Raw genomic sequence first — 131044 nt, forward strand, 5'->3', positions numbered from 1 at the left:
TTAAACTAATATAAGGGAATTTATCATTATAGCTAATTAAAATTTGGGCTGAACTGATTTTTTTATTTTTATCTTTCATTTAGTTAAATTTTCTTTCTACCTTTCTCATCTTCCTTCTCCTTGTCTACCTTTTTATTCTTATCAGTCCTTTTCATGGACTCTGAAAGTTCATATTTCCCAATGATTGGTAGTTCTCTGTATTATAAGAATTTGTATTTCTTTTTTCCCTTTCCTTTCCTGTTTGCTCTGATTCTGTGACTCTTTCCTTCTGCTTCCCACTCTCCATTGCCAAATATCTCCTCACTAAACTAAAGCCTTATTAAAATGTCCAGAGGTAGACAAAGACAAAGTGAGTGCTTACTCCTGAAAGCAGATGGGGGATGGGAGTGTTTATCAAAGAAGAAGGATATAGTGTCTTTAGAATGATGTTTAGGGCAGTGATGCTTCTCAAACTGAACTTCATGGAAGCAGATAAAATAGTAAAAACAGCAAGGATAGTTTACTTGAGATTCCCCAAATGTTCACTGTATTAGTTTCCTGTAGCTGCTGTAACAAATTATCACACACTGGGTGTTTTAAAACAACAGTTCTCTGATAGTTTTGAAGGCCACAAGACTGTGATAATCACTATTGCTTGGTGCATGTCATTATAGACCATTTTTTTCTACATGCAGGTACATATTTTTTTCCCTTTTGACAGAAATACTGTGGTATTATTCATACTGTTTTATAACCTTTTATTGTCATAACATTTTGTGAACATTTTACTGCTAATAATTACACATTATTTTGAATGGCTGCTTTGTTTTCCATAGTGTACATACTATAACTTATTTAGCCGATCCCTATTGATGTTTATTTAAATTGATTCTAGTTTTTCATCAGATTCATGTGGTGGTCCAAAAAATCAGACATACCGGCCATCCCTTCCCATAAAGAGGTTGATGGCCATCCTGGCTGGTGTGCTCAGTGGTTAGAGCATCAGCACTAGGGTGGTGGATTTGATTCCCACTCAGGAGCACATGCCTGGGTTGTGGGTTCACTCCCCACCCCCAGTCAGGGCACATGTGGGAGGAAACTAGTCAAGGTGTCTCTCTCACATCAGTGTTTCTCTCTCTCTCTCCTCCTCCCTCCCATTTTCTCTGAAGAGCAATGGAAAGAATATCCTCAGGTGAGGATTAATTAAAACAAAAACAAAAACGAGGTTCATGGCCAACTAGGGATTTTTCCCACTGTGCCTCTTTTCCAAGGCCCATTTCTTCAGTCTCCTGGCTGGCGCACACATTGTCAGTTTGCAAACTGGCCCCTGTGCCCAGAAGGCAAGGAGAGACCTAAGAAAGAGGCAGATGACTCCAGGTTAATAGGCAGTTGGTTTAATAAGCTGAAGGAACATAATTACAAGACTTGTCTTGGGGAGCTGTAAAGCAAGTAGATCTTCATAACTGTCTTGTCACATCTTAAAAGTTATGCATATAGAGGCCTTAACTGGATTCAGTCTAGTATTTAGTCAGATAGCCTCACAACTTACTCTTTCAAGGTTATGTCCTTGAAAATGGCTCCCACTGTGGGAATGATAGGCAGAGCACACATTCTAAGGACAGGGGAGGGGTTGAGGAGCCTCTGGTTGCCAGGGTCTAGCTTGTAGGTCAACTGGAGGTCATGTCCTTTTGACGACCTCCTCCAACAACTTGTATTACATAAATAGTTTAATTTGGGATAAATTATATCTTGAATGTTCCCATTCAGGTACATGGGATGGTTCTCATTTATTCAAATGTTCTTTTGTGTCTTTCAATAAAATTTTCTAGTTTCCTCATGTTGGAAAAGCAGATAGGATAACTGAAAAAGCATTATGGTTTATTGTAAAGGTCTTAAGTCCTATACAATTCCATAGATTTTGAAGGCATCATTGTATTACAGTGTGGCACAATAGTTAACATTTACTATCGTTTAAAACGAATGAGGAAGTTTTTCCATTGACTCCCCCTGAGTTGGTAGATATGGATAATTGGAAGGGGAAGAGGAGCAGAAAATGAGGTTAGAACTTGAAGAATTGTGTAAAGTAGGGCATGATAATTGGCTCTTCTAAAACTTCCCCCCCACTCCCATGAATGCACCCAGACTGCAGCCTAAGAAATAATCTTTAGTGAAATTGAGTGATTAGCCTGGGAAGGTAAAGGTCACTCAAAGTGGAGTGTTTGTGCTTACTCTGGGCTTAGAAGTTATGCCAGAGCATTCAATTAGTAATGAGCCTGAAGGATTTGATGATATGGTGAAGAATATATGTGATTTTTTCTGTATATAGGGAGAAAAAGTATAATTAGAAACTCTAGAAGAACAAAATTTGTGCAAGAAATCATGGCTCAAATATGAAACAAACTAAAGCATGGCATGATTATGATCAAGTGATGAAAATTTAGTTGACTTTGATGCTTGGAAATTTGATACAAATAAATTTTCAAATAGTATGTATAATGACACAAAATTTCATCATCTCTACTTTTGTGCATTTAAAAGACCTTTATAAGTGCAGGTGACATAAACCCAACTTACACTATCTTGAACAAAAATGGAATCTATTGGCTTAAAGAACTGAAAGTGCAAAGATAATTGACACCTCCTCCATATTTTGATTCTGCTTTTATTTGTGTTGCCTTCATTGTAAGGCTAGTTTTTCCATATGGTGAGAAAGATAATTATCAACTGCTCAAGCTTTACAAGGTTTTTGGAGTTCAGAGAGACATTTTTTTTTTTTTTTTACCATTCAACACACACTGTTTAACTAAAGACTGGTTCCAGAGATGGAGTGCTTTGATTGGCCAGGTCATTGGTCAATGGTAGGAGGTTATTAAATGAAGGATAGAGCATTAGATGCAGATTGATGGCAAAGTCCATCCCTGAGATCAGAGTCCTGTGGGAGCTAAATGCATAGTACTATTGGTTCTTGTTAAGAAAGAGAAATTCTATTGTCTGAAGGGAACTCTTGAACATCCTGAGCCTTTATTTCTCTCTCACTTTTTTTTTTTTTTTTTTTTTTTTGTGAGTTTCTACCTCGCTGGATACCAGAAGCAGTGGAGTATGAGGGAGACAACTAAACTTCTGAGAGATATCTTAGTTACTGCCAGTTTAAAAGTTTCTTTTAGATAATTTAGTCTTTCTCAGATAAATGCTAAATCTGCTTTCCTCTGCCTCTCTAAACTGTCTTTTTTTATGGCGATGGGGCAAATGTGACTTCATAGGGTAGATGGGGTTTTGGATACATTTGGTGTCCTTTGGATCCTTTCTGATCTCTGCTATGGAATGAATGGTTTTATAGTATGGATTGGCCCCCATGAGGCCTTGTGGAGTGTTGTACAGAAACTCATTACTAGAATCTAGGCTTCTAGACATTTACTTCTGGAGTGAAACACTATATACCTTGTCCTCTGCCCATACCTCTGTAAGTAGTCTCTTCACTGAAGTTTTATCATTTGAATCATCTGAGGTGATTTTGTTTCCTGCCCCATGGGACCCTGACTGATACAGAGTTGCTGACTGACTTAGAACTAAAGGTCATTGAGGTCATTGATTTAATATCCCCAAACTATCATCCCAATGACATATGTATATCTTTATTGTAGTATTCATAATCATCAGTATCTGTGTCAACAGTCAAATGGAGAAGTTTTTGAGAGCAAGGACTTTCTTCATCTTTATAACCCCAGTATTTATATACTTAAATACTACATAAGTGCCATAGACTCCAGAGAAAGTGTCACAGATCTCAGAGAAAAGGGATATCTATAACAGTCAGGATAGACTGTTTGGGGAAGTTGGGACTTGAATGCTGAAGAATGAATAGATCTTGATTGGGTCAAGAAGAATGTTTCCCAGTTGAGGGGAACATTGAAGACAAAGTCATTAAGGTTTACACATGCGTAGTGTTTTCATGGATCAGTGGGGGAACTGGCCTGCTTAAAAAGAGAGATTTTGTTGGGAAATAAAGTTAAGGTCAAATTATAGGAGGTCTTAAAATAGAGCAGAGGTATTTTAATTTAAAGCAGATGAAAATATAATCATTAATTTATATGGAATTAGGTGATTACCATGATGAAATAGATGTAAGAAAAATCAGTATTGCTATAGAATGGAATAGAAAGAATATAAGATTGGTTAAAGGGGAGTGGTTGTTCCCAGTCTGTTACAGTAATTTAGATGTGTAATGATGTAACCCAGTGGTCAGCAAACTCATTAGTCAACAGAGCGGCAAACCGCGGCTTACGAGCCGCAGTTTGCTGACCACTGATGTAACCATTTTTTGAACACTTCTCATTCATTTAGTTATTCATTAACTTATCTATCTATTTAGTTTCTATCAGTGTCAGGCAATGTGTTAGATGCTGGGGATATAGGTAAGCAAAAAAGACCAAAAAAAAAAAAAAAGAATTATGTGACATAAAGGATAGAAAAATGGGGAGTAAATTAAAATTTAAAATCCCACTTAATAGGACTTTAGAGTAGTAGACATATATGAGGGAAGCAGGTGTCACCAAAAAACAGAATCAAAGATATATGAATAGTAACACAATGGATGGATCAGATTAACATTAAATGGTGTCTACAAGACAAAAAACAAACAAAACACAAAAAACAGCTGGGTATTTTGCATTTGCCTACTATGGTTTGCACACACTTAGAGGGAAACATACTAGCGTTAGGATTATTGTCAAGAAAGGATAACAGAATTATCAAACAACTACCCATATTTTACAGCCTTGGTAATTCAAAGGTATTACCCAATGAAGGTATAAACCTAATTTGGCCAGGAAAGTCAGCAGCACTAATCCCAACACAGGGGATCAAATGAGGAAACAAAGAAGGTTTTTTTGTTTTGTTTTAATATTGAAATATATATTTAATAATGCATATTTGAAAATCCTGGCACACTTTAAGCCTGTTGTTTTTCCCACTGACATAATTGCCATTGATATAAATAAATTTGTATTAGCAGAGTCACATTGCTTTAATTCCTCTTCTATGACTGTTTCTCCTATAAGGGCAGTTCTTAGAATGAAGTGGCATTTTTTACCTTGGAATTGTTTGTGAATTTATTTGGGATTATAGCCATTTTGACAAACTACTGATGGTAACCTATTCATTGTGGCTGCCAAGGTGTTTATGAGTGTTGTGGGGAAGGGGGACAGAGGAGGTTGGGCCTGTTCTCATGGAACGTAGTGGATGAGATAGATATTTCTATAATAATTATACAAATAATGTAGAATTATAACCATGTTAAAGGCTATAAAGGATAAGTACATGAACTTTGAGAGTTAAAGAATGAGTAGGAGGTTATTATATGAAGGATAGAGCATTAGATACAGATTGATGGCAAAGTACGTTTACTTGTGGGGCAGGTAAACATAAATATTTGGATAATTTTCAGATAATAGGAGAGAACTGGAAGTATAGATTTGAGACTTTTAAGCACAGAAGTGAGAACTGAAGTTGTTATGGATGAATAATCCAAAGAAAAGAAGATGAAGGGTAGAATTAAAGAAAAAGCTTTTATAAGAGTCCATATTTGGGTAGTGACAGTGAGAGGGTAAGAAGTAAGAAGCCAAAATCAGAGGGGCAGGTAGGAGAGATGGGAGAACTAGAAGAGAGTAGTATCTTGGAAGTTAGGGTTGCAGAGAATTTTTTAAATATATATTTTTAATTGATTTCAGAGAGGAAAGGAAAGGGAGAGAGATAGAAGCAGCAATGATGAGAGAGACTCATTGATTGGCTGTCTCCTGCACAACCCACACTGGGAATCAAGCCAGCAACCCAGGAATGTACCCAGACCAGGAATCGAACCAAGACCTCCTGGTTCATAGGTCAACGCTTAACCACTGAGTCACGCTGGCTGGGCAGGTTGCAGGGAACTTTAATAAAACCGAATATAGAAGAGAATTTGAGAAAAAAATAAAAAAGAGAGAGGGGAATAAAACTGAGAAAAGGCCATTAGATTTGGAGCAAAAACATTTTGATTATCTGAGAAAGTGGTTAAATATAATGGCGATAGCAGTTGCGTTGAAAAAGTCAATGAGTAAAGGAGTGAAAAGGAATTGTAGGTAGGCGACATGCTTTCTGTTGGATAAATTTAGCAGTAAAAGAAAAGGAAAATAGTGTAATTAGAATGGGTTTAAATAAAGGATTTCTTCAGATTCTGATTTGCATGTATGGAGCAAGAGGGGAAGGTGCTAATAATAGGTAGGGAGAGATTTTTATGGGAGTACTTTCCCAGAAAATGATTTGCTAGGATAAATGTTTACCTGAGTTGATGTTCTATAATACAGTATTTCAAATGGAGCACTATATTTTATTGGGGGAATTTAGAGGGATGAATAAAATTTATTGTTTAAAACTCCAGTACATGGAACATCATCTTTATTGCTTTTCCAGAAGGGATTTTGGAATGGGATAGGTGGTAGTGGTGTTGGTAGAATGCAGGTGTATTTTTGTGAGAGTAATTAGGATATAAACAGATGTGAATTTAAATACAAATAAATTGATTTTCAGGTCTTGTAAGGTGGCGTTTCTAGGTTTCCACAATTTTCATAAGAAAACCTACTGTTATGCTGAAATGGATCAACTCTTTTGACCCATCAAATTATTTTTGACAATGATAGCAGTGTAATGGCAGCAAAATTAAATTATAAATTTAGCCTTTATGTTATTCTCTCATGTTTTCTTTCTTTTTTTTAAATAAATCTTTATTCAGATTATTATAATCATTTCTCTTTTTTCCCCCCATAGCTCCCCTCCACCCAGTTCCCACCCCACCTTCTACCCTTACCTCCCCAGCACTGTCCTCATCCATGGGTGTATGATTTTTGTCCAGTCTCTTCCTGAACCCCCCCCTCCCCATACCCCTTTCCCCCTGAGAATTATCAGTCCACTCCCTTTCTATGCCCCTGATTCTATTATATTCACCAGATTATTCTGTTCCTCAGGTTTTTAATTCACTTGATTTTTAGGTTCACTTGTTGATAGGTATGTATTTGTTGTTCCTAATTTTTATCTTTACTTTTTTCTTCTTCCTCTTCTTTAAGAATACCTTTCAGCATTTCATATAATACTGGTTTGGTGGTGATGAACTCCTTTAGCTTTTTCTTATCTGTGAAGCTCTTTATCTGCCCTTCAATTCTGAATGATAGCTTTGCTGGGTAGAGTAATCTTGGTTGTAGGTTCTTGCTATTCATCACTTTGAAAATTTCTTGCCACTCCCGTCTGGCCTGCATAGTTTCTGTTGAGAAATCAGCTGACAGTCATATGGGTGCTCCCTTGTAGGTAACTAACTGTTTTTCTCTTGCTGCTTTTAATATTCTCTCTTTGTCTTTTGCTCTTGGCATTTTAATTATGATGTGTCTTGGTGTGGTCCTCTTTGGATTCCTTTTGTTTGGGGTTCTGTGCGCTTCCTGGACTTGTAAGTCTATTTCTTTCACCAGGTGGGGGAAGTTTTCAGTCATTATTTCTTCAAATAGGTTTTCAGTATCTTGCTCTCTCTCTTCTTCTGGCACCCCCATAATTCTGATGTTGGTACGCTTGAAGTTGTCCCAGAGTCTTCTTACACTATCTTCAACTTTTTCGATGTTTTTTTCTTTTTGCTTTTTCGGTTGAGTGTTTTTTGCTTCTTTGTATTTCAAATCTTTGACTTGATTCTTGTGTTCCTTTAGTCTGTTGCTGGGTCTCTGTATAATATTTTTTATTTCAGTCAGTGTATGTTTAATTTCTAGTTGGTCCTTTTTCATATCTTTGAGAGTCTCGTTATATTTATCGGCCTTTTCGAGGATATTCTTGAAAAGCCTTATAACCGTAGTTTTGAATTCTATATCCAGTCGTTTGTTTTCCTCCATTTCTTTCGTTTGTAATCTGTTTCTTTGATGCCGCATTTTCACTGCTTCCCTGAGTTGGTAGGGTAGATTTGTGTGCTAGGTTTCCTATATGGCCCAGTGGCTCAGCCTCCCCAGTTAACCTGAGGTGGACACTCTTGGTGCACCCCTTTATGGACTGTGTGTACAGCCTTGTTAAGTCTTGATTGTTGTTGGTATCACTGGGAGGAATTGACCTTCAGGCCAGTTGGCTGTAAGGATCAGCTGTGTCTACGCTGGGAGAACTTCTGTGTTGGAGACAGCCTTATAGGATTAGACTTGCCAAATTGCAATAGCCTCTCTGCTCAGCTTGGATGGGGTGGAGTCTCAGGGCGGAGCAGACAGTCTTGGCTTCCAGTCAGCCTTGCCCTTGCGTGCATGTGCGCCTGCAGACCTTTGCCTTTCCCGGCTCCCGAGTCTCCGCCCGAGAGTCCAGATTCCGCCCACAAGAGCATGGATCCCCAGGGGCTCGCCTGGAACTGGGGTTCAGTGCAGTCAGAACTGGGGCTCAGTGCAGTCATGAGCTTCTGACTCCCTTCTGCTAGGGAAAGCCTGTGGCAACCTCCGCAGCCTTTGTGCGCACTGGCATGCTCACGCCTGCAGACCTCTGCCTTCCCCGGCTCCCAAGTCTCCGCCCAAGAGTCCAGATTCCCCCCCGTAAGAGCGTGGGTCTCCAGGGGCTCGCCTGGAACTGGGGTTCAGTGCAGTCAGAATTGGGGTTCAGTGCAGTCAGGAGCTTCGGACTCCCTTCTGCTAGGGAAAGCCTGTGGCAACCTCCACAGCCTTTGTGCACACTGGCGCGCGCACCTCCGGAACCCTGCCTGCCAGGGCTCCCCCGGGTCTCCCCCGGGTCTCCGAGTCTCCGGGTGCCTTTCTCTCTACCTGACAGTCCAGACTCCCCCTGTATGAGCCTGGGTCCACGGGGTTTCACGCGGGACTGGGGTTCAGTATAATCAGAACTGGGGTTCAGTGCGGTCGGGGGCTTCCTTCCCCCTTCCGCCAGAGAAAGTCAGCCAGGCTCTCAGCCGCCCTTCCTCTCTGTGCGCACAAAGACCCTTTGCCGTACCTCCAATTCTCTGTGAGCTTTTCTCTTTCCTTCTAGTTGTAGAATTTTCACTCAGCCAGCTTTCCTGTGGTTCTGGATGGTGTCCGTTCTGTCTTTTAGTTGTAGTTTTGAAATTGTTGTGCGAGGCAGCAGTTTAGGTGCTTACCTATGCCGCCATCTTGGTTTCTCTGCTCTCTCATGTTTTCTTAAAAGGAGTAGTTAATAAAGATATTATAAACAAGTATACAAATAAAGCTGCTAAATTTATTACATCATCAAACTTATATTTGTTTTGATGGATCACTATTATTAATGCTAACTAATGATTAATACATCACATTACAATAAAATTGGTTATGCATATATGATTGAAGGTACTTAAGCAAGAAAAGTTTCTGAAAGTTTCTCTTGTCACTTTAGTAATCTGAAATAACTTAGGTTGTGCTGAATTGAGGCAATTATTTAGATCATTTAGTGTTAAAAAACATTTTGACCAGAAATATACCAATAATTAAGGCAATTTGGGGGACTGGTTTGTTGAAATTACTTTTTCCCCATCCTTTATTTCACTTTGGAGATGCAAATCTAAGAGCATAAATTATCAAAAGACAGCATTTTGGCCCTAGCCGTTTGGCTCAGTGGATAGAGCATTGGCCTGTGGAATGAAAGGAACCCGGGTTCAATTCTGATCAAGGGCATATGCCCAGGTTACACACTTGATCCTCAGTGAGGGGCGTGCATGAGGCAGCCAATCAATGATTTGCTCTCATCATTGATGTTTCTATCTCCCTCTCTCTTCTTCTCTGAAATCCATAAAAATATATTTAAAAATAAAGACAGCATTTTATACAGAAAATGTTAATGTGCATTTATTAGAAACAAATGACTCACTCCCAAAATGTTTGCTGAGGGAAAAACGTGTTTGAAATCTTATGCTTGCTTTTCAAGAACTTTTGAAAAACGCTGATTGCAAATTGAATTTTTATGATTGATGCCAGTGTTTTTACTGTTAAAGCTAATATCAATGTTATTGTTGTTCTCAAAAAGCTTTTAAAACGGTTATCAGAGGAAATGAGTAGTGTTAAAAAAAAACAAAACAAAAAAACACTTTCTTAAAGAAACCAGGAGAGTCTCTGAGCGGTTTGCAGCTCTCCATTTAGGGATCCTCTCTGACTTAGAAAGCACCCGCTTCCGGGTTGTAAAGCGCTTGGTTCCTGGTTGGTCCGGAGGAAGCTGTGACTGGGTAGTCTCGCGGGACTTGGATCTGGCTCTTCCGCTCTTCTGCCAGGGCCAAGCGGGGAGTTAGTGTTGGCGTCTGTCTTCGCGTGCCAGGCGTTCAATTCTGAGTGGATTCTGGGACCCGGGAAAGGAAGGGAGTGGACGTTCGGGGCCCCAGGGGCCATTGAGGTCATTGAGGTGGATGGGACAGGGAGCTGTGTGTGGCAGTTATTCCCCCCCCCCGCCGGTGGCTGTGAGGTTGGGAAGCTGGCGGGCCCTGTCTCCAGAGAACTGCGGGAGGTCGCGTTCTAGGGGCTTCTAGAAGCTTCCAGGCGCGTGGCCGGCCTCTGCCACAGTGCGGCTGCAGCCGTGGGCGCCGCCGCGTGGGTGGGGTGTGGGTCGGACTCAGGTGAAGGGAACCAGGTGGGACGCGGTTCCTGCCTCAGAGCGCCGAAGGGCCGCTCCGGAACCTGGGTTAGGAGTGGGGCGAAGCGCGCCTCAGGCGTGTTTTGTAAACCGACTTGGCAGTCCCGGGAAAACCTCCGCTTTCTGGATTCTTGGTGGCAGATTCGTAAGTGCACAGTTGCTGTAGGTTGGTAAGGGATTTCTTTAGCTGTCTTGCTACTCCTAGTAGGACACATTCGGAAAGGACATATTGAGAGATATTTATTTTATAGGGCATGTCCTTTTGAGAGTTGTGTCTGTGGACTCCAGAATATTCAGACAAGGTATGAGGGCTCCCCCAGAAGTTTGTCAGGCAACAGCATTCAACAAGTATTGAGTAAAGTGCTCACTAGGTCTCTGCCCTCCCCAGTTCTTGCTCCATCCACATTTTTCTGTAATAATGCTATGTTAACAAATATCTTACTGAATATGTGCTATTTTGCATACGACTTCAGAAAATCCTTCCTTATAATTTTTTTATTTTTAAACACAGTATCCAAGATGAATGACAGCCTATTTGTCAGTTTGGACAGACTTTTGCTAGAATTTGGTAGGTATGAAATAAAAATAAATATGTAATTATTTGTATTATCATTTGCTATTTTAACAATGAAGTGAAGTCACAAAAGAATTATTTATTTTAGTTTTTCAGTATGAGCAAGATATAAGTACTAAAGAAGATATGATTCATCGAATTGATAGTAAGTAGTTTTGCATGATAAAAATTTCTTATGGCATATAAGGTAATATGCAGTGCCTTGCTTAGGGTAACTTATAGTTGGCATTATAACTTTTGTGCCAGTTCTGTTGAGTGCCTAATAATGTCCTATTCTGTATTCTGTATTTAATTTGTGTAGAAGAATTTTGCTTTAAGCTGAATGACCCTCTGAGTGCAATTGAAAATAATGATATTTTTCTCAAATAACACAGGTTATTTCAAACATTTGAGTGAGTCAGTGGCCAAGATTGATGGATGCCATATTTTTCCAGGATGATAATATTGAAAGTAATATTAAGAGTGAAATGGCAAAGCAAATTACCTAAGTATATTTTTAGATTCTACAGAAAAACTATGAAAAGAAAATAGAACCATTAATTTCTTAATAATTCTGAAAAGATAGAATTTAGTTGTCTTTTCTGCAACAGAAAAGAATACAGGCTATGAAAATTTTATTTTAATCTTTTTAAAAACTGTATTTTATTTTTATCTGTTTTAGTCACTACTAAAATGAAGTGAGTTGAAGGTGCATTTAATAATTAATTGACATGGAATTGAATAGAAATTTCACATTTGTCAAAAACAAAACATGTTATTATCAGATATGAGTAAATATTTACATGAACTCATGGCTTCATTAGATGCCATTGATCTTAGATATCACTCTAACCCTCTTACAATAAAAGGATGTTTATCTTTCTCTTCAGTGCCAAACACAAATCCTTGCAGGGGTCCTCAAACTACGGCCCGCGGGCCACATGTGGCCCGCCGAGGACATTTATCCGGCCCACCAGGTGCCGCTGCCTGTCCTGCTTAGCAGCTGACTCGTCCCGGGCCTGCAGTGCGCATAGGAATTTGTTCATAGTTGTTGTTTTTTTTAACTATAGTCCGGCCCTCCAACGGTCTGAGGAACAGTGAACTGGCCCCCTGTTTAAAAAGTTTGAGGACCCCTCCTAGCATATGAGTCAGGAGCAAGCTGGGCTTTGGTTCTGTGCTTTTCAGTATAGGGCCCTCCCCATCTCATTTTCTCTCCATTCTCTGGCTATCTTTCTTTTAGGTAAATTGCCAAACTATATTTTTCTATTGTATTTGTTTATTTTAATTTTATGCTTTTTACCTTAAGAAAATACTTATTTTCTTTTTTTGCAGAAAGCTTTGAAGATATTAAAAAAAATAAAGCAATAATTTGTAAGATACAGGAAACTATAAATACAACAGATGAGGAAATTGGTTATTACTGCAAACATAGTAAGGAAATCAAAGACAACTGTAGTAAGTGAGTATTTGAAAGAAAAGAACTTTGAGTAATTGTCACTAGATTCTTTTATTCAAAGTTTCTGAGTTTAGAAACTTCTGTTTGATAATAGTATTTTATATTAGCACAATGATGAATTAAGTCTTAAATTGCCTTGTAAGAAGGGATCACAGGAAGTTCAAAAGAAAAAAAGTGCTATAAGATCTCTCTAATTCAGATCCAACTAGTCTACTAGTAAATACTGAATTTTGAATAATCTAGGTTTAGTATATAAAATTACTATTACATAAATAAATTTGAAATAATTTACACCTTTGAATTTTCAAGATCGTATTTTTGTCTAGTAGAATCTAGCCTAAAATTAGTAGCTTTCCAAAATATAAGTATTCAATATGTTAAGAATTCTTTCGATATGGCATCAGGTTCTAGATTCTAGTAGTTAAATCCATTATAAGAAATAACCATTTTGAAATAAAGAATTGTTAATGGGGCTTTATTGTATACACAAATACTTAAAAATAAAATGTGACAGGAGAACCAACATGGCAAGGGTAAATGCCAGTACTCATCGCCTCCCACAGCCACATCAAAATTACAACTAAAATACAGAATAACAGTCATTCAGAACCACCTGAAGGCTGGCTGAATTCAAGTCCTATAACTAGAGCAATAAAGAAAAAAGCACATTAAGACTGGTAGGAAGGGCGGAGGCATGGAACATGCTGGTCCGACAGATAGGTGTGGCGTTTTTTTAATCAGGAGGGTTATCTCCAAGGCTTCTTGTGAAAAGTAGGGGGGCTCAGCCCCACACCAGACCCCTAGCCCAGGGTTCCAGAGCTGGGAAGAGAAGTCCCTGTAACTTTGGGCTGTAAAAACCAGTGGGGATTGTGGCTGAATGACAGAGGCTGTTGGAGTCCCAGGTGTTCTCCTAAAGGGCCCATGCACAGACTTACATGGTCCCGCTTCCCCTGAGCTTCAGCACCAGGTGGAGGCTTTGGGGGAATCTGGGACATATGGGGAAGAACTGGACTGTCTGGCATTGGGGCAGGAACTAGGGGGTGGCTTTCTCTCAGACAGGGGTGCTCATAGAGGTCATTGTTCCTGTGCTGGGCCCTCCCCTGTTGCAGAGCTAACTGGCAGCCATAACAGTTTCCATCAGCGTGGCCCACACTGTTTGCTCTGCTCTGGTGATTCCCTGAGACCCCACCCCATCCAATTTGCAGCCCTATCCAAACTGTTTGCAGCTGCTTTTACATATGAATGGCCTGTCCTGGGTCAGTGTTCAGACTGCTAAAATCTCTTAAACAAGCAGCAGCTGGCATCAGCATGCCCCAAACTTATCAATAAAAGGTCTAAGACCTGGCACTAGCACTAGCCTGCCTTGCTTCACAGCTAGGCGTCACCTAGGCTCTTGGCCAACACAAATAAGAGTCATTTGTAGGTCACGGTAGCTCCTGCCAGGTGGCCCCAGGTGGTGGCTGACTTTGCACCTCCTGGGAGGATCCAGAGCCAGTGCACTGGTGGACAGCTTCAGACCATACCAGATTACCACTCTACACATTCACAAGTGATACACTCAGGGACAGACTGAGCACCAAAGCCCCACAGAAACAAATCCTGCTCCATAGGGGTGTCTCTTGTACAGAAGCTCTTATATTGTAGACGCTGCTGGTCCTCATAGCCAATTGGCCTGTAGGTCAATTCCTCCCAGGGATGCCAACAGCAATCAGAGCTCAACTACAACAAGACTGTACACAGCCCACACAGGGCTGCACCTAAAGTGCCCAGCTCAGGTGACTAGGGAGGCTTAGCCACGGGCCCCATAGGACACAATATACATGGACACTCTACCAATTCCAGGAGACGTAACAGCTCTACCAAATACATAGAAACAAACACAGGGAAGTAAGCAAAATGCAGAGACTGCTGGATACAGAGTTCAAAATAATGATTATCTGGTTACTCAAGGACCTTAATGAGATTTTCAAGGGACTTAGTGAGACCTCAGGGATCTTAGAATTTCAAAGATATGAAAAAGGACCAGTCAGAAATTAAGCGTACACTAACTGAAATAAGGAATAATTTACAGAGATTCAACAGTAGAGTAGAGGATTTTAAGCATCAACTCAATGATTTGGAATATGAGGAAGCAAAAAACACCCAATCAGAAGAGAAAAAAAAAAAAAAGAACCCAAAAATATGAAGATAGTATAAAGAGCCTTTAGGACAACTTCAAGAGTAACAACATTCACATTATGGGGGTGCCAGAGGAAAAGAGAGGGAGCAAGATATTGGAAACCTATTTGAAGAAATAGTGACAGAAAACTTCCCCTACCCAGTGAAAAGAAATAGACTTACAAGTCTAGGAAGCACAGAGTCCCAAACAAGAGGAACCCGAAGAGGCCCACACCAAGCCACATCAGAATTAAAATGCCAAGGGTTAAAGACAAAGAATCTTAAAAGCAGCAAAAGAAAAGCAGTTAGTTACCTACAAGGAGCACCCATACGACTGTCAGCTGATTTCTCAACAAAAACTTTGCAGGCCAAAAGGGAGTGGCAAGAAATATTCAAAGTGATGACTAGCAAGGATCTACAACCAAGATTACTCTACCCAGCAAAGCTCTCGTTTAGAATTGAGGATCAGATAAAGAGCTTCACAGACAAGAAAAAGCTAAGGAGCCCTGGCTGGTTTGGCTCAGTGGATAGAGTGTCGGGCTGTGGACTGAAGGGTCCCAGGTTCAATTCCGGTCAAGGGCACATGGCCAGGTTGCGGGCTCATCCCCAGTAAGGGGTGTGCAGGAGGCAGCCGATCAGTGATTTTCATCATTGATGTTTCTCTCTCTCTCCCTCCCTCTCCCTTCCTCTCTGAAATCAATAAAAATATATTTTGAAATAAAAAAAAAAAAGCTAAAGGAGTTCATCACCAAACCAGTATTACATGAAATGTTGAAGGGTATTCTTTAAGAGAAAGAAGGAGAAGGAGAAGAAAATATGAACAATAAAATGGCAATAAATACAAATATATCAACAACTGAATCTAAAAATTAAATGAACAAGAAATCTAATGAACAGATTAAACTGCTGAACAAAACAGAATCAGAGGCATGGAAACATGGATCAGACAGACGAAACTCAGAGGGAAGGATGATTGGGGGATGGGAAGAGATTAACCAAATATCTTATATGCATACTAGAGGCCTGATGCACTAAATTTGTGCAAGGGGTTCGGCCCTCACAGCCGCAGCGGCTTGCCTCGGCCTTCGCAGCCCTGGCTTCATCTGGACGGTTGTCCGGCTGTTTGGTCTAGTTAGCATATTATGCTTTTATTATTATAGAATATGCATTACCTATGGACACAGGCAATAGGGAGGAGAAGGCCTGGGGCAGGGTGGGAACTTGGTGGAGGGGGAAAAGCAGGGGACATCTGTAATACTCTCAACAATAAAGACTTTTAAAGAAATATATGAAAAAAATGTGTTGAGTTTTTGTAGTTCATTTTATGTGGATCATTGTTTTTGTATTAAGTACTATATTTTAGGTTCATATTTGTTTTAAAATATTTTTATTCAAAATTTTAATAAGCCTTTTTGGTTTTTACCCCATTTCTTTTTTAAAAAAATCATAGTCATTCTTGACATTGAGCCTGAAACCTGGTCATGGCCCTGACCGGGAATAGAACAGTGATCTCTTGGTTCATGGGTCAATGATCAAACTACTGAGCCACACTGGCCCTTTCAGACCTTTTTAATAAATTTTAAACATTACATACTAGAGGCCTGGTGCATGAAATTTGTGCACTTGGGGCGGGGTGTCCCTCAGCCCGGCCTGTGCCCTCTTGCAATCCAGGAGCCCTTGGGGACTGTCTGACTGACAGCTTAGGACTGCTCCCTGCCTAAGCCGTCAGTTGGACATTCTTAGCACTGCCGCGGAGGTGGGAGAGTCTCCTGCCACCGCCGCTGCGCTCGCCAGCTGTGATCCGGGATTCTGGCTGAGGGGAACTCCCCCTGTGGGAGCTCACTGACCACCAGGGAGCAGCTCCTGTGTTGAGCGTCTGCCCCCTGGTGGTCAGTGAGCATCATGACTGGTCGTTCTGCTGTTCAGTCCATTTGCATATTAGTCTTTTATTATATAGGATACTTGCATGCACATCTATCTACATACCTTTTCTTTTTACAAAGATGGGAGTATACCATATTCTTCAACTTGTTTTTTTAATTTAATAATATGTAATGTAAATGGTATTGTATATGTAATGATTATGTATAGGCTTCATTTTTTATCAGCTCCACAGTATTTTTTAATATTGATGTGTCCTAAGTTATTTAACCAGTCTTCTATTAATAGACATTTAGGTTGTTTTCAGTTTTTTCATATTATAAGCAACATGTCCAGGTATCCTTTCACATTTATAGACCTATTGCTATAGGACAGTGGGCAGTAAACTCATTAGTCAACAGAGCCAAATATCAACAGTACAACGATTGAAATTTCTTTTGAGAGCCAAATTTTTTAAACTTAAACTTCTTCTAACGCCACTTCTTCAAAATAGACTCACCCAGGCCATGGTATTTTGTGGAAGAGCCACACTCAAGGGGCCAAAGAGCCACATGTGGCTCGCGAGCCACGGTTTGCCGACCACTGCTATAGGATAAACTTCTACAAGTGAAATTGCTAAATCAAAGAGTATGCATGCATATTTAAATGTTTGATAGATAATGTCAAACTGCTCTCCAAAAAGATTTATACTAATTTTATACTTTCACTAACAATGTATGAGAGTTTCTATTCCCTCAAACCCTTGCTAACACAGGAATTAGTAATGTTTAAATTTTTTGGCTATCTGATCTATAAAAACTATGTCTTGTTGAACTTTTTTTAAAAAATAAATCTTTATTGTTCAGATTATATAATTGTTCCTCTTTTTTTCCCCCATAGCTCCCCTCCACCCAGTTCCCACCCCACCCTCTGCCCTTACCCCACCACTGTCCTCATCCATAGGTGTACAATTTTTTTTTCTTATTTCTCCTTTTATTTATTTTTAATTTTTTTTATTAAGGTATTATATGTGTACATATCTTAACATTGTCCCCCCCACCCCACAAAGGTGTACAATTTTTGTCCAGTCTCTTCCCGCATCCCCACACCCCTTTCCCCCTGAGAATTGTCAGTCCACTCCCTTTCTATGCCTGATTCTATTATATTCACCAGTTTATTCTGTTCCTCAGATTTTTAATTCACTTGATTTTTAGGTTCACTTGTTGATAGATATGTATTTGTTGTTCATAATTTTTCTCTTTACTTTTTTCTTCTTCCTCTTCTTAAAGAATACCTTTCAGCATTTCATATAATACTGGTTTGGTGGTGGTGAACTCCTTTAGCTTTTTCTTATCTGTGAAGCTCTTTATCTGACCTTCCATTCTGAATAATAGCTTTGCTGGGTAGAGTAATCTTGGTTGTAGGTTCTTGCTATTCATCACTCTGAATATTTCTTGCCACTCCCGTCTGGCCTGCATAGTTTCTGTTGAGAAATCAGCTGACAATCGTATGGGTGCTCCCTTGTAGGTAACTAACTGTTTTTCTCTTGCTGCTTTTAATATTCTCTCTTTGTCTTTTGCTCTTGGCATTTTAATTATGATGTGTCTTGGTGTGGTCCTCTTTGGATTCCTTTTGTTTGGGGTTCTGTGCGCTTCCTGGACTTGTAAGTCTATTTCTTTCACCAGGAGGGGGAAGTTTTCTGTCATTGTTTCTTCAAGTAGGTTTTCAGTATCCACTCTCTCTTCTTCTGGCACCCCCATAATTCGGATGTTGGTACGTTTGAAGTTGTCCCAGAGGCTCCTTACACTATCTTCATATTTTTGGGTTCTTTTTTCTTTGTGCTTTTCCGGTTGGGTGTTTTTTGCTTCTTTGTATTTCAAATCTTTGACTTGATTCTTGCGATCCTCTAGTCTGCTGTAGGATCTCTGTATATTATTTTTTATTTCAGTCAGTGTATGTTTAATTTCTAGTTGGTCCTTTTTCATATCCTTGAGGGTCTCACTAAATTTATCTACCTTTTCTAGAAAATTCCTGAAAAACCTTATATCCATGGTTTTGAACTCTATATTCAGTCATTTGCTTTCCTCCATTTCTTTCATTTGTGACCTGTTTCTTTGTCTCCGCATTTTGGCTGCTTCCCTGAGTTGATAGAGTGGCTTTGTGTGCTAGGTGTCCTATAGGGCCCAATGGCTCAGCCTCCCCAGTTACCTGAGGTGGACACTCTTGTGCACCCCTTTGTGGGCTGTGTGCACAGTCTTGTTGTAGTTAAGTCTTGATTGTTGTTGGTATCACTGGGAGGAATTGACCTCCAGGCCAGTTGGCTGTGAGGATCAGCTGTGTCTGCAATGGGAGAACTTCTGTGCTGGAGACACCCTTATGAGGCAAAACTTGTTTCAGTGGGGCTTTGGTGCTCACTGAATCTGTGCCCTGAGTGTGTCCCTTATGGATCTGAGGAGTTGTAATCTGGATGGTCCTACTCTGACCCCTGGGTACACTGGCTCTTGGATCTCCAAGCAGGTGCTAATTTAGCCTCTGCCTGAGGCCACCCACCAAGAGCTATGGAGAGATCTGCAGATTCCTCTTCTTTGTTTGGGTTTTGGAGGTGCCCAGATGAGGCCCAGCTGTGAAGCAATGCAAGCTGCTGTGGGGCTTTGGGCCTTCTTTTGGATGTTCTGGGTCTCACTGACTCAGCTGCAATTTGTTAGGTCAAAGGACCAGGCCATTCATATGCAAAAGCCTCTGCGCACAGCTGGGGTGGGGCAGATTCTCAGGGCGGAGCAAACAGCAATGGCTTCCCATCAGCCCTGCCCTAACAGGCCCCCAGTTCTCAGTGTCCCTTGGTAATTGCTGCAAGCACCTCTGAGAGAAAGCCGCCCTCGAATTCCGACCGCTGCCAGACCAGTTTCTCCCTGTATGAGTCTGGGTCCCCAGAGTCTCTCCCAGAACTGGAGTTCAGAGCAGTCATGAGCTTGTGTCTCCCTCCCACTTGAAAAATCAGCCACGTACTCAGTTGCCAGCCCTCTCCGCGTGCGCCTCTGTACCTCTGCCTTTATTTCTGCAGTTCCTGTGAGTCTCAGTGTGCTTTTCTCTTTCCTTCTAGTTGTAGAATTTCCACTCAGCCAGCCTTCCTGTGGTTCTGAATGGTGTCTGTTTTGTCTTTTAGTTGTAGTTTTGAAGTTGTTGTGCGAGGTAGCAGTTCAGGTATTTACCTATGCCGCCATCTTGGTTCTGTCTTGTTGAACTTTTAAAAATCTTTTTGATTTAGGTTTTATTGTAATGGGTTTTACCGGTGGTTTCCATCAACTAACTACAATGGGTGCTAGGAAAGAACTGATCGTTTTGCCAGAGAACCTGTATTCAAGATGTATTGTACTTTATAGTACAATTTCATCTCTGCTGGGTTCTGATGATAGTTAGTAGGATCTGTTGAGTTTAATACCATGACCACCTCTAGTTTATGATGTCAGCATGCTGGTTTAGAAATTTAAATGTTAAAGATGAATTCATAATAGTGCTAGAAGAAAATATAGATGACAACATAATCTTTGAGAGAAAACTTTTCCAAATATGTCACCAAAAGTAGAAATCACATAGGAAATGGATAAATATGACTACATGCAGATTAAAAAGAAAAACACCCTAAAATGATACAAAAGGCAAAAGGAAACAATTCATTAAAACAATAATAGTAGTTATTTTTCAGTGTTGAGACTATATGGATTGATTTTCTGTGCTTCCAAAGTGGGCATTTATACTTTTTGAATCTGAAAAAATAAAAAAGATTAGAAAGAAGAGTTAGAGAAAATATTTGAACAATACTTAGAATGGAGGCTGCCATGATATATGCTAATTGTAGATTTTTCACATTGGCAACACTTTTTGAGTCATGTAATAAAAATGTATAAGATGAATATTTTGCTATTACCAGCTGATTTTATAATTCATTTTGGCCTAGTTTGTTTTTTAGTTCAGGAGGGTGTAACAACCCGACTTTTTAAGTTTCAAAGGAGAAAAAACCTTTCTTTAGCCCTTATCCTAGCTCTTTGAATGCTTACTCCAAAAGAATTTCTTAGCCAAGACCTTAGAAGTATGATGAGAAAGTAAGCCAGATGTTGCAGTGTTGCAGAGGATATTCCAGAAATGCCATAGGAGTATATACACAGTCCAGTCATGATACAATTGCTGCTTCCCTAGTCATGATTCCAAAATGGGTTTTATATAAAAACTAGAGGCCTGGTGCATGAAATTTGTGAACTCAGCCTGGCCTGTGCTCCCTTGCATTTGGGGAGCCCTGCGATTGATCGCTCCACAGAGGGAGGCCCTGCCCACCCATCACAGCACCGCCGGCCAGGTAGCCTAGGCCTCCCTCTGTGGGACGATCATGGGGTGATGGCGGGGCACCCCCACTAATCGCATTGCACCTGCGTTGGCTGGCCTGGAGCCAGTGTGTGTCATAGCATGGTCGTCTGGAAGGTCATCCGGACATTCTGTTGTTCAGTCATTTGGTCAGTTTGCATATTACACTTTTATTATTTAGCTTAACAGATAATGATATTTGAGCATATGTATGATTGCATCAAGGATGGTAGTGATGATGGGAGATGGGACTATTTTTCTTGATGTAAGCTTGTTTTCTCCAGGAAGGGGAAAATTTGTTTATTTTGAAATGGTTTCATTCATTTTCATTATCTCTAACAATTCATTTATCATTCTGAGATGCTAATTATAATATTTTTTTCCTTAGCTGGAAGCCAACATGTGATGTTTTTCATAAATACGAAGACTATATGAAGGACCGATTTGCTATTTATCAAGAAACAATTGAAAAAGACAAGTACAGTATATAAATGCTTTTATTTTGTTAAACCTCATCCGAGGGTATTTTTTTCATTGATTTTTAGAGAAAGTGGAAGGGAGGGAGGGGGAAAAAGGGAAGCGAGAGAGAGAGAGAGAGAGAGAGAGAGAGAGAGAGAGAGAGAGAGAGAGAGAGAGAAAAGAAAAACATTGATGTGAGAGACACACTTTGATTGGTTGCCTTCCACACATGTCCTGACTGGGGCAGGGATCAAAACTGCGACGCAAGTATGTGCCCATGACTGGGAATAGAAACTGAGATTCTTTGGTAAGCAGGCTGATGTTCTAACCACTGACCTATACCAGCCAGACCGAGTACCTATATTTAAGCTTATCAATCCTGTAAGTATTAATAGGATATGCTTTGTAAGAATGTAGAAATTTGTACAGTGGGGGGTAGTTTTTTGTTTTGTTTTTATTTAACTTTATTTTTATTGTTTATACTATTATAGATGTCTCCATTTTTCCCACATTTGCCCACCTTCACCTAGTCCTCACTCCTCCTTCCCTCTGGCCAAGTAAAGCCTTGTTTTGGACTCTTGGGGTGCTATTAAAGGCCTACCTATTTGTTATATAACTCTATCAAATCCTGGATTTGTTTACATATGTTCTTAAATAGAAACTATCAATAGCAATTACTATAGCAGAGTACTTCAATTAATAGTGCTTCAGTTATGACTGAATTGTGACAAGCAAACATCTGTGAGAATAGTTAGCTGTAGATTTAGCTTATGAAAAATTTGGAATACAGGTTTTACCCGCAACCCAAAAATAGAGCATTCTTATGAAATCCGTCATAAGCTGAAATGTTGTCAAGTGAAGAAGCAGTTACCATCAATTTATATGGAAACATTTTTGAGTGTTTCTGGACCTAAAAGTAATTTATTAAATCATACCAAATAACACATAAAACAAAATAACATTAACATTATAGTTAAAGCAGGAGTGCACAAAGTAAATTGAGATAAAGCACAGCTGCTCACAGACACAGTTCAAGGTTATGGTGGCTTGATGATGAGATGCTGAGTATAGTTCCCAGGGAAGGAACTTGATAGTGCCAGTCTCACTGCTGATATTGCAATACTCTTCATATTCAAAGAAGGTATAGATTTGATCTTCATTGGCTTTTGAAATCATGAAAATAGATGAGATAGCCCAGGAAAATGTACAAGTATAGAGCAAAAATAAGAGAAAGGTAGAATACATGATCATTCAAGGAAAAGGCAGAGGGTGGACTTAGAAAAGGAGACTGTTACTTTGTCATTTATAGACCATGCTTCCATCCAAAAAGGATTTGAGATAATTTGTGTAAATAGTACCATAGTGTTAAAAGAAATCTAAATATAAAAGTCAAGGCTACAGAGAAGTAAGGATAATATAGAAAGATGAAGCCTTTGATCAGGATAGAAATTCATACTACATGGTTTCGCATATTTGTTAGATATAGGTATAAATTAGGCTTTGAAATTCCTAGTATTAGCCAAGACATTATGGAAATGTGATCTGTTTGGAATTCAGAGTAATCATTCTAAAAACAAAAAACAGTTCAATTGCTTAGGATAAGCAGAGGTTTTTCCTGGTAATAAGAATTGAGAGAAATTTCTCCCTTCGGTTCTCATAAAGGGGAAATTATGCAATGTGATAATCAGTATCTTAAATGTTCTCCCCCCCAAAAAATATATATATATTATTGCTTCTGATAACATCTCTGAATGCAAGCCTTGGTTATAAAAGTTATTAAAATGATTCTATGAGGGGCTAATGAAAACTAGTACAAATAATGGACTTTTTTGATCGTGTTTGTTGTGGATTACTTCTCTTAGCTCGCCATAGCTGTTTGTTAAAGCTATATTTTTCTTTCTTAAACCAGCCACATTGGTTGATTGAGTTGATGAGTCAATACCAGACATCTATAAAAAGAAAAGAGTCTATTTGTTGTATCATGGGTAATGAAAGAAGTAAAGGCACCAGCTCCTTGTTTCTCCTAATGTCCCATCCCTGTCCCAGGCATCCACGAAGACTAGTATACTAGTAGTTGGCAACAGATAAGATAGTAATGACTCTTCTTGAATCATGACTTGGCTATGCTGGGCTCTGTCAGAGTTCCTATACAGAGTATGTTAGAAGAGTGGGCAGGAATATGTAATATGAACAGTATAGATGTGGTATGCTAATCTCATCAGAAACTGGTGTCTCAAACTCAGTTTTCTTACAGGTTATTTCCCTCCTCCCTGGACCATTTCCCTAAGTTAGCACTTAATTAGCAAATATGCATTTAGAGGAATAGGAGCTTGTTTGGGCTCAACTGCTTTATCTGGTTAAAGGGAACAGATTTTAGTAATATTAAGAAATTAAAACATGCTCAAGATTCAGACCTGCTGGTACAAGGCTGTTAGCCCTACTTTTCTTCTTACTATACAGTTTATGAATACTTGTTCTTATAGTTATCTTCTTATAGATAACCATTATAGTATTTTAAAATAATTTCCCCTTATAGTATGGCTTAATTTATAAAATTTACAAAATTTTGAGGAACATGAAGATTATATATTTTTAGAATATTTTCTATGAGTATTAATTCTTGAAGCTTAAGTATTTTATAAGAATTGGGTAGAAAGAGGATAATAAATATCTTGGGCTTTGTGGGCTACACAGTCTCTGTTGTAACTACTGACCTCTGCTATTGTGGTACAAGAGCCACTTGAGACAATATAGAAATGAATGACTATTCCAATAAAACTTGGTTGATGGACATTACAGTTTGAATTTCATATAACTTTTTTTAACATTTTTTTTTCTTTTGGTTAATGGATATTTTTCCATTGATTTTTAGAGAGAGTGGAAGGGAGGGGGAGAGACACAGAGAGAGAAACATTGATGTGAGAGAGACACATCGATTGGTTGCCTCCTACATGAGTCCCAACCGGGATGCAACTGAGGTACCTGCCCTTGACTGGAATCGAACCCGGGACCCTTCAGTCCGTGGGTCTACGCTCTATCCACTGAGCCAAACAGGCTAGGGTTGAAGTTCATATAACTTTAATGTGTCATGAAATATTATTATACTTTTTATTTTTTTTCCAATCATTTAAAAATGTTAAAAAAACAACAACAACATTTTTAACTAATAGGCCATACGAAAACAGGTGGCAGGTTAGATTTGCCCCATAGGTCATAGTCACTGACCCCCCATTGTAGAGCAAGCAAAGGTCAAATAAGAAGGAAGAGTTAATATCATTTTGCAAGAATTAACTGTCTCACTCAAGACTTGTACCTAAATAGATGACCACCTATCTCTACCTGTGTTGGAATGGAGTTCCAAACAGTGCTGAAATTTTTTTTCTAAAATAGTTTTTTAAAAATATATTTTTATTGATTTTTCACAGAGAGGAAGGGAGAGGAATAGAGAGTTTAGAAACATCAATGAGAGAGAAACATCAATCAGCTGCCTCCTGCACACCCTCTACTGGGGATGTGCCCGCAACCAAGGTACATGCCCTTGACCGGTATCAAACCTGGGACCCTTCAGTCCACAGGCCAACACTCTATCCACTGAGCCAAACCGGTTAGGGCTCTAAAATAGTTTTGAAGAATACTAGAATGATTGTGAAACCAGAGTTCTAACACATAGAACATGACTTTATGTAATAATTTTGGCTTAGATAATTGAAGAAGATTTAAAAGCTGAAGTTATAGAAGTAGCTGAACTGGGGAGAATAGAGACTCAGAACTCAGGGGGAATAGAAATTCAAGAAGTGGTCAAAAGAACCAGGTTGTACACTGGCCAGTGTGGCTCAGTTGGTTGGGTGTCATCCCATGTACCAAAAATTTGCCAGTTCGATTCCCGGTCAGGGCACATGCCCCGTTTTAGGCTCAATCCCTGGTGACGGGGATGCAGGAAGCAGCCCATTGATGTTTCGCTCTCACATCAGCGTTTCTCTCTCTCCCCCTCTCCTTTCCTCTCTCTAAGAAAGTTAATAAAAATATATTTTAAAAAAGAACCAGGTTCTGTAATGTCAATTGGAAAGAGAGCGAAAAAGAGATACTGAGTTTGACAAATTAATTCATTGGTGACCTTGGGAAGGGTAGTTTCATCAGAATGGTGAGAATGGAAGTTAAGTAGAAGTGGATTAAGGAGTGAATAACTCAGGTAGTGAAGAAAAAGTATAAGAGTTGGAAAGTGTGATGGAGTTAAGGAAATCTGAAGGACAAACAGTATTTAGGGATGCAGGGATAAGTAGGTATTTGACTTGCCTTTTAAGCTTAATTTAGTAGACTTTAACAAGTGATAGACAGTTTTAAAATATACTCTGTGATGATGACATCATTTTTAAAAATTTTAACAGAAAAATGTACCATGGTTATGTATGTCAATATAAAGATGTTTTGAAGCAATACCAACTAAAATACTCAGAAACACCCCTTTCACGTGAATATTATGAGAAGAAAAGAGAACATGAAGAAATTCAAAACAGAGTGTTGGCATGTACTGAACAACTAAAAATGAATGAAACTATTTTTATGGAATTTCTAGGTATTAATATTTTTATTATATATTGTTTTAATAGTGGCATCTTTATAATGAAAATAATAACTCAATCTAAAATACAACTTTGTTTTTCAGTGCCTGCTCCCTTCCCATCACTTACTAAATGGACGTTACATATGTATCCACAGTAGTATTTCTACTTAGAATTTTTATTAGATAAGTATTATTTCTGTATTTTAATTGTTATTGTGTTTCTTTGGTGAGAATCACATGGATTTATTTTTTGTTTAATTCAAAAATTTTAGAGTTTACTTTAAAGTTCATCTGGGATTGGTTTTCATATATGTGCATGTGATTAGAAGAGGCAATTTTAATGAGAATAAAGTGCTATATGTATCTGGCTTTAAATGGTATGTCTTAGCAACCAAATCAATGAAAAAATCATCTTGCTTTGTCTTACCAAAGAAAGAATTCCAATTACATCAGTTGATTCTAACTTGTTAGGATGGAAAGTGGTAAGGAGGTGGAGTCACAATCATTCATTCACCTATAGAAATTCATTAGGTATCTGCCTTGTGCCAGGCAGTATCAAGAAGATACAGAGCTTTCTTGCAAGGAGCTTTTAGTAGGGAGAGAGATGTGTAGGCAAATATTCTGATACAGTGGCATTGTATTAGATGCTTAAGTAATTCTTAATTCGTCTAAGTCTCATTTGTTTGTCAAGATCTTGCCTGGTGATGAACTTGGAACTTTAATCCTCTTCCAACCTCCACAATCCTTTATATGTTTCCCTATCAGATTATAACTCCACTGTTTGTACTAAGACTTCTTTATCCCTGTACTCTACCTTTCGTCATTCTGCTTCATCCTCACTTACCCTTTTATTCCTTTGCTGCTTGCTTTCTACATGTTTGGGTTTTAGCTTTTTCTGTTCTTGGTTGTTCATCTGCTGCCCATTTATGTTTTAACTTCTCAATAGGAAAGGGCAGAGGTTGGTAGATGTAGAAGGTACAGCGGGGTTTAGGGAGTTGGATGTAGGAGGGATGCAATGTATGAATGCATGGCAAACAAGAAAAGATGTTACAGGTAGGGAGATGATTTAAATGTCTATATCTTAAAATTTAAATTGATACTGTTGATAATGGCATAGCATTATAAATAATGTTCATCTGAAATTTTATGTTCATACAAGTCATATTTTAAGGCAGAATAGAAAAGGCCTGACAGATTTTCTCTGGAGTTTTTGTTTACTGTCCTATTTATTTTTAAATTCTTCTAAATGAATTGTAGAGTAACTTAGGAAATTGTAGTAGCTAATAACTATGCAGGATGTCTATTAACAGCTTAAAAAGTCTCTACTTGAAATTGCGTATAAATTTAGTTCAAGCAGAAAATCCAGATAAAAGTTCTAGCTCTCTTCTGAGTTCTGCAGGGTACACCGATGAACCTTACAGAGCAAGAAAAGGGTGTATTTTTAATGTTGACTTTGGAAAAAAAATATCATGTGGAAACACGGGAAGTTAGATTTGAACCTGAATTGGTTGTATATTATTAGTCATGCCAAATGACATGATGAACTTGGGTAAAAAAAACAAAAGCACAAAACCACACTGTAAAAATACTTAACTGAAAGAAAAAAATCTTAAGTATTTTGGATGAAATGTGTTTTGTTTTTGTTAATCCTCACCAGAGGATGATTTTGAGAGAGAGTGGAAGGGAGGGTGGGGGGAGACACAGAGAGAGACACATCGATTTGGTTGCCTCTCACACATACCCCAACCAGGGCTGAGGATCAAGCCTGCAATCAAGGTAGGTGTCCTTGACTGGAACGTGGACCCTTCAGTCTGCAGGCCAATGCTCTATCCACTGAGCCAAACTGGTTAGGGCTGAAATGTTATTTTTAAGCTCAATATATAACATAGATAAACAATAAATTTTCTTTGTCAGTTTGACAGTTTATATTCTTCTGTTTTCATATACTGTTAGTAATATTATTTTTTATGTGGAACATAAGTATAATATGAATGTTACATGATATTATTTCTTATATAATACACATTATTATAAATGTAAAATATGTTTGCATAACATAGTTCCTTAACATATAAGTGTTAATTTGAGATGTAAAACACAAGATATTCTTAGACATGCCAACAATTTTTCCAAAATTTCATGTGAATTGAAGAAAGAAGTCGATGAAGTGGAAATAGAAATTAAATATTTAAACCAGGTATATGTTATATGTATAAATGTATAAGTGTAATGGATATTACTTTAAGGTCTTAGAAGATCTATTTCTAAAGAGCCTAAATATGGACAAGGGCATATGATAATTTATTTTCCTCAGATTGCCTTTGGAGTCAAAATATCCAACTCTGGATTTTGGGGACTAGTTTAACTTTCTTTGGGGGCTGAGGAAGAAAATGATGAAAAAATATCATCTAGCTTAATAAAGAAAATTTAAAGGCATTAAAAGAGAACAAGACAGTAAATGGTTTAAAGAACTTAATTTTGAAAATGTATGACTATAATCTTTATAGAGCTAGGCTAGAGCTAGTTTAGCCTTTAAGATTGATGGTACATGATAGTTTATTGAGTACATTTTTAAAATTGATTTTAGAAAGAGGAAAGGAGAGAGAGAGAGAGAGAGAGAAAGAGAGAAACGTTGATTGGTTGCCTCATGTTCACACCCTGACTGGGGGACCTAACCCGAAACCTGGGTATGGGTCCTGATGGGAATCCAACCTGCCACCTTTCATTGCATGGGACAACGCTCCTACCAACTGAGCCACACCAGCCAGGGCTTTTGAATATATTTTTAGTGCCATCTATTGAAATGTGGCTTTCGTTGACAGGTATGTGAAAAAAATCAAAGTCTAAAATTTTCCAAATTTTGAGAAAAATTTAATAGCTAATTTTCTAAAAATTGTGTTATATAGTATATTGATCATTCATAGGTATGAGGTTCAAGATAAGTAATATCATTTGACTTCCTTTAAAGTTTATGGTAATTATGTCTCTAGGGAATCTGTCTACTTTGCTTCTAACTGTCCTTTTTTAAAATGTGTAAATGTCAATACATAAATAAAAAATAACAATTTTTTAAAAGGTGGAAGTTCACTGAAATCTGGGTTTGCTAATGGAGTTGTAAGAAAAAATTAAAGAAGGATTTATTGTTAATTTTACTTTGTTTTAGCAACTTTCACTAAACAATAGCTAATACTCCCCACAATATAAATCTTGTGGTAATATAGAAAAAAAATCTCATTTATTAGTTAAGGTAAAGCATGTTCCTTAATACTTTGCAGGTAATTATTTTGTTTTGCTTTATCATTTTTATTTTTAGCAGATTACAAGACTTTATGAAACTAAGAATCTGGAAGAGAACACTAAAAATATAGAAAAAAAGGAATTGAAAGAAAGGTATAGGTAAACTTTAAAGTGGGATTTTATGTGAACAAGTATTCTGCATCTAACAATTTTATTCTATATTTTATCCCAAACCACTAATTTTTATATAGAATCTATATTCATATTTTGTGCGTGCTGTTTTCTATTAATTTCTTATGAAAAATATTAATTTTACCTTTAAATATTATGGACTGATTTTCAAATTTGCTTGTTATTTAGTACAGCCAAGGATAATTTGTAAAGAGAAATGGGATAGCAGCAGCATATTCACTGTTCTATAAGCTGTCAGTTGTATATTTCATCCAGTTTTCCATGATGACTCAGCAGTGGGAAAAATAGTAGGAGCAGCAACGTACTTACCTTTTTATCATCCTGTCACCAGCCTGACCAATTCTTCCTTTGCCAGAGAGAGTGAAGATGAGCCAAAATGCTACTGAGTTGTGGCATCATATGTTTCCTTGACATTCATCCTAATGGTGATAAAATAGACATCAGTGCTGGAGGCATTTAAAAAGATTGATTTTGTCTGTTATTGTGTGATGAAAAAACAGATGTATTACTATTGCTATATTTGATAAACTTTCTATTTTTCTCATCTGCTTATACCCTTTTTCATTCTTCTTAAGTTTCTCTCCTATGGCTCCATTGCTTTTATACTAATTTTTCAACATACTCCTCTCCCAGATTAATTTTCCTGATCCCACTTTCTTGGACCTGTTATTTTCTTGATCCCCCCTCTCCCATGTCTCACGTTCATAGTAATGTGTCTTTAATTTTGTAATCAAATTTATTAGAAAAAAATAGTAAATGTACAGAATCTCACTTTATTGACAAATTTTTAAAAAATATATTTTTATTTGATTTCATAGAAGAAGGGAGAGGGAGAGAGAGATAGAAACATCAATGATGAGAGAGAATCATTGATCAGCTGCCTCCTGCGTGGCCCACACTGGGGATCAAGTCTGAAACTCAGGCATGTGCCCTGACCAGGAATCGAACTGTGACCTCCTAGTTCATAGGTTGACACTCAACTACTGAGCCACGCCGGCCAGGCTATTGACAAATCTTTAATATGAAAATTCTCTATATTGAGAGGAACTTAGAAACTAGTCATTTTATTTAATATAGATTTTGATAGTTATTATCAAGTAATATATTTAAATTATTTAATCATCAATATTAAAAAATTTTTTACTTGGAAAATATTCAGTGAAATTGCTCTTCCAGTATTTATGATCAAAATGTTGCTTTAATGGTTTCTGTATTCATGCTAGTTGATTATTTCTAAATAAATCTTTTTAAAGTTTGAAGTATTTCAAAATCTAAAGCATGCTACTTATAAATATTACTAAAGGCTCAGTGCAGGTATTTGTGCACCAGTGGGGTCTCTTGACCTAGCTTGCGGAATCGGGCCAAAACCAGCTCTCCGATATCTCCTGAGGGGTCCCAGATTGCAAGAGGGTGCAAGCCAGACCGAGGGTGCACGATCGGGGCCGGGGAGGGATGCAGGAGGTTGGCTAGCCGGGGGAGGGGCTGCGGGGAGGGCTCCAGGGTGTGTCCGGCCCATCTTACTCAGTCCCGATTGGCCAGACCCCAGCAGCAAGCTAACCTACAGGTCAGAGCGTCTGCCCCATGATGGTCAGTGCACATTATAACAACTGCTCGAATGTCTGCCCCCTGGTGGTCAGTGCACGTCATAGCGAGCAGTTGAGCGGCCTTAGCATATCATTAGCATATTATACTTTGCTTGGTTGAACAGCCAACCGGATGACCGGACACTTAGCATGTTAGGCTTTTATTATATAGGACATTTTAGTTTAAAATATTTTTGACACGTTTAGAGTTAAAATTATTGTGTTTTAAAAAATGAGAATGTGATATACTGAGAAGAGCACTGGACTTAATCAGGAAAGGTGTATTTTAGCTGTGACACTAATAAGTAATTTAATAATATTGGGTATATCTGTTAAGTTCTCTGGAACTCAGTTTTATCTGTGAAATAAGCAGTTTTAACTATCTCATATCTAAGTATCTCTTCTGGCTTTAATATATGCTAATTTTTATTGAACTTATTTGGGTGACATTGGTTAATAAATTATATAGGCTTCAGGTGTACAATTCTATAATACATCATCTGTATATTGTATTATGTGTTTATCACCCAAAGTCAAGTCTCTTTCTGTCAATATATGTTAATTTCTTACTTCACTAATATTTAATGTGATTTACTCTTCCCTTTAGAATTTTTGAAAAAGATGAACATGTACTTATATTGAATAAAACCTCACAGAAAAGTCAATTATTTCTTCCAAATGAATCTCAGAAATTAGTCAGACCAATAAATATTCTATCTTCAGAACCAAGAGTTATAGGTACAGTATCTGTTTATTTCCAAAAACTTAGTTTTCTTTGCAAACACCTAGAAGAAGAAATAGAAAGAAGCAATTTCAGTTATCATTTGATATAACCAAGAACAAACTGCTAGAAACCTATCAACTCAGGAAAGTACCACTTTGATTTTTTCTGAGAGCAAACAAGACATGCCTTTTGTAGTTAGCTATTTTCTCTTTTAAAGAGAAATCATTCATACTACATTTTTTAAAAACGTGTTCTGATTTGGTGGCACAGCTATCAGAGGAGGGTGGATAATTATTTTTTATTTGAGAAGTTGTCTTATTAATAAGTGGGTAGCTGACTTGTGTTAATGATATTTGTGACTTAGTCACTGAGATATTTGAATCTTGATTCATTCAGTAGATCTGCATATTAGATTAACTATAATTGTATTAGATAAGTACATTGGCTATTTTTGCCTCCTGGTCATTAATATTACCACTCTGTCTTTGGTTCCCCATTATAAAGATGTAGTTTTGCCAGCTGGTTTTCATTTTACAGTCATAGTTATTATAATAGCTATTATATAGTGAGGAATTAAGATTTGTATAATAATTTCATTATTCTATATTTTAATTTAAATTAAGTATTCATGTAACTTTTTTTAAATTACAAGGTTAGGTTAAATGTTGGGTATGATATTTGAGTCTATCTCTGGAAATTATTTGAAGTTGTACAATTTAATAACCTAGATAAAAAAGAAGACAGTTCTATGAAGCAGTCAAAGCTTGCCAGTGTTGACTCCAAACAGAAAGAAAACAATATGCAGGTAGGTATTTCTTCTTTAATAATATAAATTAAATACTTGCTTGCATTATTTAGGACATGCTGTGTGTGTGTGTGTGTGTGTGTCTGTCTGTCTATATTTGTGTTATAAATATATTATACAAGAGGCCCGGTGCACGAATTTCGTGCACTGAGGGAGAGGGGTCCCTCAGCCCAGCCTGTGCCCTCTCGCAGTCCAAGACCCCTTGGGGGATGTCTGACTGCCGGCTTAGGCCCAATTCCATGGAGTGGGCCTAAGCCAGCAGTCGGACATCCTTAGCACTGCCGCGGAGGTGGGAGAGGCTCCCACCACCACCGCTGCGCTCGCCAGCCATGAGCCCGGCTTCTGGCTGAGCGGCACTTCCCCTGTGGGAGTGCAGTGACCACCAGGGGGCAGATCCTGCATTGAGCATCTTCCCCCAGTGGTCAGTGTGTGTCATAGCAACCGGTCGTTCCGCTGTAGGGCCGAAAACAGCTCTCTGACATCCCCTGAGGGGTCTCAGATTGTGAGAGGGCACAGGCCAGGCCGAGGGACCCCACTGGTGCACGATCGGGGCTGGGGAGAGACATGCGAGGTTGGCCAGCTGGGAAAAGACCACGGGAGGGCTCCAGGGTGTGTCCAGCCCATCTCACTTGGTCCCGATTGGCCAGACCCCAGCAGCAAGCTAACTTACTGGTCATAGCATCTGCCCCCTGATGGTCAGTGCACATCATAGCGACTGGTTGACCATCGACTGTCTGCCCCCTGGTGGTCAGTGCATGTCATGGTGAGCAGTTGAGCAGCCTTAGCATACCATTAGCATATTACATTTTGATTAGTTGAATGGCCAACTGGATGACCAGACACAGCATATTAGGCTTTTATTATATAGGATTAGCCAGTAGTACAACCTCCAGGTCTAAAAAAACTTAAAAGAGTTTCAACAGGGCAGCCTGAGCATATACGTAGCCTTCTCATATACTCCTAAAAATAATAGAAAAAATATTTTAAAATACTAAGCCCTGTACCCAGTAGACCAAAAACTGAGATATTTCTGAAGGATGAAAACAGGATTGGATTGAAGAGGGAACTTGTAGCCCAGGATTTTCATAGAATACTCTTATCAAAGTTATAGATCTGAGAGCAATAAACCGGGCAATTGATTGGGTTACTTTAGTAGGTGTTGGTTTCATTAACACCTGTTCATCTCATAATCCTTCTGCCCTTGGCCAGGTGTCAGCAATGGAATTACTGTCTCTAGGTAGAAGCAGTGAATATAGGAGCTTGGGTTAGAGAGAGGTGGTACTCTGGATGATTCTTGATTTGCATGAAGAACAAGGAGCACACCACCCAGAAAGCTAACTTCTGGTGTGGCACATCTCTCTTCCTTCATTCTTCCTGAAAATAGTCCAGAAGGAAATTCTCAGTGAAAAATATAATTGCTTTCCATTAACTCATAATTAATACACACAGATACAGGGGTAGTGGTGACCAAAGTAATTAGTGAAACATTAATTTTAAATATGCATTAATTTAAAATTTTTAACAATATGGTACTAAAATTCTAGATGATATTTAATATGGGATGAAGGTGAAAAATAAATGAGGGAAACAAGTTTACTCAAGTTTTTTTTTTTTAATTCAGGGTTAGAGGTAAGGAGAAGATACAAATACTGATTAATTCTATATATTGCTGGAAAAATATAAATTTATGCATGTGTTAAACATTTAAGGGTAACCAACAGTAGATAAATGGAATGTGTAAGTTTTAAAACAATAGAAAAAAAAAGATGAAATGAAGAAAAGTAGTCCAACAGAAGTCAGGAATGGGAGGGAAAATCAAACAGCTAGAAAGCATTTTATTTTTTAAAATATATTTTTAAAATTGATTTTAGAAAGGAAGGGAGAGGGAGAGAGAGATAGAAACATCAATGATGACAGAGAATCATTGATTGCCTGCTTCCTGCATGCCCCACACTGGGGATTGAGCCTGCAACCTCAGCATATGCCCTGGCTGGGATTCGAACCATGACCTCCTGGTTTATGGGTCAAAACTCAACCACTGAGCTACGCCAGGCAGGCACTAGAAAGCATTTTAAATAGAAAACAAAGTGCCAAAAATAGTTTTGAACAAATCAGTAATAATAAAAATCTGACATAGGTGCTTCTATGGAATATATAAACAAAATACAACTAAATACTATTAAAACAGAACTGAAACAAATTGACAAATGAAGGCTGAAAATAAAAGGATGAAATATATACATCAGGCAAATGCAAACAAAGCCAAACCAAATGTAACAATGCTATATAAAATAGAGCTCAAGATTTAAAAACATACTAATTTAAAGGATAAATATATTTCATATTTTTTAAAAGAATAATTCACCAAGAAGTCATAACCATGATGCACTAAATCAGTGGTCGGCAAACTCATTAGTCAACAGAGCCAAATATCAACAGTACAACAACTGAAATTTCTTTTGAGAGCCAAATTTTTTAAACTTCTTATAACGCCACTTTTTCAAAATAGACTCGCCCAGGCCGTGGTATTTTGTGGAAGAGCCACACTCAAGGGGCCAAAGAGCCGCATGTGGCTCGCGAGCCGCAGTTTGCCAACCACTGCGCTAAATGATAATTTCGAAATATATAAAGGAAACATCAATAGAACTTCAAAGAAGCAATTGAATCCACAGTTAAAACATGACCACTCTATCAAAAGCAGTGCTGACTCTGGATTTGGCTACATGTGAAACAATATAAAACCAAGCCATGAAATAATAAAATTAAATAAGATAAACATTTCTTTTTCTCTTGCAATTCTAAAGTGATGCAGGTTCACTTTATTAGGGCTAATAGCACCATCTCCACAATTTCATTATTTCTCAGGCTACATCTATGCTTTCTTTTCCTGCTATCCTTAAATGCTAAGCTTTTGCCTCAAGGTCACATCATGATTAGAAGCTAACTATTGCAACTTTGCCATTATATCTGCCTTCTAGGCAGGGAAGAAGGAGATCAAGGCTAGCTGATTCAGCCCCATTAAAAAAATTTTGTGTGTGTGTTTAATTGATTTTAGAGTGTGATTTGAGAGCAAGAGAGAGGGAGAGAGGGGGAGAAAGAGACGGGGAGAGAGGGAGAGAGGAGGAAGGAGAGAGGAGAAAGAGAACCATAGATTTGTTGTTCCACTTATTTATGCATTCACTGGTGATTCCTGTATGTACCCTGACCAGGGATCTAATCCACAACCTTGGAGTATTGGGATGATTCTGCAAACAATTGAGTTACCTGGTCAGAGCTCAGCCCCATTTTTAAAGATCTTTCCTGGAAGCTCTTTAAACAACTTATAGTAATGTTTCAATGGCCAGAACTTGGTCATATGGCTACCTCTATCTGGGGAGAGGTTGAGAAATATAGGTGGTTTGGTTTTGGTTTTTGAAATCAACACAAAAGGAAAGTAGATTTTGAATAGGATACAGGGGTCCTCAAACTACGGCCCGCGGGCCACATGCGGCCCGCCGAGGACATTTATCCGGCCCGCTGGGTGCCGCTGCCTGTCCTGCTTAGCAGCGGACTCATCCCAGGCCCGCAGTGTGCATAGGAATTTGTTCATAGTTTTTTTAAAAAACTATAGTCCGGCCCTCCAACGGTCTGAGGGACAGTGAACTGGCCCCCTGTTTAAAAAGTTTGAGGACCCCTGGAGAAAACTGACAGTTTTTGCCACAGGAAAAAAATCAAGTAAGATAAAAAAATAAGTAAGGATGTAGAGGATCTGAATAACACAATTAGCAAACTTTGTTTCTAACATACACAAAATTCAGTTAAATTTTCATTTGCAGTATTCATCAAAATTGACAAATTAATACAACAAAAAGGATATCTAAACCATTTCTAAAAAGAAGCCATCTTCACTTTTCCCAAGGAATGTTATGTAGAAAAACCTATCAGTGTGATTCCGTACATTAACAGATTAATAAATGACTACAGAGGTAAAATATATATCTATATATTTAAAATAGTTTTCTTAAAAGAATGTAGGGACACTCATACTACCAGATATCAAAATGTTTCTCTTTTTACTTTTGGTATTGAGATAATTTACATATCATAAAGCTCACCATTTTAAAGAGTATGATTCAGTGGTTTTTAGTATATTCACTAGGTAGTGTAACCATCATCACTATCTAATTCCAGAACATCCCAAAAAATTTTAAAATATTATCAAAATGTAGTCATTATAAGTGTGGAACAAGAAAAGACAAATTTATTAGTGGACTACATCAAAATAAAAAAGTTCTGTATGACAACTAATATTAACAAAATAAAAAACAGGGATGGGCCCTAGCTGGTTTTTCTCAGTAGTTAGAGCATTGGCCTTGGGACTGAAGGGTCATGGGTTCAATTCCGTCAAGGGCACATGCCTTGGTTGCAGGCTCAGTCCTTGACCTTGGTCAGGGAGTGTGTGAGAGTGATGTCTCTCTCTCACATCTATGTTTCTGTCTCTCCCCCTCCCTTCCACTCTCTCTAAAAGTCAATGGAAAAAATATCCTTAGGTGAGGATTAACAACAACAAAAAGACAGTGATGGAATGGGCAGGAGATTGATATCCAGAATGTATACTAGTAATATACAAATAAATACATAATAATTCTTACAAATTAATAAAAAAGAAAAAGAAATGGTCAAAGATAAGGTAGTTTACAGAAAAGGAAAGATAAGGGTCACTAAACATAACAAGATGCTGACCTCAGAAGTACAGGAAAATGCAAATTAAACCAATGAGATGCCTGGTTTCACCTATCAGTTTTCAGACATCAAAATAATTGCCAACATCTAGTGAGGTCAATGACAGTGGGAATATAATTTGATACAACTACATTGGAGGACTGATTCAGTGAACTAATTAAAAATAGAAGTGCACATACTCAGCAGTGTTACATCTTGGCATCTACTGTAAACAAATACTTGTACAAATACTTGTATTAGGAGACATACTAGTATATAAAAATGTGTATTGTTTAAAACAGGCATTGAAAGAATACTTGTTCTTTAAGAGACAGGTGTTCCTTAAAGGACCAGGTTTTCTATAATATGAAAGTACAACAAGATGATAAAATTAAGACCAATGGCTGTTAAAACAGAAAGAAATGGGATAAACTTTTCTATTAAAATAAAAATATCTTCATTTTGGTTAAATAAGAAAAATCAGGGACTGTTTAAAATTAGTGACTCAGGAAAAATTAAAGACGTGAAACAGACAATACAAACAGTAGTAAAGCAGTGGTTTAGATATTAATATCTAAAGTTAAAAATGAAATATTAAATGTCATCCTATATAATAAAAAGCTAATATGCAAATCGAATAGTGGAATGACCGGTCGCTATGACGTGCACTGACCACCAGAGGGCAGACGCAAAAATGCAGGAGCTGCCCCCTGGTGGTCAGTGCACTCCATGGCCAACCTGCCACAGCCAGCCAACCTCCCCTGATTCCTCCCCCCCAGCCTGCTGGCCCCTATCAGGACTGGGCGAGATAGCCCCGATCACCGGCCAGGCCAAGGGACCCCACCCATGCACGAATTCGTGCACCAGACCTCTAGTCTATCTATATAAAAGCCTAATATGCAAATTGTCCCCTCAGGAGTTTGACCGGAAGACCAGAAGTTTGATCGCTCACTATGAAGTGTGCTGACCACGAGGGGGCAGCGCAGAAGGAAGGCCCTGGCCAATAGCTGGAAGGCCCCGATTGGCCCTGATCGCTGGCCAGGCCTAGGGGACCCTACCCATGCATGAATTTCGTGCACCGGGCCTCTAGTAAATAATAATGGTGATGACCAGGGTGACGATGCTCTTGGAGAGCTCTGAGTAGCCATGGCAAGCCGAACATTTTTATTATTTTGTGTATCAAATTCTAATGCTTAATTTCTTTTCTTCAGATATTTAATGACTCTGCTATGAATAACCACTCAAAATGTTCACATGTTACAGCTATTAAAAGTTCACAGAATTTTATGCAGTTCAGGTAACTTTTGAAAATAAGAAAATGCTTTAATTTCTGAAATAATTTATCAACTTAGCAAATAATATAAAAATTATATTTACTATATTTTAGATTGCTAACCCCACAGAAACAGTCAAACTTCAATCAATGGTTTGAAAAAGGAAATACAGGTACTTATTTTCTGTTTATATTTTTCCTAAGAATTGGGACTAACAAATTATATCAGGTTTTTATGCTATTAAAATAAGTTATTTAGATTGTTTGCATCTCTGGTTAATTGACCATGCATGCCTGGTTTTTAAAGTACATTTTACCCTAAATATAAAACAAATACTTTTCATTGTAGAGATTTGGGAAACAGAAAAAAATGTAAAAGATACAAAAATACCACCACTCAGACATAACAGGCTCTTTACACACTGGTATATATTCTTGATTTTTTCACTATGCATATGTATGTTTTGTTCTTTGATATTTTCCCCACAAATTTGAAACATGCTATGTATATCATTTTGTATTTTTTTCTTCCCACTTGATATACATTGTTGAGGGTGTTTTTCCATGCCATTCAGTTGAATTTATTTGTAAGATTGTATGGATATGCCATAATTTATTTAGCCTCCTCTCACTTCGAATATTTTGTTTCCAGTTATTTTGCTATTAAAATAATGCTACTATGTTCTTTTACATAAATCTTTTACTATCTTGGATTATTATCTTTGAATAAAATTATAGAAAGGTCACAGGATATATATCTATGAATTTATTATCATAGAAACAAGTAGCTGTTGAAACTGACACATCTTTGAAAATACTGACTCATTCTCTATCTCTCTCTGTATCTGTATAATCTATGTATCATGTTTTAATATATCATGTTCACATGTATGCATATTGTGGTAACCTAGTAATGAATAATAATTATTCTACTTATAGACTATATAAAAGTCTTCACCTCTTCTTGTCTCTAGCATATGGATAGCTGACTTTTATTTTAAAGTTTTAAAAATGGCTCATTCTGGTAGTATAAAAATTCTGTAAATATATGCATATTCAAAAAGGTCATGTAATATACTATTTCTCACACAGTGTATGATTCAACCAATACAATATGCTTATTTAAATATCCATGTAAATGGATATTCTTTCTGCTTTCTTCTGGGATAAAGAAATATATCTTATCTGCACAGGTGATCTGTTCCACCTGTTTATAATCCTCCATGCATGCCAAGCTGACTGAGTGTTAGACAAGGAAAGAATGGCTAATCTCTAGAAACAACACATCACTAGTACACTTATGTGGGGAAATGCATATATGTGGTGTAGTTTTAGTTGCAATGAGCAGAAATGGCGAGGTTTCATACTCAAGAAAGCATATAGTTATCTTAGAAGAAAAAAGACTCTGTTCAATAATTTCCAAGCATATTTTTGAAGAAGTTAATATGTGGCAAAAATAATATTGTGACTTAAATGCAAGAAGCAAAATATAAAGTTTTCAGATGATTAAGTAGAAAAATATCTATTCAAGATAAGGAAGTTCTATTAAATAAGAATTAAAAAGCCCAATCATAAAATAAAGATTGATAAATTTGGCTATATTAAGATTCAGAATTTCTATTCATAAAAAGACACTTAAAAAGAATGGAAGCTAGGTCACTAGGTCATCAAAAGACACCATAAAAAGAATGGAAGGCAAGATGATTTTGAACTGTCAGAAGACTAGTTTCCAAATACGTATAAAGAACTACAAATCAAGAAGAAAAAGACAATCCTATTGGAAATTGTGCAAAGTACACAAATAGGTACTTCAAATAGCGAAACTTTTGTGGCAGGTAAACATCTGAAAAGTTGCTCAGCAAATCAGGAAACTTAATAATAAAACCACAATGAGATATTATTACACATCGACCACACTAGCAAAATTAAGAAGTCTGACAATACTAGGTAAGTATTGATGAGAATATAGGGCAATAGGAACTCTCATAATTGTTGTAGGAACTGCCATTTATAAATGATCATGTATTGAGACCACACCTAAGTTATAATTGGAGCTAATAATTTTGTCTGGTGAAATTGAATGATAACCTAGAGTAGCTCAGGATGGTCAGTTGCAATAACAAAAATGGATAAATAGTTTGGAAGCTAAACTTTGAAAATAGTTTAACATCTTGTAAAATGGAAGATACACACACCCTATACCTTGTAATTCCACTCTATACCTAGAGAAATACAAGTGCATAAATGCAAGTATACTGCATATGTAAAAGAATGTTTGTGATATTATTGTTTGTAATAGCCTCAAAGTAGAAACACTTCAAATGCCCATTTTCAGTAGAATAGACAGATATATTGTGTGTGTTTGGACAATGGGATACTTTATATCATTAAAGTAAGCAACTTTGTCTATGTATAACAATACAGATGAATCTCACAAGCATATGCTAAACCAATAAAAGCAAGATAAAGAGCATGGATATTATTATTTTATCATGTATCATTTTAAAACAGGAAAAGTAAACTATATTGCTTAGGTGACCTATACTAATAAAAGGGTAATATGCTAATTAGACCAGGCATCTTCCAGACAACCATCCGGACATTCTTTCTGACAAAGCCCAGCCCAGGTGAAGCCGCCCACCCTGCGGTCTCGGGGGTGCCAGCGCCTGCGGCTATGGCTCAGGAGAGGGAGGAGCCACCTGCCCACGTCCCAGGTGCCTGTGACTGCAGCCCGGGCGGAGCCGGCTCGGGTCCTGGGTGCCTATGGCCGGCCAGAGGGAGGGAAGCCCGGGTCCCTGGTCCCAGGTGCCTGCAGCTGGCCAGAGGAGGGAATCCTGGGTCCCAGGTGTGGGACCGAGGCAGAGGCAATTAGGGGCGATCAGGCCAGCAGGGGAGCAGTTACGGGTGATCAGGCAGGCAGGCAGAGGTGGTTAGGGGTGATCAGGCAGGCAGGCTGAGGGGTTAGGGGTGATCAGGCAGGCAGGCAGGCAGGTGAGCAGTTAGGAGCCAGCGGTCCCAGATTGCAAGAGGCCCTTGGACATCCCCCGTGGGGTCCCGGATTAGAGAGGGTGCAGGCCGGCTGAGGGACCCCTCACCCTGTGCACGAATTTCATGCACCAGGCCTCTAGTATAATTATATAAAGCAAATCAAGGAAATGATTATTACAAAGTAAGAATGGTGCTTACATCTGAGAATGAGGATATGAGGAATATAAAACCTTTTAGAGTACTCATAATTTTCTGTTTCTTACATGGGTGGTGGTTATATAGGTGTTCTTTTTATAATTTTGTTCATTAAACTGTTCATATAGTTTTTAAAAAATATATATTTTCTTATTTCAGAGAGGAAGGGAGAGGGGGGAAAGAGAGATAGAAACATCAATGATGAGAGAGAATCATTGATTAGCTGCCTCCTACACCATTCCCACTGGGGATCGAGTCTGCTACCTGGGTATGTGCCCTGACCAGTAATCGAACCGTGACCTCCTGGTTCATAGGTCGATGCTCAACCATTGAGCCATGCTGACTGGGCTCATATAGTTTTTATTCTACTACTAGAGGCCTGGCGCACGAATTTGTGCCTAGGTATGGTCCCTAGGCTCAGCCTGTGATCAGGGACATCTTCCCTGGGTGCCAGCAGCTGACCCCGTCCCCCGCCACCACCCACCCCAGTTCCCAGTTTGCCATCAGGCGATCGGAGCCTGATGGCCGGGGAGGAGGGACTGAGAGGTCGGCTGGTCCCGCCCACTCACTGACCCCACCCCCGCCGCGGGTTGCCCTCTGTGTGTGGGGCGACCGGCGGGGTGGGAGCCTTGGCCTGGCGCCGCCCACATCCCCCACCGTTCACCCCTGGGTCCCTGTTTGCCACTGGGCGATGGGAGCCTGCTGGCTGGGAAAAGGGACCAAGAGGTGGTCAATGCACCTCATGGTGACTGGTCGAGAGGTCGTACTGCCATTATGGTCGCTGGGCTTTTATTATATAGGATCTATGTACTGTGTTGAATTATATGAACTTGTAATTTTTGTAGGTCAAAAACAGTTAAATATTGGCAATTTCATATGGTGTGACATGTTTTATTTATAATTAAATTGCAAAAAGAAAAAATAGTTTGTTCTCATATAACAGATGCCGAGTGTGAAGATACAGGGACAGTAAGACAACTAAAAGAATCAAAATGTACTTCACAAGTAAGTCAAATGTTTGGTTTCTAATTTCTCAGCAAACATTCCAATTTAAATATTAGTTTATATTTTTATTTCAGATTTATTATAGTAAAGATTATTTATGTGAGGTATAGATGTTATTAGCTTAGTAATCAAGTGGCTATGATATTATGGAATCTTAGAGTTTTAGATAAAAAATGAAGTTACAAAAAGTTTATATGAAAATATACAAAAAGAGTTGTCATTAATAATTGACTATATATATATTGACACCACAACTAAATTGTAACTGAAGAAAACATTTTTGTTTGGTAAGATGGAATAATTTACCAAAGCAATTTAAGACCAGTGGTTATCATAAAAATATATTCAGAATATTTTTTAATAATGGAAATCTTTAATGATGATATATGTAGACATACTAGAGAAACAAATTGGTAATTATAAAATATTCAGGGGGAAGTAAGAAAAGTATAGGAAAGATAATCAATAATGTTACAGTAACTATGTATGGTGCCAGTTGGGGTACTGAAAATATCGTGGGGAATGCTATGTAAAGTACATGATTTTCTAACCATAAGCTGTACACCCTAACCAATACATAATTAAAAAATAAAATAAAGAACTTAAGAAAAACAAGAGAAACAACATAGGTTTTTGCTGTAAGGAAATACAGGTAAAAAGTACATTTAGAGTATTTTGGTGGAGCTACTCAAACTGTTTCTGTAATGGAATTAGGTATAACAAACATATTTTAGAAACCACATTGCTAGCATATAAAATAATGTAAATGAAAATTAGTTATTCAAGTTCTCAATTTTTGCTGAGAAAGTAGTATAATGAATTTATAAAGGCAAAAAAAAAAATTCAAAGAACATACGCAATGAGAGCAAGATTGCTTAGAATTCTGTAAATTATTTCTCCCTTTCAAGGAGATACCATATACAACTCAACCCAGAACATGATGTGGAAATTTTTCTTTTTCCCCCGTTTTGGACAGATATATTTTGTGTGTTTGGACAATTACTTTCATTAACTATTCTTATTTTACTTATTTTGCCTATCCTATATAATAAAAAGCCAATATGCAAATCAACCAAACAGTGTAAAGACCGGTTGCTATGATGCGCACTGACCACCAGGGGGCAGACGCTCAATGCAGGAGCTTCTCCTTGGTGGTCAGTATGCTCCCACAGGGGGAGTGCCGCTCAGCCAGAAACCCTGAGCCGGGCTCATAGCTGGCGATTACAGCGGTCATGGTGGGAGCCTCTCCCGCCTCTGCAGCAGCGCTAAGGATGTCCGACTGCCAGCTTAGGCCCGCTCTCCAGGGGGAGCGGGCCTAAGCCATCACTTGGACATCTCCTGAGGGTTCCCAGACTGCGAGAGGGTGCAGGCTGGGCTGAGGACTCCTGTCCACCCCCCGAGTACACGAATTTCGTGTACCGGGCCTCTAGTGTAATGATACTATCATACATTAATATGATATTTTCCACTTCACACATTTTTATATATGTGAGTTTATTAATGCAATAACGTTCATTTTTATAGTTTCTGTTACTTTGAATTTTCAGGTTATACATGAAGAACATTTGGGGAAGCCAATAGATAATAATAATGAAGTAGAAGAAAGGGCTGAGAATTTTCCACAGACTGCTGAAATTCCTTTATTTTTAAGAACTCCTGAAGCTGTGAAAACACCCGAATCTTTGGAGAAATTACTGTTCTCTAAAACCCCCCCACTTGAAATGTAAGATTTTAATTAATAGTTATAATTAAAGAAACTATGTTTTGAGTTACATAAATAATTGATAGGAATAGTAAAATGCCTATACCTTTAAAGAGTTTTTATTATGGAATATGTCATATATACAAAGGAGATACACACTAGTATAATGACCCTATGTACCTATCACCCTGTTTGAACAATTATTCAGTTATTAACATTCTGCCATTCTTGTTTCATATATCTTCTACCCCATTTTTCCTGCAACATTTAGCTGAAGATGGCATAGATCCTGAGTACTTACCTAGTGCAATAGTCTATATATTTAAAATTTTCCAAAGGATAAAAAAAAAAACCTATGGAAAATTTAAAATGCTATTATCCCATGTGGTAGATTGTAGACATCATTGAATAATGTTACAGCAGTCATTTTTCCTTATGTTGCAATGTCTAAAGCAAGAATTGCTTTTCTGTAACTAACATCAATAGGCATAAATATCTCTAAAATGATTATTTAACTTTGAAAACCATAGATTTTTAATTTGCAGCTAAGAAAATAGTGTTGCATTTTGACCTTTTATAGTTCACTCCCTTCCTTAATGCTGATCCCTGAGATTCCTCTAAAACCTATGTCAAACAGATTTCACTTCATCAGGAATCTCTCACCTGTGTTCTGTATTTAAATTTTTTTTAATCCTCACCTGAGGATATGTTTACTGATTTTTTTTTTTTTTTTTTTTTAGAAAGAGGGGAAGAGAAAGACAGAGAGAGAGAGGAATATAGATTTGAAAGAGAAACTTCCATCGGCTGCCTCCTGCACTGACCAGGAATCAAACCCACAACCTTTCAGTGTATGGTACGATGCTCCAACAAACTGAGCAACACTGGCTAGGGTTCTACAACTGTATTTTAAATTGCTAGTAAGAGTTTTATATATATTAATGTAATACTGTTGACTCAAACATAGCATGTTCAAAGTGGGACTCATCATCAAATCCAAGAATTGTAAAAGGATATGGCAATCATATGCTAAAACCTTTTTTTATGGATGAGAAAACCGATCTATAAAGTTAAGTGATTCATTAATGGTCATAGAGGTAGTTATAGAAGTTATCTTCAGATTTCTATGTATTTAACAAACACTAATAGCACTGCCTAAGAATTTATAAATATTACTCATTTAAGATTCACAACAACTTTATGAGATGTAAGTACATTATTATCCTTATTTTATAGATGAGGAAACAGAATTACAGGTGGTACAACTCATTAGTGTTAAGAGTTGAGATTCAAACCCAGGCAGTTTTGCTTCCAGAATCCCTGCTTTTAACCACTGTTTTATATACTGTCTTGTCTAATTATTTTCCCCAAATATTTTTGTATTTAACTCCCTTATGCAACAATCTGTAATGACTGGCTTCTCATAAAGACTATAATTTTGTGACTGGCTTTCAGGACCTACAGAATCAAGGTTAAGAGTCTCGACTTTGAATCTGGATTGCTGCATTCAAATTCCAACTCTGGCACTACATTAATTGGAGCAAATTATTTAACCTTTCTATGCATCAAAATCATGTTCTGTAAAATAGAAGTGATATAAATGGAAGTGATAATAATAGTACCTATTTCATAGGGTTATTTGGAGGAATAAAGCACTTTAGTGGTGATGGAAATACCTAGAATAGAGCCTAACAGTGTATTCTCAGTGGGAATTATTATCATTCCATAATTAACTGGTCTACTCCATTTAACATTATTTTCCACCTTAAACCATCTTTTTCTTCTTAGGTTGTCACTTCAGTAGCTACTTCCTCCCTTTCCTTACTGTGTCAATTCTTACCTCTCTGTCAGTGATTTTCAACTGGTGTGTGGCAATAATTTTTAAAACACGCAATATCTGACCGTTTAGTTGGGCACTGACCTCTTTTCCCTTAGATGGTCAAATAAAAAAATGACAACACAACAATAACTGTTAGATGTGAATGAATCAAAATTATACCTACTTTTTTTTTGTCATGTCAGCAAAAAATATATTTTTTGGTGTGCCACAGAATTTTAGTAATTAGTTTATGTGTGCCATGAGATGAAAAAGGTTGAAAATCACTGCTCTTTGCCATTTGTTATGGTACTTACCACCCTGCAATATTAAATAGTATGTTTTTAACATTTTGGTGATTTCTTATTTCTCTATAACAGAAACAGAAGTACAATGCCTGAAGATCAAATACAAAAGGAATCCCCTGGGTTTTCTTTTCTTATGAGTTATACTTCCAGATCACCTGGATTGAATTTATTTGATTCTTCTATATTTGATTCAGAAATTGCATCAGATAAGGTAACATGAGAAGCTAAAGTTTTATTTCTAAAAAAAAATGTACACTAGAACCTCAAAGAATTTTAATTCTTTAGTACCAAACTATCTTGAGATAAAGGCAATTTTTAAAAAGATTCTGAATATTGATATTATAGCAAAGTTCACCCATTATTTTTTTGTTTTCAACTTCAGGTGCCCCAAATTGACATATATTTATTAAAAAAAAAAAAGAATCTCAGGGCAGGAATGCTTTGAATTGCAGTTAAAGACAGTTTAAAAATTAATCTGGCTTTGTAGTTTATGTGTTTAATTTCTAAACAAATTTCCTATATTCACAGTGTAAAAACTCCAGGTTATTAGTTGGTCTTTCTATCTACATGATTGTATATAACAACATTATAATCAAATAATTTTAAAAGACCTAAAGAATTTCCATCTAATAGTGATTTCTCCTGTTCAGTGATAGAAATCATGATAAAGTACTTATTTCTATATTTAGCAATTGAAACTGAAAATTAAGACTATGTACTTTATTTGATTAATAGAGATAGCATAGCATAGTGATTAACACTAGACTCTGAAGCCAGACCACTTGGGTGTATACTGGATATAGGATTTTGGGTATGTAAGATTCTATTTTTTATCTGTAAAATGGAAATAATAACTTTTACCATAGGGTTTTTTTTACTGTTAAATGGATTTATGTATATAAAACACTTAGAAAAGTTCAAACCATTTAATGCCGTAAGTAGCAATGTAATACAATATAAATATTATATTGTTATTGCTTATCTAATTTAGTCACAGCCAATTTTATGTGGATTAGAGTATTTTATTTCTACATCTAATACATAATATTAAAATATTGAAATTATAAATTTATTGATGGATGATATGGTATTAGTATACATTTTGTAGTTTTTTATGTCTTCAACTTTGATCTCAATTTATCGAAATGATTATTTCAAAAACAGTAATCCCTAGGGGAATTAAAAAATAGTTAATTCTCATTTACAATAGTAACATAAATGCAAAATACATGTATGTCACTTTAGCAGGAAATATGTCCATTTGGATAAAGAAAAAATATAATTGAATATATCAAAAGATATATGACATACCTGTATAGGAAGAAAATATTGTAAGTATATATTTCTTCCCCAAATAATTTATAAATATCCAATTCTCCTGGCAAGCTGATTTACCGTTAATCTTTTGTTTTGATTTTGTAGTAGTGGGGTTGAGGAATGAGATTGGCATAATTATTACTAAGTTTTCTGACCAAGAATAATAAAAATGTTAAAAAAAAATAAGATTTGAAATAAACTGAAATGGAATTCTAAGATGACATTTAACCCAAAGGAATGCAGAGAAGGAACAGCATAACAAGATACCTAGGAACAAAGTGAAAACAAATAGGAAAATGTTTGATGAAAATATGAAATTTTAAAATAATTACATTCACTATAAATGGATTAAACACTCCATTAAAAGGTAAAGATTGTAAGAAGGGATAAAAAGCATGACCCAGCTATAAGTTATCTACAAGATAACACTTTAAATATAAAGACAAAGGCAGATTGAAAGTAAATAGATGAAAAAGGTATATCATGAAAACTGTAAGCATAAGGTCACAATGACTATATAATATCATTTTAGGTAATCTTCAAGGCAAAGAATAATGGCAGAGATAAAGAGGAACATTTCATAAGGATAAGAGGGTCAATTCTTAAGGAAGATATAACAATGACAAATGTGTACATGCCTACTAACAGCATCAAAATACAGAACAAAAATTGATATAATTAAGGGAGAAATAGGTAAAAACACAAACTAAGTTGGAGATTTTTAAACAATTAAAATCTGTCAGCAATTTATATAATTAGACAACAGTCAATAAATGTATGTTATAAAATCAGAACAACACTATTGATCCCCTTGACCTAACTTACATTTATAGAACACCTCACCCAGCAACTGATGGTGCATTCACCAAGACAGATCATAATCTGGGCCATAAAATGTCTTAAGAAAGATAGAAAACAGAGAAAATTAACAAAGCCAAGTTGGGCCTTTGAAGAATATTAACAAAATTTATAAACTCCTGCCCAGTGGTTGAGCATCAGCCTATGAACCAGGAGGACACAGTTCAATTCCTGGTCAGGGCATATGCCAAGGTTGTGGGATCCATCCCTGGTGTGGTTTGTGTAGGAGGCAGCCTGTCAATAATTCTCTCTCATCATTGATATTTCTATCTCTCCTTCTCCTTTCCTCTCTGAAATCAATAAAAATATTTTGAAAACTTATAAACTCCTTACTAGACTGACAAAAAGATAAGACAATATAACTACATTAGGAATGAAAGAGAGAATACCATTATAGATCTTATGGACATCCTATCTAATAAAAGAGTAATATGCAAATTAACCATCACTCCGCTACATCCACCAGCCACGCCCACCAAATCAGGAGCGAGGATGCAAATTAACCCAACCAAGATGGCTGCAGCCACAGAGAGAGCAGGAGGCTTGGGTTTCCCTGGTAATGGAGGAAGCCAAGCTTTCCGCACACCCTGGCTGGCCCAGGCCTCCACTTAAGGCTACAAAGTTTTAATTATAGAAAATAAATAAATCCCAACAAAAATGGCAGCAGCCACAGAGCTGGAGAGAGCAGAAGGCTTGAGTTGCCCCCGGCAATAGAGGAAGCCAAGCTCCTGCAGCCCTGGCTTGTCTTGGTCTCCGCTCAAGGCTACAAAGTTTCAATTATAGAAGATAAATAAATCCCAGATACCAGGGCCTCCGCCCAGGCCACCCCACACCCCAAGGGAACCCCCACCCTGACCCGGGACACCCTTCAGGGCAAACCAGCTGGCCCCCACCCGTGCACCAGGCCTCTAACCGATCTAATAAAAGAGTAATATGCAAATTGACCATCACTCCAATACACAAGATGGCTGCCCCCACGTGGACACAAGATGGCTGCCACAAGATGGCCAGCAGGGGAGGGCAGTTGGGAGGGACCAGGCCTGCAAGGGAGGGCAGTTAAGGGTGACCAGGCCAGCAGAGGAGGGAAGTTGGGGGCAACAGGGCCTGCAGGGAAGGACAGTTGGGGGGGGGAACCAGGCCTGCAGGGGAGAGCAGTTGGGGGGACCAGGCCTGCAGGGGAGGGCAGTTAGGGGCAAACAGGCTGGCAGGGGAGCAGTTAGGCATCAATCAGGCTGTCAGGAAAGTGGTTAGGGGGTGATCAGGCTGGCAGGCAGAAGCGGTTAGGGGCAATCAGGAAGGCAGGCAGGCAAGCAGTTGGGAGCCAGCAGTCCTGGATTGTGAGAGGGATGTCCAACTGCCCATTTAGGCCCGAGGATCAGGCCTAAACGGGCAGTCGGACATCCCTCGAAGGGTCCCAGATTGGAGAGGGTGCAGGCTGGGCTGAGGGACACACCCCCCGTGCACGAATTTCATGCACCAGGCCTCTAGTTAATAAGAGAATAACATGAAGTAGAATACTGGTGGGGGTAACTTCACTTTCTACATAATAAACATCCTATAAACCTAGAGCAGTCAAAATAGTATGATGATGGTCCAAGGATTGAGAGATTGATCAATGGTATGGGCTACAAAATCTTGAAACAAGAGTTTAGAATATGATAAATATGGGATCACAAAATAGTAGGGATAAATTGGGCATTCATTTTACACTGTACAGCAATAGAAGTTATAGATGCATTAAATGAAAGTGTTGCCCTGGCTGGTATAGCTCAGTGGGATGCCTCTCTCTCTCTCCCTCTCTCTCCCTCCCTCTCCCTCTCTTCTTCCCTCCCTCCCTCCCACACACTCTCTGAAAAGCAACAGAAAAAATATACTCAGGTGAGGATTGACAAAAATAAATAAATAAGTGTTTACCCATAAAACATTTCAAAGCAAATATAGGTGAAAATTACGAGAGCTTAAGAGGAGGAAGGATTGATTCTCTAAGCACAAAAACAATGGAAGAAGAGCCAAAAGAAAAATTGTTTAAGTTTAGGTTTGGTTACATATAAATTTTCACATGTTAAAAATTTTAAAGATAAAATGATAATGTGACAGTAAGTATTTTAATGTTTAATATGTAAAGAGCATATATGTACCAATGAGAAAAATTACTGCCTCAATAGAGATAATGGACAAAGTCCATATAATGAGTAGATAATTCACTGAAAAAGAAATTCAAATGATTTATAAAATCGCTGGGAAAAACAGCTTTCCTTATTAATTGTCAAAGAAATGTAAATCTGTACATAACAGTATTCAGGTGTGCTTTTTATTAGAAAAAGAAATAGAAATATTGAAACTGTATGGTATGTCACCCAGCTGGCATGGTTCAGTGGTTGAGCATCGAATCCACCTATGATCCAGGAGGTCATGGTTTAATTCCTGGTCAGGGCACATGCCAGGATTGCGGGCTTAAGCCCCAGTGGGGGAGGGAGGGCGTGCATCTCTGATCACTGATACTTCTCTCTCATCACTGATACTTCTCTTTCTCTCTCTCTCTCTCTCTCTCTCCCCCCTCCCTCTCTGAAATTAATAAAATATATATTTTAAAAAAAGAAACTGCATTGTATGTTACTATGGAGAAATATTAAAATGCCATTAAAAATCAGGTTTTGGAAGAATAATAACATAAAAAATGCTCATAATGCAGTATTAAGTTAAAAAAAACACACAGAAAACTGTTGTAAGGATTCCTTTTTTTCTTTTAAATCCTCACTGAGAATATTTTTTCCATTGATTTTCAGAGAGAGTGGAAAGGAGGGGGGAGGAGGGAGAGTGAAAGAAAGAAACATCGATGTGAGACACATTGATTGCCTCCCACATATGCTCCAACTGGGGCCACGGATGGAACCTGCAACCCAGGTCCATGCCCCTAACTGGAATCGAACCCTAGACTCTTTGGTGCACTGGCTGATACTCTAACCAGTGAGCCGGCTAAGGCCATGATTCCATTTTTTAAAAGCTTGTTTTACAGAGGAAACAGGCTTTGGCAGCAAAACTTGATCTGAAGTGATGTGAAGCTATCATACTTCCTATTACTTTACAAAAACATATCTTTATTATTGAAAGTATTAGAATGTCCCCTTTTTTTCTCTCTTTGAACCTTTCCATCCCCTTTGGACCTCCCTCCCAGGCCTACTGCACTATTGTCTGTGTCCAATAGTGCATTATACATATAAATTCTTTGGTTAATCTCTTCCTGCCCTCCTCCCTGCCCACCTTCCCTCTGAGATTGGTCAGTCTGTTCCATGCTTCCATGTCTCTGGATCTGTTTTGTTCCTCAGTTTATTTTGTTCATTATATTACACATATAAGTGAGATATTGTGATACTTGTCTTTCTCTGACTGGCTTATTTCACTTAGCACAGCGGTCGGCAAACTGCGGCTCGCAAGCCACATGCGACCGATACCCCCACTTCTTCTAACGCCACTTCTTCAAAATAGACTCGCCCAGGCCGAAAACCGACTTCTGCGCATGGGCCGCGAAGTTTCAATCGCACTGTACGTGTGCGCCCACACATGGTATTTTGTGGAAGAGCCACACTCAAGGGGCCAAAGAGCCGCATGTGGCTCGCGAGTCACGGTTTGCTGACCACTGACTTAGTATATAGGCAGGAAAACAATACCAAGAACCTGATTTGTAAAAGAGGCTTCAGAATAAAGCAAAAGTTAATTAGAATTTTAGGTTTTATTAATATTCCAAAGTAGGAACTTCCTTAGTAAAATATATGTTGCGTACTAATATTTTATCTGTGCCCAGAATCAAATCAATAAGCCTTATTTTAATATAATCAAATGATAAGTTTTGAAGATAAATCTCTTTTTAAGTACAATAGTGTACTGTCTAGAATGTTGCCGTTTTGTCTACTCTGATTATGCTTACTAGAAGAATCAGACTTTAGATTCAAATATAAATGCTATGTATACTGTTTTACTGATTTCATGAGTAATACTTAATGGAAATTATTTTTCAGTTTAATGAACACTATTCTGCAGGAAATTTAAATCCTCTCTCATCACAACAAGAAGTTGGTAAGTGATATGTAGTTTGCATTTATATTCATGAGGGATACTAGTCTGTACTTTACTTTTCTGGTAGTGTACTTTTCTGGTTTTGGTATCAAGGTAATGCTGGCTTTATAAAATGAGTTTGGGAGTGTTCCCTCCTCTTTGATTTTTTTGGGAAGAGTTTGAGAAGGATTTGTGTTAATTCATCTCTAAATGTTTGGTAAAATTCACCAGTGAAACCATCTGACCTTATTTCTCTTCATATCTAAAATACCTGTTGACATTAGAAACTAAGTATAGCTGGGCCAGTGTGGCTAAGTTGGTTGAACATTGTCCTATGCACCAAAAGGTTGCTGGTTTGATTTCCTGGTCAGGGCATGCCTAGTCGGGGTACGTGTGGGAGGCAACCGATCATGTTTCTCTCTCTCTCTCTCTCTCTCTCTCTCTCTCTCTCTCTCTCTCTCCCCCCCCCCCCCAATATTTTAGTTCTTTCTGGACCTATAGCTATATTTTATCACTCTTCCTTAAGTCTACTGAATGTCAGTGGAACAATAAAGTGAGAAAGGCAGAGAGGAGGTACTCAAGTATCTGTAATCAAACCATCCATCCACCTACCCACCCACTCACCCTACTGCTGGCTGGTTCAGATTTATTTAGGGTGAAATAACTAATATGTTTAAAAATATATGAAATTTCTAAATGGCACAAACTAAATTGTTTTGCTTAATGTACTCATTGAATTGGTTCTCTATGAAGAAATATAGGTGTTTTAAAAGACTTGTTTCAGGTAAGTCTTTGGATTACTGTACATTTTAAATTACTTAACAATATTTATAATTAAGATGTTGAAATATATCTATAGTATTAAATAATAAAATGAATGAAAAAGAATATTCTTAATAACAATTCTGGGAATTGTTATTTTTTATGTAAAGTTGATTTTTAAAAATTTCTTTTAAAACTATAGAGCCCTTTTCACTGTTCTGTCATTTCCTAGAGACCAATGTCATTTGCAGTAATTGTAGTTACTCATAAATAATATTTGAATACATTTGACTTATGCGATGTCCCTTAGATCCAATATTTCTTTCTCCATTCTTTTTGCTGCGGTTTTAGGTAAGGCCAAGCTTTTATCATTTCTTTTCTGTTCTTTTTACTTCTAGACACTCTCCTCTTCCAGCCTTTCTACATATCCTCTCCTGAGTAACTCTTATATAAAGAAGTACAAATTCTGTCATCTCTTCTTGAAGATGTTTAGTGGCTTTCTTTTACTTACCAAATGAAGCCCAGTTCTGTAGCTGGACATATAGCAGTTTTTCCAAGCTTATCTTTATTTATTCCCTTTTAATAACTATTTATTATTTCTCAGTGTTCCTGAAAGATGAATTGATTTCTGTCACCCATATATTTCCCATGCATACCTATTTCTGTGCCTCTGTGCTATATTCTCCATTTGAGTTCTTTACCCTTCCTTCCACCTTATATACTACTTCTTTATGTACTTGAGTTCAAATTACTTTAAAGTAGAATTTAAGTTTGAATCTCTATAACCTTCCATACTACAAAGGATAGTACTTTGCACATAAGAGAAATACAGTTAAATATCTGCATGATAGATAAAATGATTCAATGTTATCCTATTTATTGTATGCTGTATACTGTAATTTAGTAGGTTATACAAATTATGTAACATGAATAGCATGATATTGTGTATATATTTTCTATAGGAAACTTATTTGGGAAACCAGAAGGAGAAGATGCCTTTACATTTTCTTTTCCATCAGACTCTTCAACTCATACATTTGGAGCTGGAAAAGATGATTTTAGTTTTCCATTTTCATTTGAACAGGATCAAAACTCAACACCCCCTTCTTCTGTAAAAGGTTTTTCATCTTCCTCACAAAACACAACTCAGTTTACTTTTTTTTGAACTAATTACTAAGTTCTTGAATTATTTTACTGCTCTGTAATCCTCTAGGGCCTAAATTTACATTATTAAAATATGAAGACTTTTTTGTCAATTAAAGTAATAATGGGTTAGCATATTTTATTATATTATTTAAATATTGAAGGAACTTAAAGCCCATGTCATTTAATTTTGCTTTTACTGTGGTATTAGCTATCACTGTCATTATTTTGGTTTTGATTTTGCAAGCCATATTCAGGCAGAACTTTTACTAATCTTAATAGAATTTGATGTTTTTTCCTTTAATCTTTATTATAAATATTAAGCCTGCTTCTCCACAGAACCTAAGTTTCATTTTGGTAGTATTTTAGGTGCTTTGATAAGAACAAGAACTCCTTCATGCCATCAGAAGATCTTTTAGCAGTAACCACTAATATTCAGAATTAATGTTGAGATGTACTTAGTTTTTAGCTACTAAAAAGTGCTTTTAAAATTACTGTGTTTCACTTGCGCTTTACTCTCGCAATATAAAGAGCAATACCTTAACAATATGTGTTTTCTTATAATACAACAAGGGATAAAATTATAATTTTATCAGTTTTTTCAATTTCTTTAGTGGAAGAAAAGAAAATGTGAAACATCATTTTCTGAAAATTGGATTGTTGTCTTAATGGTGACACTATTAATGTTTTCTTTTTCTTAAATATTTTAAAAGAACATTTAAAATTTTGTTTCCTATCTTCAACAAAAATATATTTTATGTGCAGCATTTGTTTGTTAATCAGTTCTATAGCTTAAATTAAGATATTTAAAATTCTATGAAATTATATAAACATATTGCTCAATATCATTGTATTTTGTATTTTTTAATTAGTTGTATTGTGTTATTAAATAATAAAGAATCTGACTCCATATTTTGGATTTTAAGCCTCACCCTGTTTTCTTCCCCTTTTGCCCTATACTAGTATTTGGTCAAGCTGATAAGAAAGCCCAGATGTTCCCTCCTTTGGCACCACATTAAAACAATCTATAGAAACTCTTGCTCCAGCTCCACCCCTGGATATAAAAACCCAAAGCCAGTCTTCTTTCCCTGCTCTCTTAAGCCCTTTTCAGACCAGCTTGGAATGCCTGGCCTTCTCTCCTCAGAAAAATGTTATTATGCAAGTAACAAGATTTCTCATATCCTATTGGAGTGTGTTTGGTGTTATATCTCAATATCCTAAGCAAATTTGGAGTAAGAGTCTATCTTGCTTCTTTAGGATGTTCGCAACATATCATAATAGTATTACATTAAGACTTCTCAAAGTGTATTTTTAGAAGTAGAAGGATGATATATAACTAATGATAGAAAGAATTTAAGAGAAATTTGGACTGTTTTTAAAAACAAAACAAAACAAAAACTTTCAACAACAGTTGAAAGATGAACATTTCAGTGAAGCTGGAGGGGGTTGTTTTTTGTGGGTTTTTTCCCCACATTTTTTAAAAATGTATTTTTATTTATTTCATAGAGAAATGGAGAGGGAAAGAGCCATAGAAATATCAATGATTAGAGAGAATCATTAACCAGCTGCCTCCTGTACGTCCCCTACTGGGGACTGAGCCCCAAAACCCGGGCATGTGACCTGACCAGGGATAGAACTGTGATCTGATTTATAGGTCAACACTCAACCACTGAGCCACACCAGCTGGGCTGGAGGGTTGTTTTTTAAAATCCTCACTGGAGGGTATGTTTTTATTGATTTTAGGGGAGAGAGAGAGAGAGAAACATCGATCTGTTGCCTACCATAAGCACCCCGACCAGGGATCGAACATGGAACCTGGGTATGTACCCTGACCGGAAATCAAACCTGCAACCTTTTGGTACGGGATGATGCTCCAACCAACTGAGCCACATGGGCCAGGGCTGGAGTTTTACTTTTTATATCAAGTATTTATTTTATTGACTCTACAATTGAATTAAATGGTAGTTTTGATAAAAACATTGACTATATTTGAAAGAGAAGAAAAATATAATTGATTTATTAGTCATTTATTAAGAGTTTCAAAATGTATTTTAGCCTTGAGAGACCCAGTGATTCCATGCTTTATTTTTACTTTAAATAAATGCCTACCACACTAGTATAGTTAGATTTATCATGTATTAATGAATGAGGTAAAGTAAAATACATACTTAAAAAATATCTAAAGTATGCATGATATTTTGAGGGCATATAGAAGAGCTAAAAGACATAGTGTTGTTTTTTAAATTGAATTTATTGTGGTGACATTGGTTCACAAAACCATACAGGTTTCAAGTGTACAACTCAATAAAACATCTATATGCTGCAAATTCACTTATTGCCCCAAGCAAAGTCTCTTTCTGTAAAAGACAGTCTTATGCTGAAGGGACTTATATTTTAGTTGAAAGGACAAAAACTTACTAAACAACAAAAATATTACAATAAAGTACTTAATAATAAAATTCGATAGTTTAAAACTTTGTCTGTGGTAGAGAAGAAACTGAGTGTTTTAAGAGTCAGGAAAAAAAGGCCATCATGGAATGGAAAGTCTGGGAAGGATTCATTGAGGAGGTAGCATTTGAATTAGGACTTTAAGGTACATAGATTGTAAAATTATTCAGTGTAAGGTTGATGCCTTTTTTTAGCTTTGCATTTTTACTGCCTAACTCTACAGGAAAATGTTTAATAGGATTTCATTAAATGCTTATTGAATTAATAGGATTGACTGTATTGGTAAAGGAAGCAGGGAGGACTTTCGAAGTAAGGGGAACAATATGAGCAAAAGAAAAATACAATCACAAATATAGTATGTGTGGAGGAAATTTAGAATAGGCCTAATTGGAGTGGAGAGTAGGAAACTGAGTTTATCCTATTAATAAAAGCCTATGTGGTCATCATGCCCTCACGCCGTGACGCCCTCACTCCGCAATGAGCGTTCACCAGGAGGCTGCGTGCGCAGCAGGCATGCTCGGGTGGGTGGGGCTGCATGCGGTGGGCAGGGGCTTGACGCTGCGTGCGCGGCACAGAGGCGGGTCCTGTAGCTCTGTGCGGCAAGGCCGGGGGTCCCACGACTCTGCATGGCGCGGAGGTGGGACCCCCAGCTCCGGCCTACCTCTTTGGGGCAACCCATCGAGGAATCCTGGATGGGTGGGCGGGGCCTACCTCTTTGGGGCAATCAATCACTGGGCTTCCACACCTTGAGAAGGCACAGGCGAGGCTGGGGGACTTCCCCCCCAAGTGCACGAATTTTGTGCACCAGGCCTCTAGTTAGATATGATAGAACTGATTTTTGGAGGATATTCAAGTATTTTGACTTGATTTCTGGGGCCAATAAAGAACTTATATCCTAAATGCCACAGCTGCAAGAGAAAACGTTTGGCTAAGAAAGATCACACTGACAATACAATCAGAGGAAAAATGAAAGTTAAACCAATTAGGAGGTAATTGAAATGGTCTAGGTATGCAAATGAGCATATGAAAAGATGCTCTACAACATATGTCATCAGAGAAATGCTAGTTAAAACAACAATGAGATGCCACTTCACTCCTATCAGAATGGTCAAAATCCAGCATGTTGACAATACCAAATGCTAACAAGGAATAGAGCAACAGGAACTTCCATTCATTGCTGTGGGAATGCAAAATGGTATAGCTACTTTGAAAGACAGTTTGGCAGTTTCTTACAAAACTAAGCATACTCTTACTATATGATCCAGCAATAGCACTTCCTGGTGTATTCCTAACAGAGGCAAAAACTTATGTCTACCCAAAAACCTGAACATGGATGTTTAAAGCATCTTATAATTGCCAAAACTTGGAAGCAACTAAGATGTTCTTTAGTAGATGAATGGATAAACAAACTGTGGTATACAAGACAATGGAATATTGTTCCATGTTAAAAAGAAGTGAACTTCAAGCTATGAAAAGACAGGAAACTTAATTGCATATTAGTAAGTGGAAGAAGCCAGTCTGAAAAGTGTACATACTGTATGATTCCAACTATACAACATTCCAGAAAAGGCAAAAACTATTGAGAGAGTGAAAAGATAAGTTGTTATGAGGGGTTAGGAGGGAGGGAAGAATGAATAGGCAGAGCACAGAGGATTTTTAGGCAGTGAAAATACTCTGTGATAATACAATGATGGATATATGTCATTAATTATTCCAAGCCCATAGTAAGTACAACACAAAGAGTGAACCCTCACATAAGCTATGGACCTTGGGTGATAATGTGCCATGTAGGTTCATTGATTATAACAAATGTACCACTCTGGTGGTGAGTGTTAATGGGGAAGGCTATGCATGTGTGGAAGTAGGTAGGGAGTATATGGGAAATCTCTGAACCATCTGTTCAGTTTTGCTGTGAATCTAAAACCTCTCTAAAAAATAAAATCTATTTTAAAAAACTAATGAAAAGCAATTTGGACACCACTACCCCCTTCACACAAACACACACACACACACACACACACACACACACACACACACACACAAAAACAAAACAAAACAAAAAAAAAACTCTTAAGCTTTCTACTATCTTGCAGATTGCAGAGTTGTAAATCTTTTTTGGGTAATAAGAAATATATATATTAATTTTTATTTATTGTAACTGAGTAGGTATTAGAATTTCAGGGGCCTAAACAGCCAGCTGACCAGAGAGTGTTAGTAATTTTGAAGTGGTATTATTACCACTTTTAATTTAAAAGGCAAAGTTTTTCTGATCTTTTGAAAGAATGAATGAGCAAGCAATATATAAACCTGGCTGGCATGTTGATGCTTTCCCTTTGAATTTCAACTGCTGCCATGTAACTTGCCTTGGAGGCTGAATGGCTCATTTAGAAGCATTCCCATTGCTTTGCTTTTCTATTTTGCTCTTGATTTCTCTAAAGTTGACACAAGTCACATGCAATCAAATCTTTATCCCTGGTGGATAGGCCTGTCCTAATATTTTCTGACTCACACCCAGGTTATTTGCAGCTCAGCAGTTCTTCTTCTAAATACATTACTTTGTATTCTGATGTTAACATCTAGCTGGGAATTGGTCTCTTAAAACACGATTTCTTTAATAGTGTACCTTTGTTTTGTTTTGATATGAATATGAAACTTTTTAGAACTTAACTTATTTTTCTGAAGGTAGTTTTTCTAAAGAATCAGCTCGCCTTTTTATTTTTATTTCATTTTTGGTGTGTTTTAGGAAGTGTGTTTTAATGAAGTATTTGTAGCTCCAGACTGATGAAGCCTAAGTACAGCAGAGGAATGATAGGAAGAGTATTCCATAACGTGGGCCCTGGAGTACAGTCTGGGTTTAAACACTGAGAGATTCTTGCTCAAATCTGACTGTGGGCCAACTGCTTATCCTCTTTGCTTCAGTTTCTTCATTTTCAAAACCTATCAAATAGGGTTGTTAGGAATATGATAGTGTTTGACCTGGGACTTAGCTCATGGTAAGTGCTCAATGAATTATGGTCTAATTTGTTTTATAGATACAGATTTTCATGCAAAACAAGATAAGCTGTTGTTCAGATTTTTAAAACAGTAAGAAATACAAAGCACACCAAATGATAGAGACACAAGATATTTTAAAGTAACTTTTAGAATCTGTCCAATGGCAAAGCAGGTATTCAATAGGAAGGTATTTTATATTTAGTCATACTATAATCCGAATGGGTCTGAAAAATAACTGCTTGCAAAAGTTATGTGTTTTTTGTTCCAGGCAAGGAAATAATTCTTTCTTCCACACATCATAAAACAGTAACATTAAACTATTTACTGTCACACTAGCCAGTTTGGCTCAGTGGATAGAGCGTCATACTGTGGTTCAAATGGTCCTGGGTTTGATTCCCATCAAGGTCATGTACCTGGGTTGCAGGATCCTCCCTGGCCTAGGTCCTAATTTTATTTTTATTATTTTACCTTTTATAACTAATTGATACCTTCTGGTAATATAAAAATATTTGAATTGTGTGTTGAGGTTTTAAATTAATAATATTCTACATCTATTTGATTAGTATGTCTTTTTCTTACTCTCTGTACTTGATGTGTTGAAAAAATTAAAGGATCTCAAAAGGGAAAATGTGGCAAATTTAATAATTCAAGAAATATTTGGTAAGATCTAAATGGGAAAGATAAGCAGTGCACAAAAAATGCATAAATATTTAAAATGAACATAAAATGGGCATAGATTTTGAGGCAGGAACTTGACGTTTTTAGGAAGTAAAGGATTAATACACTATATTTTCCGCCCTAGCCAGTTTGGCTCCATGGATGGAGCCTCGGCCTTCGGACTGACTGGTCCTGGGTTCAATTCTGGTCAAGGGCACATGCTAGGGTTACGGGCTTGATCCCCAGTGTGGGGCCTGCAGGAGGCAGCCAATCAATGATTCTCTCTCATCATTGATATTTCTAGCTCTACCTTCCTCTCTGAAATCAATAAAAGTATTTTAAAAAATACACTATATTTTCCTTCTCATTCACCAGGCTGAAGCATAGTGAATAAGAAGGAAAATATAGTGCATTAATCATTTACAGCATTAGTAGATCTCTGTAAGAACCTGAATTTATTCTTACAGAAAACCAAGAAACATTTTCACAGGAAATTTTTAACCAAAATAATTAGAGAGGTACCATATTTAAAGATTTAAAACCCGAATTCTTTCAAAGTTTATGTTTAGATTCAATTCAATCCCAACCAAAATCCCAACAGGATCTTTTTTTAAAGAAGTTCACAAGTTGATCCTAAAATTTATATGGAAAAAACAAAACCCAATCTTGGAAAAATATAAAACACAGCTGATGGCTTTACAGTATCTGATTTCAAAATTTACTACAAAATTACAATAATTGAAACAATGTGGTCATGTCATAAAGACACATAAATAGATCAGTGGACCAGAACAGAAAGTCCAAAAATAGACCCTCTCATATGTAGTCACTTGGTTTTTTTCAAAGATGCCAAAGCTATCTAACCGGGAAAAGAAAGTCTTTTCAACAGATGGTACTATGACAAGGGAATAAATATGTGGAAAAATGAACCTCAACTCCTATCTGCTACACTTCACAAAAATTAGAGATGTATCATTGACCTAAATATAAAATCTAAAGCTATAACTTCTAGAAGAAACATAAGAGAATAGCTCTGACAACTTAAGATAGATAAAGATTTATTAGAGGACACAAAAATCATTAATTTTAAAAGAAAAAATTTTTGATAAGTTGGACTTGATCAAAATGTAAAACTGCTCAGCAAAAGACACAGTTAAGAAAATGAAAACACAGCCAGCGTGGCTCAATGGTTGAGCATCGACTTATGAACCAGGAGGTCATGGGTTTGATTCCTGGTCAGGGCATATGCCCAGGTTGCAGGCTCAATCCTTGCGTATTGTGTATCCAAGTCCTAGGAATAGTAGCTACTCCTTCTACCTACTCTATTTATTTTTAGAGCTCTCTTTATTTCTTACTAGCTAATCTTTTGTTACTTCAATTTTCTGTTATATGTAAGCATTCTTAACTATGTTAAACTTTTCGTGTTCAGATTACTGTGTGGCTTCTCTATCCTGATAGATATAAACAAGAAAAAAATAATTATATCTGACATATACCTGACAAATGACTGGTATCCAGAATATATAAAGAATTCCTACAAATCAATAAAAAAAGACAATTCAGTAAAATATGGGCAAAGATATGAACAAACCTTTCTCAGAGGAAGATGTGTAGATGACCAATACACCTAAAGATGCTCATCTTCATTGAATGTCAGGAGGATGAAAATAAAACCACAAGGAGATATTATTTCATACCCATTAGAATGCCTAAGATTAGGAAGATTGACGTTACTATAGTGTTACTATTATTACATGTCAGAATGGTGTTGGAGCCCGGCCGGGGTGGCTCAGTGGTTGAGTGTCGATCCATGAACCAGGAGGTCATATTTTAATTCCCACTCAGGACACATGCCCGGGTTTCATGCTCAGTCCCCAGTAAGGGGCGTGCAGGAGACAGCCAATGGGTGATTCTCTCTCATTGATGTTTCTATCTCTCCCTTTCTCTCCCTTCTCTCTGAAATCAATAAAAACATATATATTTTTAAATGGTATTGGAATAGCTTTCAACATATGTCCATGGCCCAGTGTGCCACCTTAGCCAGAGTCCATAGCATTATTTGAAGACTAGAGGCCCAGTGCACGAATTCATGCACCAGTGGGGACCCTTGGTCTGGCCTGCAGAATCTGGCTGAAACCGGCTCTCCAACATCCCCCAAGGGGTCCTGGATTGTGAGAGGACAAAGGCCAGGCCGAGGGACCCCACCAGTGCACGATAGGGACAAGGAAGGGACGTGGGAGGTTGGCCAGGCAGGGAGGGACTGCGGGATGGCTCCAGGGTATGCCAGGCCTGTCTTGCTCAGTCGATTGGCTGGACCCCAGCAGCAAGCTAACCTACCAGTTGGAGCGTCTGCCCCCTGGTGGTCAGTGCACATCATAGCGAGTGGTTGAGAGGCCTTAGCATATTATTAGCATATTACGCTTTGATTGGTTGAATGGATGACCAGATGACTGGATACTTAGCATATTAGGCTTTTATTATATAGGATTACAAAGAAACTTGATGGAAATATTCAATAATTTTCCTATGAAAATATTGAGGAAATATATTACAGAGGCATTTCAGGCAATTAATTAAAATATTATATTTTCTAAATTTTGTGATGTTTGTAGTCTATGTCTGTACTTTATTATTTACTTTCTCATTCTAAATAAATATTCATTTTTCACTTTAAAAAACTGAAACTCTTCAAAGGAATTTCATTAATATGTTAAAAATAGAATGATAATTTAAGTTTTTTTAAAGTTTTGGAAGAAATGTTATGAAAACAACAAATTTATTTTTAAAAGATGCTCAGGAATTTAAAGATGCTCAGATGTCAGCATTTAATATGCCTAGCATATATGTAGATTCTCAATAAATATTTGTGAGGGAGGGGAAGAATGAATGAGTTTTACATAGTATACACAGGACCACAATCTGTTTTGCATCAGAATAGATGTCTCATCACTATACTTTGTTGAAAATAACACAGCACTTTGAAGAGCAAACAAAAAACAAAATTAAATTTAAAAGAATTAATTTATTTGTTTGAATCTAATGATCAACATGCAAAGTTTTCTAAGAGAAGTAATTTTTGAAACATTAGTAAAGTCTCTTAGCTGTAAAATAGCATCACATAAACACAAGGAAAACAAGCAGAATTATATCTTTTAAAAATAACTTTCCAAAAGAGACATATTTAGCAAGGGCAATTACACTCTTGATTTGATTAGATGCCAGTATTATGTATACTTAGGCATATCATTCTACTTATGATGAAGCTGCGTGAGGTCCCTTACTGCTGCAGATATTCTTTTGAATTGGCCTACCATTTGCTTAATCCAATTTGCTAAGTGATAAACATAAGCTCCAAGTACTTTTAGAATTACTTTGATTTTCACCAAGATCCTAGTGACTGAAGTTGATAGTACTATAAAATGAGATGAATCAAATTATAAGATATATTTCTTTTTAAAATGAAAACCATTATTAGAAATTCTCCCTGTTGTTGCAGTTTTTGTAACTATATAATCATTACCTATTAGACATGTAATCATACTGAATGCAAAAAAAAACAAACACAAAAAAACACAAAACACAAAATATGGGGAAAACAGCAAAATCGAAGACTTCATCCAAACAAAATATCCATAAATTTCTGAAAAATTGCAAAGTATTATTGCATAAAAATGATTAATAATCAGTGGTGGTAGGTTTTATACAGATGCAAATGGAATATTAACATAATCCTATCAGTGCATAGCTTTCATTATGCATACTTATACCAATTAGCAGAACTTATTAACTAAAAGGTGTATTTTTAGCACTAACTGAAAAACAGACTCTGATGCAAAATAAAAAATAATCAGTCAACAAATATCAAAGTTTATTAATGAACTTTATTTGATAAGAATTTTCTCTAATTATATTAGTATGATGGCTCCTGGTACATTAATATAACTATTTGTTACATTTCTTTAAAAAATCATTAGGCTGAAAAGAAAAAAATATATAATTTCCATACTTTCAAGTTTAACTTTAAAATTTGAGCATTTTATCCATTTTTAAAAAAATCTTTATTGTTCAGATTATTACAATTGTTCCTCTTTTTCCCCCCATAGATTCCTTCCACCCAGTTCCCACCCCACCCTCTGCCCTTACCCATCCCCCACTGTCCTCATCCATAGGTGTACGATTTTTGTCCAGTCTCTTCCCGCAGCCTCCAAATCCCTTTCCCCCCGAGAATTGTCAGTCCACTCTCTTTCTATGCCCCTGATTCTATTATATTCACCAGTTTATTCTGTTCATCAGGTTTTTAATTCACTTGATTTTTAGATTCACTTGTTGATAGATATGTATTTGTTGTTCATAATTTTCATCTTTACCTTTTTCTTCTTCTTCCTCTTCTTAAAGAATACCTTTCAGCATTTCATATAATACTGGTTTTGTGGTGATGAACTCCTTTAGCTTTTTCTTATCTGTGAAGCTTTTTATCTGCCCTTCCATTCTGAATGATAGCTTGTTGGGTAGAGTAATCTTGGTTGTAGGTTCTTGCTATTCATCACTTTGACTATTTCATTTTTTTTTTTTTATTAAATAAATCTTTATTCAGATTATTACAATTATTTCTCCTTTTTTCCCCCATAGCTCCCCTCCACCCATTTCCCACCCCACCTTCTGCCCTTACCTACCCCCCACTGTCCTCATCCATAGGTGTATGATTTTTGTCCAGTCTCTTTATGAACCCCCCCATACCCCTTTCCCCCTGAGAATTATCAGTCCACTCCCTTTCTATGCCCCTGATTCTATTATATTCACCAGATTATTCTGTTCCTCAGGTTTTTAATTTACTTGATTTTTAGGTTCACTTGTTGATAGATATGTATTTGTTGTTCATAATTTTTATCTTTCCTTTTTTCTTCTTCCTCTTCTTTAAGAATACCTTTCAGCATTTCATATAATACTGGTTTGGTGGTGATGAACTCCTTTAGCTTTTTCTTGTCTGTGAAACTCTTTATCTGCCCTTCAATTCTGAATGATAGCTTTGCTGGGTAGAGTAATCTTGGTTGTAGGTTCTTGCTACTCATCACATTGAAAATTTCTTGCCACTCCCGTCTGGCCTGCATAGTTTCTGTTGAAAAGTCAGCTGACAGTCGTATGGGTGCTCCCTTGTAGGTAACTAACTGTTTTTCTCTTGCTGCTTTTAATATTCTCTCTTTGTCTTTTGCTCTTGGCATTTTAATTATGATGTGTCTTGGTGTAGTCCTTTTTGGATTCCTTTTGTTTGGGGTTCTGTGGGCTTCCTGGACTTGTAAGTCTATTTCTTTCACCAGGTGGGGGAAGTTTTCGGTCATTATTTCTTCAAATAGGTTTTCAGTATCTTGCTCTCTCTCTTCTTCTGGCACCCCCATAATTCTGATGTTGGTACGCTTGAAGTTGTCCCAGAGTCTTCTTACATTATCTTCAACTTTTTGGATTTTTTTTTTTGCTTTTTGCTTTTTTGGTTGAGTGTTTTTTGCTTCTTTGTATTTCAATTCTTTGACTTGATTTTTGTGTTCCTCTTGTCTGTTTTTGGGTCTCTGTATAATATTTTTTATTTCAGTCAGTGTATGTTTAATTTCTAGTTGGTCCTTTTTCATCTCTTCGAGGGTCTCGTTATATTTATCGGCCTTTTCTAGGATATTCTTAAAAAGCCTTATAACCGTGGTTTTGAATTCTATGTCCAGTCGTTTGTTTTCCTCCATTTCTTTTGTTTGTGATCTGATTCTTAGACGCCGCATTTTCACTGCTTCCCTGAGTTGGTAGATTTGTGTGCTAGGTTTCCAATTTGGCCTAGTGGGTCTGCCTCCCCAGTTAACCTGAGGTGGACACTCTTGGTGCACCCCTTTGTGGACTGTGTGTACAGCCTTGTTGTAATTAAGTCTTGATTGTTGTTGGTGTAACTGGGAAGAATTGACCTCCAGGCCAGTTGGCTGTAAGGATCAGCTGTGTCTATGCTGGGAGAAGTCCGGTGCTGGAGACAGCCTTATAGGATTAGACTTGCCAAATTGCAATAGCCTCTGTGCTCAGCTTGGATGGGGTGGAGTCTCAGTCTTGGCTTCCCGTCAGCCTTGCCCTTGCGCGCACGTGTGTGCCTTCAGTCCTCTGCCTTCCCGGCTCCCGATTCTCCGCCCGAGAGTCCAGACTCCCCCCACAAGAGCGTGGGTCCCCAGGGGCTCGCCTGGAACTGGGGTTCACTTCAGTCAGAACTGAGGTTCAGTGCCGTCAGGAGCCTCTCACTCCCTTCCGCTAGGGAATGCCTGTGGCAGCCTCCGCAGCCTTTGTGCGCACTGGCTCGAGCGGACTTTCAGTCCTCCGCCTTCCCCGACTCCTGAGTCTCCGCCCGAGAGTCCAGACTCCCCCCACAAGAGCGTGGGTCCCCAGGGGCTCGCCCGGAACAGGGTTTCAGTGCAGTCAGAACCGGGGTTCAGTTCGGTCGGGGGCTCCCTTCCCCCTTCCGCCAGAGAAAGTCAGCCAGGCTCTCAGCCGCCCTTCCTCTCTGCGCGCACAAAGACCCTTTGCCGTACCTCCAATTCTCTGTGAGCTTTTCTCTTTCCTTCTAGTTGTAGAATTTTCACTCAGTCAGCTTTCCTGCGGTTCTGGATGGTGTCCGTTCTGTTTTTTAGTTGTAGTTTTGAAATTGTTGTGCGAGGCAGCAGTTTAGGTGTTTACCTGTGCCGCCATCTTGGTTTTCCCCCACTTTGACTATTTCTTGCCACTCCCGTCTGGCCTGCATAGTTTCTGTTGAGAAATCAGCTGACAGTCGTATGGGTGCTCCCTTGTAGGTAACTAACTGTTTTTCTCTTGCTGCTTTTAATATTCTCTCTTTGTCTTTTGCTCTTGGCATTTTAATTATGATGTGTCTTGGTGTGGTCCTCTTTGGATTCCTTTTGTTTGGGGTTCTGTGTGCTTCCTGGACTTGTAAGTCTACTTCTTTCACCAGGTGGTGGAAGTTTTCTGTCATTATTTCTTCAAGTAAGTTTTCAGTATCCTCTCTCTCTTCTTCTGGCACCCCCATAATTCGGATGTTGGTACGTTTGAAGTTGTCCCAGAGGCTCCTTACACTATCTTCATATTTTGGGATTTTTATTTTTATTTTTTTTTTTTTTTTGCTTTTCTGGTTGGGTGTTTTTTGCTTCTTTGTATTTCAAATCTTTGACTTGATTCTTGCGATCCTCTAGTCTGCTGTTGGATCTCTGTATATTATTTTTTATTTCAGTCAGTGTATGCTTAATTTCTAGTTGGTCCTTTTTCATATCCTTGAGGATCTCACTAAATTTATCAGCCTTTTCTAGAAATCTCTTGAAAAACCTTATAACTGTGGTTTTGAACTCTATATTCAGTTGTTTGCTTTCCTCCATTTCTTTCATTTGTGACCTGTTTCTTTGTCTCTGCATTTTGGCTGCTTCCCTGAGTTGATAGAGTAGCTTTGTGTGCTAGGTGTCCTATAGGGCCCAGTGGCTCAGCCTCCCCAGTTACCTGAGATGGACACTCTTGTGCACCCCTTTGTGGGCTGTGTGCACAGTCTTGTTGTAGTTAAGCCTTGATTGTTGTTGGTATCACTGGAAGGAATTGACCTCCAGGCCAATTGGCTGTAAGGCTCAGCTGTGTCAATGATGGGAGAACTTCTGTGCTGGAGACACCCTTATGAGGCAAGACTTGGGGCTTTGGTGCTCACTGAGTCTGCGCCCTGAGTGTGTCCCTTATGGATCTGAGGAGTTGTAATCTGGATGGTCCTACTCTGACCCCTGGGTACATTGGCTCTTGGATCTCCAAGGAGGTGCTAATTTAGCCTCTGCCTGTGGCCACCCAGCAGGAGCTACGGAGAGATCTGCAGATTCCTCTTCTTTGTTTGGGTTTTGGAGGTGCCCAGATGAGGCCCAGCTGTGAAGCAATGCAAGCTGCTGTGGGGCCTTGGGCCTTCTTTTGGATGTTCTGGGTCTCACTGACTCAGCTGCAGTTTGTTAGGTAAGTTTAGAATTCAAAGGACCAGGCCATTCATATACAAAGCCTCTGCACTCAGCTTGGATGGGGCGGAGTCTCAGGGCAGAGCAAACAGCAATGGCTTCCTGTCAGCCCTGCCCTAAGAGGCTCCTGGGTCTCAGTGTAATCACTGCAAGCACCTCTGAGAGAAAGCCACCCTCGAGTTTTACCCGCTGCCAGATAGTCCAGTTTCTCCCTGTATGAGGCTGGGTCCCCAGAGTCTCGCCTGGAACTGGAGTTCAGAGCAGTTGGGAGCTTTTGTCTCCCTCCAGCTTGAAAAAGCCAGCAGCGTACTCAGTTGCCAGCTCTCTCCTTTTTAATTTTGTTCCATCCTATTAAGGATGTAGAGGAATTAAACTGATAGGTTATCATTGCTGAACTCAATTTATTTCATGATTTTAAACCATTGACCAATCAAATCTCTACAGTCCACTGAAAAGCTGAGGATTTATTAAAAGGAGGAGAAAAGGAATGAAAATGAGAAACTTAAAAGTCAAATGTTAAGCAACCCTTTAAATCCTCTTTTCTTTTGTTAATCTTCACCTGAGGATATTTTTCCATTGATTTTTAGAGAAAGTGGAAGGAATGGGGGAGGGTGGGTGGGAGGGAGAGAGAGAGAGAGAGAGAAACATCGAAGTGAGAGAGACACATTGGTTGCCTCCCACATGGCTCTGAATGGGCTGGGATTGAACCTGCAACCCTGCAACCCAGGTACGTGCCCTTGACCTGGAATTGCACCTGTGACCCTTTGGTGTATGGGCTGATGCTCTAACCACTAGGAAACACGGGGCAGGGATAAATTCATTTTAAAGAGTTAAATTTTAATCACTTCAAACAAACTACTGGAAAGAAATGAATTCTAGAAAACTAATGATAGACACCAGTTTTTTCTTCTTTTTTTAAAGTATATATTTTATTGATTTTTTTATTTTTTATTTTTTACAGAGAAGAAGGGAGAGGGATAGAGAGTTAGAAACATCGATGAGACAGAAACATCGATCAGCTGCCTCCTGCACACCTCCTACTGGGGATGTGCCTGCAAACAAGGTACATGCCTTTGACTGGAATTGAATCTGGGACCCTTCAGTCCGCAGGCTGATGCTCTATCCACTGAGCCAAGCCAGTTAGGGTGACACCAGCTTCTTTTAAGTATATTAATTTATTCATTTACTTGCCAACTTATTGTTCAACAGATATGATTGAACACCCACAGTGTACCAAGCACTGTGCTAAATTCTTGGGATATAGTGGAGAGCCCAGAGACGTGATCCTGCCCTAAAGGAGCTTCAGGGCAGGAACATGCTACGGAGCCTCACAAATCGATTACAGTTTTTAAGAATGTTTTATTTGGTTTTGGAGGGGACATCTTATAAAAGTTTCAACATATAAAGTAATTCTATAAGTTCAATTAAAATGATCACTTCCCTAGCCAGTTTGGCTCAGTGGATAGAGCGTTGGATAGTTGCTGACTGAGGAATGCTTGGTTCATTTCTGGTCAAGGGCACATACTTTGGTTGCAGGCTCGATGCCCAGCCCTGGTCGGGGCACGAGCGAGAGGCAACCAATTGATGTGTCTCTCTCACATCCATGTTTCTCTCTCTCCCCCTCCCTTCCACTCCCTCTAAAAACTAAATAAAATAAAATAATGAAAAACAAGAAGAGAAACAACCTATTGTTCTATCTACACCATACTTGAATCAGCAAGAACTATCAGAGAGGCAGCATGGAGATTTATTGCATTCCTGCTATAGACTCACTGAATCATTTTGAGCAGCTAAGTCAACAGCTGGGCTTACGTTTTCTCATTTATAAAATGGGATTATTTATGAAGACTTTTAAGCTAGTGGGACTACATATGAGTGCTTACATGAGCCAGCCACTTCAAAATATTATTGTACATTAATTTATCATTGATGTCAATAGGAAAGATAAGGAAGCAATATCCTGACATAAAATCAAGTTCAATGTATTGTGTAAAATCAGGTGTGCTCATAAGAGACTGGGGTTTTGCTTACCTTCAGACTATTAGAAATGAAAGTTTCCTACCTAGCCATTGTGTTTGGTGGTAATAAGGAGTGCTGGTCTGGGCCCACTTTTCCCAACAATGTCTCATCTCTATTATTACCCGTGCACAGACCTGCAGGCAGCCACATTGCATAGACACGTGTTAAAGAAAGTCAAAGGCAAAGAATTAACACCTGCATAAAGGATGCAAACCAGGCCATCACATTAAAGAGTACAAATTGATAAAATGAAAATGTAGTAAGTGACATCCTAATGGTTCTATTCTGGCTTCCTAATTCTCTGTGCACAAGATGCTTTTATGCACCACTGAAGTAGAGCCATCACAACCTCCAGATCCAGTTAGCTAATTATAGCCTAATGCTCCCCAAATATGGCTGGCATAAAAGCCTGCATAACTTCCTTTCCTTAATTTATATGGGTCAGATTGAGCACTTTTAAAAATCTGAACCATAGTGTATAAACTTACAGTACACACAAAATATACATTCTTAAGGAAAGTGTGCATTTAAGCTATCTTTGGTATGGTAACCTGTCTCTGTACATAGATTGAGAATTTATGAAACTAGGAGGAGTATGAGGATTAATGAGGCCATATGATTAAACTACTATTAAAACTCTAAACTTTAAACTCCTTTTTTCTGCAAAGGGCCATTTAGATATTTATAACATCATTCCCAGGCGATACAAAATTACCAACTTAAAAATTAGTAAGTTGGTCACACATTTAATTAACTCACCCCTAATGCCTTGGCAGGCCAGACCAAATGATTTCATGGGCCTTATACAGCCCACGGGCCGGACGTTCCTACCCCTGCTCTAAGTAAAAGGTATTATTTAATCTCCATATCCTAATTTTTTATTCACTTTGGTTGCACAGTTTTGTCTTAGTAAGACATGAAAAAAATTAGTCAGATAATTGTTTCCTCATATCATCAATATACTAGAGGCCCAGTGCATGAATTCATGCACCAGTGGGGCCCCTTGGCCTGGCATGCAGGATCAGGCTGAAACCGGCTCTCCGACATTCCCCAAATGGTCCCGGATTGTGAGAGGGTGCAGGCCTGGCTGAGGGACCCTACTGGTGCACCATCAAGGAGGGATGCCAGTGGTTGGCCAGCTGGGGAGGGACCATAGGAGGGCTCCAGGGTGTCTCTGGCCCATCTCGCTCAGTCCCGATTGGCCGGACACCAGCAGCAAGCTAACTACCGGTAGGAGTGTCTGTCCCCTGGTGGTCAGTGCACATCATAGCGAGTGGTTGAGCGACCTTAGCATATCATTAGCATATTACACTTTGATTGGTTGAACGGGCAACCGGACGACTGGACACTTACCATATTAAGCTTTTATTATATAGGATTAGTAATAGGTAATAAGCATTAATTGCTTTACATTAGGTTGATTTATTTAATTCTAAAATAACCCTAATCAGAAGGTACTATTATCACTATTTTAGAGATGAAGAATCCAAAGCATAAGAGAGGTTATCTCAGACCACACAAGTAAAGGGTTGACTTGGAATTTGAACCCAGGCAGTCGGTCTGTCTCAGGTCAGATCTTTTCATTACCACACCAGGCTACCTATATGGGTGTAGAAGTGCAAGTCAAGGCACTTCTACATTAAGAACCCTATTGTATCATTAAGGGTTCTTAGAATGTATCATAGCTCACAGCATGTCCAGGAGGGTCAGAGAGCCAGGCATGGGGCCGTCCGTCCAGAAATGGTATTGAAACTCAAGCCACAGATCTGTTCCTTAAAGCCACCTTAGTTTTCCCTCTGGGTACGACATCACACTTGAACCGCTATCAGCAAAGCTCAATTCTGGATGCTGCTCCTAGAGTCTACTTCAGCATCCGACACTGGACAGAACTCACCAGAACTGCTTCTGCCAAGTCTCTACTTCTTTGCATCCTTAGGTCCTGCCTCCAAGTCCAGCCTCTGTGGCGGATAATGACCACAGAGCAAATGTCCTGCAAAGACATTGGAGGCCACACATTTGCTTCAGGTGAAACAATGATGTAAACCTTTGAGAAAGAAATCAGTTTTTAACTGTTGAGATGTGTTGCCACTGAGAAGAATTTAAAGTCCCCAAGAACATTTCCATTAATTAGGCACAATCAAGCTGCAGAGATCATGGAAAACGGGAGTGCTTCCTCACGGATATATTTTCCACTCAAATTAGCAAAAGGTATCTCCGAAAATCCTCAGAGGAAGTGAGTAATCACCACAGCAGTATCTACGGGGTCTACATCTTTCTTTGGACTGTAGAATGTTTCACCTCAGATGACGCTAATGGAGAAAAAAAGAGTTTGTTGTTTGAGTGTAAAGACTAAATAATGATAAATTGGTTGCCTGAAGTGCAGTAAAAAAGAAACAAATGGATGTGTGGCATTAACAGAGTTAATTATAGATGCAGATTAAAAGGCAAGATTAAGTAGTGGAAGAAAAGCAGAGAGTCACCTTCGGCCCAGACCCGCCAAGCAGGAGCGGTCAGTCACCTAGCAACAAGTTTCCTATCCCCGCTGTGCTCTTTAATTCAGCAAATCTGCTCAGGATGGCAGGCTGTTCTCCTGACAAAACGCATTATGTAGGAGACTGAGGGCTACAAAAATCCACTGTGTACAGCACTCTGCTCCCTATTGACCACTGATCCTTTCTCTCAGTCCACAAAGGAGGCTCACATAATGCCCTGAAAGGAGAAGAGTCTCCACAGAGAAAACATTTGCTTGTAATTGAGATTGACTACATAATGAAAATGATGTTCTTTTTAAAATTCTGCTTGTTGAGGCCACACTTTTTGTCTCCAGGCACTCAAAACACATCCCTGCTGGGAAAAGGGGCAAACATTGTAAAAACTCAAAACTGTGATTTTTTTTTTTTTCTTTGCATTGAAAACACCCATTCTATAACGAAATGGCCAGGTCTCTCTCCTTAGAACTTAAACAAGTGGTAAGAAGGTAAACAGGAAAACTTCTATTCAGAGTTGCTGTCACAAACGCTTGCTTTGCTGAAGGCATACAGGTGCGGTGCATGCTCATTCATCTGCACAACAACTAAAGAATTTTGATTTCTTGATTGTACCCTCTGTGAAGAGACCATAAGTGGCTGGTCAAAACACAGCCACCATTGCAAATATGTGGGTAGAAACACCCATTGAAAATTTAACCTGCCTCGGAGGAAGGGGCAGAGACAAGGAGTTATTCTCTTAACCTAGAGGACACTATTAAGGTGGCCTCTGTTTGGCCTTTAATTGATCTCCTATAAAAAGGTTACAGTGGAATCTTAGTGAAGACTGAAGCAGCAGAGTCACAATTGTTTTAAAAACCAGATCATTACTTTGGAAACAGTACTGAAATTATTTTTAGATAGATTAGCAAACATTAATATGCCTGTCTGGGTTTCTATGTTTCAAGGATTTTACAAAAAATAGGTGATTTCCCACACGTTACCAAGATACTCTTACTGGAAGAGTATGATTCAGTAGATATTTACAAGGCACCTACCTGTGCCAGGCACTGTTGCAAAGGCCGTGGTTTCAGAGATTTTATAAAAAAAGAGTCCTAGCCCGCAAGAGGAACTGAGGAGTATCATACCATTAAAGCATGGTGTGAAAGGTGGTGGGATAGGGTTCGGCACAGGGTCGTAAGAGAACATCTAGAACGATATAGGGCCCAAAATGTAGGGGAAGTGGTTGTCCACACATAAGAATTTTAGGGGGAGATGACAGGCATATTAATGTTTGCTAAATCAGGCATATTAATGTTTGCTAATCTATCTAAAAATAATTTCAGTACTGTTTCCAAAGTAATGATCTGGTTTTTAAAACAATTGTGACTCTGCTGCTTCAGTCTTCACTAAGATTCCACTGTAACCTTTTTATAGGAGATCAATTAAAGGCCAAACAGAGGCCACCTTAATAGTGTCCTCTAGGTTAAGAGAATAACTCCTTGTCTCTGCCCCTTCCTCCGAGGCAGGTTAAATTTTCAATGGGTGTTTCTACCCACATATTTGCAATGGTGGCTGTGTTTTGACCAGCCACTTATGGTCTCTTCACAGAGGGTACAATCAAGAAATCAAAATTCTTTAGTTGTTGTGCAGATGAATGAGCATGCACCGCACCTGTATGCCTTCAGAGCTAATACCTTAAGGATGTGTGGTTAGAGATTGTCCAAGTTCTTGGCAGAGAAAACACTGTATGAAGATTCTAAGAGAAAGAGCATGGAGCTTTGAGTGACTGAGAGGAGTTCCATGGCGGGAGGTGTAGAGGAATTCCAGGACCAGGTCATGCGTAGCCTCGTGTGCTGGGCTAAGGACTTTTCCTGAAGGGGGTGAGGACATATTGATAGATCTTAGGGATGATTAGGTTTGCAGTGACATTCACAGGTGATGTTTATTTCCTTTTCCTGAGGAAAGCTCCCAGGTGATAAGGAAATGCAAGTTCCCCATTACAAGTTACCATTTAAATTAGATGACAGAGATCAGATTTTGCTGGAAGCTCTGATGGGGAAAGAGGATGGTTGGTTTTACTAAATGATTGAAGGTGAAAAATAATACTTCCGTTTTCAGGGCAGAGCGAGGTAGTCTTGGTATTACTGAGGCTGCACCAGATTGGCATAGAGCGAAACAAAGCCCAGTACAGAGAAGGCATTTGTGCTTCGTTATTTTGCTGGCTAGTAAAAATGTGGCAGTGACTAAATCAGAGTAACAGGTTAAAGAAAGTTATTTTCTGGTTTTCTGGCCTCACAAGTGAAAGTTGCCATATTCTTATAATGAAAAGCTGGTAATTGTGATTGCCTCAGTTAAGGAACTGAATGAATGGATTGTGTGCACTATGCATCTGGGCAGAAAAATGGAAGATTATATAAAACACAAAACAGATCCCCAAAGACTAGCTTGTTATCTACACGGAGGCATGCTTAAAGACATGTCAATACACAGTATAGCTATTGTCTAGTAGCTGTCACAGGAAGGCAGTACTGTACTGTCTGCAATAATGAGCACCTGCTTGCCCTATCTACCCCCATCCTCTCTCCCCACACTCTCAGAATACAGTGGTGTCTAGGCGAGGCCCAGAGGGCGAGTCCAGTAGCTCTATCGGGACCAAAGATGAACCAGTTCTAAAGGATGATTTTATATCTCTACTAGGTAGCCCACCCCCATACTGGTATCTGCCATGTTGCTGATGGCACCCAAATACAAGGCCCAGCCCAAAGCCGTGTGCCAGTAGGCACAGCACTTCCGGGTTACCTAGTTTTTACAACGGCATGTCAGAACTCAAGAGGTGAAAAGATCATGAGAGGTGACAAAGTGGAAATGCTCCGTGCTGTAAGGACAGGGGCTACATTAATGGCAGACCCAGGGCCCTTCCACTCGGCAGCGAGCAGTTGCGAAACAGATGCTGATGGGCCTAGCCAGCTTCAGCATTCCTCTTCTTCCTTTTTGGAGGCATATTTGCAAACATTTCATCGTGGGCATTTCAAGAGCTACTCCACGGGAGCTTTCTTCTCTGCTAGGCAGAATCCTTGGAAAACAGGGTCACAACAATGCTGTAAGGTGAATTTAAACTCTCCCATGAAAAGGTGCCACATCAAGTCTGCGTGAGGCACTCTGGGAGGTTTATGAAAGCCTTATGTGAAAGGTTGTGGACATGGAAGAGTTAGGGAGTCTCACTCCAATCGTTTCTTTCCGGGAGTACGCTTAAGAATTTTGCAAATATTACCTTTCACATTTATGTCTAATCAGTTAAGCCACATTATCCACCCTCTTAGCTTTCTCATAGAAGATTATCTGACATTTAGCATTCATCAGTTTTTCTGAAGAGGTCAATAGTTCACCAGCCAAAGTTAGAACTAAACAGAATTGATCATTCCTAAAACTCGGTTGAAATGCGAGGGCTTTGTGTTGACAGCCTAGAGGTTGTAATGAGTCTCTAGTACATTCTTAAGGCTTGTTTCTTTTGCCCTGTGAATGGAGAGAGTAAAATTACAATCTCTAGGTGTTTTCCACGGTCCTTTCACACGCAGGCTGTGGGACACCAATTAAAGAGATTATGTCATCAAGTGAAAGGAAAGCTATAACTTGTATGTTAATGCTATGATTGCTTGAGACAGGGTCACAGGGCCCAATAGCATAGGAGCTAACCTTCAAAAAATTAACTTTGAGCTCAATTCCTAATTAACCTTTTTCAATATAAGAAAGTATAATTTCAGGCCATTGCCACCCTAAAATACTCACTTTTTCTTATACGATGATGGTGTTACCAAATTCAATGAGTAATTGTCAAAAGATTTTTCCCCCTTAATGATGTTATCTTTAAGCATTCATTTTTATTTCCATTTTAAATATTCTGTTTTCTCAGTGAACAAAACTTCGGGAAATACACTTAAAACTACAAAAAAAAAGTAGTGTTAAAATAAGTTCATGTCAATGCACAAAAACGTCAAATAAGTATACTGCATACTCAACAATGTGAGATTACAATCATTTGGACAAATGGAAATCTGTGTAAGTTTTTAATGATTATGTTGGAATCCAAAAATTTCATTGCTTTGAATTAATGTCTTCTGTAACTCTTAAAACTCTGCTTTGCTATACAATGTATATTTTATTCCAGAAACTGCTCTGTGTTAAAAGTGCTTCAATTATATTAGCTCTCATTAACCAGGCCTGAAGTTAACAGCTGATGGACTTCAGATTTCTTATCATCTCTGGTACCTCCTGGCTGAACAAAAGAGAAAGTGACTCTTAAGTTAGTGTGGGGTTTGGCCCTGATACTCATGATTTGCCTCTGGAGATGATAAGAATTCCCCAAATAGATGATTTTCACATCATTTAGTAATTACTGCCTTACAACCTCCATATTAAAGCAGCATTTATCAAATTTAAAAATCAAAACCAGCATTTTTGTGCCATAGGTTTAGAAAATACTTTAAATGCGACCTGACCATGGGTTCTACTAATCACTTCTTTGACTGTTTTGAATTCAGATTGTAGATAACACGGGCTAAAACGTTGTTTCATTAATAAATCATTCAGAAACTATCCTAGCAACATCTTTATTTTTCTATTTCACATTTCCTCCAGTTTTGCTATAGCTGCACTTTGTATTCTGTTAGTCGTGCACAGTGCTATACAAAACCTGCAAGATTTTAATGAAAAGAATTTATCATTATTATCCTTCAAAACACCTCAATATCTGGGTCTGAAGTGGCATTGTGGCAGAAGTGAGCAATAGACTTTTTAAAGGGCCCCACAAAATGCCTGAAATACACTGGCACATATCAATTCTCACCTACGCTTTGCCTCCTGAACAATGTAGGGAGGAAGAATGCTGTTTTGTTTATTGGTTATATTTCCCTCGGAGCATTCATACATGCCAGGATTGAAAAGAAGAGCAAGGACCAGTAATGAGACACAATTAATGTCTTGCATAAGTTTCATTCAAATCAGAAAAATGACACCAAGGACATGGAAGCGAGCACAATGGAAAACAGCTGGAGCACAGCTGGAAAAGTTGCCTTGATATCTAAGCAATTGGCATTGATCCTTAGGCTTTTCGGATGAAGCAGGGGGGAATCTTCCAGCGCTCTACCTGATCTATAAAATAAACACACAATGTTGGGAAAGCAAACGAAAAGTGTACATTTTAAAAGCAAGTTTTATGTAGGCTTAGCTTCGGTCCAAAATAAAACATAACAACTCTAGAGAGGATAGTTCAGGCTCCTTGTAAAATGTGTGTGTGTGTGTGTGTGTGTGTGTGTGTGTGTGTGTGTTTATGTATGTTCTTGTCAATGGCGGAATTGGGCCCAGAAGGACTTTAACATGGTTATGAAATGGAATTGTCAACTTCAGAGAAAGGCAAAATGACTTCTAAAATCACCAGCAACACTTTGTTCCACTCCAGGTGGGATCTTTTGTAATGTTTAATTTCCTTGAATTCATTTAAAAAAGGAACAGTGTTGTGACAGGATTTGAGATGTGCTAAATAAGCCCCATTCCTCAGCTGGTGGCTACAGTGACTTAGAGAAAGAGAGCAAGAAGACTGCAATGCTCACGCTTAACATTTACCATTATTTGGTCAACTGAAATACATACCAACTCACAGAAGGCGTTATGTAACTCTAGAAGGTCAGTTATTAATGCACTTTTATTAAACATTAGCAGCTAAATGTGTTTAAATATTTATAATATATAAATGACACAGTTACTGGATTTTACTCAACTGCAGTTACCTCCCTGTTATATAAAGGAGACGAAATGCAAAGGTTTCTGGGTTCCTTTCCCAGCTCTCATTGATCTCTAGTCCACTCTTCAAAAGGCTCTGGATTTGGGAGGAAGGCATTGCTCTCAAGTTTCCAAAGAGAATGCTTTGTTTTAAACCACCACCATCTGTGACTAGGCATGCCCTCCACCAGCTGTAGAGCACCACTCCACACAGACATACACGTTTCTACCTTTTCCCATCAGCCTTTCTACCTTCCTGATTCCTGTGACAGCTGCTCACCTATTCCCCAGCACACCTTTTCAGGTCTCACTGAATTATTCTCCATCTTAATTCACAAACATTTACAAACACCTCCTATTCCAGTCCCTCTTCAATCTCTAGTTATTTAGCTCTATGCCTTTTCATCCTTAAAACAAAATGTCTTGTTGATTGTATATAAACTCTCTTGCAACTCTGTAAGTCCTTTTGAAATCTGTTTCTGAAAAAAGACAAAGAACATATAGATATTAATATATATATTCTCAATGTGCAGTTTTTAAAATCAATTCACTTATGGGTGCCTATATACATATGGCAAATATCATATATGAAAAACTAAACTACAGATAAAATAACTTTACGTTCCTAACTTATAAATGATAGGAAGTAGGTGGTGCCACTTACTTCTGATCACTTATAACCTCGTTTGTATTTAGTTGAAATATATTTGAGGTATCAAAATTCCAAAGCAATATGTGGAGCTGGACCATCCAATAAAATTCACCTTAATAAGATTTGATACTTATGCAAATGCATGCATGCAAGGCAAATGCATCACTGTAGGTGCTTGCCAAGAATGCTTGAAAAGAGCTGAAGAAAGTACTTGGCCAAAAAGTTTGGGGACCTCCACCCCTTTAAATCATAGCCCTATGAGGTGAGACACTGAAGGAGGGGAAGGGTCTGGTGAGGAGGGAGGCTTCTTCGCTTCACCTCCCCGAGCAGCCAGGAGAGCGTGTAATCCCGGCCCCTCCTGCAGGCTGGCCTCCCCAGGCGGGGTTGGGAACTGGTGCTCACAGTGAGCACCTAATAAAGACATTCCTGGACCCAGACGGAGCTGGGCTGCGTGGTGGGTGCACGTCACACCTCGCTAATCGTTACGAAGATGTCCTCACGGAGAAAAGGAACTCAAGCGGGTAATAAGCCAGCATTTCTCTCTGACTCAGCAGCAAGGTGAGAGGAAGAGAGAGAAAATTTTAAAAATCAACTTTGCCATTGTGAAACGATCTAAGAAAAGGCTAGCGTGAGCGTTTAACTTGACAGGGGGCTTAAGTATTCATATTAAATACTGTGATTGCTGATATTTTAATGAAACCGTGAAGGCCAAATTTACTTGAGTCCATACTGAATTTTTTCAGCCCTTACCTTCCAAATAACCTTTCCTGGAACAAATTTAGGGAACAGGGTTGACTTCGCCACCTGCTGGTCATTTGAGAGTACTGCGGCTCAGGAGCTCACTACAGGACAGCGGAGCCTCAGCCCCGGCTGTGAACATGCCGTGCTGCTAGAGAGGGCCGTCATCCGGCCTGCGCGGTGGGCGATCAACACTAATCTAGCATCACAAAGCCGGGTGGAGGGGGTGGTGGCGGTGGTGGTGCAGGAGTCCCAGTGTTACCAGATGTATGGCGGCTGCCTAAGGCTCCCTCCGTGGATGGCTCCACGTTAATGTCCTCCTCCCTAGGGTAAGTGTTATGAGACCTGCCTTGCATAGATCAAATGGGAAAATGCTTTTAAAACCACAGGCATTATGCAAACAAACATATTGGTCAGAATTAGGGACTGGCTTCCTGCAATCTGTGTTTTATGTGCGTATTGTCACGAAGCTTTTAAAACCCAAATTCTAACTGGAGCCACGTTAAGTCATCTTGAGAAAAATGGAAAAGTATAAATGCATGTATATGGAACCAGTTTCCAACATCAGCAGATCCCTGACCAGTATTAGCATTCCATCTTCCAAAAACACCTATTCTAATTAAAATGCTGACAGTTTCCAGAACTTGTGCTTTAAACAGAGAAAGTACCAGCAATCATAAAAACAAAATTACCTTCATGATTTTTTTCTAGTTATGCCAAATAGTATTCAAAGGTAGCCTTCATGGAACTCAGGGAAACAAAACCGAGATGCACAAAGCATAAAGGCCAAAATTGAATTGATTCAAATTACCACATTGAACTTTCTTTTTTTCTTCTTCTTTTTTCCTTTCCCCAACAATTTCTTGATTTCCTAGCTATGGACTATTCTGTTTTTAAAAGTCCCAATAAAATTTCCACAATTTATCCTTGTGAGGGACTCTGCTGTTGAGATTTAATATAAATTTGCAGGTATTCACAAAAGGCAGGTCAGACAAAACCACATTCTCCCAAATTGCTTTATTTCTTCACATAAATATCCCTTAAAATAGGCTTTTTCATGCTCCTGAACAGCACTGCAATCACTCTCACAAAACAAACATAGAATTCTGAACCTAAGCAAGCCACTTAGTCTGCTTGAGGGAGACAATGTCTTCCTTGTCACTGATTTTGTCTTTTTTTTTTTTTTTCAGCAGAGGAAAGTTTTTTCCCCCCTCCTGTTTGCAGACCACCCATGAACCTTTTCATTGCTCTCCTTTAAACTGAGAAAGGGGAGAAAAGGAGACTTGTTGCCCTTAGCAGTTCTTGGGCTTTTCTCCCAATTGGGTAAGTTAATTATTTTAACCTACTGATGAGGGGTGGCCGGGCAGTCTGTGGGAGGGAGGGGGAAACAGGTGTCTGGAACACCTGCATTTCTAGGCTTAATTGCTCTGAAATCTTGTAGGCTCTCAACTGCATTCTCCTTTCTCTCCAGAGGCTCAGGGGAGGAGTCCATCTGTGGAGTTCTTAACTAATTGGAGCATAAATATGCAACCACTTTGGGTTGAACAAATTATTTTCCTTAAAATAAAGACCAGGTAAATTTAATTAGGAAAAAGGTGATTGGCAGGTATTACTCTGAATGCAAGGATTAAAAGCTCTACGGTTGTTAAAAGAAAAAGGCAGAGACAAGAGTCAGCCATACTTCTAGTGGTTCTCTTCTCACAGCAATGAGTTCAGGCCAAGGAAACCCGCATCAATGACTCTGGAATTCTCAGAGTTGTGCGAGACATCTACCACAACGAAGTACCAAAAAGCAATTTCTTTTTCACCAGAGCACACGGAAAAATCTGCTCTTAAAAGATGTTGAAATAACCTGTGGGCCAAAATGAGTATTTAATGTGGTATTTTGCATTCGCTTGAGTGTTTTCATAAACATAGCTTATAATAACTGAGTGCTTACCACGTGCCAGACACTCTTTTATAGGTATTGTCTCATTTAACCTTCACACAACCCTGTGAGATATTTCCTATTAATCCCCTCACTTTTCAGGTGCAGAAGCTGAGGCATAGGGAGATTAATTAACTTATCCAATAGTAAGTGGCCGCGTAGGGATTCCAATTCAGGCAGCAAGATCCAGAGCTGATGACTCCCATTCATAGCGTTCGTTTGCTAGAAGTCAGTAGCTCTGAAGTCTCCCCACTCTAAAGTGTTCCCCAGAAACTTTTCTTCTTGATTCCTGAGGGTGGTAGAGGCAACATAGGGATTAAAACTGGTGCTGAGCAAAAAGCTCCAAGACCTGGCCCTGAAGCATAAAAGCAGCCCTGAGACACACACAGTGTAGTTAATAAATGGTATAGGAACATTCTAGAAAAAGCACAAGACTCCAGGATGTATCAGACCTGAAGACAGGAATTGAAACCCAATTATTTTGGAACTAATCCCCCTGCTGAATGAGTGAGTAATCTGTGGTCCAGAGAAACTAAAGGAGATTTGTTCAAGCTTTCACAGTGGGACCAGAGTCGGGTGCAATATGCTTCGCAGTCAGTGCCTTTTTACTCCCAGTAACCAATGTTTCTCCCTTGGGTGAGGGTATTAGACCAGTCGGTTAGGCCAGTGGTGTAATGACCTTGCCCTGTGACTTACTCCTTGTGTACTGGTGCAAAGGCACTGAAATGGAAATAACAGTTTGCTACTGACGGAATGGTTCTCATCAGGCAGCAGCTAACACACACTCGCTTGACACAGGAAATCAGGTGTCAACACTGGCTGACTGGCAAGTAAACATCTAGCCTCAGACAAGGGAGCCTTAGGTCTTGCTTCGGATTTCCGCTCTGCCTGCCCATTTTCACCTCTGCCTTCTCTGGGTGCAGAGGTGTGAAAATAGGCAAGGGGGGGGCGGATTCCCCCTGGGAATGGCCTGGAACTTCCCTCTGCCTCCTGATGGATCCCAGACACAGCCTTCCTTTAGTTCAGGCCTGGCTCTCCCTCCACTTCCCTTCTCACAGCCTGTTCCCAGCCTCTTTTACGTCATCACAGCATGGAAGTCAGTGAGCTATATTAGACCATGAAAGGGAAGGGGTGCACATGGCAGCGTGAGTAATGTGTCCAAGATTCCACGGCGGCACACGAGGGCTTACTGTAGAAGATTATAGCACAGGTTAAATGAAGTTTCAGAGAAAGCCCTACGTTGCAAGGAAACGAAACGTGCGATTTATTGTATCTCAGGTGAAGGACGGGTGTGTAGAAAGTCTGTGTGTCAGGTAAAATTTGAGCACAGAAAGAGCTCATTCTAACTGTACAGCTCCTGGGCTAGTCCTGTTATTCAGAGGTATTTTTAGACCAACAGCCCTTATCACAATACCTTTTTGTGTAACAATGAGTTCTGCTATCTCTTCTTTCATTGCACTTTGCTTTATTGTGCCTCCGCTTTTTTTTATTCAATGAAGGCAAGACCTTCCACAGCAAAGGGATTACCACTTGAATTATTGCAATACTTGCTTTATGGAGGTGGCCTGGAACCAAGCCCGCAATATCTGCCAGGTATGGCTGCACAGAGTGGTCATCTAAGTCAGTGGTCGGCAAACTGTGGCTCGCGAGCCACATGCGGCTCTTTGGCCCCTTGAGTGTGGCTCTTCCACAAAATACCACGTGCGGGCGCGCACGTACAGTGCGATTGAAACTTCGTGGCCCATGCGCAGAAGTCGTCGGTTTTCGGCTCTCAAAAGAAATTTCAATCGTTGTACTGTTGATATTTGGCTCTGTTGACTAACGAGTTTGCCGACCACTGATCTAAGTAACCTTCCCCCACTTGTGTTCTACGGTAGTACTGAGTACTGGATGGCAGTGCTTCTCAAACTTCAGAGGTACATGCAAGCCACCTGGGGATCTTGTTAACGATTCTGACGTAGGATGTTTCAGGTGATGTTGATGCTGCTGGTCTGTTGACCCTACTTTGAGTAGCAAGGTGAGAAGAAAATTCTGGTGTAAGAAAGCAATTCTATGCCGAAACCAGTTTGGCTCAGTGGATAGAGCGTCGGCCTGCGGACTGAAGGGTCCCGGGTTCAATTCCGGTCAAGGGCACGTACCTTGGTTGCGGGCACATATCCCCAGTAGGGGGTGTGCAGGAGGCAGCTAATGGATGTTTATCTCTCATCGATGTTTCTGGCTCTCTATCCCTCTCCCTTCCTCTCTGTAAAATATCAATAAAATATATTTTAAAAAAAAGAAGGCAATTCTGTTCAATGTTTAATGAATAAATTTAGACTTAGGGAGTGTATTTTAAAAAACAATAGTTACCTTTTTGTGTAACAATGAGTTCTGCTATCATTGTGTGGTTTAGCTTATGTTTTGCAGGTATTTGAACCAGTTAAGAGAATTTGAATCACAAAGTTGATAAGTAATTTACATGCTTAGGATGTTCTTGTTGATTTTGATATATAAGTCTGAATTTTATTTATTTTTTTTTTAAATATATTTTATTGATATTTTACAGAGAGGAAGGGAGAGGGACAGAGAGCCAGAAACATCGATGAGAGAGAAACATCGACCAGCTGCCTCCTGCACACCTCCCACTGGGGATGTGCCCGCAACCAAGGCACATGCCCTTGACCGGAATCGAACCCGGGACCCCTCAGTCCGCAGGCCGACGCTCCATTCACTGAGCCAAACCGGTTTTGGCTATAAGTCTGAATTTTAGATGCTTGTTTGAATCGGGTATGTTGAATTTATAATTGTAGTTTAAAATGTGTAAGGGAATTTAAATAACTATGTAAATGGTATAGAAATTTAGGGGAATGTTGTTGTTAATCCTCACCCAAGGATATTTTTCCATGGATTTTTAGAGAGAGTGGAAGGGCGGGGGAGAGACAGAGAGAGAGAAACATCAACGTGAAGACACATCCATTGGTTGTCTCCAGCATGCACCCTGACCCGGGGCTGGGATAGAGCCTACAACCGAGGTATGTGTCCTTAACCGGAATCAAACCCTGGACCCTTCCATCCACAGGCTGATGCTCTATACACTGAGCCAAACCGGCTAGGGGAATGTAGTCTTTTAAATTTAAATTAATGGAATACTAATCGGAGAATAGGACAAAGAAAGAAATATACTTAAATAATTCATAGATCAGACAAGAAACTATAAGGAAAATGAAAAAAAATTGAGTATTGTATGACAGCAAAATACTATATATTATAACTTGTGGGATAAAGCTAAATTGATAGTTATAGAAAATGTCATAGTTTTTAAAACTTATGTTAGCAAGGAGGAAAGGCTAAACATTAGAAGTTACAAAGAGAACAACAGGTTAAATTGAGAAAGAAGAGGAAGAAAATAATAAAGATAAGAGCATAAATTAGTGAAACAGAAAATAAAGAGAATCAACCAAGTCCCAAATTGGCTATTTGAAAAGCAATAAATCACAAATTTCCATAAAGATTGATCAAGTAAAAAATAGAGGACACACACAAGCAAAACTGGGAATGGAAAGGAAACACTAGTACAGATGCTGCAGAGATATTTTTAAGTTATGAGAATATTATGAACTGTTCCAAATGCATTTGAAAACTTAGGAGAAATGGACAAATTCTATAAAATTATAAATAAAATCATAAAACTGACTCAAGAAAAAAATACAAAACCTGAATGGTTCTGTAAATGTTAAATAAATTTAATTTAGTAGTTTAAAAATTGCACAGAGGTTAAACAGCAGACTCCTTCACTTTTAACAGTTTACTAACATGAAAGGTGTATAAAGAAAGGCGGACACTCCCAAACACACATCTACATGGGAATTCCAGATGGATTAGAGACTTCAATGTGAAAGGTAAAAACTACAAAGCTTTTAGGAGGTGAATATCTTTATGGCCTGAACTGTTTCTTAAAATGAGCACAAAACGTGGGGGGAAAGACCGACAATTTTAAAAAGTCAGAATACCATAAAGAGAAAATCTGAGATAACATTTAACACTCCCGAAGTTGGCAAAAATGTTAAAGTATGACCAAATCAAGTGTAGGCAAGAATACGGAGGAGCAGAAACTCTTACACATGGCTGGTGGAAGTATAGATTGTTACAACCACTGGGGAAAACAGTCTGGCCTTACCTAAAAAAAAGTGAAGACATGCATGCCATATGGCCCAGCCTTTAGGTACAAGCACAAGGAAAATGGTACATATGCACCAGGAAACGTGTACAAGAATATTCATAACAGCAACATTCATAATAGTAAAAACCCTAGAAATAACCTAGAAATGTTCATCCATGTTAGAATAGATAGAGATATTAGCCATGCAATAGAATAGTGTACAACATTGAAAATGAGTGAACTAAAACGACACCCACAATGTACAGTAGGTGAATATCAGGAAGTCCATGTCACATAAGAATAGAAAAGCAGCAGGAGGCTCTATACACATTCATCTGCCTGGCATTCAAATCATTCCGTAATCCGAGAGCTCATTTAATCTATCCAATCTCAAAACCTTCCCCAAAGCACATTAAGTCATCAAATCTACTAGGCACTGCTTTTTTCATAGTTCCTCATGCATGCCATGATCCTCCCTCCGGCCGGACGTCACTAGATTAGCACCCTGCCTGGAGTAGCCGCCTCCTCTCCGGATTCAGCAGCCAGGCCTTCCAGGCCCCCTGCCGCTGCTCCCCAACAGGAAGCGCAATGTCCCTCCTCTGAACTTGCCCTGATTTTACTATCCAGACAGGACGCTTTGTGATGAATTGTTCTCCAGGTAGATTTCACAGATACACAGTGAGCTCCCATTATGGGAGCGAGCCTGTGAGAGCCTGTGGAGGGGCTGCAAGGGGCACCAAGATGATAAAACAGTCCCCGCTCTCCAGTTCTGAAGAGTGATCCATCAAAGCTGAATGGGACATTAGGCCAAGTTTTCCGGCTGAGGCTGGAAACAGCAAACAGTAGGGTGGTATTCCCCCTTCCTGGGCTCTGTGTCCCACACGCAGCACAGTCAGAATCGGGAAAACGGTGGCCCTTAGCCATGATACGGCTAGGGTTTCAACTGGTGGAGAGGATGGAAGCAGGGAAAGTTGCGATCCGTGAGAATCGTCGGGTTTGCTGGCGCACAGAGTTGTGGCAAGAGAAGTCCAGGTAAGAGGAGTGGTTCGGGTCTGTTGTAGAAAAAGAGGCTGCAGCTGCTACGTGCGTGCTCAGCCATCCTGGCCAAGGTGACCCGCGGGACCGTGCTTGGCTGAGAAGGCCCTGTGGCCAGAGAGTAGAAGCAAGGAAACTGATAAAAACCACTGCACAAGTTTACTGTTTTGGCTGTAGTTCAACAATAATAATGCCATTAATAGTTGAAAGATATAAAATAGTAAGTTTATATTTTGATTCCATGGAAAAATAAAAATCTATATATATAAAAAGCCAGCGACCAGAACACTGTAAGGACTAGAACAACTGGTCGCTATGACACCCACTGCGGCAAACAGATCTGGGGGTGAGGCCAGCTGGCCAATCTCCTGCAGCCCCTCCCCCTGGCTGGCCCTGCCCCTTATGGGCCCCCACCCCAATAGGGGGCAGGGCGGGGCAGCCGACCAACCTCCTGCAGCCCCTCCTCCCACCTGGCCCCATCCCAGATGGCCCCCCACCCCATCAGGGTCGGGGCCAGCCAGCCAACCTCCTGCAGCCCCTCCCTCTGACTGGCCCCACCCCCGATGGGCCCCCACCACCCTGATTGGACTGCAGCCCCTCCCCCTAGCCAGCTCCGCCCCCAATCACCCACACACACACACTGGCCAATCACCCGTGGCCCCTCCCCCCAGCTAGCCCAGCCATGATCGGCCTAATCAGGGCGGGCTGGCTGGCCAGCCAACCTCCCACTGTCTCCTCCTCCCGGCAGGCCTGGCCCCAATCTGCCCCATTGGGGCTGGGCTGGCTAGACCCCACCTGTGCACGAATTCATGCACTGGGCCTCTAGTAGTAAATAAAAAATGACATAGACTTATAGTCATAGTTTAATTATAATTCAATTAGTAGTCACAATTTTAATAATGTTGATAATCATTTTTATTGCTAAAACTACAATGTAAATATAATAAAGAGTTTTGTCACCAAGGAAGCTGCGAGAGTCACCCAGTGCTATCAGTGACAAACCTGGTCAGCATTTCCCTGCCTCGGGTCTCTATTCTGGGAGGTAGGCAGGGTGCTGGGGATGTTTATAAGGATGTGAGGTGCTGCTTTGACTCTAAAACGCTTTCTTGGTTTTAAAATTATCATGGCAAATAGTTATGTAACAAATTATAGTTATTATCTAAACAAAAACATAGGCAAATTGACTGAAAGGGTAAACTAAATGCTTCCTAGTCTTTGCAATATCTCTGAAAACGCTAACGCTTACCCAATCCACTTTAGTGTCCGTACCGGACTACAAAATCCTGAAAGATCCTCTTCACTTATTAGTCAAAGAAGTAGAAAAAGAACTTTCTTCCATCACATACACTTGACTCTGGGCCTTTGAGTCCCGTTGTGATCCTGCCAAAAATAAAGAAAACATAACGAGGAAGAAATGTCAAGAAATGTGTTCCCTTTTGTGATTTTCTGGCAAGTGACCTGGAGCCCCCTAGAGTGTAGACAAGATGGGCAGCAGATTCTTTATGCGGGTGAACGGAGGCAATGAAGACAGAGGGTTTCTCTCTTTCATACTAAGAAAAGCCTTTCCTCCCCTTCTCTAAATACCTGACTTCTCCTCCCAAGCATCTCCAGGTAATGGACCTTACTCACTGAATTTACAAGTCAATAAGTTTAGACAATGGATTATTCATTGTGACATAACCCACTTAAAAATTAACCATAAAAGAGTAAATCTCTCCATAAGAAAGCCAATGTTTTTCTTGCATTCTACTACTGTAGGCTACTAAGAAAAATCTGCTTATTTTACATAACTACAAATTTGTTCTGAAAATGTGAAAGACTGAATTTTGCTAAGTACAGATCTTGTTCATTTCCACTGCCTGGGCGTTATCCAGAGAATGTACAAAGGAATCATTGTAACCCAACAGTAAATGCTAGAAAACAGGTCAGAAAGTCTACGATCAGAGGTAGATGGCTTCATTGACAAAGAAAAATATCCCTTCTTAAAAGTGAGTTTCAAGAGTTCTTACTTTTACATTTCACTGGGATATTTACAACAAGTAAATAAACAATACCCATGGTTTCCTTTCTTCAAAAGAACATAGGTTTTTCCGTTTTCACCATCAACTGCCACTGCTTATGAGAAAGTTCCGGATGCTGTGCTTCCACAAATGCTCCCTAGAAATGGGAATGATGGGAGTTGATGGTAATTTCCTATGGAGGCAGGATTCCCAGTGCCACACACAGCCACTGGCAGGTGCGTTTGAGAAGTGGGGGCCTAACGGGACCGTAGACAAAATAGGGACCATGTTGTGAGAAAGGCTCTTTCCTCACGGTTGCTCTCACCTTAAAAGGCACACATACATTCCGAGAAGACAGAAGTGTTATGCACCATGTACAGTCACTTAATAATAGGGAACATTTATTGAGAGTGTGCTGGGCACTGTTCTGAATACTTTACGTGTAAGAACTTCTCTCATTTAATTATAACAACCTGATAATTAATTATCACCTCCATTGTACAGAGGAAAATGAGGCTTATGCAAGAGAATTGCCCAGGGTCACAAGGTAACTAAGCAGCTCGCTCAGAGGATCCAACCCAGGTTTGCTTCTCTGAGACCCAAACGCAGACATGGTGTGCAGAAAGCTCAGGTGCAGTGACCTCTGTTAATGCCAGATGCTGGCCTGGAGTGGACCGTTGCCCAGAGTGGGAACTGGACATCAGCGCTGGCAGATCAAGTAGATCTCATTCCATCCTGCTCCTCTTGCTAGAAACGTGAGACAGAGAGGTGAAGCGATGGAGCTGGGACTCCATCTCCGGTTTTCCCCCTCTGATCTTTGCTCTGTACCACACTTCTCTCTGCTTTTCACACACTTGCCCATTTTATTGGCAGCTATTCTAACACCTTTCTTTACTATTGGCAAAGCTATTGGGAGGGGAGCTTTACTACTTAATTGCAAATTAAGGGCTTTCTAAGTTCAAGTCAGGCATTTGTTATCACAGGTAAGATCATCATGCCCGTGACTAAGTGGCTGACAGACCTTCCATTATGGAGAACAAGATTGCATCATGGACCAGATTCCCTGTCACTTATATTATTGGATACAAGATGAGTTGAATTGTTTGCTCTGGTGGTCTAAAGCAGCTCAGATTAGCTGTACCACAATTTGGTCATTTTGCTCACTTGAGCATGACTTAGACCAAAAGAAAATGTCCTGCCCACATAGCTATTGCTCTCCTCTTTCCCTTATGACACAGGTTTCTGGAGAGTGGAGCTAGGCCACACCCACCCGCATCCCTGCACCCAGCCAAACAATGAACATCAGGCAAACAAGGCCTTTTCATAGTTATAAACCCCGGCCTCTCAGGATTAAATCTTCGGGGGCGGGCGGGGGGCAGGGGAGAGAGTAAGTATGTGTGATAAAGTGTAATAACCAGAAGGGAAAGTCGAGGGGTTTGTGTGAGAACAGAGGAGGGCATCCCGTTCAGACTGGAGGCCGGGGGTCGATGAAGTCTTCCCAGAGGAGGACCTGAGACCTGAAAGAAGGATGGGACTTGCTCAGAGTGAATGGCCGGAGGAAGGACAGAGGGAAAGGGAAGACAGGTAGAGGGAAGAGAGATGGCACATTCACGGAACTGGGAGGGGTCCCCAGCGCTGTTGGTATTCACTGATTTACATAAGGGCCGAGGACCTCCTGTAAAAAAGATGTTGTCCTTGTCCAACTGGGGTTTGCAGATATACAGCTATAATCAAATGCCAAGTGCAGGAAATGCTTGCAGGAAATGTGGTGGGAGTCAGCTCTGTTTACGTCATGGGCGTGCACGGGAAAGACAGGGGCACGTTGGGGCTCAAACATCCTTCCCATAGAACACCTTCCCCTCTGCCCTCAGCTGAGTACAGCTCAGAAGGCAGATCCTTCTTCTCACTTTGCCTGATGGTAACTTGGATCTCTGGCCTTACAGTGCAGCCCCACATTCAAGTTCTATCAGTCTCAGGGCATCCCCCGTCCTGTCCTGCTGGCACTGAGCTGAGGAGGGTCTTCAGCTCTGTCCGCATCCAGGCAGTGGTGACAGTAGCGACAGGCATGAGAATAAGGGGACACTCAGGCAGCACAGCACCCTGTGGAACTCAGGAGACTGGAGGCAGAGGGTCCTGGCTCAGGTGGCAAGAAAGAGGGCATCACTCATACGTAATATTTGGGAGCTCACGCAATCTTGCTCTGGGACCGAAATAGGCAAAAGTGAAAACAGATTCTCCTCTCTTCGTGAGAACCATGGTGCACACAGCACCTTCTCAGGCCTGCTGGTGGAGGTGTGAGAGGACCAGGCTCTCCAGGTCTGGCGGGTCTTACGAAATGCTCTTCTTGGTAAAGTTGAAATGTAGCAGGCCAGCTGTAAGTAGGATGAGCTGACAGGAACTAACCCTGAAAGTAGCCAACTGCAAAGAAGAAATCAACTGTAATTGACCAAATAGTGTGCATGAGCAATGGCTACGCCGCTCTTCACCGAGCCAGAGTTTTGGATGTGAACCCCCGTCTCCTGTACTTGCTGCAAGGAAATGAAACTCCCCGAGGACAACCACATCCCGTTCTTGAAGAGAGCACCCCAAGTGGCAAACCCCTTGAGGTGGGTAACGGGCAGTGCAACAGTGCAGCTGCCAGCCCAAAGGGAAACCTCGGTGGGTTTGTTGGATCCTGAGACTGAGGAAGTTGTGATTTGGCCAGCAGCAGCAGCAAGGGGCGACTAGGATTAATCTGTGGATTCCTGTGAGGACCTCAAGGGGTTCCTAGAAGTACTTTAGGAAGAGGGAACTATGGCTCAGTGGTTGAGCGTTGACCTATGAACCAGGAGGTCACGGTTTGGTTCCTGGTCAGGGCACAATCCCGGGTTGCAGGCTCCATCCCCAGGAGGCAGCCAATCAATGACTCTCTCTCATCAGTGATGTTTCTATCTCTCTTCCCTCCTCTAAAATAAATAAAAATATATTTAAAAAAAGCAAAAGAACGTGTTTTCAGTGGCCAAGTAGGAAGAAAGGGACTTGGGGCTGCTGACATTTGGGCATGAATGGGGAAGGCTGAGAGCTGCGGGTCACATCCAGAAGACATCACTAGCGTGGCTAAGCGTGATAAACTCCTGGAGCACAGAGCTGTGAGGATGAGTCCACAGTGGCACTTACTACATGTCCTCCACAAAACAACATTTTATAAATATTTGACAATGTAATGACTGGCTTCATGTCTTCCTATTTGATCTTTCTGGAAGGAAAACTTCCAACCTTGAAGGCATGAGAATTGTGGTGACATAGGGTGGAGTGTGTGTATTAGGCATGCGCATGCAGAGAAAAGTGCTGAATGAAACTCCCCTGTCTGGGACATCAATTTCTCTAGAGCTTTTAGGGACAAAAACTAAACAGACTAGTAAGTAATTTAAAACGTTTTGTATTAGAGAACACAGCATGTTTATATCAAGGAATCGATTTTTAACTTATTTTTTTCTTTTTTTTCCTTTATTGATTAAGGTATTACATATGTGTCCTTCTCGCCCTATTGCTCCCCCACCCCTCACTCATGCCCTCACCCCCCTGGTGTCTGTGTGATTTTTAAAACGCACACAGAATCCTGCATACTGTGTAAGCAATATATGAAACTGAAGCTAAAACAAAGATAAAACAACTGACTTCAGAGAAATACCAGGCTTGCACAAGGACACTTAGACCCTCCCCTCACCTCCACCCCCTGGGGTCTACATCTCACAGCCTTTGGCCAATGAAGATACTCCAGGAGGAAAGTCTGAAAAGCAGTGTGTGTTGGTGCTGGTGGTGGTGGTGGTGGTGGGGGGGTGGTGGTGTCAGAAGATACAAGTTCTAACCTTCTCCTTAATAATAATAATAATAATCCATTTTCTACTTAATAATAATAGCAGCAACGATGGGGAGAAACCAAGATGGCGGCATAGGTAAGCACCTAAACTGCTGCCTCGCACAACAATTTCAAAACTACAACTAAAAGACAGAACGGACATCATCCAGAACCACAGGAAAGCTGGCTGAGTGGAAATTCTACAACTAGAAGGAAAGAGAAAAGCTCACAGGGAATTGGAGGTACGGCAAAGGGTCTTTGTGCGCGCAGAGAGGAAGGGCGGCTGAGAGCCTGGCTGACTTTCTCTGGCGGAAGGGGGAAGGAAGCCCCTGACCGCACTGAACCTCAGTTCCGACTGCACTGAACCCCAGTTCCGGGCGAAACCCCGTGGACCCAGGCTCATACAGGGGGTCTGGACTGTCAGGTAGAGAGAAAGGCACCCAGAGACTCGGAGACCCGGGGGAGCCCTGGGGGGCAGGGGTCTGGAGACGCACGCACCAGTGTGCACAAAGACTGCGGAGGTTGCCACAGGCTTTCCCTAGCAGAAGGGAGTCGGAAGCTCCTGACTGCACTGAACCCCAGTTCTGACTGCACTGAACCCCAGTTCCAGGCGAGCCCCTGGGGACCCACACTCTTAGGGGGGGGGGAATCTGGACTCTCGGGCAGAGGCTTGGGAGCTGGGAAAGGCAGAGGTCTGGCCGTGCGCACGTGCGTGCAAGGGCAAGGCTGACGGGAAGCCAAGACTGAGACTCCACCCCATCCAAGCTGAGCACAGAGGCTTTTGCAATTTGGCAAGTCTAATCCTATAAGGCTGTCTCCAGCACCGAACTTCTCCCAGCATAGACACAGCTGATCCTCACAGCCAACTGGCCTGGAGGTCAATTCCTCCCAGTGATACCAACAACAATCAAGACTTAACTACAACAAGGCTGTACACACAGTCCACAAAGGGGTGCACCAAGAGTGTCCACCTCAGGATAACTGGGGAGGCCGACCCACTGGGCCATATAGGAAACCTAGCACACAAAGCTACCCTACCAACTCAGGGAAGCAGTGAAAATGTGGCGACAAAGAAACAGATCACAAACGAAAGAAATGGAGGAAAACAAACAACTGGATATAGAATTCAAAACCACGGTTATAAGGCTTTTCAAGAATATCCTAGAAAAGGCCGATAAATATAATGAGACCCTCGAAGATATGAAAAAGGACCAACTAGAAATGAAACATACACTGACTGAAATAAAAAATATTATACAGAGACCCAACAACAGACTAGAGGAACACAGAATCAAGTCAAAGAATTGAAATACAAAGAAGCAAAAAACACTCAACCGGAAAAGCAAAAAGAAAAAAAAATCCAAAAAGTAGAAGATAGTGTAAGAAGCCTCTGGGACAACTTCAAGCGTACCAACATCAGAATTATGGGGGTGCCAGAAAAAGAGAGAGAGCAAGATACTGAAAACCTATTTGAAGAAATAATGACTGAAAACTTCCCCCACCTGGTGAAAGAAATAGACTTACAAGTCCAGGAAGCGCACAGAACCCCAAACAAAAGGAATCCAAAGAGGACCACACCAAGACACATCATAATTAAAATGCCAAGAGCAAAAGACAAAGAGAGAATATTAAAAGCAGCAAGAGAAAAACACTTAATTACCTACAAGGGAGCACCCATATGACTGTCAGCTGATTTCTCAACAGAAACTATGCAGGCCAGATGGGAGTGGCAAGAAATTTTCAAAGTGATGAATAGCAAGAACCTACAACCAAGATTACTCTACCCAGCAAAGCTATCATTAAGAATTGAAGGGCAGATAAAGAGCTTCACAGATAAGAAAAAGCTAAAGGAGTTCATCACCACCAAACCAGTATTATATGAAATGCTGAAATGTATTCTTAAAGAAGAGGAAGAAGAAAAAAATAAAGATAAAAATTATAAACAACAAATACATATCTATCAACAAGTGAACCTAAAAATCAAGTGAATTAAAAACCTGAGGAACAGAATAATCTGGTGAACATAATAAAATCAGGGGCATAGAAAGGGAGTGGACTGATAATTCTCAGGGGGAAAGGGGTATGGGGGGGTTCAGGAAGAGACTGGACAAAAATCATACACCTGTGAATGAGGACAGTGTGGGGGAGGTAAGGGCAGAAGGTGGGGTGGGAACCGGGTGGAGGGGAGCTATGGGGGGAAAAAGGAGAAACAATTGTAATAATCTGAATAAAGATTTATTAATAAAAAGTAATAATAATAATAATAGCAGCAACAAAAATAACAGCTAGTGTTTATCAAATGCTTACTAAGTGCTAAGTACTTTTAATGCCTTAACCCCACCCCCCACGCATACATCTTTTGAGGTCTATACCATTAATAATGTGTCAATTTACGGATGAGAAACTGAGGAACAAGACAGCTGAAGTTACACAGGGGCTATGTGGATCTGGCTTTCAACCACTAAGCAGTCTGGCTTCGAGATCCAGCTACCCTGCCCCCTGCTGGGTAAATGTACTGTTGATCCTAAAACAGAACAACCAGGTTTGGCCTGTGGGGGAAGAAGGGGGAGCCTGACAAGAAAGCTCTGCCCCACAGGCATGCTTTATGTTGGCCATGTCCAATGATCCCGTTTGTATTTTCTTGAGAAAAGTGTGAATGTAAGACCATCAGAAAGAGGGTAACGGGCAGAGGCAAGAAGGAAACAGTTTGAGGGGAAGCAAAGCAGGAGAAAAGAGGCCGGAGGTGATGCAGTCAGAAGAAAGCCGAGTCCCCCAGGCCATTGAGCACCTGGGACAGATGGCACGGTGGCCAAGTCCCCAGAGCTGCCCTTGAGAGCTCACGTCTGCTGCTGGGTCTGCAACAGTGGGGAGCAGTGCTCTGCCTCTCCATAGGCGGGAGGCTGGGGGGGACCCGAGATGTTTCCTGGGTCTCCTCACCTGCCACCCTGTAAACCCAGCATCCGAGATGGTTTGACGCTCTCTTCTTTCCGGCCCGGCAGTTTGGTGTAGGTTATGAATGTTATTTTTCTGCACAAGCTTCTTTCTGGATCTTAGGTGTCTTGTTAGTAAGGCAGCTGTGTTCTCAAGCAAGGGAGATACTGCCCCACTAAGGACACTTGGAATGTGTGTGTGTGTGCGTGCATCCGTGCGTGCGTGTGTGTGTGTGTGTGTGTGTGTGTGTGTGTGTGGTGGGGAGGGGGTGTGTGACTGTCACAAAGACTTGGAGGGGGTGCTACTGGCAGGCAGCAGCCAGGAGCCAGCAATGTGAAACTAATGGCCCAGGCCTTCAGCACCCCCACTGAGAACCACTGGGTGATTCCGAGTCTACATGGTTATTTCTTCTTATAAAAATATAAATAAATCCACTTTTAAGTTCTGAAGCTCTGTTAAGTAGGCTTCTTGGAGTTGAATGTGAAAATATTGAAGGGGAGCAAGAAAAAAAATAGCTCATGATTTATAGGGAGCTTTCCGAACAGGCTTTTAAGTACTGGGTGCTTTGCTAAAGGAAGCAGCTTTGCTATGACTTGGAGATTTCTGGCATGTTTCTAATGCCTGCGAGCTCTGAAGATCTAAAGCCAGGATCACATTAAACACAGATGTCCCGTGAGCCGGAAAGCGCTCTGTTGATAAAATTATATGGCAGAATTTTCTTGAGTTGCAGAAAAACAAATAAATATTTTACTTAAGCCACAGGTACCTGGTGTTATTTGTCTGCTAGCGAGGGCTAATGGCATGTTTGGCGAAGTTGGGCTGGAGCATACTTTATTAAGGGCCCTTTCTGTCGGGCCAACGGCACTTGCCTTTTTTGGTTTTCCTGAGTCATACAGGAACCATGATAAATTTTAGGCATTCCTCGCTGCCTATGTTATTTTTGTCGTATCTGAGAAACAAGTGCTTTGTAAGTAACTTGATTTTTTAAAAACTTGTTTGCATCCTAAGTGATTTCTGTGAAATTATGGTTCTTATGTTAAAAATATAAGCCACACTTTAAAACATATGCATAACTATCATCAAGTTTTAACGTTCATCCATATATTGCCTTAAATCAAATTGAGTAAGTGTAACCATAACTATAACCTATAACGATAAAACAAAGGATTTTTAAAAAATCCAGCTTTTATATAGAAAACAGAGGGATTAAAGGAGAATACATAAACCCATGTTTGTAAAATGGGCACATACAAGTTTTATGATACAGTTGACTTAAGCCTGAGTGTGAATGTGTGTGTGCGTGCGCACAGGCATGCACATGCACGCAATCATATGGAATATTCATTGTGGCTTTATGTGGCATTCTGGTAGTCACTCCCAAATACTCTTTAAAAAATTACTGGTAAACTGCTCAGCCACGGTTACTGCAATGAATTACTATTGCTGTCAAAAGTAAAAAAAAAAAAAAAAAAATTGACATGTTGGTTAGTCTGTTCTGGCTAATCTAGGGCAGATATACAATTGCTTTTAGGCTTTGGAAACCATTGAAAAGGATCCTGTGGCAGAGATAAGGGAATAATTATGCTTGGCCATGGAATTGAAGGTGGGGAAGGAGGGAAGTGAGAACATGAGGGGGGTGAGAAGGGGAGCCAAGAAGAGTTAATAGATTGTGGTCACAGTGAACGTGGGTAACAGAGGCCCTGCATTTCTGTCTGACCTGAGTTCCCAAGGATGGAGACAGGAAACTCAGGTTTCTTTCTTTTTTTTTAATATATTTTATTTATTTATTTATTTATTTATTTATTTATTTATTTATTTATTTATTTATTTATTTATTTTTACAGAGAGGAAGGGAGAAGGATAGAGGGTTAGAAACATCGATGAGAGAGAAACATCAATCAGCTGCCTCCTGCACACCTCCCACTGGGGATGTGCCTACAACCAAGGTACATGCCCTTGAACGGAATTGAACCTGGGACCCTTCAGTCCGCAGGCCGACACTCTATCCACTGAGCCAAACTGGTTAGGGCTCATGTTTCTTAATGACTCAGTATCATACTCCTACTCTACGCACAGACCCACATTCCTGTGAGAAGTTTGCTTGTAGCCAAAGACCCCTCCACCCGATGAACTTAAGTTCATAAGAAGGAATTAGAACTTTCTTCTACTCTTTCAAGCATGGGTTCCTCTGTCAGCTCTGCCTTTTCCTTTGAAATTACTGAGTAATCACAATAATGGCTTCACATGTGTGGAGGGCCCTTTGTGTGTCAGGTTCTCGTTCAGTCACAGGGAAGGACTCTGTTTACAGAAGTGTCGCCAGCCCCATTGCCGGGGGACACGGGGCACAGCCACTATTGGTTTATTTTCTTCTTGCAAGCTGCACAGGGATAGGGATTCTCACCTGTTTCGTTCAGAGTGCGAGCATCTGGACTTAGCACATAAAAGGCTCCTCGTAAACATTTGTGGAAAGAATGAGTGAACCCTGGCCTTAAGCGTCAGAGAAAAGCACTGCAGAGTGGCTGAGGAGGAAGTAAGGAAGCCTGGGTCCCTGCCAGGTGTCGGAGGAGGAGGGGTCAAGAAGCCCCTGAGAGGTGGGGAAGAGGCTTTTCTGCACACAGGCCAGCGGGGAACGCATGAAAGGCACCGCGACCCGGTGGGATCATTCTTGCAGCTCATTTCAGAGATTCAGAACCTTAGCCAGAAAGTCTGGACACAGTTCCTCTGCTCCCTCCCGGGACAGTCACCACTGACTTAGAGACAAGCTGTCTGATGTACAGTTTGTCTGCCCTTCACTCTTCCATGGTCTTTGGAGCTTGAAAGGTATAGTAATATGGCTATTCGTCCTCAGGGGTCTCCCATACCCTCCCTCTTACCCCAAGGAGTTTCTCTGACTGCCAGTGCTGTCCAGTGTGATTTAATAGCATTGTTTTCAATAAAAGTATTTAAATATACATATATTTAAATGTATATCCCTTTTAAATACACGTCCCTTCATTTTTCTAGGTTTGTAGGACTTTCCCCATCTAACTAAATCTCCCAATCAGGGAAAAAAAGCCTCCTGACAGATACCAAAAGGTAGTATATGGATGATTGATTTGGGGTTTAGGCAGTTTCCCACATGGACAGCGTGGCTAAGACCCAGTCCACGTAAAATTAAGCCTCAGACGTGGTTCAGCATCATCTTTAGTGTCTGCTATTTCACCAGCCGCCCTGGGCCTTAGAAGGCTGCAGGAGACCACAGCTCAGCCGCGCGTCCACCCTGGATAAATGCTCCCACGGCTCAGTAACGTCTCCCTGGCAGATTGGGGGGGAGGGGTGGTGGTTCCGTGTCGGCAAACGGGGAGCCCCCGCTGGACGCCGGCTGGGTGTGGGTGTGGAGGGCAGATGGAGCCACCGAGAGGCCTCTCCTGCCCACGCAGCTCCCGCTGGGGAGTTAGACCAGCCCGTCCTGCCCGGGCTCCGTGTGGGTCCGGGAGCGCGGCCGAACAGTGAACCCCGCACTCCCGGGGCCTCGGAGCGGGGCGGGCAGCTGCTCCGCGCCCGCAGCCCCGCGCCTCCCAGGCGCAGCCCGAGCGCCCTGGCCGCCCCGGGATTTGTCAGTGCGCCCTATATAGCCGCAGACAGCTGCCATCTGCTGTGTTTAGTAACACGACCCCCGCCCCCCGGCCGCCGCTTCCCCTTCCGCGTGAATACGCCTGTCTTGGTCGTTAAGCCAGGAAGTTATTTTTTTTTAAGGACTCCCACTCCCTCCCGAAAGCAGGCAGCGGCCGAGTCTTCAGCGCCCAGCCCTCCTTTCTCTGGCCTCCAGGCTCGGCTCGGGCTCCGCGCTGAAGGCCGATTCATTGCGGGCCTGGGTCTGCAAGCAGGTGCTGCAGCCAAAGGCGGAGAGGGCGCCCCTCCATGGGTCCAGTGAAGAGAACAATCCGTGATGTGTGCACCATTTTAATGCATCGCATTTCAGTTCTGCAAATGCGAAGTGTAAATTGGGCTAGAAAATGATTGTGAATCGGACCAGACGTCAGGATTAATTTATCACTGTGCTCCAGATATATCAGCTAAAATAATAGGAATTTAGAGTAATGGTTCTTCCTGCCTTTGTGTTTGCTGGTGAACTCTAAAGAATAGATCACTAGAGAAATAAAGGAACTAAGATTCCCCTCTCTTCTTTAATTGGCCAAGCATGGATGCAATTAAACATTCTCAGCCAGTTTTCTTCCCCCGATTGAAGTTGAATTTGCCCACTAACACTTTACATGAGCCTATGTCCTGTTCACATTGACACACCCTGAGCTGTTGATAAACCTTGAAAATGAGCTTTTTCATATTTCAGATGTGTGATACCTCAAATTCTGATTCCTCAACTGGACGATTGTTAGAATTTTCAAGGGCATTGCCGCTCTAAATGTGGTCCATGACCCAGCAGCACAGCATCTCGTTCAAGATAGAAACGTAGAATCTCAGGCCCCACCCAGACCCGTGGAATGGGAATCTAAATTTTAACAAGGCTTTTTCATTAAAGGTGAGAAGATCCAGCTTTTTAAAACCACAAATACCTTTGCCCAAACATCTGTGTAAGTAGCCCAGGTGACCCTTCTAAGTTGAATAGTCAGGTTGGGAAGCCTAAGGTTCCGGTGACCTTTACACTCACGACAGCCAAATTTTTTGAATCAGCAAAACTGCCTTAAAGTTTGGTTGTCCATGAATTACAGAAGCAAGAAAGCTGATGACTTATTTGGTTAAATACAACACATTGATTGCACCATTTAGAAAAACTCAAAACTGGGAAGGTATATTTTCTCCTTGTATAACTGGCTCATTCACTCCCAGAGTAAGTGTAGGCATGAGAAAATCTTTTGCTTGACCATTAAAGTCACCCCTCTCCCCATTAACATGGTCGGACTGTATTTATCACAGTACTTGTCATTCAGAAGGACACAAATGCCCTTCATGCTGATGGTCAGCACTGTTCAGGGCTGTACTGGAGGACTGTGTCTAGTGCTAGACTTCACAATAAAAGAGGGATGTGGAGACCTTGGCAAAGGTGCAGAAAACATTCCTAAAGGTGATTTTTTCATTTTAGTTTTTGTTAATCCTCACCCAAGGATATTTTCCATTGATCTTTTAGAGAGCGTGCAAGAGAGGGGGAAAGACAGAGAGAAGCATATAGATTGGTTGCCTCCTGCACGCACCCTGACCCTTGGTGGGGGATGGGTGGGGGGAGAGCCCGCAACGCTCTATCCACTGAGCCAAACAGGCTAGGGCCCTAAAGGTTATTTTTAAAACTCAAAGTGAATCATCAAATTGTGTAACACTATCCAGAAAATGGTCATCCACCCACTGATATAAACAACGTAGAGAGATTTTCACTTTCGGAGAAATAAATGTGGTGGGACTAAGCAGACGAAGAGGAAAGATTGTCTCCGGGGCACAAGTTCTCCACGTTGGTGGCACATTGCAGTCACCTGGGAAGATTTAAAAAATCCCAGCGCCAATTAAGTTGGGATCTTTGTGGGCAGCACCCAGGCATCAGTACTCTATAACGCTCTCCAGATGACCCTGATGTGCAGCTAAGGCTGAGAAGCGAGCAGTGTGTCTCTACCTGGACTGGGCATTAGCACCACACAGGGATTTTGTTAAAATGCAGGTGCTGAGTCAGCAAGTCTGGGTGAGGCCAGAGCTTCTGCCAAGTGCTCAGGTGATGTCAAAGCTTAGTCCATGCACCAGGCCTGAATAGCAAGGGGCTAAAGGCCTTTGAAACTAGAATAAGCTCTCTCCCCATAAGACTCCATGGTCACATTTCACACCATCTCACAGTCTCTATGGCTTTATGACATTTGTCAACATGCGAAAGAGATAACTTCAGCCATCATAAACCGTGAAAAGGAAACCAACATCAAGAACACGGCTTTGCCCTGCCGGTGTGGCTCAGTAGTTGTGTTGACCTATGAACCAGAAGGTCACGGTTCGATTCCAGTCAGGGCATATGCCCAGGTTGCATGCTTAATCCCCAGTGTGGGATGTGCAGGAGGCAGCTGATCAATAATTCTCTCTCATCATTGATGTTTCTATCTCTCTCTCCCTCTCCTTTCCTCTCTGAAGTCAATAAAAAATAATTTTAAAAATATAAAAAGAACACGGCTTTGGATGAAAATATTTAACAATGATTGATATGTCCTTGAATGAAAAAGTATTTGCAGAATTTAGGAACAGGAATGTTCCTGACTTTTCTGGACAATATTACCATTCCTATTCTCATGTTACTCTTTCCTCAAGACGGCTTTGCTAATAGTAGAGTCACCATCATGGTATCTACCTGGTCAAGTACAAGGCAGCTGGGTGCTGGCATTGCTGCACCGGTGCTGGTAACATCTGGTCCAAAGCAGAGCCATCTCCGAAACTAGAGGTTTCTGAGTTCTGTGCATAGTGAGAACCAGCCACTATAGGGAGGTCCCATTGAACAGTCAACATATGGGGCCAGTAAGTGAAGCAAAATTTTAAATTTTAAAAATTAAACACATTCACAGTGATATTAATAGCTAACCTAAATGACAGAGCCTTGCCTGTACTATCTCACTTAATCCTCTCAACAACCTCCCAGGGTGGTTACTATTATTATCCCTACTAGAGGCCCGATGCATGAAATTCATGCAAGAGTGGGCCTTCCTTCCCCCGGCTGCCGGCACCGCTTCCCTCTGGCACCCGGGACCCAGGCTTCTCTTGCAGCCCTAGCTCCATCCAGAAGGTCAGAATGTCGTCCGGAAGGACATCCGGTCTAATTAGCATATTACCTTTTTATTATTATAGATTTTACAAAGAAGACAACAGAGCTTAGAGAAGGTGAGACACTTGCCTGAAGTCTTACAACTAGAAAGCTATGGAGACCAAATCGGACCCACTTCTGTTTGATGCCAGAATCCACACAGTAAGTTCACTCATGTGATGGTATAGTTAGCCTGCTGATGGCATTTTCTATGGATAGTTCTGCTGCTATAAGCAGTGTGTTCATGTTTTCCCTAGGCTGTGGTCTAAATATTTTTAAAAAGCAGCCTTTTAATTTTTTAATTAGCCTTGTTCCCCAAAGATAAAGCTCTTTAAAGGTCAGATGTTAGCTTAATCCTCTTTGGGTTATCACTGAAAGAGATCAGCTGAATTGACCTTGACAAAAGCGCCTGGGAGGCCCAGGGACAGACGGGCCTTGGGTGTCAGTGAACACGACAGCTGCTGATATAGGAAGGGGCCTTTTCTGTGCCTTTGATAGCAGGCAGATATGTTTTCCTTGACAAGAGCCTGAGTAAAAAAACTTAATATCCACCTTCAGCGTGAATCGAATCGTGTCCCACTGACATTAGATCCTCTGCCCCGGGGGAACACCAAGCTGGGTGCTGAGGGGCTGCAGGAGGCCGACTCAGTGACCATGAGAAGAAACAGAGCGTGATGGGGACAAAGCACATCGCCAGGAAGGGCGGGCTCAGCACAGCTCACTGGCCAGCAGAGCTAACCAATCACACAAGACAGGTTCATGTAACACTTTCCTAAGGACAGTCAGGGTTGCCAAGATGTCAACCTAAAATGCAGAATTTGCCTGAGAAGAACAGAGATCTGTCAGCTTAGTGTCAGCATGGGAACAAACAACTTCATACGTGACAAGCATAAAGCATTGCTGTCCGGGGCCTGTGCAGGGGAAGGGACGGGGCATCCTGACCCACGGAGGCCTGCTGCCTCCCTCATCCACGTGGCGAGAGTGGGAGCAGCTATGACCACCACTGGCTGGTGGCAGCATGGCTGGAGCCTGGCCAATTGGAGTCCTTTCCTGGGGGTTTTATTTTTATTTTTTCAGATTTTTAAAAAATTATCTTTAGAAAGAGAGGAAAGGAGACAAAGAGAAAGAGTGAGAGAGAGAGAGAGAGAGAGAGAGAGAGAGAGAGAGAGAGAGAGAGAGAGAGAGAGAGAAACATCCATGTGAGAGCAAAACATTGATCTGCCTCTTGCATGCCCCATCCTGGGGATCCAGCCTGCAACCCCAGGCTTGTGGCCTGACCCAGAATCGAACCAGAAACGTTTCAGTTCATGGGAGGACACCCTACCAACTGAGCCACACTGACCAGGGCATCCCTGGGTTGTTAGGAAAAGGACGCTCCGCCCTCGCAGTGGCGGTGGAGGAGGGATGAGGCTCAGGAGCTGCAGCAGCCATCTGCCTCCCACAGGAGGAAGCTGCTCTGTCCACATGGAGGATAAAGGAGGCCAGGGAGAGTGTGCAGATGCCAGAACCCCGTTGTTCCTGAGGCCCAGCTTCTAATTTAGTTGTTCAGTCTAGTCTAGATACTCTGAACTAACAATCCTTTTGCCTAACCTAGTCTGGCTACGTTTCTATCACTTCTCCCAAGAAAGTCCTGACTCATCTGGAGGAAGTGACTGTGACCCTCCACTTGCTGTTCCGTGTCCTTTCTTCCCAAGTGGACCAGCCGTACCTTCCTGCCGGGACACTGTTTGCTCCCATTTCAAACCAGTGGGCTCCTTCCCGAAGGATTGGCCCTCAGTTTTCTCTCGTGTGGCCTTAAGGAAAAGCTGAGAGTCTCAAAATTTCTCCTTTGGGGAAAATTTGCATTTTTTTTTTTTTTAATGGAAAAGAGAATGCATTTCAACTCAATAAGCTGGTGAGTGCAGGTACTGGAGACAGTGGTCTCCCAGCTGCTGCTCACATGACATCAAAGTGTGGACCCTAGAATGACAGGGATGGGCGTTTATGGAACCTGACAATGTGAGCACATTATACAAAATACTCTTTAAAATTAATCTTCCCTTTCCTGCCCTAATCGGTTTGGCTCAGTGGCTACAGTGCCGGCCTTCGGACTGAAGGGTCCCAGGTTCGATTTCCGTCAAGGGCATGTACGGATTGCGGGCACATTCCCAGTGGGGGGTGTGCAGGAGGCAGCTTATCGATGTTACTCTCTCATCGATGTTTCTAACTTCTATCCCTCTCCCTTCCTCTCTGTAAAAAATCAATAACATATATTAAAAAAAAATTAATCTTCCCAATCACAATTAGATAAGAATTGCTAGCCTGTTTTATAGTATAGCTGAGAAATATTATAATTTTTAACTATTTTCTAATCCCTTTACCTTTTATCCTTTACCTTTTCTAATCCCTTTATCCTTTCTCTTGCACTCAAACATCCATGGGACCTTCCTGTAAGACCTCCCCTTAGGGTAGGACTAAGGAAGAAGGAAATTCTTGGTGTTTTGAGTTCAAAGGTAGATTTTAAAAATCAATAGCAGATTCATCTGACTTTTAAATGTAAGAGTCACACATGAATATATATATAATTCTAAAAGCTTGTTTCTAAATACTCAGGGCTAAAGACAAGAGGACCTAGACTCTAGAACTTTAGTCTATAAACCAGGGTCAGCAGGCTATGGCCTCAGGGGTAAAGGTTTATAAATAAAATTTTATTGAAACCCAGTCACACCCCTTTGTTTATATATCAACTAACTACTTTTGCATTAGAACAAGAGTTGAGTGGTTGCAACAAAAACTGTATGGACCTCAAAGTCTAAAATATTTATTACCTGACCCTTTTTTGGAAAGTTTCGGGGATAGTAGACATCATGACTCCTGTTTTCCAGTCTCTTCAGTCGAGTCTCTGTAGTAAATTCCTGGAGTGTTCCTGGCGGGTTCTCACACATAATACAGATCAGAGAACCCAAATGAAGGAGCAAAACATGGATTGTTTGCCATGAGGAGGCCTCAAGAGGTTTTATTTTGATCCTCACAGGCCATCTGGTGCTGGTGTGGGACAATGGACAAAGAGATAGGAGATAAAGGGCAAAAAAACAAACAAACACACACAGATAAAAAATGAAACCCAAGGTAAGGAGTAAAAGATGGAGGGGCAGGGCTGGGGCGGGAGGTGATGTAACCTCCTCCGCTGCCTGGTTTCCGTCCCTCCACAGGCTTGCTCCCCTCCCCCCCACCCCCCCTCCACCCTCGCCCCCAGCCAGCCTCCCACACCCAGCTGTATTTGGCCTGCCCTCATCTCTTCTTTCCTCCCTGCCCAAGCCTGTAATTACTGCCACCAGGTGCACCGTTTCCACTCATCTCCTGTGACTTTATCATTCTCAGAGCTGTGAATGGTAATTTGCCAACCTCCATGGACCTTCCTTTTTGAAAGCAGGATAAGCTGAGTGTAATGTTACATCACTAAGACTCCTTAGACAATAGAAAAGGAAATGGAATTTACTGGGGAACAAAGGAATCTGCAGCTCACTTCTCTTTAGCTTTACATAATTGTGTGGGGTCCACGGTCGGGCTCTGGGGGAACAGAGGCTGGGCCCAGCCCGGGAAGGAAGGGGCTTCTGGCAGAAGCTTCTGGGGTCGGTGCTTAGTAGACCCAACGTGGCATTTGCTCTAGTGCCAAACGGAGGTTAAGGTAAGGAAGCAAAGGCTGTGGCTCATCCACTTAACACAGTGGTCGGCAAACTGTGGCTCGGCTGTGGCTCATCCACTTAACACAGTGGTCGGCAAACTGTGGCTCGCGAGCCGTGGTTTGCCGCTCTGTTGACTAATGAGTTTGCCGATCACTGGGGCTTAATCACAAGGAACAACAACAGCCTGTAATTATTGGAATCTAGAGCCTAGGTTCTAACAGATTGCCAGTGGGGACCACAGAGTGGCTAGCAGAGTGGATCTGAGGGCTTAACCAGGTAGCGTGGTGCACCTTGTGCAGGTCAGGCACCCTCTCAAAGCCTCTGCTTTTCATCTGAGTGACAGGTTATCACGTGTACCTCACGGTGTTATCTTGAGGATTTAGATGAGATGCTGCATGGAAGCACTTAGTGTAGTCCCTGGCATAGGGTACACACAAGTGTAAATCATGTGTTGGTGCTAGTTTGACTTGCTTTGTCCGGCCCTGTGCAAAGTGGTTGTGGGAGAGAGTCACCTTGTTCTTTGGGCAAGTCCCGCTAAGCTGTCATGTCCCATATCTTGGAGAACAAAATGGTGCATCTGAAGCTGGGTTTATGTGTTTCTTGCTTTTGTGGGCTTCCATGCAGGTCTCTTTCCTTTGGAAGAAAAAGACTGCTTCTTCCTTGCATGTCTTTACCTGGCTAAGGAGACCTACTATTCTGGATTGAGAGGTTGGGAAGTCCCCTTCAGTGAATTAAGAGATAAGAAGGGAGTGATTAGTAAACAACTTTCATCTTGGATAAACAAATGGCATATCATAACTCAAATACAAGTGACTCTGAGCTGCCTGTCTCCCTCCTTTGGGGTTTCTTGGCGGTAGGATGATGAGAGAGGTACACATGTCCCTGGCAGGTTCTCTGGTCTCTTTGAGACCAACGTATTTGCTAAGAAGCCAGTTCTGGAGGATTTAACAGCCCTATTTTATTTTATTTTTTATTTTTTTTTATTTATTTTTATTTTATTTTATTTTATTTTTTTTTCTTTTCAAATTTTTATTAAGGTATTATATGTGTACATATCTTACCATTGCCCCCCACCCCCACCCCACTCCCATACATGCCCTCACCCCCCAATGTTTTGCGTCCGTTGGTTACTCTTATATACATGCATATAAGTCCTTCAGTTGATCTCTTATTTCCCCCACCTCTCCCTAACCTTACCCCTGTAATTTGACAGTCTGTTTGATGCTTTACTGCCTCTGTAACTATCTTTTTGTTCATCAGTTTATAATGTTTTTCATTATCCCCAAATGAGTGGGATCATGTGGTATTTTTCTTTCATTGACTGGCTTATTTCACTTAGCATAATGTTCTCTAATTCCATCCAAGTGCCTACAAATGGTAGTAATTCCTTCTTTTTTACGGCAGCATAGTATTCCATTGTGTAGATGTACCATATTTTTCTGATCCAGTCATCTGCTGATGGGCACCTAGGCTGTTTCCAAATCTTAGCTATTGTAAATTGTGCTGCTATGAACATAGGGGTGCATATATCCTTTCTGATTGGTGTTTCTGGTTTCTTAGGATATATTCCTAGGAGTGGGATTACTGGGTCAAATGGGAGTTCCATTTTCAGTTTTTTGAGGAAACTCCATACTGTTCTCCACAGTGGCTGCACCAGTCTGCATTCCCACCAGCAATGCACGAGGGTTCCTTTTTCTCCGCATCCTCGCCAACACTTGTCGTTTGTTGATTTGTTGATGATAGCCATTCTGACAGGTGTGAGATGGTATCGCATTGTTGTTTTGATTTGCATCTCTCGGATAATTAGTGACTTTGAGCATGTTTTCATGTGTCTCTTGGCCTTCCTTCTGTCTTCTTTCGAAAAGATTCTATTTAGGTCCGTTGCCCATTTTTTTATTGGATCCTTTATCTTCCTTTTATTAAGTTGTATAAGCTGCCTGTAGATGTTGGAAATTAAACCTTTATCAGTGATACCATTTGCAAATATGTTCTCCCATACAGTGGGGTTTCTTGTTGTTTTGTTGATGGTTTCTTTTGCTGTGCAAAAGCTTTTTATTTTGATGTAGTCCCATTTGTTTATTTTCTGTTTGGCTTCCATTGCTCTAGGGGCAGTATCACTGAAAAAGTTCTTTTGGCATATGTCTGAGATTTTGCTGCCTGTGGATTCCTCTAGTATTTTTATGGTTTCCCGTCTTATATTTAAGTCCTGTACCCATTTTGAGTTTATTTTTGTGTATGGTGTAAGTTGGTGATCTAGTTTCATTTTTTTGCATGTATCTGTCCAATTTTCCCAACACCATTTATTAAAGAGACTGTCTTGACTCCATTGTATGCTCATGCCTCCTTTGTCAAATATTAAATGCGCATATTGGTTTGGGTCGATATCTGGATTCTCTATTCTGTTCCATTGATCTATATGTCTGTTCTTGTGCCAGTACCAGGCTGTTTTGAGGACAGTGGCTTTGTAATACAGCTTGAAATCTGGTGTTGAGATCCCTCCTACTTTATTCTTCTTTCTCAGGATTGCTGTGGCTATTCGGGGTCTTTTTTTATTCCAGATGAATTTTTGGAGAGTTCTTTCTAGGTCTGTGAAATACGCCATTGGTATTTTAATGGGGAGTGCATTGAATCTATAGATTGCTTTGGGTAGTATGGACATTTTAATGATGTTGATTCTACCAATCCATGAACATGGTATGTTCTTCCATCTGTTTACATCTTCCTCTATCTCTTTTTTCAGTGTCCTGTAGTTTTCCGCATATAGGTCTTTTACCTCCTTGGTTAGGTTTATTCCTAAGTATCTTAATTTTTTTGGTGCGATGGAAAATGGGATTGCTTTTTTAGTCTCTCTTTCTGTAAGTTCATTGTTGGTGTATAGAAATGCCATAGATTTCTTGGTGTTAATTTTGTATCCTGCTACATTGCCGAATTCATTTATTAAGTCTGTTAGTTTTTTGATGGAGTCTTTCGGGTTTTTTATGTACAATATCATGTCATCTGCAAATAAGGACAGCTTTACTTCTTCTTTTCCAATTTGGATGCCTTTTATTTCTTCTTCTTGTCTAATTGCAGTGGCTAATACTTCCAGTACTATGTCAAACAGGAGTGGTGAGAGTGGGCATCCCTGTCTTGTTCCTGTTCTTAGGGGAAATGGTTTTAGTTTTTGCCCATTGAGTATGATGTTAGCTGTGGGTTTATCATATATAGCTTTTATGATGTTGAGGTATGATCCTTCTATTCCCACCTTGTTGAGAGTTTTTATCAAGAAAGGGTGTTGGATTTTGTCAAATGCTTTTTCTGCATCAGTTGATATGACTATGTGATTTTTATCTCTCAATTTGTTTATGTGATGTATCACATTTATTGATTTGCGGATATTGAACCATCCTTGCATTCCTGGGATAAATCCTACTTGGTCATGGTGTATGATCTTTCTGATGTACTGCTGGATCCTATTTGCTAGAATTTTATTGAGGATTTTGGCATCTACATTCATGAGGGATATTGGCCTGTAATTCTCCTTCATTGTGTTGTCTTTATCTGGTTTTGGTATTAGGGTGATGCTGGCTTCATAGAAGGAGCTTGGAAGTGTTCCTTCCTCTTGAATTTTTTGGAATAGTCTGAGGAGGATAGGTTTTAGTTCTTCCTTGAATGTTTGGTAGAACTCTCCTGTGAAGCCGTCTGGCCCCGGGCTTTTGTTTGCTGGAAGCTCTTTGATGACTGCTTCAATTTCTTCCATAGTTACTGGCATGTTGAGCTGTTTAGATTCTTCCTGATTGAGTTTTGGAAGGTTATATTTTTCTAGGAATATGTCCATTTCCTCCAGGTTGTCCAGTTTGTTGGAATAGAGTTGTTCGTAGTATTTTTTAACAATCCTTTGTATTTCGGCGGGATCTGTTGTTATTTCACCTCTTTCATTTCTGATCTTGTTTATTTGGGTCCTCTCTCTTTGCTTCTTGGTGAGCCTGGCTAGAGGTTCATCAATCTTGTTTATCCTTTCAAAGAACCAGCTCTTGGTTTTGTTGATCTTTTGTATTGTTTCTTTGGTCTCTATGTCGTTTATCTGTGCTCTGATCTTTATTATTTCCTTCCTTCTGCTTACACTGGGCTTTTCTTGTTGCTCTTTTTCTAACTCTTTGAGTTGTTGGGTTAGGTAATTTATTACCCCTGTTTCTTGTTTTTTGCAGTAGGCTTGTAGAGCTATGAACTTCCCTCTCAGGACTGCTTTCGCTGTGTCCCATAGATTTTGGATTGTAGTGTTTTCATTGTCATTTGTTGTCATGATGTTTTTTATTTCTTCTTTGATCTCTCTGGTAACCCAGTCATGGTTTAATAGCATGCTGTTTAGTCTCCATGTGTTTGATTTCTTTGGGTTGTTTTTATTGTAGCTGATTTCCAGTTTTATGCCACTGTGGTCTGAGAAGATGCTTGATATGATTTCTATCTTCTTGAATTTGAAGAGACTTTGCCTATGTCCCAACATATGGTCTATCTTTGAAAATGACCCATGTGCACTTGAGAAGAATGTATATTCTGTGGCTTTGGGGTGAAATGTTCTGAAGATGTCAATTAATTCCATCTGGTCTAGTGAGTCATTTAGGATTGATGTTTCTTTGCTGATGTTTTGTTTAGAGGATTTGTCCAGTGGTGATAGTGGGGTATTAAAGTCCCCTACTATGATTGTATTGCTGTCAATCTCTCCCTTGATATCCTCCAGGAGTTTTTTTATGTATTTGGGTGCTCCTGTATTGGGTGCATATATGTTTACCAGAGTTATTTCTTCTTGTTGGATTGCTCCCTTTAGTATTATGAAATGGCCTTCCTTATCTCTTGTTATGTCCTTCAGTTTGAGATCTAATTTGTCAAAAATAAGTATTGCTACCCCAGCTTTTTTTTCAGTTCCATTTGCCTGGAAAACCTTTTTCCATCCCTTCACCCTCAGTCTGTGTGCGTCTTTTTTTCTGAGGTGGGTTTCTTGTAGACAGCAGATATATGGGTCGTGTTTTCTTATCCAATCCGTTACCCTCTGTCTTTTGATTGGGGCATTTAATCCATTTACATTTAAAGTTATTATTGATAGGTACTTATTTGTCGCCATTCCTATTCTTTACCCCTGTGTTACTTCTTCGCTTCCTGTTTCTTTCTTTCTTTCTTTCTTTCTTTTTTTTTACAGCAGACCCTTTAGCATTTCTTGCATTGCTGGTTTGGTGGTAATAAATTCCCTTAGTCCTTTTTTGTCTGTGAAGCTCCTGATTTCACCTTCAATTTTGATTGACAGCCTTGCTGGGTACAGTATTCTTGGATTCAGACCCTTCCTTTGCATGACTTTGTATATTTCATTCCATTCCCTTCTGGCCTGATGAGTTTCTGTTGAGAAATCAGTTGCTAGTCTGATGGGGGTTCCTTTGTATGTAACTTTCTGTCTCTCTCTTGCTGCTTTTAAGATTCTTACTTTGTCATTGGTGTTTGCCAATTTAATTATAATGTGCCTTGGTGTCGGTCTTTTGGGGTTCATTTTGCTTGGGACTCTGTGAGCTTCTTGGATTTGTGTGTGTTTTTTCTTCCCTATATCTGGGAAATTTTCTGTCATTATTTCTTCAAAGAGGTTTTCTATTCCTTGCTCAGCTTCCTTTCCTTCTGGAACCCCTATTATGCGGATGTTGTTTTCTTTCGTGTTGTCCCAAAGTTCCCTTAGACTCTCCTCCTGCCTTTTAATTTTTTTTTCTAGAAGTTGCTTTTCTTGGGTATTTTTTTCCATCTTGTCTTCTAGCTCACTGATGCGGTCCTCTGCTTCTTCTAGTCTACTCTTGATGCTTTCTATTGAGTTCTTTACAGCAGCAATGTCATTTTTCATTTCTTCTTGGTTCTTCTTCATTTCCTCTTGGTTCTTGCTCATATTGTAGAATTTGTCTTCCATTCTTTTCAGCCACCTTATGACCATTTCTCTGAATTCTTTTTCTGGAAGGTTGCTTGCCTCCATTTCGTTTACTTCCTTTTCTGGTGATGCCTGCTTTTCTTTCATATGCGGACTGCTTCTTTGTCTCCCCATGGTCTCTCTTCTCTGGGTGTCTGGTTATGTAGTTCTCTCTCTCCTGGGTTGATTTAAAGGCACAAAATACAGCACTACCAGGTACAACTCACAAGGCACTGAACAGGAATGTATTCACGATATTAATAACCTCCAATAAAGGTGACCACCAGAGAAAGGCAAATTAGGTGATAGGAGAGAAAGAAGAAGAGGAAAAAGGAAAGAAAGAAAGAAAGAAAAAAAGAAAAAAGGAGTGAGAAAATGAAATTGGGAAAAGGGAAAGTAAAGAGAAAGAAAAAAAAAAAGTAAGAGAGATAAGAAAGTGACTAAGAGAGAAAGGGGAACAGACTATATATATTGGGGATAAAACTCCAATAGAACAATCACTAATCCCAGCAAATGCCAGCAACAAGTGCCTGGGGATTAGTACAAACTACCACACCAACTAATATGGAGTGAGGCAAGGGAAAGCTGAAGCACAAAACAAACAAAAAAATAAACAAAAGAAGAATAAGCAAAACAATCTCACAAAAAAGCATAAAAATTGGATATAATCTACATTCAAGCAAACAACAACAAAAGGACAGAGAGAAGGACAAGTTTATGGATAGCTCAGACAGTGAAGGGAGAGGTGTATGTGGACTTGGAGCAGAGGATTGGAGATTAGATATGTAAATAGGATGATATTTTAACAAGGGGTAAACAGAAAGAATAGGGAAAATCTAAAGCAGTAAAAGGGTAATATAAACAGGACACTGAAAAGGGGGAGGTTAGGAAGAGAGTGATGGCCTAAAGGTAGAGTTGAGATAGAGTAAAACGATGCTAAAGGAAAGATAAAAATAGAATGTAGAACCCTAATCCCAAAATAAAATGAAGAGAAAATAAAATGACACTTTAAAAAAAAAAAAAAAAAAAGATAAAATAGCAGTAGTAATAATACGGATTGAAAATAAAAATGTAATCATTAAAAAGGTAAAATCAAGTGATGAAAAAAGAAAAAAAAAGTTTCTTGATTAAAAGATGCAAAAAATGAAAATAAAAAAAAATAAAAAAAATAAAAAAATAAAAGGTAAAAATAAAATGTGAAGTAGTGAAGGTCATTCACTTCCTCTGTTTTTCTGTTTGGCACGCCTGTTTCTCAGTCCAGACAGTATTGCAGTTCCCTGCGATCCACTGCTCTTCGGTGTTGTAAGCCAGTCCTGATTTTAAGCAGGCGGTGTGTCTTAATTTCTCGTATTCCTTTATTTTTGATTACACAAGAGTCGATTTGTGATTCAGCCCCTGGGTGGCAGTGTTTCTGGATTAACTTCCGGGTCTATCTATGGCCTCTCTAGGCAGTGTTAGAGCCTTCTTTCCCTGTGGCACTCGTCACCGGCCTGTGGGAGTGGTCTGCCTCAGAGCTGACTCTCTGATGGTCACTCCCCGCTCCGATCCCCAGGTTCCAGAAAAACAACCTTCCCCTGCAGTCTCCCAGGGTGTCCCCAACTGGGTGATCCTATGTATTGGGCTTAGTAATCAGAAGCAAGAATTTCAAGAGGAAAAAGCCCAGTTGTGCGTACTCCGGGACTCCGCGTAAGCCCCGGCACCCAGGGAACGCAGGGGCTGCGCGTAAGTCTGGACTGCCTGAAATTCTTAGGGTGTCCCTGCACTTCAGATCAAAATGGGTTGCTTTTTAGAGTGCCCTTCTCTTAGCAGCTCTGAGGACCCCTTTCCACAATCACAGATCACGCCAGCCCCTACAGCCACGGATTTTTCTAGGCACAGACTTCCCTGGTCCTCCAGCTCCCGCAAAATGCGCGTTCCTCTCTCCCGCCGGGACCAGAGACCTCACCTTATCCCAGGCAAAATCTGACCTTTCCGTGGTGGTGTGTAGAGCTCCTCTGAACTCGTGTGCTTGCGCCAGTTGGGGAGCGTTGTTCTGGGGCTCGCAGCTGTTCCTGGGGTGCCGCCGTTGTGGATTCTCAGGCTTCAGATAAGCTCCACTTTCCGGATCAAGATGGCGCAGACTCCGCGTCCAAACCCCGCAGCTCCGAGAGGGGACCCAGCCACAGTTGGTGCTGCCAGGTCAGGGGAACCCCGTTCAGCAGTCCCCCACCTCCTTCTGGAATTCAGCTGTCTCCCAACCAGCCAACAAACACTCCTTGTGCGACCCTCAGCTGTTCTTTCTTTCTGCTCCGGGACAAGGCTCGGAACATGTCTGTCTATTCCGCCGCCATTATTCCCTCCTCTAACAGCCCTATTTTAGAAATCAGGTCGTCGTCCCTCCCCCTCTCCCCACCAGCCCTTCTGTGGCCTACGTTGCCTTTGAGGAGTTTGTGAAAATGCCTGTCCCCTGGCCATGTTTCTGTCTCTGAGACATTTAGGAAGGACTTAGCAAGTCAAGGATTCTGGAATAAAGTGGACTTGTGATGTGGGACACCTGGGAAGGAGTAGGGACATGAGGGAGAATCAGACACCAGCCCTTAGATGAAAAGCTTGATGATCAGCAACTCCCCTTCCCTAACTAACCTATAAGACTTGGTGTTAACCCCTGGCAACAGCTGAAAACACTGTCTACCTCCCATTAAAAAAACAAACAAACAAACAACAACAACAAAACAACAGTCATGGATCAAAAATAAGAAATTAGGCCAAATCTAGTCACAGGGATAGAATTCATGTTCACAGCCCTGGGCAGTGGGGCAGCCCGCGAGGATGGCCCTGGCCCTGTGCCCTTGCCCTAGTTCCACGGGAGGCCAGACCAACATCTGAGAGCCTCCTACCTATATTTCAAAGGTGACTTTTCCATAGTCATGCTTACTACCTGTGATCTTGAGTTTTCCTGGTGAAAAGATTAATTTGGGCCAAATTAAACTCAAGACCCCAATGGGATTTACAAGCAGTGTTTGCTATTCATTCACTCGCTGTGTCCTGGGAATCATACATCTGAGGCCAAGCGCTCACCATGTGAGAAGCGATGGGTGGGAGTCCCCATGTTAGCCTTCCTCCTGCCCATGGGGACCAACGGCTGACTCTGTAGGGGCTGGGGACAGTCAGGGAAACACAGCTACTTGCTGTTCAGGAAGACCTCCAGCCAACCACTGTGGTTATGGCTTTAAAGAAGGTGAAGGTGGCGAGAAGAACCCAGCAAGAGAAGTTCATCTGAATCCACAAGTTCCCAGGCAGACATGGGAGCTGGGGCCATGAAAGAATGGTGTCAGCTGACCTGCTGACAAGCAGAGGGTGGGGTGACTGGAGGACTGAATGCACTCTAAGCTTCCTCAAGTCCCTGGTGAATGCCTCCCATTAGCCCAGCCAAAGTGCCTGCCTGGGCTAGGGGCAGCCCTGGGGGAGTAGTTAGGGGTGGTTTGGAATGACAGTGGCAGCTCTGTGGACTCCTCCCCTGCTGTGCTCTCTCCCATTTGCAAAAAAAGCAACTGCATCACAGACTGGTTGTGCGTGCTCTCCAACGCTTCTTGGTCCAGCAGAACTGGGTGGAACTCGGCAGGCCTGGGAGGTTCCAGGATGGGGCTTTGCTGTCTCCATGTAACAAATATCATTTACTGAGCTCTCATTAGGGAGAAGCCCCACGTTAAGCAATTGAGTGAAGGCTTGGCTTGGGGCAGAACTAACATTCTGCATCAGCTGGACATTGCCATTCTTCCATTCCCTGTTCCCACAGGCTTGTCTCATAAATGTGTACAACAAACGTGTCAAACTCACGGCAAGTGGCATGCAGCCCGCCGACTGAGTTTAACATGCTTGTTGTATAACATCTAACACTGTTCCTCAAAACAGGAATGAAGTCTTCCCCACATCTTTATCTTCTACAGAGGTTAGCTCAGGGGCTTGCATGTACTGTTGGAAATGTTAAGTAAAACCATCCACTTCTGTAGTGTTTGTGATGGGACAGAGTGCCTGTCACACTCACAGGTGAGGTGGCCTTATCCCACCTGACCTTGCTGCCCGAGGTCAAAGGTTGGCCCCTGAGTCTAAGGCAGCTGTTTCACAGGCTGACTGTGGCCCAGAGAGGGAGGTCAGCCCAGCCGGACCGGAGAATCCATGTTGACTGGCTAGCCACTCAGATCCTCTCTAAGGGAAACTGGAATAAAGTTCTGTGAAGAGAGCCCATCAGTAGGAGTAGTAGGAACAACACTGAGTCACAAATGTGATGGAATCTTGAAAGTGACCAGCAATAGCTGCCCGCGGATAAGGCTGGAGCTGTTATACCTTGAACGAGGTAACCCTGAGGCACTGTCTAGCTAAAATTACATGCTATCTTAGGAACATGTTGACTCTTCTACAACCATCATCCAAAGGTATAAGTGCTGTAAAGGATTTTGGGATGAAAAACAGCCGAACGGTTTCTTAGCTAAGCCCATTGTTTTGAAATTCAGGACATAGCCAAGTGCTTTCCATTGCCTCAGCCCTTCTGAACCCAATCCCATGGTCTCACATGGCTGACTGGAATGGGATCTCTGGCCATGCAGACGCCATTCCTAGACTATAGGCCACTGCCTTGCTCTCCAGAGGAGCTGTGGGCTGAGAAATCAAGCTCTATTTGGATAAGTTGTATGTATGTTTGACCAGGGAGAGGCCATTCCTAGGTATGGTAGATCCAGCATGGGGTCCACTGTTACCAGATAGTGCAAACAAGAGATACTTATGCCTTCCAATCCGTAGGTGCTTTTTATTGATACCCAGGTAATTTACTTTTTTTCTAATGTGCATTGTCTTTTTCTATCATCATTATAGTTTACTAGTCTACAGATGTTGGGGAATTGAATATATTTAGTAAATATATATATATATATTTTCCATATATTATCCACATAAGATGCAAACATGTTTACATGACAAACATTGCTTACAAATGTGACATGATAAACAACAAAAATGACTATATTCTAGAAAATAAAAGAAGTCTTGGGTTCAGTTAATAACATGAAAAGCTGATACTATAATTGATCTTGTAATAATACAAACTCTCCTTTCCCAGATCACTGCAGATCTGAGGACATCCAACGTGAAGACAATGAGAAGAAATAAAATGTCACCGAGTTTTTGTTAAGATATTTTTATGTAAGTGTTGTCCAGAAGACGCAGCAGTTACTAAGAATTCTGATCACAGGTTGGTCCATTGGGCTAGGATTTAAGAGTGTGGGGTTGTCAAGAAGCAAGGGACTTCAGTTCTGGCTGGTGTTGGCCAGTAGTTAGAGCACCGGCCTGTGCACCAAAGGGTCATGGGTTCAATTCCTGGGTTGCAGGTTCAATCCCTAGCCCCAGTGAGGGCATGTGCAGGAGGCAACCAATTGATGTGTCTCTTTCACCTCTCTCTCTCTCTCTCTCTCTGTCTCTCTTTCTCTCTGTCTCTCTCTCTCTCTCTGTCTCTCCCTCCCTCCCTGCCATTCTCTCTGAAAAGCAATGGAAAAAATATCCTCCAGTGAGAATTAACCAAAGAAATAAATAATTTTTAAAAATTAATATAAAAAAAGCAAGGGATTTCAGATTCCAATCAGATGGACTATCGGGACTAGATTTATCCTTCCACATGAAGCAATTAAGGAAACAGACAAAATATATGAAAAAAAGTTTTTGGGGACATTGGACAATCAGGCAGCGAGACACAGGGATCCTCCCTGAGAGAAGGGAAATATAAAACATGAGCCCCATGAGTGCTCCAGCATCCTGCCTGGGTACAGGCTATGTACGGAACAGGGAGAGAGAACCACATGGGGCCTGGTGGCCTCACTGTGTTGAGCAGATATGGGAGTCCAGGGAAGCCAAGGCCACTGAAATTCTCAGGAGGGTCTTGGAGAAAGCTGAAGAGGGAAAGAGCTCTAGAGATCTGCAGAGGTCCATGCAAGTCTTCAGCTGAGTACCAATCAACATTTGCATGTGAGGAAACTATGTAAGGCCAGGGACAGAACCACCCAGCACTGGAAAATGGTAAAGATATCCCACATTTTTAGTAGCTAATTTTGTTACTTCAGTTTGGGAAATTTAAAACGTATTGCTATTTGATGAATAAAGATGACAAGTTAATGATAAAACTCCTTTCGCATGGCTACAAGGATGCCCCAAACCAAGCAAAGCCCACAAGACGTGCATTCTATATATTAGCCTTACTCCAGGCTTAATTGTACTTTTGCTATTCTTGCTTCCTGTCCTAGTCAGGATGGGCTGCTATAACAAAGGCAGCTTATAAACATAAAAAACTCATTGCTCCTAGTTCTGAGGCTAGTCATCATTCAAGGTGCCAGCCTGGTCAGGTTCTGGTTAGGGCTCTCTTCTGGGTTGCAAACTGCCAACTTCTTGTGTCTTCACATGGTGGAGAGAGCTGGCCAGCTCTGGCCTTTTCTCATTAGGGCACTAATCCCATTCATGAGGGCTCTACCCTTGTGACCTAATTATCTTTCAAAGGTACCAACTCTAAATACTATCATATTAGAGATTAAGGTTTCACCATATGAGTTATATATATAAATGGATGAAACAAATGAACATTCAGCCCACCCCTAATTCCCATTCTCTCTTTCAAAAAATCATTGGACTGTATATTTTTGAAAACTACATGTTAGAATAAAGTATTTAAAAAAGTAAAACCAGGACTCATGTTTTAAGAAAAAGAAAAAAAAACAACTAGTTTTGACTATTGGAAAAGCCAATGATACAAAGATTAGCAATGAAAGTATGTCTATAACTTTTAGGATTGATGGGAAATAGTAGAAATCTATAAAGATTTAAGAGAATAAAATACTTAAAGAGGGGAAGATTGATATAATGTTCTCTGAGGTAAATGCTCTTGATAACAGACTATCAATATCCACTCTACCTGCCAGGGTACACTGTCCAGACTCTAGGCCAAAAACAGGGTGGGGTGAAGGAGACAGGAAAACTTGGGAAGCGGTGAAGTCCAGAGATGGAGTAGGAGTCAGATGGATAGCAGTCAGTCAAAGGTAAGGCTTAGGACTATAATGGGGAGGACTAACAGTGAATTGAGAATAGGGTGAGTCAGAGATGGGGTGAGAATATGTTTGGCCCATGTTAATTTTCAAAGAGCTGAAAGCTGGAAAAGGGAAAGTCTTTCCTTATCCTAATATATAAAAACCCAGGGTCTGTAATGATCGAGGCTCGACTGAACACCGGAAGTCAGTCCTGCAGTCAGTGTTGGGTTGCTGTGGCAACTCAGCACTGACTGCCACAGCTGTGGGCATGGCAACCCAGCACTGACTGCCAAGGGGGCTGTGGATCAGGCCTGGAGAGAGGCCCAGAGAAAGAGGCAGGGTCTGATCCATAGTCTCTGTGGCAGCTGTTGATCAGCCCTTGCCTCTCTCTTTCTCTCCGGGCTTCGCCAGCAGCCATGTCTCTGTTTCTCTCCAGGCCTCTGCGGGACTGCTCATCAGCCCCGCCTCTCTGATCAGGCCTGGAGATAGGCCCAGAGATGCTGACTGGCATAGAAACCAACCAATCAGAACCAAATCTTGGTGTACTGCAAGGAGCCAATGGCTGCCTAGGAGGCAGAGCTTTTGATGCTGACTGGCATAGAAATTGCCCAATCAGAATCAAATCTGGATGAAGTGCCAGGAGCTAATGGCTCTTAGGAGTCAGAGCTTTTGATGCTAACTGGCATAGAAACTGACCAATCAGAACCAAATCTGGGTGAACTGCAAGGAGCCAATGGCTGTCTAGGAGGTGGAACTTCTGACGCTGACTGGCATAGAAACCGACCAATCAGAACCTAATCTGGGTGAACTGCGAAGGCAGAACCTAAGGTGGGGGTTGAGGAGGGGTTTTAAGGGCAATAGCTGTTTGGTGTAAGGTGTAAGAAAGCAGTTCAATATTTTAATGACTGGTTTGGCAGTATAGTGCATATGGCTGGCTATCAGTCCAGATATAGGGATTATGTATTTTTGTCTGCCAAGAGCATCTCCTCCTGCTGAAAAAGGCTGCCTTCCTCCCCATTTAAGCAATCCTATCCTATATAATCTATCTATACTAATAAAAGAGTAATATGCTAACTAGACCTGGTTGACCGGCCATCTTCTGGACATCTGACTTCCTTCCGGACAAAGCCATGGTGGTGGGGGCCGAGACAGAGGCAGTTAGGGGTGAGATCAGGCCAGCAGGGGAGGGCAGTTGGGGGCATCAGGCTGGCAGGGAAGGGCAGTTAGAGGTGATCAGACAGGCAGGCAGGTGAGCGGTTAGGAGCCAGTGGTCTCAGATTGCAAGAGGAATGAGATCAGGCCTAAACTGGCAGTTGAACATCCCCCAAGGGGTCCCTGATTGGAAAGGGTGAAGGCTGGGCTGAGGGAACCCCCTGCCCCGTGCATGAATTTCGTGCACTGGGCCACTAGTAGTAGAATATAAAGACTGGAGTTGGAAAATACTGATGGGTGAAAATTTGATCTGGAACAGACTATTTAGACTCAATCACTCCACATTACACATTAATTACAAGGGAAAAAATAATGACTTCACAGTGGAGGATAAAAAGCCGATATCACCTTATCTGAGAGATCAAACATCACATCACCAGTAATGGGACAGATAACATGTGCCTCCGCATGTGATACACTAAGGACAGGACATTAGTTCTGTGGAGGTTCTGCCAGAATTGTGTAATATGAAACTAATAATGAGAATACACTGGACAATTGCAAATTGAGGAATATTCTCAGAATAACCAGCCTCTACTCAAATGTGGCAACATCATTAAAGATGCAGGCAGGCTGAGGAACTGTCCCATAATGCGAAACTAAAGGAACACAACAACTGAGTGCCATGCATGATCCGAGGCTGGACCTTGGAGTGGGAAAAAGAGCTATGGGGTAATTTGAATGTGGACTTAGATTAGGTAACTGTTTTTATCGATATATTTCCTGATTGTAATAATTGTACTGTGGTTATGTAAGAAAACATCCTTGCTCTCAGGAAATAGACATTGAAGTATTCAGAGGTAAAGAAGCACAATGTTTCCAACGTATTCTCAGATTGTTCAGAAAAAAATATATATGTACACACACACACACACAACTCACACACACACACACACACACACACACACACACACACACATCACAGAGCTATCCTGGACTTGGAACAAAAATTGACAACACTTCGTATTGTCTCCCTCTGGGGAGAGGCTTGTGCGTTATGTGAGGCAGGTGCATTTTGGGAAGTATATGAATGAAAAGGATGTGGATGTTGGGAAACCAACCAGATGAATTTTTGCAGGCAGTTGCCATAAATTGTTGCCCATCTTTGACTCCCTCTTCCTAATGGTCCTCTGATTTCCTCTGGGAAATCCTTTATACAGCATTATGTATAGTCTTGATGCTTCACTAAATTTTGGTGTCTGCCCCACTATGAAGCAAAAAAGGAGAGACCCTTCCTCAAATGACCTTGATTCCTACCCATTTCCAAGCCTGGTTTTCCAGCCTTCCTATTCGTCTGTGAGCTTTTAATGGCCTTTCTATAAATTTCACTTTTTGCTTAAGTCATGGAGAGTCAGGAGCTATTGCCTGGAAAGGAAGGACATAACTGATCCACCTGCTGTGTGGTAGGCACAGTGCTAGGTGTTTTGTAAACATTGTCTCACCAACTCTCAAAGCCACCTACCAGCCTCGGGGAACTGGCATATGAAGGCTAATTGCTGGTAGCAAGAACTGCAGAACCCATGGGGAGCATAAGTGTTATTACTGTAGGAATTAGGGTGGATCTTCACCAGCCAGGCAATAGGAAGGGGAAGAAGCAGTTTGCAAGCGTTTCGTCTCCAACCTGTGTGTCCAATGTCAGGTGAGGCAGGGGGAAAAAAAAGGAATAGCTCAATCCATCATCATAAATAAGCTGGTAATCTTTTCAACAAATGGTGCTGGGAAAACTGTGTAGCCACACACGAAAGAATAAAGTTGGAACCTTACACCATATACCAAAATTAACGGGGGAAAAAAATGGATCAGGGGTGGGTGGGGAAGGATCCCCACCAAGATCCCAGGTGAGGCTCTTGCCCCCGCCCTGGCCACCAGCACCCACCCAGCCAGCCTGGCTCAGCCATGATTAAGGCCATGCTCATCTTCAACAACCACAAGAAGCTGGGGTTCTCCAAGTTCTACAGGCCTTCCAGTGAAGAAACACAACGAATCATCAGGGAGACATTCCATTTGGTATCCGAGCGAGAGGCACATGTTTGTAATTTCCTAGGAGGAGGATTATTAGTTGGAGCTGACAACAAACTGATTTGCAGATATTATGCAGTGTTACATTTTGTCTTCTGTGTGGATTCTTCAGAAAGTGAACTTGGCATTTTAGATCTAATTCAAGTATTTGTGGAAACATTAGACAGTTTTTGAAAATGTCTGTGAACTGGATTTAATTTTCCATGTAAGCAAGGTTCACAATATTCTTGCAGAAATAGTGATGGGGGACTAACATGAATGAGACCAACATGAATGAGATTGTTACACAAATTGATGCACAAAATAAACTGGAGAAATCTGAGGCTGGCTTAGCGGGAGCTCTAGCCCATGCTGTGTTAGCAGTAAAGAATGTGAATCTTCCTGAGATCCCCAGAAATATTAACACTGGTGACATCAGTATAAAAGCACCAAACCTGCCTTTTTTTAAATAAAACAATTTAAAAGGCTTACACTGTAAAACCCAGGGGGGGGGAAAAGTCACCTAAGTGCAGTTGTTGTCAAAAATAGAGGAGAGTCTTAACTTTTGCTTTTGGATTTAAGTCAAGGTACTGTATATAAATTGTGTAAAATTAGTATGGCAGCTGAATGTTGTTTTTCTTGCACAGTAATCTTGAAGAAATTGAGTAGTTCTAGTGTGACTTTTTTTAAAAAAAAGTTATTTTAGAAAAAGGATGGGAGAGAGAAACATCGATCAATACGAGAGAGAAACATGGATGGGTTGCCTTCCACACTCACCCCAACGAGGGATCAAACCCCACAATCTGGGCATGTGCCCTGACCAGGAATTGAACCCGCCACCTTTTAGTGTACGGGACACTCCAACCAATTGATCCACACCAGCCAGGGATAGTATGATATTTTTTCTTTCTTTACTAAACTGCATTCCTATGCCCACCTAAGGCATGCCTCCATGTATTGGCGACAACTATTTCGAAGAGTGTTGGAAACATTTCTTTAAATTATGTATGACCCAAAATGTTGGTGTTTTGTATGGATGACAAGTGCAGCATTCCTTAATTCTTTCTATTACTTGTCCCTACTTAAAGAACCAATTATGTATTGCATGAAAACATTATGACCTTTTCCTCTTAGTTTAAGGTAACTGGACTTCTAAAGCACCTTTCTGTTTGTCTGATTATCTACTTTGGCAATAAATTTTTTTTTACAGCCCTCTGACTCAACAAAGTAAACAATAGTATATTATATCACTGCTAAAAAAAATAAAAAATGGACTATAGACCTAAATTTAAGAGCTATATAACCCTTAGAATAAAACATGGCTGAGAATCTTCATGACCCTGGATTAAGCTATGACTTTTTAGGTATGACACCCAAAGCTCAGGCAATAAAAGAAAAAATTGGACTTCACCAAAATTAAAAACTTTTGTGCATTAAAAGACACTAGAGTAACAATGTAAACATCCACAGAGTAAAAGGACAATCCACAGAATGGGAAATAAAATTTGCAAATCACCTATCTGATAAGCTATTAATATTTATTTATTTTATTTTTTAAATATATTTTATTGATTTTTTTACAGAGAGGAAGGGAGAGGGAGAGTTAGAAACATCGATGAGAGAGAAATATCAATCAGCTGCCTCTTGCACACCCCCTACTGGGGATATGCCAGCAACCAAGGTACATGCCCTTGACCGGAATCGAACCTGGGACCCTTGAGTCCGCAGACCGACTCTCTACCCACTGAGCCAAACCAGTCACGGCAAGCTATTAATATTTAGAATATATAAAACTCCTATAACTCAACACACTAAAAACAACAACAACAAAACACCCAAACAACCCTACCACAAAATGGGCAAGGAACCTAGACATTTCTCTAAAGATGCATAAATAGCCAATAAGCACATGAGAAAATGCTCAACATCACTAGTCATCAAGGAAATGCAAATGAAAACCACAGTGAGAAACCACTGCACACTGATTATTCAAACAGAAAATAAGTATTAGTGAGGCTGTGGAGAAAGTGGAACCCTCATGCATTGTTGGTGGGAATGTAAAATGGAGCAGCCACTGTGGAAAATAGTCTGGCAATTCCTTAATAAGTTGAACATAGAAGTAAAATATCACCCAGCAATTCCACTCTTAGATATACACTATACACCCAAAAGAACTGAAAACAGGGGTTCAAACTTATACACACCCACATTCATAGCAGCATTATTCACAATAGCTAAAACCCAAGTGTCTATCAATGGGTAAATGGATAAACAAACTAGTTTATCATGGGAATAATATTCAGTCATAAAAAGGAATGAAATTCCTACACATTTTTAATATGGATGTAGCTTGAAAACATTATGCTAAGTGAAAGAAATCAGACACAAAAGGACAAATAGTGTATGATTTCACTTATATGAAATATCTAGAATAGGCAAATTCCTAAAGATAGAAAGAACAGCAGTTGCCAAGGGCTGAGGGGAGGGGAGAATGGCGAGTTATTGCCTAATAGATACAGAGTTTCTGTTTGGGATAATAAAAATGCTCTGGAAATAGGTAGTGGTGATGATTAAAAAACATTGTGAATGTACTTAATGCCACTACATTTTATGCTTAAAATGATAAATTTCATTATGTATATTTTATAATTAGAATTATGTCAAGAGGTAATAAAGCTGGTGAGATCTTCCCTAAGAAATTAATTAGGGTGGTTAATGTTAATCAAAGATGCTTGAAAAAAATAGTTTTTTTCCCCAGCTTGAGAATTTTTTTTTACAGGTTATTTTAAATCATGCTGGGAAATAAATCCAGTACATTTTAATTGTTAATATTCAACGTATACAATAATCCATATTTTCATATTTTCTATTTGATTTTATGTGGAAAACATAAAATTCTCTTTAGTGCCCCAGAAGCACCTCAAAGAGATAAGTATCATTATCTAGAGAGGATGAGATAATCACATTTCTGCTGGTGTATGAAAGCAGACAGCAAACAGTTTCCACGTGAACTGTCTACTCGTCTCAAAGGCAGAAACACCAATTGCAGGTGTGGATGGCAGTGGAGAAGACTCTGAAAGGGGCAGCTTTCCTATTTCAGGGTTAGTGACGGCAGGGTTTATTTATTAACATTGATTAATGATTCTCTCCTGCAACATGGGGCAGGACAGCTGGAGCAGCAGGAAGATGAAATGTCCTGTGAGTGAGCAGAGCCCACACTGTTGGGTTTTGCTTTTGTGTTTTACTCCCACTATATTCACAGAATTTCTACTCCAAAGAATCACATGTACTAAGAAGAAAATATGTTGTTTTACCTCATGTCCTAGCCACAACTGTATAGGTTACTGCTTTAGAATGGAAGGAAGCAGAGCACTGTGGATGGAGGGAAGCTTTCTGATTAAAACAAAAGGTCTTGTAATGTTTACATCCAAATTATATTCACAATGAATAGGCTTGAGTAATAGCTTTAGAAGCTAAAAATATGCATATAATGATATACTTTAAGACAGGCATTTCAGAAACAAATTGCTAATAAATTGAAGGCTATGTTTAAAATTATGAAATACACTGTCCATTGTTTAAAACTTGGAATATGATGAACTATCAAATACCTGACTGCTTTTAGCTCTAACTTCACCTCCTGAATGCTAATGTTACTTCGTTTTGGCTTGGAGGGTAGTGGTGGCAGAGGAGCAGCAGCAACAGTGCAGCTAGAGCAAACAGGAAACCTCAAACAGCATTTCATGTGGTCCCCGCCCCTCTGCTCACATGCACTTGCCTTAAAGTGCACAGTTCAATTAGACCACAGATCCTAGCTCCTGCTGGCCAGGTGCTAGCCAGGCAGCCCAGTGGGGCTCACTGAGGTTATGAAGAATGTCTTCTACGTGGACCCACAGGTCTGCCAGACCACTGCCAAGGCTCTATACAGCCCACATCTCTTCCTGAGGCCCCAAACACTCTATCCGGGCGGGGGACATAACAAATTTTTCTGTCTGGACAATCAGCCAAAATTACATCAAGCCAAAATTTGTTGGGTTTGGGGCAGCACTGCACTGGGTGGAAAACAAAGTCATGTGTTACTGAAATGGCACTGCACTTGAGAGTAAAGCTGATTTGAGATAAGCAATGTAATTAACATAAGAAACCTCAGACATAAACAGCAGGCTTTCTTAGGGATGTACCTTTCAGTCCCCTTAGGAGGTCAGTGTGTGTGAAGTTCCTGCTAAGACCAACATCCTCACTGGCCTCATTGCCTTCCCTACTCAGCCACCCTATTTCTTCTGCTTGGAATCTCTTCCTACTTAGCTCTCTGCCCAGGCAAACTTAACCCGCCCTAAACGCCAGGTGCTCTACTTCAGCCGTCGCCAACCTTTTGGACCTCATGGACCACCAGTGGCCCACGGACCACAGCTCCAAAGGTTTCCTTAAACCAGAGGTTGCCAACCTTTCGGACTTCACGGACCACGTCTACTTCATCCCCAAAGATGCAGGAACATTGACCTCTTTCTAATAATGAGTACTTACAATGAGACGATCCCTTATGATCCTAGTCTCTCTGCTACTGGCATTTGTTCAAGTAAGACTGTCGCCTAGAGTGTACATAACACCAATCTCATTTTCTGCAGGCGCATACAGCCATTGAATGCATATTAGGCTGTCATGGTTCACAAGTATTCCTTTCTGTTCCTTTTAAGTCCCTCTTGAAGTTAGATGTGACTTTGGCCAAAGACACAATCCAGGTAGAGGTAACAGCTAAAGCAAGTGCCTGTAAGACCCTGGGGTTTGAGTGAAACAGGACAGCCAGGCAGGAGACCTGTGTCGGTAAAGCAGACTGAAGTGAATCCAAGAGGTCACAGGGATCAAATCATATAGGGGGTTTGTAGTCCACTGTAAGGACTTTGGCTTTTACTGAGTGAAACGGGAGCCATCACAGGCATTTGAATAGAGGCTGTTAGGAGGGGCAAAGGAGGGTGCAGGCATTCAAAGGGGCTGGAGAGGGAGAAGAGAACAGACTTTCCATGGTTATCTTCCAACCTAATCTTTTCTGCTGAAGGATTAAAAAAAAATTTCCCAGGTCATTTTATTTTGCTGGCAGGTAGCAGGTTGAAGACCAGAGAACAAAACTGATAATAAAAGGGAAATCTGCAATCCATATCTTAAACCTAATTTTAACTGCTTTGCTAATCAAACATACAAGTGAGAGTTGACAACTGAAATTAGATGCTCTCCCTCTTCCCCTACTATTTTGAGGGAGAACAAAGAGACTTGACTTACCTACCAGTGATGCAGACTGACTGCTATAAAACCTAACGATTTATGGGGCCTAAACTGATTAATTCCATTTGAATATCAGAAAAATAGAATTTTCTTTACTTAAAAAAAAGAGAAACCCTGTTTACTTTAAAACCTCCTCTTTTTGTCCTTAGTATTTATCTTCCTTCCCCTCCTCCAGTCTCCTTTCCTCTTCCTTCCTTGTCAAAAAAAGAAAAATGCCAACTTCACTAAATTTCAAGTAAAAAGTCTATAATCATAGATTCTAAAATTAAAAAGTACAATTATTTTTACATAAAGTATTCAAATTTTTATACCTGATCCTGATATTTGAATGTGTTTGACTTTCAGTCAATCCAAGAAAACTAAAATATCAAGAGTTTAAGTAGATTTAGAGGATCAACTACATGATCTTAAAAAATTGCTATAACTTGGTCCGTGTTGCTCAATGGTTAAGCATTGACTTATGAACTAGGTCACGATTTGATTCCTGGTCAGGGATTGCAGGCTCAATCCCAAGTAGGGGGTGTGCAGGAGGCAGCTGACCAATGATTCTCTCATCAACTGATGTTTCTATCTTTCTCTCCCTCTCCCTTCCTCTCTGAAATCAATAATATGCCAAATCTATCTGGTCATGAAGCAGGCAAAACTCTCTGAAAGTCAAGTTGAACCAGTAACACTAGTGACAAAGGACTGTGGAGTTGGAAAGGGTATTTCTTATAGCCATATAAATTCTTATGATATTTAAGGATGCAGAATTCAACGTCCACAGACTTTTCTGAAAAAATATTCACAAAGGCCCTAAAGCAGAATGTAGTCTAGGAACTTATATATTTAAAATAAAACCAAAGGAAAAGAACAGGCAAGCATTCTGATTTCAGACATAAAAGTAAATATTAAGAAAGGAGACCAAGCAGCCTCTTTATGAGATCTAAGCACAGAAGCACTTTCATTTCCCTTATTAAATACTAAGGCCTCTCTCTTTTTATTAAGGATCATTGCAGCAAAGAGTCTGTCAAAATACATCAAGAAAGGCAGACAGTTGTAAAAGTTGAATTTATAACAGTTACATGAGACTTTTATTTGGCTAACATGACAAGTTTCAAAAAGCCAATTCCCATGTGCTTCTACTACATCCAATCACTAGAAAATTTTAGTTGTTTTGTTAGGAATGTTCTGGAGATGTTTAGTTTTAAAAAACCTTTCAGTTTTGTTAGGAAGCAGTTAAAATATCAATGGCTAAAATAAGAATAATTCTTTTATAATGGCATACAGTAAATCTTTGTTTTCTTCATTAAACATAATCAAATTACACATTCAAGTCTGTTATACTGAGAATTTAGAGACAAACAATCCTGGAATGGTTTCAGTATGCTAATGTAAGGTACACTTACAACTCCTTTGACTTAGAACAGTCACAATTCTTCTAGCAAATCCTTTGATTTTTAAATACTAGACAATTTTAGTCAACAGTTACCAAAACAAATAGCAAAATACAATACAAAAAAGATCTTCAGGAAGGACACAGCATGGCTGCAATCTAAGCCAGAGTTTGTCACCTATAACAAAGTTGGAGCCCTTAACAAAGATTGCACTTAAATAGTTCAGAGACTTCAGTGAGGATCCTTTGGGTCTCATACATCTCAACACCTTTAATAAAATATTTGAAAGTTCTACATTCACCTCAATTATATAATTCAAAATAAACATTAAAATCATTTTCCCATCTTATCTTTGTTTTATTATAATCCTGCCTGAACACTAAATTCAGTATTATTTTCTTTCCGGGTTACTGCTGATGTAACATTTGTCATACCAATGTCTGAGCAGAAGTTGAACATCTATGAAAAATTGGACAATAAATTAGTAATTTAAAATATGTATTTGATACTGTCTACTTTATCAAACTTCGTATTTGCAAATTTGTTCAAACATATATGGCTTTCCTTTAAACCTGTTATCTAGTTCTAAGGATTGTTGCAGATAAGCTGCCAGGTGGTGTGGGAGAATTAATCAGCTGGGCACTCAGAGGATATTCAGAAAAGTAGCCTTTATTTGCAGATGCACTAGTGCCGTGACTCAGGGGAGTCAGTCTCCATACCTGAGTGATGAATATGGACGAAGCTTTCACTTTATACCTTTTAGTTTCTTTGTCCCCCAAATATGGATCAGGCTTCTGGACTTTTCATGGGCTTTGCAGCCCTCCGTGAGTTAGAATGGGGGAAGTGAGATTGGCTGCCAACCCCTTCAGGGGGTTGTATATGGTTCATGGTTTATGGTCTCTGTAAAATGGGAGTATTCCGGGAAACAGGTTCTGCAAGGCAGGACAGGCATCACAGGTAGGAATGGAGCTTATCGGCAAGCAAGAGTGTGCGTCAGAATGCAGGTTACTGGCACAGATTCAGATAGCTAGCCCCCCCAAAATGTCTTATTTTCCCCGTCAGGATCAATTCTAAGTAGACATGATTAAATTGAAATATAAATGGGAAGTACTGACTTGTAATCTGATCATTCAAGAACTAATTTCAGAAACTGGTAAATTGATCCAAATAAAACTGCCATTTTGGTAGATGGTCAAATATTGGAAATTTCATTGGCTTGAATTAACACCTGGAAAAGATTTTGGGTAGTTACCAGGAAAGTTATAGGGAAAATGCTTTTGTCTGAAGACCCAAGCCTGGACCTAAACTATAGCAGAGAATAGACGACACACGTAGTGTGTTTAGCAAATCCATTATTTAGGTAACAACACAGCTATTAACATGAAACACATGAACTAATAAAAAGCTTTTTAGAAACTCTGAATTATTTTAATAAGGTATCAGGACAAATAAATATAACTCTCGTGTACACAACAAGCAGTAGCAGAACACATGTTTTGTGGCAAGTAAACAAAAGTCCTATGGAGGGCAGCAAGCCAAGGTTTTCTGGGGT

At 40.2% G+C, this 131044-nt stretch overlaps 1 protein-coding gene and 1 pseudogene across 3 annotated transcripts; both read left to right on the plus strand.

The window, feature by feature from the left end:
• Positions 1-11100: 11100 nt before the first annotated feature.
• LOC308245694 (protein SIX6OS1) lies at positions 11101-54664 on the plus strand (the record flags this gene model as incomplete). Of its 2 annotated transcripts, none has more annotated exons than XM_080663366.1 (17): positions 11101-11149; positions 11244-11300; positions 12467-12593; positions 21352-21441; positions 25808-25995; positions 26086-26128; positions 28060-28180; positions 29297-29373; positions 31603-31733; positions 32448-32524; positions 38437-38522; positions 38613-38671; positions 42625-42686; positions 44234-44409; positions 46582-46720; positions 52701-52758; positions 54462-54664. In XM_080663366.1, 17 exons carry the CDS (start codon positions 11101-11103, stop codon positions 54662-54664), a joined length of 1743 nt encoding a protein of 580 aa, XP_080519492.1. The 2 variants fall into 2 exon arrangements, with proteins under 2 accessions (XP_080519492.1, XP_080519493.1); XM_080663367.1 differs by having other exon boundaries at positions 42625-42674.
• A 68073-nt stretch (positions 54665-122737) lies between these two features.
• LOC308253938 (AP-3 complex subunit sigma-1-like) lies at positions 122738-123312 on the plus strand (annotated as a pseudogene). Its single transcript has one exon. The product of its transcript is annotated as an AP-3 complex subunit sigma-1-like (transcript).
• The last annotated feature ends 7732 nt before the right edge of the window (positions 123313-131044 follow it).

The sequence above is a fragment of the Plecotus auritus genome (genome assembly GCF_963455305.1).
Source record: "Plecotus auritus genome assembly, chromosome: 1".
Lineage (NCBI taxonomy): Eukaryota > Metazoa > Chordata > Mammalia > Chiroptera > Vespertilionidae > Plecotus > Plecotus auritus.